The 104,875-nt window shown below is 36.1% G+C and overlaps 4 protein-coding genes and 1 long non-coding RNA gene across 5 annotated transcripts; all 5 read left to right on the top strand.

The window, feature by feature from the left end:
- Window positions 1-2,379: 2,379 nt before the first annotated feature.
- Window positions 2,380-16,475, top strand: LOC129279101 (G-protein coupled receptor GRL101-like). The gene is made up of 14 exons (XM_064111442.1): window positions 2,380-2,493; window positions 3,725-3,877; window positions 4,428-4,544; window positions 5,203-5,322; window positions 5,964-6,060; window positions 7,096-7,218; window positions 7,672-7,743; window positions 8,648-8,719; window positions 9,096-9,167; window positions 10,673-10,753; window positions 11,365-12,268; window positions 12,998-13,136; window positions 13,691-13,914; window positions 14,609-16,475. Exons 1-14 carry the CDS (start codon window positions 2,448-2,450, stop codon window positions 14,762-14,764), a joined length of 2,376 nt encoding a protein of 791 aa, XP_063967512.1. The 5' UTR covers window positions 2,380-2,447; the 3' UTR covers window positions 14,765-16,475.
- A 22,764-nt stretch (window positions 16,476-39,239) lies between these two features.
- On the top strand, window positions 39,240-43,413 carry LOC135157116 (uncharacterized). The gene is made up of 3 exons (XR_010296151.1): window positions 39,240-39,325; window positions 42,477-42,626; window positions 43,340-43,413. It is a non-coding gene; the product is annotated as an uncharacterized LOC135157116 (long non-coding RNA).
- Window positions 43,414-51,393: 7,980 nt separating this feature from the next.
- Window positions 51,394-53,756, top strand: LOC135157103 (CUB domain-containing protein 2-like). The gene is made up of 4 exons (XM_064111613.1): window positions 51,394-51,432; window positions 51,826-52,018; window positions 52,596-53,006; window positions 53,524-53,756. Exons 1-4 carry the CDS (start codon window positions 51,394-51,396, stop codon window positions 53,754-53,756), a joined length of 876 nt encoding a protein of 291 aa, XP_063967683.1.
- Window positions 53,757-62,508: 8,752 nt separating this feature from the next.
- Window positions 62,509-67,766, top strand: LOC135157104 (low-density lipoprotein receptor-related protein 2-like). Its single transcript, XM_064111614.1, has 6 exons — window positions 62,509-62,578; window positions 63,189-63,305; window positions 64,034-64,153; window positions 65,265-65,417; window positions 65,963-66,079; window positions 67,753-67,766. The coding sequence occupies exons 1-6, from the start codon at window positions 62,509-62,511 to the stop codon at window positions 67,764-67,766; spliced, it is 591 nt and encodes a 196-aa protein (XP_063967684.1).
- Window positions 67,767-76,896: 9,130 nt separating this feature from the next.
- On the top strand, window positions 76,897-83,505 carry LOC135157027 (G-protein coupled receptor GRL101-like). The gene is made up of 5 exons (XM_064111394.1): window positions 76,897-76,972; window positions 77,545-78,448; window positions 79,958-80,096; window positions 80,687-80,910; window positions 81,619-83,505. The coding sequence occupies exons 2-5, from the start codon at window positions 77,642-77,644 to the stop codon at window positions 81,772-81,774; spliced, it is 1,326 nt and encodes a 441-aa protein (XP_063967464.1). The 5' UTR covers window positions 76,897-76,972; window positions 77,545-77,641; the 3' UTR covers window positions 81,775-83,505.
- Window positions 83,506-104,875: the final 21,370 nt, after the last annotated feature.

Below are 104,875 nucleotides of genomic sequence, written 5' to 3' on the forward strand. Positions count from 1 at the left end.
TCAGAATACGGGCCATTGAGTCTATTGTACTCTTTTGAAAGGCAAGCCAGCGAGCGCATTGTAGTCGGTATCAATAGTGTGAGTGTGACTAGTGACGGAGGTTGATTGATTTTCATGAAAAATCCAAGATGGCCGACAAAAATGGGGTCCTCTGGGCCTTCCGTACAGTATATGACCCGACAGCAACATATTTTCTTGACCACTGATATCATGCCCACATGTTGGGACCATCAAACTTTATGTACCCGATCAGCTGAATAAACTCCCCCTAGCCCCCGGAATAATAGACATTAAAAACTTGTCACTTCTCTCTGTTTAAGTTACTTCTTTCTGTTTGTTAAAGTAATAGCAAACTGTACTTCTAACGGATATATATATTATTTGATTTATGTTTAATCATATATCACAGTTGTGTAGACGTTGCAAGGGAACTTTTGCTTCCTTGACGAACGACGGATTCAAGAACATAGAAAATGTAATATCAAATTGCCTTCATGACAAAGCACAACCAAGAGGTCTTTGTCGAACATTAGTAAATTAATACAGCAGTTTCGTCCTAGACTCTGGACTAATGATAATATCTGCAATTTTCCGTAAGCTACGAAACTTAGGACAAAGCTGCTGTTCCTGTTTGATGAAGGCCTCCCAGCTGTCTTTGTCATTTGACGCGCATCATCAATATGTTCTTAAATCCGTTGCAGTTGCAAAAACTTCCCATTTTTATGGTAACTTTACCGTCCAATCTTATAAAAGAGGGTTCTTAGAGGGTTCTTCACTCTTGTCTCGTATTGGAAAGCTTCACATGTTCCCTAAAACAGCGCATCTCAACCAATGGACCGCGAAGCTGTATCAGTTGGGTCGCAACAAGCTCCAGAAGGAGAAAAAATAGGGGAAAACTATAGTATATTTCACAGAATTGTCCGAACATGTTATGCTCGATCAGTCTACATGTACGTGGGTCAAACAAATTAAACTTTGATGAGAACCTCAGGTGTATGCATATTGTGTATGTAGTTCATTGTCGCCCATTTACCGGTCATTTGCGAATGCAGATTAGTTCTCAATCTGTTTGTTTCGAATGTGCTTCACATTTTGTGTTCAAATTTCACGAAACATTTTTTCAACAAAATTGACGTTTTCTTTAAATTTTGTTTGGTGGGCCTCGACAAAATCTGAGGGTCAAAGTGGCCCTCGATTGAAAAAAAAGGTTGAGAAGCGCTGGCTGCCCTAAAAGGATCTCAATGACTTTAAACAGCCACTTTTGACCGTTTTCATGTTCTTTATAAGACCATTTAAGTTTCTTGAGCACATTAAGAACCTTTTTGGCAACCCGTTTGCTCGAGGGTACCCAATACGCGACAAAAACGTTCAAATTCACACCTTTTTTCTAAGAGTGTACCACGTTGTCAACCTTCATGTAACGGAGCACTGAAATAAAAGCTAAATAAAACTGGATAAAGGAATTCTTTCATTGCTAACGCGATAGGTTAATGTTGATTCGTATTTTATCCAGTGTATCCGCGGTGTTCGGAGTCGGAGTTTACATGTGACAGCGGTCAATGCATAGACTCTCTCCAGAGATGTGATTTTATTCTTCATTGCTACGACTCTTCGGATGAGGTTGAATGTGGTAAGTAACTTTGAGAAACATTTTTAAGTAGCCTAACAGGGGGTCGTTTCATGAAGCTGTTCGTAAGTTAAGAGCGACTTTAAAGAACGACTGACGAAACCTTTTTACGCGCTAAACCATCGCCAATTCAATATACCATTTCCCACAAGAAAGGATCACCAGTCGTTCTTAAAGTCGTTCTTAACTTACGAACGGCTTTATGAAACACCCACCCGGTTCGATTTCCTTGTCCTATCTAGAAAGTAATCTTGACTTTAACTATGAAAAGCAAGGAGCGCCATTATCTGTTATCAAGAGGGGGAATACTAGTGTTTATTTAGAAGAAAAATAAGCATTGAAGGCGATCGAAATAAAATATTTAATATAAGTGTTTATTCCATGGATTTTCTTCTATAAACTGAAAAAAAAAATTGTATTTCTCATTTCCAGTCTTATATACAATAGGCCTACCACTTTTAAAATCTTTATCATGCCTGTCCCCCCACAATTTTTAAAACAGAGAGATCTCGTTTTCTTTCTCTATGTGTGTGTGTGTGTGTGTGTGTGTGCGTGTGTTGTCGATGTTTCTGTGTACTTTAATGCTCCTCGTAGCTATTTGTATTTCCATGTACTTACCAAATAGCTAACTTATAAGGCATTTTTTTCTTGTCGTTTTTTAAACAATTTTGTTCATTGTTCCTTTTAGAAAACTTGACCAATTTGTGATCCTTGACCAATTTGTGATTATTGTTTTTTTGCCATAGTTCTGGAGCTATCATCGTCAGCATTCCAATGTTTTGATGGGTCTTTGTTTCCAAGCAAAGTTAGATGTGATGGAATGGTCGATTGCATCGGCAAAACAATAGAGGATGAAGATCGATGTGGTAAGATGGCGCAGATCAGATTTTTGCTAATTATTCGAATATGTTTATGAAGGCAACTTTGAATCAATTTCCTGCAAAATTACGTTCCAACAGATTTCCCGAAATAAAACAAAACCGTAAATTCTATCTTTCTGCAAGATTTATAGCTATTATTTCAATATATATATATATATATATATATATATAAATGTCTAAAGTTATACATGTACAACAGCTTTGGCAACTCTTTTATTTAAATATTGTAAAGAAATGGATGAAGAGAACAATGGTAGGCGTAGCTTATTAAAATCAAGGTTCCCCAGAGCTATCTACCCTTTGGAAAAATTGGTGATGCCGAAAAAATTTCTCTGCCGGGAATCGAACCCGGGCCCCCAGCTTTGAACGCCGGTGCCTTAACCACTAGACCACAGAGACGGGTTAGTGGCTAGGGCGACCCCGATCCGCTTGACCGTCAGATAGACAGATTTTCGACACTACCAATTATAATTTCCTTTGTCGGGTGAAGGTGGGTTTCGAACAATGACAAGCCGCCATGCTTCAGCTGGATCAAAGCTATTGCTTTGATACAGTACACGTATGGGAGAAAGTATACAAATGTGTAGAGTTATACATGTACAACAGCTTTGGCAACTCTTTTATTTAAATATTGTAAAGAAATGGATGAAGAGAACAATGGTAGGCGTAGCTTAAATCAAGGTTCCCCAGAGCTATCTACCCTTTGGAAAAATTGGTGATGCCGAAAAAAATTTATCTGCCGGGAATCGAACCCGGGCCCCCAGCTTTGAACGCCGGTGTCTTAACCACAAGACCACAGCGACGGGTTAGTGGCTAGGGCGACCCCGATCTGCTTGACCGTCAGATAGACAGATTTTCAGAAAGACAATAACATATATATATATATATATATATATATATGTTATTGTGTTCTTGTAATTCATTCCAAATAGTGTTCATTGAACTAATTTTGTCATAAGAAACTTGTATTTTCATCGCGATGATAGTAATATTCCATAAAGATTATAAGCCGCAGGATTTGGTTTGAAATCTTTAGGATTACATAGAGAGAGAGAAAGATAAAGATAAAGAGATCATTGAGCAATACATCGTGGCAATGCGTGATCAACTTATACATGTTTATAAACAGGTTTCGAAGCTTTTGCACGCATTTTAGGTGAAATATGTCGCTGAATATTTTGTATACTTTCCTCCTTATTCTTTTTATTAAATGTAGGTTACCTCAATAATGATTTTGCTTGTGACTCTGAGACTGAACTTACTTGTGATAATGGCGCATGCGCACCACTGGCCTCCAGCTGTATGTATGAACTCGATGAAGTTGGTTTCCTCAATAGCTGCCGTGACGTCACAAATTTGAAAGAATGTGGTAAGAAATTCGATTTTTCAGGGGGTGGCGGGGAGAGACTAAATGCGAAATTGGAGGGTTTTTTTAGTCAGTATTTTGTGAATTCCTTGCAGCTTTTCCGGAAACTCTCCGTTTTCCACATTTAACTTAATGTTGACATTGGTTTAATAATAAATGAATAATGAATTCATGTTCATCGCTTTTTCGTGGATTCTTTTATTATAAGATTGTCTCAATTATCATTTATTTTTGCTCCTTTTCTATTCTCGTTTTATCGCTACTCTAGCAATAAAACAAAGCTGCGAATCCGTAGCTTCAAAGTAATACATAACTAAATAAGGCAACATGTGTTTGAGAGCACGCGAATTTGTTCCATTAAAGATAATGCAAGTTACGTTAGGGAGAATGCTTTCTAACATCTCAGCCTATTGTTCGAATTTCCCTAAGCAAATAATCCTTTCGCCCTAACAAAATGTCGTAACGGGTCAACCTATTCATATTAGTAGAATCACTCCTATCGGCATGGTCGCAGGAAAAAAATGTTTATTTATGTATGTTTTTTATATCCTAGAGAATCACACTTGTCCATCTTGGACAATGAAGTGTCCAGACTCTTATTGTATTCCACTAAGATATTGGTGTGATGGGAAGTTGGATTGCCCAACAGGGTCTGATGAACAAGACTGTGGTATGACCTTTTGAATTATTGCTGTCGTTCTAAATTACTATTATTAGCATCATTACTATTATTATTAATAATATTATTATTTTTATGCTTGATTTCTAAAATTTATTTTGTTATGATGATAATAATAATAATTACAATAATGATATATTACTATTGTTAGCATTTTAATTATTATCATTATTATTATTACTATTACTACTATTATCGTCATTATTATTCACCATCATCTTCATTATTATCATTATTATTCTTGTCATCTAAACCTGTATCTTTTTCGGCGATGTAAAGACTGCCATCTTGATCGCAAAGGAAAGAAAGAGCACTATGGTCTCATCGTCTTCTTCTACCATAACTATTTTTTAATCAGATTATTACTAATGGAACCAGGATTTATTAGGGCAAGGGCCTCGAAAGAGTAAAATATCTCACTTTTTTTTTATAACCCCCCACAACATTTGTGATTTTCCCGTCGGTTTTTTTTTCGGGGGGGGGGGGAGGGCGGAGATAATCACTGCAATCGCACTATCCCTTGACGGGAGGGGGGCAGAAAATTACAATTATTTTATCTCTTTTCTTCCTCCATGGATGCACCAATGCTCAATCGTCCTAAGAAGTGCATGAACTACAATTTAATGAATATTGTCCTATTTCGCATTAGGTACATATGAATGTCCACCTGGTTCTTACCGTTGCCATGGTAGCACAGTATGTATCAGTCCTGATCATGTCTGTGATGACGTAATACACTGTCCTGGTCATGATGACGAAATATTCTGTGGTAAGTAGATAAAATATTTCATTTTTTATTCCTACATTTGAATTTACCTCCCATAAGTATATACCCAAATTAGTCCTTTCTGTGAGATATGTGCTGTTTAAGTTCAAGTTTTACCTTAATGACAAAATGGGATCATCACAGTGCAACTATAGAAGAGATGATCCGCTTAAAATTCGCTTCATATTCTAATAGGCATAATAATCGTGATTATTATCATCATTATCATCCATTCACCAATGGTATTTATATCACTACTATTGGGATTTATATCCCTATTATAAGAAAAATTAGCAGTGGCTTGAGAAGAAGAAGTAGTATTAAAGTAGTAGAAGTGCAGTACTATAACACTGAAGAGGTAGAAGTAGTAGTAGTAGTAGTAGTAAGTAGTAGTAGTAGTAGTATTAGTATTAGTAGTAGTAGTAGTAGTAGTAGTAGTAGTAGTAGTAGTAGTAGTAGTAGAAAAAGTGGTAGTGGTAGTAGTGGTAATTGAAGAAGAAGTAGTAGAAGTAGTAGTAGTAGTAGTAGTAGTAGTAGTAGTAGTAGTAGTAGTAGTAGGAGAAGTAATGTTATTCCCATTTCGTGTATTTAAGTTATTGATTTTCAACAAAGAATTATTTACCCTTTTTTTCTATATCACATAGCTGGATGCCCCGAAGGATGCTCATGTACCGGTCTTTCCTTTACCTGTCACGTCGGAACATTACAATTTACATCCCTTCCGAGGAACCTCCGTAAACTGTAAAGAGCTATTATCAACGAACGTAGAGGGCGTCAAAGTGGTGTTGCTGCCCTCTACGTTAATTGGCTATTATTCAAATTTTTTACAACAATGCTACAGTCATGCCAACAAAACCAAGTTCAAATCGACCAATAATATAACATTGGAAATGACATTAAGGCTTTGGTCAGTGTGAGGTTTGTCTCGCCGTGTGTGACTGTTTACTTGGGTATAGAAAGTACACTCTAAACACAAATCAGTCAAAAATGACTAGTTAATAGGGTCAGCTGGGTGCAACTGTTATTCTATAGTCATATTTCACTATTTTATAGTTGTATTTTACTAGAACATAGTGATTTCTGACTTGAATATTTGTCAGAAATGTGACAAGATATATCAGTTGCACCCAGCTGACTACTGGTCTAGTCAATTTGACTGATTTGTTCTAAGAATGTAGATACAGTAAAACTTTTCTATTAAGGCCATCCAGTTAAGGAAAAAGAAAAAGTCGCCCCTTTATAATGGGCCTTTACAGGCAGGTGTTATTACACATAATAATTTCAGAGGGTAGTAATTGTTGGTGTCTACTGAAGACCGGTTTCCACTTCAGACAGGTGGCTGCAGAGGTTTGATTGTACATGTAAAAGGGGCAAAAATGGTTTTATTTTATTGTTTTGAGTCTACCGTCACTTCCTGACACGGTAAAATCTCTTTTGAAATGTCCACACACACGTTTTATTAACAATTAATTAGCAAGCACATGTAAGTCACTACCAGTAACTAAAATTAAAGACATTTATAACTTCTTTATATTTAGGATGATTTTGATATCCCTTTTTGAACAAAACTCCTGTATTTCATCTTTTTGAAAAGGGTTCTTACGAATCAAAATGTGACCATTAAAATAATTACATTATTATCAATAAACAGTCATTTTATTTAAACATAGTATTCTTCCGCTGTGCTTGCCATTTTAGACATATATTGCAACCCTTTTACAAAAGTTCTTGTTGATTCACCTTTCTTTTATTGACATAATTTTCGAACTCATTTAGGTCGCTTGGTTGTGAAAATGAAATCGCATGTGTAAGTGGAGATACACGGGTTGCCTTGGAAGTGAATAAGACCGATGAACGTACTACGATCGTACCATCTTCGTTACCATTCCTTATTGAACTGTAAGTATATCAACAGTACTACTAATAACAGTACGCAATGTAAGAAGAGATTCTACTCCTACTTTATATTACTACTAATATTACTACTACTACCTGCGTATAATGGGGGCTTGGGACAGATGGCACCGGACCCACAAAAGTTCCACGACCAGGAATGAAAAGGGGAAGAGAGAGGATAATTAAAATATTAATATTCAGATATGTCAGAATCTATTCCAAAGTTTTTTTTTTAATTTTAATATTAAATTTATTTTTAAAAAGCCAGAATTCGTGCTCGTCCGCTCACTCACTTCGCCGCCTCGAAATGCTTACATCTCCCTATGTAGTTCATACTGCTTTTAAATTATAAAATACATCAGTAAGTCAAATTATAACATAACAATGACATTTTTCAACATCTATTTTTCATAAATGTTTAAGTGAAGTTTCTCCTTTCCTATTGTCCTGATACAGATCTCTTAAAAATTCAGGAATTTCGGAGATTGCAAAAGGATCATTTTCAGAAAGTTCAAACGTCTTGTATCTGTAAGTATGTCATCTACTATATGGGCATTCATGTTACAATTCAGATCGTGCTACTTGATATTGGCGCTTATACCCCCTTGACTATTCGGAATGACTGAGAATATTAAGTTAGTAAATCAACTAAAGTCTAGTGTATTTCACTTGTTTCGGTCTCTCAACAGTGTTTTAAGGAGTTACTTTTGAATTTAAATACTGATTTGCTACACAGTGTTCACTCTTTTGTTTAAACTTTTTGGGCGGGATTACAGAATAGGACTTTCATCTTCTACGACGCATGACGAATTCTAGAAAACAGTAAATATATTGAAAATCCCCGTAAAATGACAATGAACAACTGGAGGTCTTTGTCGAAAATTGGTTAATCGAACCATCAGTTTCGTCCTAAGTTTCGAAGCCGACGAAAAATCTCAGATATGTCGTTAATCCAGAGTACAGAATGAGACTGCTGTATTGCTTCACCAATTTTCGACAAAATCGTCTCGGTTGTTCATTGTCATGTAGGCCATTTGACAATACATTTTCAATGTTCACGAATCCGCCGTTCATCGTGGAAGCTAAAACTACCTAATGTCGAGCTACTGACTGATAATAATTCTGACAACTCAGATACCTTACAACCTACCTTTTCGTTTGAAATCAACCAAATCAAATATCTATCCAACTTAATAGATTTTATTCGAAGCTACTGACATAATTTTCCCATTAAAATGTGATGCATATGATTCAATGCAAGTAAAATCTCTATAATATTTGTTTTGTGGTCAAATCAAATTTCAATCATGAAACATGTACTTCATTTGACGATACCAACATCAAATGTTAGTCAAAATTATTTATTATCGGTATCCCCGGAATAAAACATTTGATTTTCATTTACTTTGATTCTGTTTTTATTTATTGTCAGGGATCTTGCTTTTAATAACATTCATGCGTTACACCACGGCGTATTTGGAGGATTACAACGATTAGTTACTCTGTAAGTTTCCTTGAATGTTAGTTCAAATCATACTTGATTGTCTGCAAAATCATGCTAGTGATTTGTATGTATTGTTGAATTTTATTTTATCATGCGAATTTATAAACCTAAGATTTTCAGCTATATACTTAATACTGCGTAAAATTCAAATGATGTCACTATTAAACTCTGATCCATAATGATATCCCATGACTCAAACAGCAAGAAAAACATTGCAACAAATTTTCGTAATGGAAATATATGCCATCTTTATCCGGGCAAATCTCATTTTGATAATTAGTTTCCATAAATTATAGATACCTTAAATTATTGTAAAAATTATACATCAAATTTTCTTGTTGATAACAGATTTTAATTAAATTTTCCATTTTTTTAGGAATCTTTCTAACAACCCTTTGCAGATGATTGAAATGGGAACCTTTGATAATATTTCAACCCTTCTAGAGCTGTAAGCATTTTTTATCAAACATTTTAGTAAAGTAATTTTAAGTAAGGAAGGGTTGCCTGAAATATGTTATAGTGACTCGAATGTACGTGAGAGAATGTGTGCAGTGTGTGTGTGGGCGTGTGTATGGTGGTGGGACATGAGGCTGGTTCTTTAAGCTTTATAAGGAAAGGATCTTGGTCATATGCTTTGGATTGTAATTCAAGTGTTGCCCATTTGTGTTTGTATGTGCGTTTGTGTGTCAGGGAGTGAGAACGTGTGGGTGCCTATGTGTGCATTGTATGCGGGTTATATAAAAATTATGTGATTTTGTCATATTCACGAACCTGATAAGAGTTAATGAAAACTATAACCTAAGTTTGCTAGAGGTATAATAAAAAAGATATATAAACTAAAACGACGCATGGTGTGTTTTTCCTTCGACAAGATAATGTATCAAAACTGTGTTATACTCGACCAACGTTAGGTGAGTGGGTACCCCATAATTCCTTGAATGCACTGAGCGCTTCTGATGAATTGTTAGCTCCAGCTGAAATGGGGTATCAATATTTACCGAATTGTATGTTACAAGATAATAAATTAATATTTCTAGATCTACTCACTAACACCAGTTCCGGATATGATCCAAAATAAGAACTTGTGTTCACAACTTCAGAAATAGCTCGTTGAACGTTCGGAGCAAATATCCACCGTATCATTAACCGAGCAAAGGGGTCGGTGAGGGTGCGACAGATTGCGACTAGAGCTCTAGTTGAGCCGCGGATGATGCCGGTTATCACTGCGAAAGTGAAGTCCAAAGTTATTGCACAAATCACAACAATGAGATAAAACTTGTCGCGTTATTTCGTCCGCGAAAAATAACAAAATGAAGATTATCTATGTTATACAGTAAACGGATAAAGTATTCCACAGGGATGTCCACAGAAGCTAATCCAAGAATATAAAATCCAAAGTAGAAACTATAACTCCAAATACAAAAAAAAAATCCGAGTAAATCCAAAGGTGGTTCAAGTATAATTAACCTCGAGGTTGGGCGACTTTCTCCTACGTGCGACCACGAAGTTGACTCCTCGAGATCAAAGGAAGACATGAGGCTGAAAATATTTCTACAGAAAATGTTCAAGATCAAGCCACGCCTTGAAATAAAATGATTGGTTAAACAAAAGTTTGTTAACCATAAACTACAGCTGCCATTCGTCAGTAGTTTGTAAACAAAAGCTTGATTGGTTGTTCAGGAAATCGACAAGGCGTGAAAGCTTTGGAATGCGCGTACATGTAAAGTACCACAAAGCAGGAAATGTCTGTACGCTTAAATATGCGAACACGTTGAAGATGAATGCACATTACAAAAATGTAATTCTGTGCGATATATGAAAACTGTGAAGTTCTTAAAAATTGGCTTTGTGTCATCTGGCAAAATGCGCTATATAAATAGTAAAATATTAATGGTCGTTTAAGCCTATAACCTTATGAATAAGTTTTTCAAATGTGTATTTTCTTCTTTCCAGGGATATTCGAAGCACGTTAATATTTGAAGCAGATGACGCCAGTTTGAGTGCGTTCTCTGGCTTACACAACATAGAGACGCTGTAAGTCTAAACACTTTAACATGAATTAGTTTGAAATTACGAGGCGATGAATGCATATATGACACAGTATTAATACAAAATGGAATAAAATGTATTGAAAGTAGTATTAAGAATTTGCATGGGACGGTCGGACTCGCGGCAGGTAGTCCCAGATGATCTATGCATTTTAAGAAAAAGATATGCAAAGTGGAGTTAAATTGTTGTTAGATATTCTTTATGTCCTAGTTTGGATGGAAACTCATCCCACAGTTCCATTGTTAGTCTCCTATGTGATCACGTCAATATCTCCTAGCTTATGCAGAAAAAAGGGCAGGAAGACAACTGGAATTTGACGTACTATCATTTTGACAATGAAATCTTTTAGTGGCTTGAATGGAGCTACTGCAAATATCATGAGAGGTGAAAGGTATTCAAATGTATTTTGTGAGACTCAAAGAATATACATGTATAGGCCACCATTTGTCAATTTAAATGCATTATTTAGTTTTAAATCTTATGCATGCATTGTATTGTTCCTTTACCTTCGACTTTAAAACAAAAATCAAATGAACAGGTGAATATTGTTAATTTGAAGTTGAAAAATGCAATTGATATTTTTGTAACTTACGCAGGTATGCTGACAAATACCTTTTGTGCTGCCTGGCAGGATTAGGGGATTCCCCCGATTGCAATGCACCACGTGACCAGTTTTCATCTTGTGAAGATCTCATGGCCAACAACATCCTTCGAATCTTCATCTGGATTCTCGGAACCAGTGCTTTCATTGGCAACATCCTCGTCATTGGCTACAGACTGGTCAATTCCGGATGGGGGCGATATACGACAGTTCAATCTAGTCTGATCACGAACCTAGCCGTCTCCGACTTCTTGATGGGTCTGTACATGATTACCATAGCGTCAGCCGATGTCTACTACCATGGCGAATATGCTGCCCATGCTGATGACTGGCAGAGTAGTGTCCTCTGCAAGCTTGCTGGAATCACTTCCGTTGTTTCCAGCGAGGCTTCGGTGTTTCTGATCATGGTCATCAGCGTGGATAGGTGTTTTCACGTGGTTCTGCCTTTCAAACCCGAATTCCATCTTTCAGTCCGCGGTGCCCGGGTGGTAGGACTGGTTATCTGGGTAACTGCAGCCTTTCTTGGTATTCTCCCAACTCTTATCCCGTCTTTCGTCGAGGGTCAGTTCTATGGTCAATCCGGAGTCTGTCTGGCTTTGCCGTTGACAGTGGATCGTCCTGCGGGATGGCATTACTCCATATCCTTGTTCATCGGTCTCAACTTTGCCGCGTTCCTGGTGACTCTCATAAGTTACATAGCCATCTATTGCACATTCCAGCTGTCGAAGCAGCGTATAGCCGGGAAGAAGAACACGTCAAAGGAGGATATGCGATTGGCTGAAAACCTAAAGTTGGCATCTAAGATGGCGCTGGTTGTTGGTACAGATCTGGTCTGTTGGTTACCGATCATCATCATGGGCTTGATGTCCGCGAGTGGAACTTTGACCATTTCTGCGCAGGTGAGTAGACCTTAGTTCTGGGCCCTGTTTCACAAAACTAGTTATGAAATATTTGCAATAACAGTTAAAGGCTACTGAAATCCTTCAATCTGATTGGCTGATTATAAATTTGTTGTAGAAATTGTGCATTTGTTATTATGAAACGGAACCCTGATCAGATCATCAGAGGCAAGAATAGATTAGGGACTGACCCAAACATGATCAATACTGCTCATGACATGATGGAAATGAACGTTATCATCAATACATCAAAAATAGGTAGACCTATTTTAATACTGACAAGGGGTGTATGCAAGAGTGTTATTCAGTATGACAGTGTTTTAACTGATTGGGGTATTTACTTTACATGTATATCCAAGAGTGTTGTTATACAATATGAAAATCTCTTAACTGATTGGTGTATAGACTTTTCAGGTATATGCAATACTGTTATTAAGTGTGACAGTCTTTGAACTGATTGGTGTATATTTACTTGACAGGCATAAGATTGTTATTGAGTATGTCAGTCTTTTAGATGATTAGAGTATGCATACTTTTCAGGTATACGCGGGAGATTAATTCACTACGACAGTCTTTTACTGATAGGTGGAAAATTGCAAGCGTTATTCAATATGGCAGTATTTTATCCATTTGGTGTATATATATATCTATATATATATATTCAGGTATATGCGAAAGTGTTATTTAAGATTACACTCTTTTAAACTGATTGGTGTATCTGCTTTACAGGTATATGCATGGACAGCAGTGTTCGTGCTCCCAGTCAATTCATCCCTCAATCCATACCTCTACACCCTCGCATCAATACGCCAAAGGAGACGTAAGTCCGTGGCTAGTCCAAGTATGAAATATGAAGACAAGACCATGGGTAAGTACGACCCCCCCCCTCTCTCTCTCTCTCTCTGTCTTTCTCTCTTCCCCTCTCTCTTTCTCTCGAAAATCGATGCATCAAAACTGCAGTTTCGTCCGTGACTCGGGACAAATGACATATTTGCAATTTCTCGTCAGCTTCGAAACATACAATGATCGGCTTTCCCGGCTGTCACCTATTTTCGACAAAGGCCTCTCAGCTATTCATTGTACTTTGACAGACATTTTTCAGAAAGTCAAAAAGGGGCCTAAGCTTTCGATCCTAGCAGAATCTTCGTCGGAGGCAAAAATTTTCAATAGATATACTATGTTGTAGAATCTGTCTCCGTTGCATTTGCGAAAATTCACTTTTCTTCCGTTATGCTACAGTACGTCACACGGACGAACTGGACTCCAAACCGACCAAAGCTGTTACGTCATTTCGATTGGCACAATCTGTCAGTTTGGATTCGGTTTCGTTGGTGCGACTGTTCAGCCAGTTCTCACCCAGGATTTACTCTCAAAGTTAGTTACACTTAATACTATATTCAATGGTTCATCGCTCTTTTACAGAAGGTAGTATATTTGACGACACCTCCATCATATCTGCATTCACGTCCTTGCCCGACCCTTCACCAGAACGGCTTGGGGAATGGATGAAACTTAACAGACGCCCTCTCGGACGCTTAGAAGCCAATGCGATTCAACGTGACGTCACAAAAGCAGTGGAAAGATTGAAGGAATCGGGGCTGTGGAATGACGTCACACTCAACATGAACCGAATTGCAGTCCAAACAGTCAGTTATATTTAAATTATTTCTTATTCATTTTCCCCCAATTTATTAATTTCTGTACATGTTACAGTGGAGTATTTTCACTCGATTACTAATATTTGTTGTATTTTCATTTCGAAATGAAAATTCCACCCAATTTATCTTTGGGCTGCTATGAGCTTTTTTAATAATGAAAAAATCATTTTCAAATCAAATGAATAGGGCCTGTCGGGAACTGGCTGAAAATCCCCACGGGTAATTTTAAGATAAATAAATACTAGGAATATACCCATTTATGCATTTTGAAAAATTTCATTGATGTGCACAAATCTGCACATTTCTAGAAATAAAATGTTTAGAATTATTCAAACTTACATTGATTTTTAAATTAATAAATCTTTATAAATCGTGCTATGCACCCCTTTTTTTTCATCAATCAATGCTAAAGAGGAAGTAACTGATTTAACGGAGGATTCGTGTTTATTTTGTGAAGATAATTCGCAGAACACATCAATGTTTTTTTTTTTTTGTACACCAGAATTACAACAGCTTCACCTCTTGGTCCCGGTATTAAGAATCTCAAAGAGATTAGTAGTAATAATGAAAGTTATTCACTCGTATTCTATTACAAAGAAAAAAGTATATATATTTCATTGTTCTTAACCAAGTATAAATTTGATTTTGATTAAAAAAACATCGTTTTTTCCCCTTTCCTCAGGACAGTGGTGGAAAAATCGTACACGCCTTTATTGTGCTCGACTCACCTTTGACCTTTCTTGAATCACGTGATGATGATCAGGTGACCAACTTGAGCAATGACGAAAACACCGACATCGTCCTCAATATGATTGCGCGGGTAAATACACCAAAATGAAATTGAATACGATTATGTATATGAAAAAAAATATCGTAATTTTGAAGAGATTCTATCCTATTTTTAGTCGCTGCAACTTGGTGAAGATTCAAATTTCATTTGTAACATGTGTGTAAGATTTTATTTCACTTTGCCTCAAACAAATCAATGTAGAAATGAGAAAAAAAAATACTTGTAACTAAGTGAATATGTAATCAACTGAAAATGAAAGAAAGAAACAACAAATTTCTAAGTAGATGTGCTGCAAATTTATTCCATTGTGTTAAAAATTCTATTTAAATAAATATTTATGAAGACATGATTTATTTATTTTAATCTAGTCATCTATTTTGCACTGTACTATTTCTATGGAATCGATCATGCATCAGGGTCACCTTAATATTTCATGACAATGTATTGAAACATAAAATTGAAAAAGGTCATTCTGGAACGATAGTTTGGTTTATTTTCAGTATGATCCATTAAGCATATACTTATTATGACCAAGGGTTTTTACATAAAAACCTGAAAGAATATTTAACATAGGAAATAATCATTTAAGAAAATATTGGGGTTTGAATGAGTATTTTAAGAGCTCCCCGTTGTCAGCTAGTCCAGTCTGATCTCTCTGATCATGTAAATCACGGTGATTTCGCAATTACAAGGGGGTGGATTCAAGAACACAGTGAATATATTAAAAATGCCCTTCAAATGACAAAGAACAGCTGGGAGGTCTTTGTCGAAAATCGGTGAACCGGAACAGCAGTTTCGTTTCTGAGCCGACGAAATATTGCAACTATGCCGTTTGTCCAGAATCAAGGAATGAACTTCTGTGTGGATTCATCAATTTTCGACAAAGACTTCTTGATTGTTCATTCTCATGAAGGGCGTTCGACAATAGATTTTCTATGTTCTTGAATCCAACGTGCATCGTGGAAGCGTAAACACCTTAGGATATGAGAGAGCGACGAACAGTTATTTCAAGAAAGATGTTAAATGATTGGTAATGCTAACAATTTGGCATTTTAGTGAACAGACCCAATTGTGAAAATTCTCATTTTGTATTTTTTGCCGCACAACATGTAGAGATAAATCCATCAAATAGATATTCATGGTAGTCAAAATGGTATGATGTGGTTTATTTTTACAGTAAATATGAATCGTGATGTAGATAAAAATCACTTTAGATTAAGTATAGACTCTATATTACACCTTGCACAAAAGATCTTAAAGCGTAATATTGAACTAATCTAAGTTTACTATAATCATGTAAATGAATATTTGAGATTCTTGTACATTCTTTGGGTCATCGATTAATCTTTGATTTAATTTAATTTTTCATTATGGCAAAGGGTTACTGGTAAACCCAACTATAATATTAAGCCAAAAAAAATAATGACATATAAAATGGCCAAAGTACGCTTCGAATCAAACCACAGAATAAAGTGAAGATAGAGGATATTAGAATTTCAGGATATGTTTCCTTTATACCATAGACTGTAAAACAAAAAGACAGACTTACTTAATTCGCCTAAAGAACATTGAGATTGGATAGAAAGTCATCAACTATAGGTTTTGAGAGGATTATTGTATAATTATTGTTATTTAACAAAAAAGAGAGACATTTTAATTATTTCTGCTCTAAATAAGAGAATGTGAACTAATTATCAAACTTTAGGGCCGCTACTGCACTGTGCAATAAGTCGGTATTAAATACCAATAAAATGTAAGCAAATACTTTGCATTCATTATTTTGTGTTTTCCCTCTGTTTCCTTGTTTGGGGCGCTGCAAGAAACTTGCGATTAGTTGCAAGTTTACTTGAAATTAATTGCGAACTGCCTCTCGAAACAAGCAGTGTAATCTGATTTGCTACCGTTACAATTGATTGCAAATATTTCCTTGCGGCACCCCATCCCCCCCCTCCCCCCCCCCCTTAGACTGTTCATGTGTTTTTATTCAGAAAAATGAATTAATACCTGATTGAAACCTTGTCTACTATATGGCGATGTTCACCAGGGCCATTGCAACGATATTTTACTGGGGGTGCTGATGTAAATTTAAAAAAAAAGGTTTCACTACAGAATGAAGGTCAAATTGGACACGAGAAATTTGAAAAAAAAAAAAAAAAATATTAAAAAATGTTTTATTACAAAATGAAGGTCATTTTGGTTACAGTTTTCCACTTTTTTACACATCTTTCAGAATATCTGGCGGTGTTGCCGATCGAGAATAACACACACAGCACCCCTAAGAAAATTTTGGGGGGTGCTTAAGCACCCATGCTTCCTAGGGCCATGTTGTCCACGCCCATATTTGGTCTCCCCTCGCCTCATGTGGTCTATCCCATTCCGTCTACTACCAATTCGTGATTTAACAATTTGTTCAAATTTCCATTTAACGTTTAACTCATTTACCATTATCATTTACCATTAAATTTTGTCTACTCGGGCTATAACAAGTCTAATATTTACACCACAATATCTATACTGGAAAGAACACAGTGTGTTCACATAGTGGACTATGTGAAAATATTATTCACACAGTTAAAATGCTCAAATTCTACAGTGTGAAGATATTTCCATACTGTGGACACTTCGACAGTGTGACTGCCTGTTAACAGTGTGTTCACATGGACGATGGTGTGAATAGTTATTCACACTTTTAAAATGCTCAAATTTAACAGTGTGAGTGTGATATCATATTGTGTTCCACGCTGTGAACACACTGTGGCACACACTGTAGGACACTATGTTCTTCCCCTGTACACTCTAAATACAAACGCGCTAATCTGGTCCTTATATCAAACTCCTCTTGGAGTGGGATTTACATCTTTTTAGAGTGCATTTACCTCTTTTTGGAGAGAAAATATCTAAAGATATACACTGTTCACTCCAGGAAGAGCTATCATGCACTCTCAAAAGATGCAAATCCCACTCCAAAATGACTAGTCCCTCGTCTCACTCTGAGAGGAGTGTAATTTGGGACCAGATTAGCTCTTTTACATTAATTTTTAGAGTGAAGGGACGATTATATGAATTGTTATAAATCAAATGTTATTTAAAAGGGGAGCAAAAATAGTTACGAGACGAAGTGGAAATCGAACCATCTTGGCTTTAGACAGATGGATATTAAACCATTTATGGCCCTGTCTCATATACCACAGTATGGTCACACTGTGGAACATAGTGCGTAACCATCGTGACACTGTTTAATTTGACCACTTTAGCAGTGTGATTAACATATTCACATACTGGTAGTCCATTTTGTAAATGCACTGTGAACAATCAAACTATATGTTAATCCACAGTGTGGAGGTGTCATCACACTGTAAATCTGATCATTTAAACTGTGTGAATCGCAACTTCACATAGTCCGCTATTTGAACGGTTTATTTCCAGTTGGTCTATGCCAATTCGTCCAATGACCAACTCGTCTACTATCATACGGTCTACCATCAGTTCGTCTCATATCCACAAAGTCTAATTGCCATTTCGTCCACTCACCATTTCGTCTAATAACCAGTTTGTCCAATATCCATCTAGTCCATATACCATTCGGTCTAATTGGACTGAGTGTTAATTGGGCGAAATGACTAAAATAAAATGGGTATTAGACCAACTGAGTATGAGACGAAATGGTCATAGATGAACTGGTGATTAGACGAAGTGATTATTGGACCAAATGGATGTTAGACGAAATGCTGATGGACGGAATGGCCTTAGACTAATCAAAAGAAGGTAGACCATGTGATGAGTGGACGAGTTGGCAGTAGACGAATCGGCAATTTACTATTTGAACACACCGTGATCGTCCACACTGTAGAAGTGTCCATAGTGTGGAACTGTTTCCACACTGTCACATTAATTGAGCGTTTTAAGTGTGGATCACATTAGTCTACTATGTATACACACTGTGAACACACTGTGACATTGTCTTCTTTCCAGTAGGTCAGCAGGTAGTGTACTGTAGACCAAACGGAATTATACATGCAGGATGATAACAATTGAATTACTAAACCAGATGGCATCCAGTGTGCTAAAAAGTTTATAAACCCCACCAGAAAAATGCACTTCACACAGAGGGTTGAATGTAGACAACAACGCTACAATGTCCGGCGAAAACATGGCAGAATTTGAACACCTTTACAAATGTTCATTTCCTGGTGGGGTAATGGGGTTCACTAACTTTTTAGCACCACTTAAGATACAGTTAAGAAATTCAGATCCAGAAATGTCGAATTTCGACTTAATTTGAGAATTGCAAAACTACTTTTGAAACAGTTTCAATCTGTGGCCATTTTTCATCTGATGTGAAAGACCCTCAGTTACAATTTAAAATTTGCAATTTCTTAATTTCTTTCTTCATGGTTTTGAAGTGTCATGTTCATTCAAACTTGAAGAAATACCTCAAAAAATTTGCATCAAATAGTTTGCAACTAGACACTCTTTCTTAATTAAATGAATAATGATATACTATTCGTAAACTATTTGAAAATGTCTGGCCCATCACGCCACTGATTATAATACCACGATGGTAGTTTGTAGATGAAGCAACTCGCACGGGTGAATGTGCATCTCACGTCGTTCCAACCATCACTTCGCGTGCTCACTATCTCACTGCAGTCTTCGCGCCCAATATTGTGCACTTTTAGAAATGTACGTCAACATAGTGAACTGGTACGAGATGACGTCATTTTTTGGCCTGCCATATGCCTCACGTCCTCACACACGTCCACTCTCAAAATCGAGAACCTCGCCACATCCATTTTGCGGTTCTCCTAAATCATAGACGACGTGCACGTGAGTGACGTCATTTTAACCGTTCAAGCCCAGCATGGAGATCAACCTTTCCCTTTTAAAACACAGTTTTCAGCGACTTTTCACAAAATTAATGTAAGTTGTTCGATGCATTATGTTTATCATATTTGAAATCGCTTTCTGATCTCCAAAATATACATCGAAATATATCCTAACTCGCGTAAAAAGGAATCAAAGCAAGTGAAAGGGCACATGTGCACAAGTAGCACCTTCGCATCACCCGACCGGGTCGCCAGGCGATGGTGCGCCAGATCTTCCGGGTCGGGCAGCGTGTCATGACCCGCTGGTTATCGCGCTGTTTCATGTGGACGTACGTACACGTACAAGTCGAGTGAAATCTAAAGTATTCGCATCTGTAGTGAACAAGCGCAGACGACGACGTTGACTCGAAGGATCAGAGGACTGCTACGTCGTTCACGTTCACTGCTCCTAAAACTATCTATTTATCAGGCTGGCCCGGGATCCAATTGGTGTATCCAACGTCCGTGCCGTCTACCCAAACATGGCTGCCATCTAACGTGGCATCGTGAAGTCCAATCCATATGTACCTGCTTCCCTGTGAGAGAGAGGGTAAGAAAGGGCAGAATAAAGATGAAAAACTACGTACCCACTACACTAAGAAAAATAGGTTCAACTTGGCACCTTTAAAGGTGCAGACCAGAATGATGTCACAATGGGAGCACGTTTAAGCTAGGCGCTAGGTGCAACTTCGTATACCTTTCTGGAGAGGTACAACTTTGCACCAATCTGAAAATTGTGCAAATTAGCACCTATATGGTGCAGAATTGCACCCCGAAGTTGCGGTCGCGAGTGAAAGGTGCAACTATATGCTCGGTCTGCACCAGTGCACCTTTTCCCGCTAAGTTGAACATTTCTTGCACCCCGGGGGGGGGGGGCAGTCAAATGTATTGATGTACACACGCAGTCTTGCACCCGTTTTTCTTAGTGTGTTAAGGTGTTGGATCCTCTTAATTTACAATGTAGGCCTATGTACACACTGTAAAAAGTGAAGTGCTAATTTAGCACTTACAGTGCTTGTATAGTGACTGCACCACGAGTGCTGATTTACTAATTCAAACTTTTGACAGTGCAGGATGTATTTATCCAGGATAATTTTTACCTATTAATACTTAATTGAATACTTAATTGAATACAAAAAAAAAATAATTTGATAACTGAAAGTGGAAAAGCGGGATGAAATAGCTGGTTTGGAATACTACATAATAGAAAATGGAAGAGAGAGAGAGAGGTAACAAATTTTACTAATGGTCTATCAAGTCCATTGCAGTCCTGACTCTAAATCATTGAAATATATACAGTAGGTCCCAAAAATGGGATATGATTCAAAAGTTGATAACTAATTCTCAGATTATATATTGGTTATAAACCAGTAGAAAAAAATTGTCATTTTATGTTTATCTTTATGTAGTATTTTTTATACTATAAGTGTTTTTTTACTACACTGACATTTTTACTTACCATGATATTTTGTGTTTTATGATCATTGTTATTGGTGTTGTGTTTCACTATGTTTTGGTGATCCAGCCTGGCATGTTTTTTTTCTAAACCTTCGTGGAAAACCACACTTTTTTGTAATATTTCAATGTTTTATTGCGATGTTACCTTGTATAATGCTTGTCATCTTATTTGCGAAATTGAATTTGAATTAAAATGAACTGAATTGTGAGAGAGAGGGGGGGGAGAGAGTGCGATTGACCATAATATGTGCCCACGCGTGTGTGTGTGTGTGTGCGTGGGTTGGTGGGCGTGTATGTGGTGCCCTTAGAGGTGTATGTGTGTGTGTGTGTAATTATGGAAAACTCAATTGTGCCCCCCCCCCTTTGAGGAGAGATTTCAACACCCCCACTGAAAAAAAATCGTTCCCAGGTCCCTGCTGTGCCCCCCCCCCCCCTGGATCCACCAGTGCTCTCCGGCATCCTGAACGTATAGGGCCTCTTTATCATCATGTTAGAAATCGGATTAACGCTATTCTTACACTCAAGGACATTCTTTTACATAAAGATCGAGGTATTGTTCGTTATGTTTTGCATTTTACATGCAGCTTGCATTATACAAGTAGCTTATGTCAGGAATTTAAAAGTAGACTTTGCTTTGTCGATGAGCAGTAGATGACTTTGATTTAAAATGAAATGTACGAATAGTCATATCGCTCATTCTGTACTCAAAATAAAACAGCAACAACGTGAATTATAGACCTGGGAATTGTAAAGTTCATATTTTGCACATTGTACGGATATATGCCTATAATGCAGCAGTGCCAGTGGACAAGATTAGGCTGCACTGACATCTATGTAGTTAGTTCAAGGTTAAAAAATACATTGATCAATAATAGCAGGCCGCATCCTTCTATTGCGTCAATGTCATGACCATGAATATGACGCAATTATTGTATTAAAAAAAAAACACAAACAACTTTCACTGGAAAAAATGGGGTGACATGATTCAGTTGGTGTTTCTAGAGACCATACCACGATGTATTAAAAATTACACCCTAGAGATTGAACATAACATCACAGAGTGTAAAAGTAAAAACCAAAGTTGTTGCTAAAATATATATCTCTGGTGTTCACAAACACTGGATAAATTTAACACTGGAGTCAAATAACTGATGATGATGTTGATGATGATGGTGACTATAAAGACGACACTACTACTACTACTGCTGCAGCTCGATCCTGCTACTACTACTACCACTACTATTACTACTTCTACTACTACTACTACTACTACTACTATTAGGCCTATACTACTACTACTATTACTACCATGAAAGTGCCGCATGGCAACTGCACCAGTCGAGAACAATATCCCATTCACACATACATGTACAAATATTTTTATCAAACTGACTTGTAACGTTAACCAGAAGTAAACTCAGATAATTGATCGGCAAAGAACTGTAAAAAAATCATATGGAGCGAGTGAATACGGTTTGAATTTCCATGGTCATTTTATGAAGAAAAAAAAAATCATTAATTGATATATTATGTACGAGTGTAGTTATTAGTAACAGGAGAGTCTGCGCATGCGTCAAACGCCTCTAAGCGTGTATAAGAGGAAGACATTTTTTCTCTCAACTTTTTCGGAATTACAAATTCATTTCTGGATTCGACGGTGAAATGTACCTGCCACTGGCGTCGGAGTAGCAACGAATATCATTCCGTTATTTTTTATTTTGCAAATTTCTGCATGATATATTATTGTTTAGAATGTAAAAAAATCTTCTTGACATTAATCGTCAGCTCGGATACACGATGTCTCTTCTTTTTCGAATATCCACTTTCATCTTCATATCTGCATTATCTCCGTATAATGGTTTTTGCAGTATTAGTGAGTATATCCCTTTTTATGACAAAAATATCAGAATAAGTTTATTTAACCTATCCATTATATGAATGTAAGAATTTAAAATTTGAGAATCGTCACCTACAAAATGTATAGAGATGCTATGTAGAATTGAATTTTCGTCTCTTCTGTCCAAAGCGTTCAGGGAATAATTTCCCCTATTCAAAAAGTCTTTAATCTATCAGCGTATATTTGGAAACATGATATTTTGTGGTGGTATTTACATATTTATTAATAACCATGATAATTTTTATTGCAATACATTTAGTGTGAGATAAGATAAATTAAGCATACTTGAATATATAGTGATAAATTTGAAAACGTCTTCCATTATGTAAGCTTCGCCCCAATGATTGGTGAAAATCATACTTCAAAATTGCCTCATTTTAATGTTTGTCAGTAGCTGCAGGATGTCCCAAATGGGGATGGTTAGTAAATAAATAAAACACCTCGGCATTTAGAAGGAGGCCTGGTAAAAATTGCAGATGCAAAAGTGGCAGAGGCAAACATGGCTGCATTAAAAAAAAGGCAGAGGCAAAAATGGCAGGGACAAACATGGCTGATCTTTAAAAGGCAGAGTCAAATACATTTTGGCAGAGGTGAAAATGGCAGACCTTACACTCACATGCAAACAAATTTTCATGGCAAACCCTTGAGTACATGTATAATAGGTTAGAAAAATAGGGTACCTGAATATTTTTGTTTGAAAAATAAAATAAATAATATGAAGGAATCTTTTATGTCTGAGTGCCTGGACATGCCGGAGGGGTTCATATCATTTGAATTATAGATATAAAGTTACCCCTGCCGTGTTGACACTGAACATTTTTAAGTAAAATAAGAAAATCTGCGGAGCTATTATACCATGTTAAAAATGCTTCATGTTCAAAATGCCTCATTATTTTCTTATAATAGTTTAACTTATTTACAATAGATTTTTCAGGATTTGTAAGGAAAGCTCACCTGGAAAAGAAAAATCAGAAGCAGGCAGTACCTTCCTATGGGGACAAAGTAGCTCCTAAGAGAGTTCGTAAGAAAGCAAACAAAACGAACAGCTGTTTTGCCATTAAAAAAACACATCTTGACTTCTTTATGTTTTCATTTTTTAATTTATTGGTTATATGGAAAAATAATAAATAATGTTGAAGAGGTAGAAAATCGGGACACATGTCGATGGCAGTCGCTTTAACTCGCATTAGAATAAATAAACTGCTTCAGATCCTGGTCGATAATCAAATCTTGGGAAATCGGCATAATCGCACATTATTTTCATCCACCTGCTCGATAATATTGGGAAAACAGGACAAAATAGATTTATATATCCCATTCGATAAATTACAATGCGCCATTCATATTGTTCTAGACAGCCCGTTTATTGTTAAAATTGAAGAAAGGGATAGTCTAATTATTATTCTGCTCAGGGAAGTTGGGCGATTGTTAGCCGCCATATCACATCGTTATCGATATCCGTTTGACTCATGAAAACTATATAAAACGAGCCTTTACTTTTTTATTTTTAAACAATTGGAATATTCAAGGCCCATACTGCTTTGTTAAGCATTTTTTTTTTCTCACTTTCCCATCAATATCATAGCATGTTAATTACATAGTGATAAAGGCTGCCATGTATCATTATAGCAATAATTATACTATAATCAAAATTGCTTCTAGCAGATAAGCATGTATATGAAATTCACAATTAAGTCATTACAACACTACACCCGGTGTCCTGTCTTACGTAGCAGTATGAGTTGTTATCTACGGAAGATATGAAAATACCAATAGCTCAGTTATGGTTAATGTTACTTTGGATTCGTCCAATTGATAAAAAGCAGAAAAAATAATAATAGTGTTAAAAATCATTTGACAGATAGTTACATGGTGTATATAATATTAATACATAGTTATACATATTATACTTAATTTATTTGGTAATGTCATATTGTACACATTGTACATTCATTTGTATTGATTTGTATGGTTATCCTTATATCTGTGTAATGATTTCCTATGTTGATAAATGGAGCTTAGTCGAGATGGAAATAATTCAAACTTGGAATTTGAATAGTTGTAAGATGACATTTGTGTTAAAATTCCTACAATATGGGGCAGGGGCATTTCTGAAGAAAAAGATACGAAGAATAAGGAAGAGAAGAGGAAGAAGGAGGTGGAGGACGAAGAGAAGAAGAAGAGAATAATAATGATATATAGAAGAAGACAAGAAGAACAAGAAAAAGAGGAAACAATAATAAGAAGTAGTAGCAGTAGAATGAGGAGGAGAAGGAGCAGAAGAAGAAAAAAAAGAAGAAGAAGAAGAAATAGAAATAAATTAAGAAGAAGAAACTAAAAATAAAAATAATTTGAATGAAATTACTTTCAAAACATGTAATTTTAAAGGAAGACTTCCTTCATCAAGTTTGGCAAAAATACTTTGCCACCGAAGCAAAATAATGCATTTAATATACCCAAATAATGACGAATATGTGTGTAAAATTAATAAAATGTGAGACCGAGTTCCATCCGAGTACTTAAAAAAATGCTTGCTTGAAAAACTGAATATTACGGGGAATAAATTTCTGAACATCGCAATTGATAGATGGCATCAATATGGTAGGCCTTGAAATCATACCAACACAGGCATGTAAACTAATAAATCATTACATGACTATGCACTGTGTGAAAATCAAGGGCGGAAATCTCACCCCAAATGTAGGGGGCACCAGAGGGTGGAAAATTTGGAAAGTAAAAAAAAAGGTTATCACCCCAGGTCATCTCGTCCAAAATACATGTTTTATTTTGATTTTGAATAATGAATTTCTTTCCGTCATAAAAGACCAAAAATAGTAGGGGACATTTGAAATTGTGCCCCCTACTATTTTGGGTAGGGGGGCGCGTCTCCCCGTCTCCCCTGGGATTTCCGCCCATGTGAACATAAATAAGGTTATTAGAACACGGCAATTACATATCTTGTCTGTGTGTTGAGAAGCATTACAATATCAATGTCAAATCAGATACTACATAAATTGACCTTTCACACAGTAAAACGACCACTCTCTAAAGCACACCGCACACGCACTTACACACTTTTCCCAACCCACACACTCATACGTAATTATGAACTAAAATGCCTCAGCCACACCAACGAAGTCAACTACAAACCGACCAATGATATCCCATTGGAAATAACGTAATAACTATGATCGGTCTTGGGTTGGTTTCGTTGGTGTGACTGAGCCCGGGAGCGAGGCCCGAGACTGAAGCATGATAGGTGTGAATGACAAACGCTTGGTCTGGTTTTCAAATACATTAAGTAATCGAAATGATTGAAATGAATTACATTGCACGTGAGATGCGATTTGCACCAATGAAATTTAAAGGCCTTGCAGAAGTCCAGGAATATGCCTAAGGTGTGGGAGGACGAGTCAATGAAATTGACAACTTTCTCAATAAAAGACATTAAAGCTTGAACAGTACAATGCTTATCTCTAAAACCAAACTGGAAGTTAAAAACGATATCGTATTTTTTTTTCGGAAAAAAATCATTCTGGTAAAAATTAATTTCTCCAACATTTTTGAAAAGTTGATAAAGAGGATATCGGCCGATGATTACCAAGTTCGAGTTTATCACCTTTTGTATTAAAGGTATAATTGTGCTAATTTCATAGTGTTGGGAAATTTACCATGCGTCAATAACATATTCAATATGTGGACCAGTGGCTCTACAATAAATGGTATGATGGATTTCAATATAACATTATTAATTCCATCATAGCCAAAACTTTTTTGTTTTCTAAATCAGTTACAAAATCAATGACCTCTTGCTTGTTCGTAGGAAGAAGGGAGATGGAGTTAGGATTGAAAGGGCCTAAAAAATCGGTATAGCTTTTCGTAGATGGAGGAATATTTTGAGCAAGATTGTCGCCAATCGAGCAAAAATAGTTATTGAAAATGTTTGCTATATCGTTGGAGTCTTCGACAATTTCATCATTAAATCTAACTTTCTGTACCTCAGATACTTTACTACTCATATTCATCGCTTGTTTGATTTAATACTTTCCAAGTATTTTGCATGTCGTGTTTAAATATTTTCAAACGGTTAACAAAAAGGTTTTTACTTTTTTCTAAGCGAATAATTATAGTCAATGAATTTATACAAGATGTATATTTTACTTTCAATGTCTCTTGTAACTCAGTCACAGTTCCTCTATGGCGGCCGTATGGCGAATCGAAAACAGCCGTTTTATTCATTTTTATTTAAACCACCGATATGCAGCTGGTACAAGAAAAATAAATGTTTAAACGGCTGTTTCGACTCGCCGTATGGCCACCGTAGGGGAAATGTGACTAAGGTATTGCTTTGTATTTATAAAATAGATAATTCTTTAGATTAATCGAGCGTTATATAGACTTGGAGATCCACGGGAGCTTGGGAATTTTTTATGAATTCTTTCAAAGTTTTTGTTTCGGCATATTAAGGTCTAACTAATTGTTTAATATATATAAAAGGTGTCATATGCGCTATCGGCGTCTTCATTATTATTTGGATGACCAATCAGTATTCTCAAGGTTAATTCCAATTCGCGTCAAACTCTCAGCATTGACCTTCCATTTATAATTTAAGAAAGAAAAATTGTTATTAGTATGTAGATTGACCCAGCGCCAACGGGTAATTAATTGCCATGGATAATGATCAGTAGTGTCCGAGAGTATAATATATTTATCAGAATGTGGAATAACATTTTTTTTAAATACTGTCAATTGAGGTAGCAGATTGACTAGTAACACGCGTTGGTTTAAAACAAATAATAATAATAGACAGTTCTTGTATAGCGCATAACACATTATAAATAACGTCTCTATGCGCTTCCAAAGGACTTGGATATTATTACAAATGGCAAGCAAGAGGCAGATAAAATGAAATAGATTGGACAAATACTGTAAGGATTCTTGCACGTTTGTGCTGGGAGATCTGTAAACAATACCAGCAATTATATTCTCATGACCAACAAGCATGATTTCAATAAAGAGGTATTCGACAACATTGTTATGAAGGAAATTTCGTCTAAAATGTTTAAGTTTAAAGATTCGTTGATATAAAAAGCCACTCTACCACCCGATCTATCTTGCCTGTATTTTGTTGATGAACTCATAATCATATCGAACGGGTAGGTTAGAATCATGATAATTAAGCCAAGTTTCCGTGAGGCCGATCAAAGAGAAAGGGTTAGACATGGGGGTATCTATAAGTGAAAGAAAGTCATTCGTTGATATAAAAAGCCACTCTACCACCCGATCTATCTTGCTTGTATTTTGTTGATGAATTATATTCTCATGACCAACAAGCATGATTTCAATAAAGAGGTATTCGACAACATTGTTATGAAGGAAATGTTGTCTAAAATGTTTAAGTTTAAAGATTCGTTGATATAAAAAGCCACTCTACCACCCGATCTATCTTGCCTGTATTTTGTTGATGAACTCATAATCATATCGAACGGGTAGGTTAGAATCATGATAATTAAGCCAAGTTTCCGTGAGGCCGATCAAAGAGAAAGGGTTAGACATGGGGGTATCTATAAGTGAAAGAAAGTCATCAAAATGCCTATTTAATTTTCTGATATTCAAATTATGAATGGAAAATGCATTGTTTTGAAAATCTTTTAAAATATTAGAAAGTTGGTTAATAGTAAATATAGTTGGTAATGCTACGTCAACCAAAATCAAATTCCAAATTTGCGGATGAAATGTTTTTGGTATTCGTGATCAGATTATAATTTGCAGAGGTTTGAGATGTATGATCACTATAAAAATGTGTATGTAAGAAAAAAAATTGTCGTCACTAAGCCCTTGGAATGGTAAGGACTACCTATTGCATGAGTTAGACAAAATCATTTTCTCATCGTTGAAATTGGCGATGAAGAAAAAACCGAAAAGGGGTAGAACTTGCGCGACCAAGAAGATATGATAGGAGAAGAAGGAAAATATAGTATCTACATGCAGTATTCAGAGAAAGAGAGAGAGAGAGAGGGGGGGTATGGAAACCAAACAAGAATAAAAGGTAATTGAGAATATAAAAAACTGAATGGAGAAAAATGACACATGATGATGAAAGAAAAGGATAAGAAAAAGAATCTCTACTGGCATAAATAACTTAAAGCAATCGAGTCGAGATGCAGGTATGTCATTGAGCATAAATCACCACTTGGGCTAAGAATAACATAGGTATTTAGGGAAATTCGGATAAGAAGAAACAACATTCATGAAGAAATCGAATTCAGAGTCAATGTTATTAGGAATATATTAGCATATGCGAGTATTACAATCGAATGTTGAATTGCTGAGTAAAATTCGAGACTCTTTCAAAAGCAAGCATGTACAACGACATCAAAGGCGTCTTTATACACCAAAAAATAATAATACCAAATCGAATTTGCATTTGCTAAGAATACATGTCGACGGGTGATGTAATAAAAAAACATAGACAAATAAAACCGTCCATGATTTAAGTTCAATTGATTTAAACAACTTCAACAAGTTTGACTTTAGGCCTGTATTAAATGAATCACCTTTGCAATGTATTCAAGTTTATGCAAATTTGGCTAATGGCAATAAGTAAGCAATTATATATATATATATATATATATATATATATATACATCCCCAAAAATGCATTACAGGCATAGCTATAGAATCCACATCATGGGCAGCGGGTGCCGAATTACCGACAAGTAAAATAAAATCACCCGACCTAGCAACAGCCATTAAACACAACCAAGAGATGAATATAGTGAATTATCAAAACATGTCGATCAGACATTCTAATTAAAGATCTTCAAGGTGTATGTAAAAAAAGAGAGATCGAAATTTGAAAATATACATGAAAAATGAAGAACTCCACTTTCCCTAAAATTATGAATACAAGACATTTTATTGTGGTGCGTTTAGTACAACAATATCAGACATATACCGAAACATTGCCAATTAATAAACTATAATGTAAACATAAAATGTATGATCGATGAAATGAAGTAGGGACATCCCAAGGTGACCAGGAACACTCCCTTACAAAGGTCAAGTCCACTCCAATGTTGATTTGAATAGAGAAAAATCAAACTAGCATAACGCTGAAAATTTCTTCAAAATCGGATGAAAAATAATGAAGTTTCGCTTATTTTAAAGTTTCGCTTATTTTTCACAAAACAGTGGTATGAACAACTTATAGACATGCAAATGAGACAGATGATGATGTCACTCACTATTTCTTATGTTTTTATTGTTTGAATTATACAATATTTCATTTTTTACTAATTTGACAATCAGAGCCAACTTGACTGAACCATATAATATTAAACAATGCTAATGTCACATGTTCAGGAAGGAATTGATCGTTCTTTTACTTGATAATAAGGAGAAAATTAGAATATTTCATAATTCATTCACCTGTTTACCAACCAGGATGTGCATATTACTGTTTTGTGAAATTAAGCGAAACTTTAAAATCTCATAATTTTCTTATTTTACATCCGATTTTGATGAAATTTTCAGTGTTATGTTTGTTGGATTTTTCTCTCTTTATGTAAATAAACTATTTGTCGGGGTGGACTTGTCCTTAAAAGGCATTGGATTAGAGGCTTATATTATATACTTTATGAACAAGTATAAGCCTACATGAATGTATTCAACAGAGATCAATATAAACCTTCATGAAGCGCGGTCAGTGGCGTACCTAGGATTTTCCACAGGGGGGGCAAAATCGGCCGCCAAAAAATTTGACAAGCAAAAAAAAAAAAAAAAAAAAAAAAAGGTCTTCAATACAAAACCCCCCGTAGGTACGCTAGTGAGCGCGGTCATAATTTGTCATCCAAAAATGGTTCAAATACATATCTACTCATGATACTATTGGTCATCTAAAAAAAATGTTAAGATCAAATACAGTTATTTATTTCTTTTAGTGAAATGAGAAAAGATTTTGAAGCAAGTAGAAGTGAGTGAAAAATTAAATATCTGGAGCAAATTTTTGTCAGTGTAGGAAAATACACAAACCTGTTCTGCACTGAAAGTGGGAAAGTGGTGTCAATTATCGAGAAACGTTGTCATGTTAATAATAAAACATGTCAAACCATGTATACATTACGTCTATCATTGCTCACCCAAGGAAAACATATACATACTAATATCAGCAAAAAGCTTACACTACAAAACTGTATCCAAGCATTTTTACAATGTCTAATCATTAATTGATTAATTAATTAATGTGTAACCTTGAATATCTAAGCTCATATCTATAGACATGTATATAGATTGCTCTCAAAACATACCAATTATCATATAGCATGTCTAATCAACCTATATTGGTCGCCTAAGGAGGAAAAAACATATCCGCGTGACTTCTCTTGATGACCCAAGAGATTATCTATCTATGTACGTGTGTTATTGTTCATGATCACCAAAAAAAAAACGTGCGAACTAATATGCTTTTTAGAATCTGCACCAACCAGCATAAAGTTCATTTACATGGACCTATCGCATGTTAAAACATGCGTTACGACGAGAACATGACCATAATGTCTCTAATCATGTGTATTACGGAACATCCAATAAAAAATATATTCGTGAGCAATGACATTTTATACTTTGATAAAATAGGAATTGAAAGGAAATTTTGGAAGAAATAAACGTGAGAGCTGGGCATATCTTTTTTTCCAAACGTGTGAAACACATGGATATAGCAAATTATTCAATGCACATTGTCCTACACTAAAATGAGAGAGTGCAGATAAAATGTTTTTTGTAGACAAAGACAAACTAAATTTTATTTGAAAACCAGTTCAGCTTAAAAGAACAATGGCATTACTTTAGATTGAATTTGCGAAGGTAAAAAATTGGATCGAGGGAATGCGCATTATTCTGTCACATTCATAAGTCAAGAATTAAGGCTAGTGAAATAACGGAGTGATCTATTCAGTGCTCTCTTGCTGGTCTGTAGATGGATGGACCCCATCTATGCGAATCCTCGTAGAAAGCTGCTTTTCTTTTCTTATCTTGTACGCGATTGACGCCAGACGGCCACGTTCTCGTTTCATTTCTGGGGGGAAATCCATGCGAATCGTAATGCGATCGTAACGATTGGTAGGTACGTATACTTGCGGCGGTTAAAGATTCTGTTGAGGTTGTTGCAGGGCTTGTTGACCAGGTTGGTGATCAGTATCCGCAGGCACTGTAGGGCGTTTGCTGTGGTTTTTTTTAAGGATTCCAGCAGGCGATTACGATCTTCCATGAAGGCAAACTGTACTATAATCGGGCGTGGCGGAGGCGTTGTCCCAACGGACTTGCCTTGCTTAGAGCCTGGGAGGCGAATAGGCGTTGATGCAAATAGTTTGATAATATTTATAGTCGGAAAATATAAATCATCACATGACTAAATCAGTGTGCTTTATATTCAGTTTTTATTTTGTTTCATTTCATTTCCAATACGTAATATAACTTCAACAAATAAAGTAATGAAATAATATATTACATGGGTAGATTTCTTTACATTTTTTGTCTTGTAATTTATTTTTTTTTTTCGTTTTTTAGACATAGATTTATAAAGCGAATGGTCATCTGCCTGTTTCTCTTGTAACAGTGCTCTTAAGAAATATGAAATCCTGAGTATTGTTTCGGACAGACCCATATCAATTTGTGATAACTTGTACATCCACTTTTCTTTTTACACATTACTTGCCCTTTCGCCTCCAATCCAGCTTTGCCTTAATTTTTCATGCAAACTCAAAAGTCGGGGAAAGGGTTATTTATATAAAGCGTAAAAATGAAAAGAGAGTGTTTAAATCAATGAAAGACAAATAGCTAAGTGATGCAGGGAAACTTGGTCTACAGATTAATCCAGTTCGCTGATATAAGGTAGAAAATCGACGAAAAGAAAAAACTATTACATTATCAAACTATTTGAAAAAGAACTAATGCCCAAGAAATGAAAGAAATGACGCACAAAATGTTACAAGGAAAAAAAAATGGACGCTTTCATCTTTCTTTCTCATACAGATAAATGACTTGTTTTTATTAGAAAAAAAAAAAAATTCGCTAAAATGTAAAAATCTTGGGAACACAAATAATAGTATTTCTGCAGCCATTATTATCCTGACGTGATCCAAAAAGTTAGTTACTAAAAGTGACTTTAAATGACAGCCTTCATTTTCTTCTCACAGACGAAGGCCTAATGAGGATGGTGTTGTGAGGCAAAAAAAAAATCAAAATCAAAATATATCTTATGTCAAGTCAATACGTGAGTCAAGCGTAAGAAATCCTATTCACGCAAACTCTTCTTTTATGCCTGCCAGGAAGGAAGAAGCAGTAATAAGCAAATTTTTATATTCTATCCTTTTTTCTGGTTTAATCATTAATTTCGTGTTTTCATATTTTACTAGAATATTAATTTGTTATTGAACGTTTCTATCTAAAATATCTGTATACTTTCATTGTTGAAGTAGGCTTATGTTTTCATTAAATATTTCACTGTTTGTGTTTATATATTATGTTTTTACTCTGCAAATCTTTCTCAATTCAGCCACTGGCTGCGATGAAATGATAATAAAACCTTCAATTTAATTCAATTCAAGAATTCAGTATGCATATTCCAACCTTTTCAATTTGGTTACACATAATTATGCATAAGCCCGAATCGATATTGTAATACAACCATCCAGCGTATTTTGCCTGAAAGAAAAAAAAAAGAAACACATACAAAATACCTTACTCAACCTTTATTCTGCATTTTAAAACTGGTATCAAACACGTCGTATTTCTTTTAGATTTCAAAGACGCCAAAGGTTGTACCGTATACAATAATACTTGATTGAATGGGGTCATCATTTTTGCAGACATCGAGACTTAAACCTCAATATGCCGGTATTTTTTCAATTCCGGAATGAATTTTGAAAGAAAACATTTGTCTATCTGGCAACAATGGGAGCAATCAATGGGTTACTTAACCCAAAGTAAAGCGTGAACTGCTGTAAAGGTTTATATACGACAAATCTTATTACAGACAGGAGGGAAATTGCCGTATTGGCGCCGCCTTGAACCCTAGCCTAATACGTTTTATATTGATTTCTTGGCGTAGTTCATACAAAAAAGTACCATAGGAATAAAATGAATGAGATTCAATTTCATATTTCGTCTTTCGACGATCAATTTCATATATCTTCATATTTTCAAAGTTCTGCGAATTGCATAATAGGAAAGATCAGTAAATAGACACATTTCAATTAGTGTATCCCCTAGCCAATTATTGGTTGAAAGCCGAAACTAAATCGGCATCTCATCTAATAAATGTCAGAAAAAGTGAACTCCATAATTGTTGTTCTTGGGGGACAATTCAATAAAGCTATAAAGTTCTGAATAGGGGCCTTTGGCTAAAGTACGTACGTACATATACCTACTACAGACCAAGACACACATTATTTTGTAAATTTCTTCATTATTTACCTTTACTTGGCTACGACTGCTGCAAAGGGCAAATCTGTTACCTACAATTATTTCAATACAGATAAAACAAACAGTGCACAGCTCATGCCATTTTAATGTCTTTACGTGTGTCTCAGGTAAAAGAATCGTGGACATCGATGTGCCAGTCAACGGGTCTGTGAACATCACATCCCCAGACTACCCAGACAACTATACCACAAACATCCGTCTAACATGGCTGATCGGCGTTGCAGAGGGCCAAAGTGTAGTCTTGTTTTTCAGCCATTTTGACCTGGAACCAGCCTACGACTACATCAAGATCGGTTTCGGAAATGTTTCAGGACTCGAAGAGACTCGGTTGATCACAGTCTCTGGGGTTTCACTTCCGTCGGATATCAATACCCGGCATCGGACAGCATGGGTGGAATTTGTATCCGATTCCGCTTTCGGTTTTTCCGGATTCTCAATTGAAGTCATTGGCAAAGGTATTTTGAAAAAAAATATAACATCAACTATACAGGAATAACTGTCTTTTTTGCAGATTTATTTAACAATTTCTTACTTCCCCATGCAGTGTAGTCCCTAGCCGACTTAGTTCAGCGGAACTAACAATTTTATAGACTAAAGCTTTTGGTATAAAAATTAACCTTCTATTCTAACCATAAAAAACAATTGCTTTATAAAATTATAATTTTGCCGTTTCAGCACTCGTGAAATGCATGTTCCGGTAGATTGCGACTGAAACAACTGAGAAATTATAATTAGGGTTTACAAACCTGGATCGGCTGAATAACCTTCAAAATCGTGTGAAATCATTGTGCTTTCGATTGACTTCCATTTCCAAGAAGAACGATCATGAAAATTATGTACGATGAACGAAATACAACGGTTGTTTGATCAGCGGGCAAGACGTCAAGGAGAAATTATTCCAACCTGTCCGATTTTTTTATTAAGTTACCATAGATTAAGATACCATATATTTCATCACACCTATGCCTGCGAATCCGCTAGAAAGTACACATTCATCATTGTCATATCATTCTTCAATGGCTTCCGAGATTTCATGAAACACACTTATTTTTTTTTCATTTGGATAATGTGCGGGGGCTTTCTAACCGACCCAATCTTCATCTTATATTTTCCCTCAGCATGTTCTGACCATTCTTAAGTCACACTTTATTCGAATGAATATCTTATTTTGTTTGCCGTCCTGAGCAACTGCGTTTGGTGAATATTGCATTCCACTTTGATTCGTGGCTTTTCATAATGTTATGTTTCAATACTATAATTCACCTTTATAAATCCTAACAAAGACTTTCATTGATAGGAATGTGTGGTGGGTCGGATGGCACGGAGGTTGGGAGATTTAATCAACGGGTATGAGCTGTAAGGAATAGCTTATATAGCTAGAAAATATCATTTCGAATTTATTCCGAATATTAGGAATCTTCCTTTGATTGGTGAAGAGTAGGTAAATCACGTGATGGAACATAGTGTCACCCATTAATCTGAGAAGTGTACAACTTTATTCAACTTACCTTTTTGTTGGGATAGACTTGACCTTTTATCTATTTCCCATTTCTATTTCTCCTTTCCTATACACTCGACAATGTTTTAACCAAGTGGAACTGAAACATGACCTTTTCTCCATTTTTATCTCTTCTAGTGGAGATGGTAGATTTTCTTCCCGAAGAAATACGGAATCAAACAGATGGACGTTTGTTTTTACAATCACCCAACTACCCAGACAATTATTTACCCAATACTCTGGTTTCCTATGTCATTGAAGCGCCAGAAGATTATTACATTCTCGTCCGGGTGTTGACACTTGATACTCAAAGGGGGTAAGTATTTTATATATTATAGGAATAGGAATAGATGAGATAAAATTTATTTAATCATAATAATAAAAGTCGGATTCATAAAGCGCCTTTGTCTGAAGATACAAAGCGCTGCTATGATTACCCAGACTTTAGCTGCGTTGCCTATACATGTATAGGCGCTCAAGTATTCGAGGAATTCCTTCCTACCGCGGGTACTCGTTCACATCACCTAGGCTGAGTGCAGTATAATGTGGGTAAAATGTCTTGCTGAAGGAAAACACTTTATGGCTGGGAATCGAACCCACGTCCCTCAGACGAAAAGACGAGAGTCATAACCAGTAGACCACGACGTCCCAACATCCAGTATTTGGAACTTTCAATACCCATGTAACTGGACATTGTGATGTTCTTTAAATTTTATTTCGGCATTGCTGAAATCAGCGATTGTGTCGAAACCTACATCGTACACAAATATCAACCAATTCAAAGTTGATTACTTATATTTCGCTTCCCCTTCTTACAGACAGTTATGATTCTTAAAATACTCAAAATTATGGAGTCACAAATGGGAGAGAGTGTAGGCCTACATTGATCTTAAAGAACTAATCATGACTAGTTGACGAAAGAGTTGCAATTAAATACAACTCCGAAATTCAATCGCAACTTGATTTTTGATCAATCAGAGCTCGCACGTGAGACTTGTATTTGATTTCTTTAGTTGTGTCTAAACCATACCGTTTATCCATTGGGTTCATAGTTAGCCTATAGGCCTATATTATAGTTAATGACAGGCCTATTTTACCTCCTAACTACAATTTGATATACAAAATATTTGATTTTAGTGTATTGTTAGGTGTTATTTGGTGACTTCGGAATGTTAATATCATGCAGTAATGGCATACACCTGAAACATGACCTCAAGTCACCAAACGTCAATTTGTTGAGGTGATATTAATGTTAATTAATTTAAATGAATAAGAAATGCGCCTATTTATGTTTTATACTCTTAATTCATAATCCCAAAGCAACTTCATTTCGCCTCGTATGAATGTTTTTTGTAATTATTATTCTTGGTGATGATATCGTCATCAGTTAATGAAACAAACGTCTTTGAATTACAATATATATTCAGCATTCTGTAATAAAATCGATTAAAATTATAAAGGTTCGACATCCTATACATCGGCGAGGGGAAGGAGGTAGGTCGACGGGATGCGATCCGGGAGACGCTGACCGGAGATAAACGACACATAACAGCTTACCATGAGTCTGAAACAAGATGGCTCTGGATATTGTTTGTCAGTGACTACACCAATGTTCTCTCGGGATACACCATGCAGATATCATTCGTCACACGTAATTAGTTGTCTTTGTTTATATTGTGTATAATTTCCTATGTATAGTGATATGTTGATATTCTAGGCCTCTGATTGGATAAAGCGCAGGCGTGCGCATGCCTGCTGGGCGAAATTTATCGCCCGTTTAACAGCGTGCAAATATATGTGCGTATACAATGTATGAACGCAGTGATCGCACATGTTTTGAATGCCTGGTACATGTATTAATTTCCCATTTTTGTTCTGTTTAGTAACTGTGCTTAGTTATTCAAATCGCAAAGTGCAATGGAATAAAATGCATATACCATTTACATTTATTTGAATGCAGGATATAAGAGCAATGTCGATTAAATGCCTTGCTCACGGACTTTCAAAATTAATGTGTAGTCAGACGGTATCATAATGGTACTTCGATATTTTCCAATCATGACAAACTGTGTTTTCTTTTTTTATAGCTAATTATCGATTATCACTGGACGAACCGATGCTCTTTCATCCTCCCGTTGTTTACACATCCACCTGGAGATTTTTCTTATCAGCCAACTGGACCTTCGAGGGACCCAAGGACTCCGTCTTCAGAATTCGATTCATAGACATGAACTTCCACGTGGGACTGCAGTACTTCGTGGTTGGAATCGGCCTGGATTTCTTTGATCTGGAGGCCTTCAGGTTCGGAATAAGCGGCCACGAAGAGCCCCTGGACATGATATCAGATTCCCACCGAATGACTATTCTAGTTGCTAGTTATACCGATGCGGTGAACGGTAGTATTTTGGCTGAGGTCAAGGCTATTCCTAAACCTGGTAATATATATATATATTTCAATTCAAATGGAAATGGACAATACATTACTATTTCTTCTATTACTACTACTACTATTACTACTTTTCATATATACAACTATACTACTAGGTTATATTTAGAATACATTATTAAATTCAAAGATAATAACTGTAATTACCTTCCGTTATTCAGTTTCAAATTATGACTCATATCAACGATTTTTCTTAAATCTTACCAGCTCTAATACATGTATTTTGTGAACTACAGGTGTATTATAAATTATCTATGAATATATATATAATATCATACATATATGAATTATGATTTTATGAAACTTTGTAAACACTTGTTTTTCAGCCATTGGCTGTCGCATGTGTATTGTTGTTACTGAAATAAATGAACCATGAATATACTACTATTACTACTACTACTACTGCTACTAATAGTAGAAGTAGAAGTAGTAATAATAGTAGTAATAATAGTAGTAATAGTAGTAATGACATTTTTATATAATAACGACCTGTAAAGGCTTTTGCTACGCCTCACGGACATAATATTAACATATAAATCTGAAACTGTGGAAATAGGTTAATTCTACCCTTAAACGTCAACAACATTAATTAATTATGGATGACCAATCTACAATAAATTAATAGCTTGGTTAAAACCTTTGCCTTAAGTGGGTTTTGAAGAGTTTATGGTTATTGTTTCTATTCTCGTATGTTTGATAAAAATGTTGCTTAAACGTAAATATTAATGCAGGATTCGTATTATTGCTATTTCAGAGAACATTGCTCCCCTCTTCGTACCGGCCGAAGAATCAGTGATCCTCACCTCCTCGCATTACCCTCATTCGTACCCTAACAACTATCAACAAGTCTGGCACGTTGCCGCTCCAAAGGGCTACGTCATCCGCAACCGCTTTCTGGATTTTGATATGCCTTTTGACAACGATGGCCTTTTAGTGGGAAATGGTCTTTTTTTCAATCAAGGTAATGGCAATAACATAGGCCCGTATTCTGAACTCGGGTGTACATTCTGTGGTTCAACTACGGAAAGCCAATTGTGACATAAATCTTTATAGAGCAGTAGGTGTACATGTTGAATTGTTAGCTCATCAGCTACCTTAATATCTAATACCTGTCAGGCCTGTAGGGAATATTAACTGAAATGATATGTAGTTTCTTCTCCAATAATACACGAGGAAAGAGCACAGTTAACATAATAATAATAATGATGATAATAATAATGATTATAATAATAATGTGTTATCTTACATTTTTCCTTGTCCTGTCATACCCGGCGAATGAAATCAATAAATCAACCACCCAATTAACCCATCAAGAGAATGGCGGAAGGGGTCTCTTGTGATTGATAATATAAAAAAATAAATAATGAACGTTAGATTCGGGTAGAAATGCCAATTTATAAAATTTAAGTGATTCATGAGAGTGTATGGTGTGGCAGATTGATATTACTTTAATGAAGGTATCTGTTTATAATAATTATCGATCTAAATAATATACTTATATGTTCAATTTTTTTAAATCATTGTTGAGGAGAAATTTAAGTGTCTTTTATCTCATTTAATATTCCTTTTCATATATTACTTTAAAACATGATATATATTGTGTCTTTTTTAATTGAATATACTAGCATCATTTGTAATAAACATTCACTTTACTACTCCACATTATAACGCTTTTGATAGGTATGAAACCATCAGAGAAAAGCCTAATTATCTAGGCGCCGCGGGATGGAGATGCCCTTTGATACCGAATCTGATACCAATAATCTAAAATGCTTTGACTTGATCATACATGGATGTAATACAATTTATTAGCAAAAGTTGTTTTTTAATCACTATTTGATAGCACGCTGCCTGGGAGCATATTTAGCTTTTTTTAACATTGGTACAGAATCAATAAATTACTGACATACCAAAGTGCAAGGTCATATTGATATGATAGCATTATTTTTTTCAATTATCATCTGCAACAAACAAACAAAATAATAATACTAAAAAAATAAACAGATTATAACCAAATATATTGATGGGGAGCACCGAGCGTTGCACCCTTTTTATTCATTAGGGATCAGAAAGATGAATAAATAGTTTTATTGTATTATGGATCGCGTGTTTAACATAGATTTAAAGAATATATCAGAGATTGAGGTCTAATTAAAAAGAATTGAAGTACAAACCCTTTATCAGACCAATCACGTTAAGTTACTTTTCCTTCCTGTCTTTCCCACCGAATTTCAAAAGCTCACTTTAATTAGTAAGGGGTGGTCTGGCACCCTATAGAATTTAGTATATCCTACATAGATTGAATCTTGTATAGTGATTGGTTCAAGTAGCATCATGTGACCGAATATATTTCAACTATGATGTTGCATGACGTCAGACCTCGATATATTTTTCGCTATACCAATATTCTGACGTCACTATGTCAGAAAACGGGATATTTAGCTAAACTCTCGGGCGCACCGGCCAGCGAGCTCTCTCTCCCGGGCAAGTCCCGCGATGCGTCGGCGCAGGCACTCATCTGCGTTCCACTGAGCGCGGTGGCTCGGAGAAAAGTAGGTAATTCAAGGCAAGTAACCGGACTTTGCAAGCTAAGCGCATAGATTTTGGTTATAAATTATTAAAAGTAGGATATAAAACAAATATATCAGGCTTTTAATTCAAAAGCATAGTGGGAATTATTAATCCTCGGTTGGACTGGCAAAACTACGATATTTTCGCCCCTCGGGAAAAATAGTAATTGCCAGACCAACCTCGGATAAATAATTTCACTATACTTTCTCAAAGCCTGATATATTTGTTTACTATATATGTCTGATGGCACTTGCATGGATGAGTGAGTATGTGGGTGTGTGTATGTAGGTGTGTATGTTAGTTTGTGTGGGGTGTACATAGGGGTGTATTCATAGGTTGTGCGTTTATCAGACCAATCACGTTAAGTTACTTTTCCTTCCTGTCTTTCCCACCGAATTTCAAATGCTCACTTTAATTATTAAGGAGTGGTCTGGCACCCTATAGAATTTACTCTATATGTCTGATGGCACTTGCATGGATGTGTGTGTATGTAGGGGTGTATGTAAGTTTGTGTGGGGTGTACATAGGGGTGTATTCATAGGTTGTGCGTGTCTGCAAGCGCGCGTGTGTGTGATTTTAATACCTCTGGATGCTAATGAAATATATGGGATGTATATTATATCCTTTGCTACATGATTGTATATGCACCCCTTTGTATACCATAATACTTCTACATCTACCGAAGATCCATATCAATTTATCATAGAGGAGGTGTGCGGGTATGTGCGTGTAAAGACTTTGTGTGTGAGTGTGTGTTTTAAGAACCTTTTCAAGTGTGTGAAAGGGATGCTTGTGTGTGGGGGTGTGTGTGCATGTATGTGTGAGAGAGAGAGAGAGAGAGATGATGTTTGTGTATGTGCTTTAAAAACCTTTTTTATTATAATGAATAATATGGTTTTTATACATCTATTAGTGCACATCCGTTCTCAATCCACATATCTCACACAAACGTGTATTTATATATCATACTACTTCTATTAAAGATCCATGTCATTTTACAATAATGTTTGTGAGCAGCGGATGGGATGTGTGTGTGTGTGTGTGTGTGTGTGTGTTTGTACCTTCAATCTCTTTGATGTTAATAACTAAGCATTCATAAATCCCCTGGTACCTATCCGTTAGCATGTGAGCCCTTGTACACCATACTACTTCTACATCTAACACAATCCTCTCATTTACAAAAAAGTATTTGTGTGTCTGTAAGTGTGGGGTGGTTATGTGTGTGTGTGTTGCCGTGCTTTCCGGATGCTAATGAAATATAAGGCATTTATACATTCCTTAGTACATGTACATATCCAATTTCAACTAATTAAAATGCACACAGGTAAACATGCATATGATATACTACCTTTAATACATTTACCATAGATCACTGCCATTTAACATTAGTGTTTGTGTGTGTATGTACGTTGGGTACTTGCGCTCGTTGATATAAACGAATGATAAGCAAAAGTAATAGTATCCCCTCTTTTCAAGGTCACGGTTTCAATCATGTTAAGACAATACTTATCTCGCTAGATGTCACCTCTTTGTTTCTGAAGGTGGTACCGGTTTAGGAGCATGGAGTGGTCGAATTTCATCAGATACTCATCCAGTCTTTACGAGTACCACCAATGCCATGAATGTGTTCTTCGAAACCGATCCAAGTGATTCGGGACGAGGGTTTAAGATGGAACTGACAGCTATAACAAGTAAGTACTACACACGTGAACCCAAATTTTAAGTACAAGTCTAAGTCACGGTTTAATAAGGCTATGATGACTTATAAAAGTAAGTATAAGTATAAATACGAATATAAATATAAGTACATGTACAAGTCCAAGTATGATTTCAGCGAGAATATTAAGCATAATGCGTTTAGTAGTATTTTAGGATTAAGGTTTAGGTTTATTGTATAATTCAGATAAGATTTAATGTATTAGTTATTGAATATATTTTGTAAAGCGCATAGAGAGTCTTCTGACTATTATGCGCTATATAAATTTCAAATATTATTATTATTATTATTTTAGGAATAAGTACATGTATAGATAAAAGTTAAAACCCATGTATAAACACGTATAAACATAAGGGGGAAAATATGATTAAAATCTATTGATAATACACTCTAAAAACATTGGGTAAAAATGCTCCATGAGGGTAATTGTGTCCAACCAACATTAGGCATTTATTTTGGGTATTTTTATTAATCCAGTGTGATGAAAATTTTGCGCATTCTTAAGTAATTGCTGCTTATGTTAACCTTACTGGGCAATATGCTTCCCGCATTGGGTAAAATACTGCCCCAAATTGGTTGGACTGGTTAATTCAAATTATTTTCAATTCAACTGTGGAAAAAGAATTGTCCATAAAATTAGATTATAAATTTTTATATTTTTTCCCCTTTTCTCAAAAAAAAATAAAGAACCAATTATTTTGGAAGAGCCCGACGTCTACACGTTGACCTCTCCAAACTACCCCATGCCGTATGAGAAAAACGCCTTCATCCTCTGGCATATAACGGTTCCTTCGGGTTTTGGCGTACTTCTCCATTTCATCGAGTTCGACCTCGTCGACGAGGGCGACATCCTCGTCGTAGGTAATGGGGCATTTCCCAACGACACAGACAGTGTCGTCCAGGCGATCAACGGTCGTGCCGTACCGTCCGATTTCACGGTCTGGTCGGAGAGAGCATGGATTCGGTTTACCACTGATAGGAATGGAATCGCAGATGGATTTAAGCTTGAGCTGCGAACCGCCCTGGGAGATGGTGAGTACGGCGTCATCAGCAAAATAATAAAGAATTTTGATCATTCAATTTTTAATCTACCTTATATAGACACTTCTAATTTTCTGTCAGGCGCCTGTTGCATGAGATTTGGCGGAATTAAAGGCAAAAGAACATAGAAATCAGAATACTCAAATCAAGTTTTGGTAGGACATGAGATGAAGTTAGGAGGTGAAAGTGTTTGGGTGAAAATGTTTTCCATTCTGTTGTCCTGCTTGAGCCCGAATGCGTTTCTTATGTTACGGAAAATTTACTAAATATCATTTTTCTTCTTCTTCTTCTTCTTTTCTCTTCTTTTTTCTTCTTCTTTTTCTTTTTCTTTTTTTTTTCTTCTTCTTCTTTCGGGTCACTAAAAACAGGACATTGTCTGATACCCATGGGTCTTGAAGGTGGTTGGATTGATGATTCTAGTCTAACTGCGTCATCTCAGAAAGACAACCAACATGGTCCTAGCCAAGCTAGGTTACATGGACTGTCATCCTGGATACCTGACCCTGATAAAAGCGATTCGACACTCCAGGTATCACCTTTTTCTAAAACCTAAATGATTCATGAAACATTTAAGTTAAGAATGAAGATTAAGCAAGTAGATGAGATTGTATATTACTCTATTTTTCGAGGTTAAGAGTTCGTTTCCAATCGTCGCTTATATAGTTCTCACCGGATAAAGAGGTCAGAGTAAATCGGGGTCATCATAATAGTATGCATTGTGATTCTTTGAAAATAGTTCTCCCCGTACCAATCGCTATCCCAAGGAAAGACGAAAATTAATTTACAAATTAAAATTATTTAATTGAAACCATAATAACGATTAGTCAAAACATTTTCATTATGAATGGAAATCGCTATTCATGGAAATGCTTATTATTTCTTATTACATGAATGTACACACGTTTAAGTCCTTTTTGTGGGGGGGGGGCGGAGTGGTTGTAAAAAACATTCTGATAAACATTTGAAATAGATAACTGTAGTGAAAATACACTGTGCACAAACGGAATATAACTCTGCTAAATCATGTACGTCATTTAATATTTTAATACTAAACACAATGAGAGAGAGATATAGATGCCAAAGCTTAAAAGAAAATTTTAAAATACATAATCAAGACAAAAATGCTAATATTTCCATCGAATCGATATCTGTATTCTTCATCTTTAAAATCCACCATCATTTAAAAACACAGGTGTATTAGTCTATTGTTTATCTTTTGCGTTTCGTACTTCGTACGCATGCAGGTAACATTTGGCCAAGCATCCTACATCACAGGGCTTCTTATCCAGGGTGGACCGGAGAGCCAGGGAACTTGGATCTCATCTCTCATTGTCGGATTCGATGACCTAACTGAAATCGTAAAATACATATATATACACTACTCAAAAAAGGTTAAGGACCACTTTTTAATGTGTGTATACAATTTTCAAACCGGGTGTTGTATTTCTAGAAATACCCGAATATGGCTGTCTTGAATCTCCTCAAACACCCTGTAACAATTTCACACATGGGTGGTTTCAGTTGTTGCATGATGTCTCTCGCATTATTGCATATCCTGAAAAGTGGGCCCATTGTGAAGTGGTACAAATGTGGATTCAAATGCATTTTCTGTCTTTAGTCTCTACAATCAACAAATTGCTGACAACAGCAATGCCAAGATACAGCTGTCCAGGATGCCATCAAACACAATGAAATCAATTTCACACATGCAGTTCTTTCATGTCTCTTGCATCATTGCAATGCGCCCGTACAAAAGTGGCTTCCAAAGCATTTTCTGTCTTTAGTCTCTACAATCAACAACTTGCTGACAATAGCAATGCCAAGATACAGCTGTCCAGAATGCCATCAAACACAATGACATCAATTTCACACATGCAGTTCTTTCATGATGTCTCTGGCATCATTGCAGTGGGCCATAAGACAAGTGTCTTCCAAAGCATTTTCCGTCTTTAGTCTGTACAATCAACAACTTGCCTACAACAGCAATGCCAAGACACCACCTAAGTGAAACAGATGTAGCCAGAGCCCTAGGGATGCTGGAAGCTGGCCTCAGTCAGCGAAGAGTAGCCAGAATGATGGGCGTGTCACACAGTGTCATTAGCAGAGCAAATCAAAGACACCGAGAGACAGGGCTATACTCCGAGAGACCCCGCAGTGGCCGACCAGTTTCGACAACCCCTAGAGATGATCGCTACTTGACGAATCTCAGCCTCCGCAACCGCTTTCACAGTGCACGCCGCCTCAACAATGACTTCGCTGCAGCAACTGGAGTGATTGTTTCCACTCAAACAATCCGTAACCGACTTCACAGAGCCAATATGCATGCCAGACGGCCAGCTCAGTGTGTCCCACTCACCCCTGCTCACAGAAGAATTCGTCTCAACTGGGCCCGGGAGCATGTCAGATGGACCAGACAGCAATGGCGTAGAGTTCTGTTCACAGATGAGAGCAGATTTTCCCTTGACCACAATGATGGACGTTCGAGAGTCTGGAGGCGACCAGGAGAGAGATTTGCAGACCCCTGTATTGCAGAACATGACCGTTATGGGGGAGGCAGCGTCATGGTGTGGGGAGGCATCACCTACGCCAACCGTACTCGTCTCTACGTGGTCCCAGGGGGAGCAATGACAGGAGTGAGGTACAGGGATGAGGTCCTTGAACCTATAGTGGTGCCATTTGCAGAAAATGTGGGACAAAACATCATTTTCATGGATGACAATGCCCGTGCCCACCGAGCTAGGGTGGTGACCGAGTTCCTTGAGGGCCAGGGGATTGAGCGTATGGAGTGGCCAGCGAGGTCCCCGGACTTAAACCCGATAGAGCACGTCTGGGACATGATGGGGAGGAGTCTCGAGCAGCTCGAAGCCCATCCACTTGGACTGCAGCAGCTGGGTGTGGCTCTGGAGGCTGCATTGGATGCACTGGACGTCAGAGACATCAATCGCCTCATCAGCTCCATGAGACAGCGCTGTGAAGCCGTTATTGCTGCAGGAGGTGGTCACACTCGTTACTGAACTGCCTGAAAGACACTCAGACATTCGTTTTTACCACTTCATGTCGGTAGCTGATACCCCTCGGGGCCCACTTTTCAGGATGTGCAGTGATGCGAGAGACATTGTGCAACAACTGAAACCACCCATGCGTGAAATTGATTACAGCGTGTTTAAGGACATTTAGGACAGTTGTACTGAGGTATTTCCAGAAATAAAACACCTTGTATAAAATCTTTATGTACGTTTTAAAAAGTGGTCCTTAACTTTTTTTGAGTAGTGTATATATATATTTTTTATTATTAATTTTCCTTCATTTCTGCGTAATGCATACATGTTGTCTATCCTTTTTTTGTAATTGCGTTTCGCGAGCTGCCTGGTATGGTCTCTCTGAGTAAATGTGGGGGTGGATTCGAAAGAAGTGAAAAAGGAATATTCAGCTATAATAAAACACCAGTACAAATATTTCGATATCTGAACAAAAAAGTTTATTGAACCTCAGGAAACGATGCAACCAAAACAAATTAATAACTTTGTCCTATATTCAATTGCTTATTTTATAAATAGAAATAAATGAGTTGATTTATTAAAATCCCACAATAGTTACAGGGAAGACACCTCTTTTCAATGATTATACACATTATGTGGCGTTCATGCTAACAACATACGACCTTCGTTGTCAGTTAATATGATTATGGAATATACGCGTCCCACGTAGGTCAATATTCTCTAGGATTTTCATTTATACATTCAGCCCTTCGCTGATACGGAGTTCTCTTCAATCCATGTCAGAAAAGCTAACAATGTTTCAGATACATATTTTATCATGATTATTGTTCATTTCTATATTTGACTGTTCAAATGATGTGCAATGGTTATTCAATGTTATTAATCGTTTTATTCCATAATTTTCTATGACTATAAACTAGATTTTATGTTGTGCGTTTGCTTGTGAGAATAAAGAAAATCATGCGGGGAGGGGGGGTGGCAAGCTTCTTCTTTTTAATATTTTAGTTACCTCTCTCTCATCAGTTGCAATCATAATGACGTAAGGGAAAACACCGACAAATATTTGTAAAAGTATGGAGTATTGGAAATTATAAAGAACATCTCCTTTTCAATATTTTAGTTACCTCTCTCTCATCTTTTGCAATCATAATGTCGTAAGGGAAAACACCGACAAATATTTCGTAAGGTATTGAGTATTGCAAATTATAAAGAGTCAAACTGTTTTTGTATTCTTAGTGGGAGTAAAACTCTGCTTTACTTGATATTTCTAAAGAAATATGACCATCATTGCCTTTTCCGTGAAATCTCCCACTGTTAGATTTTTCCTCGAATTTTCACTACAATTCTTTGGCTTTAATGATTGTGCAAAAGCGCGTGCAATATCCCTCCACTTATAGACCTATTCTTCTAATAACCATTGTGTCGACCAATTATGCTTAAAAATATTTTAATGGCACATTAATGATGAAATCTTGAATTAACTCCTCAGAGACGTCAAAAGGAGTGGAATTCGAGAGACATTTCAATGGTTCTATTTAATCGTCCTCGTTTAAGTGAATACTTAAGAATTCAACCTGTCTCAAAGAGCGCAGAACTGATCTCTCTTCGCTTGGAAGTACTTGGTTGCAAGAATGGTAAATGAAGTTTAATTATCAATACTGCTGTTTGCGATTAATGACACCAACCCAGTTTCTTCACAATGACTTGAAAAATGATTTTCAATTCATTGATGCGTTCTTATGAAATATTTTGTTAATCTGTTTAGAAACCAAACATTCGTGGAGTACATAAGACATTTTATTGAGTCTTCAAGCAATGTATTATATTGCATATTTCATAGGCATTTCATTAAAAGTTCTTGAAATAAGTTAAATGTGCCATCATGAAGGAAGAGCTTTGGTGTGGATTAAAAATACAATCTCACAAAAAAAGAGAAAATCTACTTTATGCAGAAGAGTAATGTTCAAGTAAATAAAATCTAACAGACTTCAAAATCTTAGTGAGTAGAGTCACCGTTATTAGTTTAAAAACAAATTATACAGCATGTACAATGTGATATAAATACTGTTTCGGAATTCAATAAAAAAAAACTAGACTGATAAAGAAACGAAAAATTTCAGAAATTGCTTTATTAAAAAAAAAATATTTGGGGCAAAATAATTATTTTCAAAGTTCCGATGATTCAAGTAAAGAAACTGCAGGCTGTCATACACAAGTCAATTACATAATAATTTCGCTGTAATTCTGACTACTCTATTTCACTCATTTCTTTAATTATGTTTATCAAGAAAAAAAAATCACTAAATATTTAAATATTTCACAAGAACATCTTTGACTTTCAAATATATGTTTCAAAGTGCAAAAATGGAAGCACATCTAACCATTTCTAATAAAGCTCTCAACAGCGATATTTTTGTTTTAGATATGAAATTCTATTTAAATTACATGAATGATTATATACAATTTGACATATACCATGTTTATTGACGATGGAATTGCGAACAATATTGTGAAATCTTTACAGACTGCCATTTTGATTTGGGCGTGTCATCTGGACACCTACCATCCTCCAATATCCGGGTCCCATACCATTTCAACCAATCAGGAATTCAGAGCGACGACGTCAGAATGAAACCATCCAATCACTACCCACCAAATGAATGGCTAGGTCAATTACCCGAGGACGATGAAAACTTTATCGAAGTGATTTTCCAAGAAGACGTTTTGGTCCGTAACGCTATTATCCAACAGTGCAATGGATCTAGAATCATATTATTCAGTGTTGATGCTTTCCAAGGCAATGTCACAATTTCGGCCGATTTTGTAAGTTTATGATTATTTTTTCATTGTATCGCCAAAACCTGTTTTGCAATGATCCAGGTGATTCATTCAAATCAGTTTTATTGTTATACCTAGTTCCTACTTTCGCGACTCGCCCCACGATTGAAACGGTGATCTTAATCGTCGTGATCCTATCAGATCGTATCAGATCAGTGGTGGCAATTGTAATGATCGCAGAAAAAATTGAATGGTTCAAAAATTCTGAGGATCAGTTATGGAAGGCGAATCGTGGCACTCGTAACGGCTCGCACGACAGTGTGAACTAGGTATACTAATACAATACAACAGGCAAAAGGAATTTCAGGTCTATTTCATACAATTTCTCTAAATCTACAAGCTTCATTCTTAAAATATTTTTTCTTAAAAGTTCAAGCTTAAGAATGGCCGTATCAAATTAGTGAAATGACACCATCCAGCTTGAACATCTAGCGTTCTGTATATGTGAAATCAGCTTAAAACATGAATAATTCAGTAGTGCTGAGGACCTGTTGTTCAAAAGGAAAGACTCAACAAAAGAATGCGTAATCGAAATGTGCCTTAGATCTTTTGCTATTTTCCCTTTCACAAGTTTCCGTTATCAAATGACCATTCAAAAGCCCCCCCCCCAAAAAAAAAAAAAAAAAAAAAATATATATATATATATACCAGCAGAATAGCATCGTATGAAAACCCCGAACATTCCAAAGATATTTATCACAAATTTAACATTAATTTTACAAAAATACTACATTTGTAATCCCTAATGTTCCTTAATAAGCCTAATAAGAAAGGAAATGTCTTCTCCCCCCCCCCCCCCAATTCATTTGATTATTTTTAACATTTGAAACAAAACGTCCACTCACTATTTCACCTTTTTTCAACCCTAGGATATTTCGGACTGTTTTTCTTCAGCCTGTAAAGTCTCGACAAGATGGACTGAAAGTGCCGACCAATATAAGATCATCCCAACGAGATGGGAAGGGGATTTATGCTTTCGATTTGAACTTCTCGGATGTACTAGCGTAGGTAAGCTTGTTACCTGGGACCCGTTACATAAGGAGTAACAACGGTTTAAAAAATGCAATTTGTATATTTATTGCTCGAAATGAATTTTGAAATTAAAAAAAAAATCTTGAAATTCTTTCCCATTGGTACAGCTACTGTGGTAAAAGGGGGTCCGCAGCCCCGTCCGCAGCCAATCAAGACCGGTGTTTCTACGGTATATGGAAGTCGTTATGGCAAAGTTGCAATGGCTGTAACTCTTTATAAAAACGGACCAATGAATAAAGTGTTCTTTTCATCACCTTATCAGGAGGGTAATATTTTTGTCAGGGGTTGTGTGATAAGATTTCATGAATGAAAGATTTGATTTATGAATGGCTATGTACCAGGTCATTTATTCATTTTATTATCTTTAATGCTTACATAGTTATCCTGGTTATTGTTCCATTATTATTGGAAATAATACTATCCAGAAGTTTCCTAGTTTACCTTGATATACTTACCATGTTCCTTTTGCAATCTTTCCCCTTGATTGATTTATAAGGATATATGTGCTTTGTCATGAAGGGCGATTGACAATAGATTTTCTATGTTCTTGAATCCTTAGTGTGTCGTGAAAGTGAAAGCCTCCTATTCTGTATTTACGTACGTGTAATTCAATTCTTATTCTATATTCCTATTTTAATCGGACACGAAACAACATTTCGTATCAATTGATTAATATTTGCAGACTGTTTCACCTCGTATTGTAATCTTGGTAATCATGGCAAAGGGAGCTGTTCGTCGGGTTCCCTCTCGAAGAGTGCTCAGGAATTCACTGGAAATCTCTCCATATCACTTCCTCCTCGCGCACAGTGCCAGGCCAATATCACCGCACCAATGGATGCATATGTCTCTTTCATCTTTGATGGCTTTGACGTAAGTACCAATCGAATGAATTATGTCATGCATGCATTTGGTATAAGGCGGGAAAATGAATCCATTCACGAGTTCACATCATGGACTTGTTGCGCTGTTCAGGATGCAAATGAAAGTGATAGTTTACTCCAGAGTGCCCCCTGCCTCCTAACATAGTTTGACGACGCCTAGCCTTTCAAGAATATTTGGACTGTTGGTTTTTGAAACGTTGATAATGACTTTTTATGACTTGTTTTAGTTTTAGTTGTCAGACGAGATTTTCCAGTTGCGCCACTGCTGCAAAGTTTAGAAAATATATAATACATGTATGGACAGTATATCAACAAACCAAATAAATTTTCATTGATTTTTTTTTAATAACAAGTTAATTGTGATTATTTATGGTATCTCTAGAACGTGAAAGATATCAAGAAAATCTCAGACGGGGTTCTGATATTACATGACCCGGAAACACAATCAAAGACAAACTTTGACCTCGCCCAGGTTCCTCCGGTTGACATTTCCACCTCGTCTCATCTCAACCTGAAAATTCTATCAGGTCTCTTGACCGCTACATCAGATGTCATTGCTTCTTTTGGATATGTAGGTAAGTTTGTAATGCTAAGGATATTTCTTTCACTCTAATCAATTGTTGCCATATATAAGTTAAAAATAAACATTCCAAAGGTGCGGAATCATCAAAACAAATGAAGTCTGTGTGAAACTGTCAAACAGAGAGTCGTTAAGTTCTGGGGAGCGTTTCATCAACATTTCTGTCTGATAAATTGTCAGACCTGACATCTTTCCTAGATTTTGTTTGGCTGAGAGGCACTTTTACTATGGTAACTGTCGGATAAAGCAGGAATTATCGGATGGAACGTCTGACAATTCATTTCATGAAACGCGTCCCTGAAGTGCTCCAGATTGTTTAAGTTAGTTTTGCAAAGAGATCATAGGCGAGAGTTTTATAGTCTAGACGAGATGCAGTATGCCCCTTGAAATTAGTTATAAGCGAAAACTATTGGACCATTTCAAGATTACTTTTGGGGCAAAATAAATTGGACATAATAATGATGGCATACATCAATTTGAATATGGAAAGTCATTAAAAGGTGTGGTCTCTTTTTTAGACGATCGGGGTCGTCAGAACTCACCCCCTTGGTCCTATGCTCTTTATCTTGCAGATAAACCAGGCTGCAAGGGAAAAGAAACTGACACTGTCCACTCATGCACAGAGAGCACTGGTCTTTTCTTCTCACCAAACTACTTCGACCTGTACCCTCCAAACCTCGACCGTTCCTGGGAGATCAGTACCCGGCCTTGGTCCCAAATCATCCTCCGTTTTATCGAATTCGACGTCGCTTCCCTCGATGAGCGGTGCCAAGAGGACTTTGTGGTTGTCACTGACGTATCGAATTCGGCAATCATCGGGCGCTTCTGCAGTCAGACACCTCCGTCGGGCGACTACATGTCTTCTTTAAACAGGATGCGTCTTTCTTTTCACTCTGATGGCATTGAAGGTGGCGCGGGATTCTTGGCAGAATATGATACAGGGCATCTGATACCTGATGTGTTCTCGGCATCTAATTTTACCAGTAAGTACTAAATGCATTCATGGTATGAAATGTAGGTATACGTTATGTGTTATTTGTCTTAATGAAACAAATGTAATGTAACCACAGTTAAAGACTTACAAATTTTATGAATAGATGTGTCATCCTAAAAAAGGAAAACAATGTGTTTTCAGCAGAAGTCTTTTAACAAGTTCTTCAATCTTTCTTTGGAAAAAAGTTGTGTATCCTTAACACATCAAATAGTGTTCGTCCATAGACGAGAGAGTCCAATAAAAGTTACAGGTGTGTATTTATTTATGGCTGACAACATTGCTCTACTTATATTGTGCATGTTGTAGGATTTCAGAAAACATTTCAACCAAACGTTCCGACACAATATCTGGACCAATTATAGCCGAGGCAAACTGAAGCATGCTTGAGTAAGACTAGCCTAGATTTCGGCGTAACATCGTCTACTAGGGACCAGTGATAATTACAAGGTAATGTTAACATGACGTGGTTGATATTGAGTTCTCATTTTTTACGATTATAATCTCAGATGAAACTTGTCAGACGGGTTGGGACTACTTCCGGCGATCCTGCTATAAGCTCTTTGTCAGCTCTGTCGTCATAACATGGAACGAGGCAGAGGCAGAATGTGAAACCGTAGAGGACGCACACTTGATCAGTATTCACGATAAGGATGAGATGACGATGCTGCACTATATGATGTCAACTCAATGGCAGACTGTAGATACAAAGACGTACATAGGCAAGTTTGATTATTTCTGAAAAATACCAATCTGGGCTAACAGTCCACGTTTCCGCAGAACGTGTTAGTCAATTTTGTTGTGACCTTGAATGATATCAAGTTTTCTGTTTCGTAAAAAGTGACCATTACAGTAACTTCCATTGTGGCGACTACCATTGTTATGGGGCCCAGACATGCCAGTAGTAATTCAAGAATAAGGTTTCCATATTTCTCACTTTTATCTCACAATACCTAGGGATTTCGCCAGTTATCTTTAGTTCTCTAAACCATTTCTGCTTATACTAAACAATAGCCCTCAAAAGGGTATCATTATACATATTGTATATCTTACTGGTTTGAATTGGTACGAAAAGAGTTATGCTGTGCCATACGATAGACTAATAATAAACACACATTTTAACCAACAGTCTTGCTTATAATCACACTTTCTTCTTTATTAATCTTTGACACAGGCCTCGGACATAGGGACCAAAGAGGGGTATTCAAATGGACTGATCTAACACCCATGTCTTATACTAATTGGTATATTCCCCAATAGTAAGTTCTTATCATAAATTGAACGCTCATGAAGTAAAATAATTACTAGATATAAGCACTGTTTCATTATTTGGACCATTATTGTACACACATGCACGCACACACGCGGTATAGTGCAAACACACCAACACACCTATACATTTACGCAATAAACAAATAAATATCTATTTACCAAAGAAATTTATTTTTTTTCATTCGGCAGTAAATGTCATTATGTTTAAATTTCACATAGTTTTAATGCTGACATTTATTATAACTTATTTGTTTCAATACGGTTAAAAAAAACAGCCGACAGGGCTGTTTTTCAGCAAGTCCTTATTAAAAAAATTCACAATAATATATAAAAACAATAAAACATATTTATACCTTTATGAATAATGATAATATTTCATTACACGCAAACATATACATATATCCACACACACACGCACATTGCCTCCCACGCAATATACACACACATAAAATACAGCATATCAATGTGCTTAAAACACCATGCATGGAAAATACGTTTGATATGCCTCTGATAAGTGAAGACAGATTTAATTAGATTCAAGTACTTAAGTACTTATGTATCATGTGTGAGGGTGTGGGTGAGTGGGTGGATGTGATTGTGAGCGTATTTTTATTGTGATGTAACATGTTCACGTGATCTTTGTCATGTTTTTCATATTTTAGGGGACCGTTTAGCAAGATTTTTAACTTCCATTTTAGTCTCCAATTTCATCATCAGATTACATCTTGTTTCATGTTACTTTGTAAAAATACTTGAATTGAACTGAACTTAAACTGAACATGCGATCCAAAAGTTAATCACGTGATTAGACATAGTTTGCTCTAGTAATCAGTCAAGAGTCAAGACAAAGGTTTCCTCACCTTTCTGTGTTGTCTTTCGCCGAGTTGAGTGGAAGAAATACACAATTTGTAGACAAATTACCCAATCTGTTGACATTTTTACTATATGAAGCAATGAAGAAGGAGAAAAACAACCAGACGGCGGAATGTTAGAAGCATGTACAATGCTAGTCTTTGATCCAGCCACATCGACGGATCTTTCGACAGATCTTTGGCATGATGTTGCCTGTGCTTCTCCTGAAACGAGGCAGTTTGTTTGCAAAACCCAAGCTACAGGTAGGTTTTGCTTTTTGTTGGTTAAGCAATATGAAATAAAATACCATGTCGCCGTATCGATTATGACAATGTATTAGTTATAACAACCTCTTTGTGTAATTATTATCCTTTTCATATTGAAAGGATGCACAATTTATCATATATTATTCATATATTTATGTATATTGGTAATAACATTTAACATTATTATGTGAGAAGTGATATTTTTTTTATAAAGTCAATGGCGACAATAGTCAAATTTGACTAATCGCCACACAAACCAACACAACAAGGAGATTATTCTTTTCAGTTATTACTTAACTTCAAGTATTGCTCAAGCGGTGATAATGTGTTACCATATTGATACTTGTCATATGAATGAGAAAAACACAGTTATTTTTTTCAGGAAGATCCCACATAGCTGTAAGCATATTTTTATTAGTTTTATCGAATTTCCATGTATGTTTATAAATATTGGCAATCTGAATAAAAAAAAACTTAGTCATCGAAATAAAAGATTGAATGCATAAAACGCATGCGGCGCTGCATGGGGGCAGGAATGATAGCTCCTTTGTTTTTTCTTTGAATAATAATCCACTTATAACTTCATACTCCATACTCAACACTTGCTTCTCAATTCAATTCATCCATTTCTGTTTGTATTAATTTCTAAAGGTTCGCAGTGGAATTCAACAGTTCATATCTACAAGCCAGGTAAACTGATGTTTCGAGCATACTAATGTCTAAATTACGTTGTATTATCGTCTATGATAGATCATATCGGAAAAGGAATTGTGCGTTTTTATAAAATTTGACTAGAAATGTTGGATTTTTGCATTATTGGTTAAAGCATCTTTCGGATAAAGTTATGAAACGCCATTTGGACAGAATTCATCTTAAAAAGTAGCACATTTTGAAAACGACGGGTTTTTCAATAAAAACACCAAATTCAATGGTTTTAGTCGTGTCATTATTTTCGTTGATCGTAGAAAAAAATGGTGTAAAATTTACCATTTCACTTTTTATGGGACACCCGATCAACCCTTTAGTTTATCCTGAGCATGTGATATCCCTTGTGATATACATCTTCTTATACTTCTCTGTTGATATTGTTATTGAGGTTTCTGTTTCTTTTTTTCCCCTCTGTCTTATAATACCCATTTATTTTCATAAGCAATTACACGATACATTTCTAGATCCAAATATCTACATTTTTCCACCACCCTACGGTATCTAAAACACTCAAGAAATATTTAAAATGTTCATTACATCTTTCTGATACTCAGATTCTATTGAACAATGCGATCCCGGACTATTCCATTGTAGCTCAGGGGAGTGCATACGTGACGTCTTTGTATGTGATGGTGCCAAAGATTGCAAAGACTTCAGCGACGAAAATGACTGCTTTGCAGGTATGACTGGTTTGGTAATTTCAATCATTTTATCAAATCAGATTAAAAAACATATCAAGATCTTAAAACGGTTGCAGAAAAACTGATGGACATGTAACCTCTGATGGTTTCAGTTACGTGGTCCGAGGTATTTGCTGATGCCGCACAAACAAAGTAGTGAAATAATGCAGAATTGATCGAGGGTAAAAACATTGGCGAGTGAGCAAAAAAGATATAGACATTAAGAAAATAAATTATGTAATAGATTTTTTTTCATAGATTTGATTTAAATTGCTCTCTTGATGAGAGTGAACTTGTAATCTAGCAACAATAAATGACCAACAGCGGTCGAACCCTCAATGAAAATTCAATGAAAACTATATTATAATAGACACTCAAAATAGATTAGTTAATAAATTATGCATTTTCCTCTATCTATTTCACATTAGTTGTGATAAAAAAGCACGAAAATTACAATTATTTATTCGTATATTTAAAAACGTGTTTGGCGGATAAAGTCATATTTTACACACTACCTAAAAACGAGATGAAATCAGGATATTGATGACGGTAACAGCGATTGACTGAAATATAAAGTTCTTGGACAACTGTTCAGAATTGAATATTAATGTTATTATTTCGCATATTTCTTCCATTCGTCTATAACCAGGTTGCGATGAAAACCAATATGAATGTAACGATGAGTCATGTATATCGATTTCGTTTGTCTGTGACACCATTTCTGATTGTAAGGATAATTCGGATGAAATTAATTGCGGTAAGTACACTTCTAATTTTACAGTCAAAGGAGATGAAAATTGAAATCGTCACTTTTATTGTCATCATAATTGTGAGAATTGATTGTCAACATTTTGTGATACCATTAACCATTCTACCATTAACATAAAGACATTAAAAACTTGTCACTTCTCTCTGTTTAAGTTACTTCTTTTTGTTTGTTAAAGTAAAAGCAAACTGTACTTCTAACGGATATATATATATGTTGGCAAAAAGAAGCTGCTGAAAACTGCTTATCTAATAAAAGAGAGCCAATGGTGTAAATTAGAAAGTCAAAAGGGGCCTAAGCTTTCGATCCTAGCAGAATCTTCGTCGGAGGCAAAATAACAAACATATAAAGTGGAACAACAATAATATAGACCACAGACAAGCTACAGCAACACTAGAAACAAGGAGACAAAAGGGGCATTAGTGAGTAGTAGTAGTAGTAGTAGTAGTAGTAGTATGGTATTTATTCAATAAGAAAACTGGCAAAACAGTCCAAAGACTGAAAAATCCAGTGCACAGTATAAACAAAGGCAAATTACAATATTATAAAGATGAAATAAAAGCAAAAAAATACAACCAACCGATAATCATATTACACAATCATAAAAGATAAAGAGAAGACCAATCAGGTTGGTGAAGGGGATGAAAGAAAAGGAGTAGGCAGGCACAAAGGGAAGTTAGCGTAAGTAAGGCCAATGAAAGACCTCAAGCCAAGAGGGATTTAGATAATGAGGCAGGCAACATCAAACAGGATCTGGAACAAAACAGTGATAGAGGGTATGAGGAAGAGATGAATAACAAGATAATTAGTGAGAGGTGGGTCAAACAGGTTACAAAGAAAGGCATAATAAACTGGTGCATCAGAGTGGGGAAAAAGGAAAAGAATGGGGAACAACTGATAATGTGCAAAAGACATATAAGTATATATGATAAAGCATTAAACAAACTAAGAGAAGGTAAGTGTAAATATGTATCTATAAATAATATGTATATCAGTATATCCAAAAAAGAAATGTATATGAAAAAATATATAAATATACATATGGTGTAACTGATATTGTAATCCGCTAGGTGTGAGGGGGAAAAAACATAAGACTATATAGTAGGACAAAAAAAAAGCCTGTATATGTGAAAAAGAGGAAGCAATTTGCCCAAAATGGTAAAAGCAAATATAGAAGCTGAGGTTGCATGAGAGAGGGGGTGTATTATGAATAAACCATAGTATACATGTAAATAAGCAAAATAAATATGTGGTAAATCTAAAAGAGGTGAGTGGAGAAAAAAAATTGTATAATATGAAATATATAATAATTATTATATTGCCTGAATAAGGAAGGGAAAAATGGAGCTGAGCTTGTATGAGATTTGGGAGGAAAGTACAGGAACAAACTATAATGTAATTATTCAAAAGAGCTTAGGGGAAAAATCATATGTATATATAAATTAAAAGTGGATAGGAAAGAATAATTAGTCGTTCCCCTCTTAGATGTTCAGGCCATGAGGTTGGGTGGTGCGAAGTCGTCTCATCCAGAACTTCTCTCTGCTAGTACGGACTGAGTCAGGACGGGTACCTAAATATTCGATGCACTGTAGCATCATGTCAGTGATGGAGTGGTTGGGGAGGTTAAAATGGCGGCCAACTGGAGTGTCCAGCTTTGCTGTGTTGACGGTGGATCTGTGCCCGTAAAATCGTTTCTTGAGTGTGGTCTTGGTTTCCCCTATGTATTGTACCCTACAAACTCTGCAAGTGATGAGATATACAACATTAGTGGTAGTGCATGTGATGTTGCCCTTGATTTGGTGAGACAGGCTGGTAGAGTTGCTGGTGAAAGTGTCGCCCTCGTGAATGTGTATTTCACATATGATGCACCTGTTGCTGGTGCATTTGAAGGTGCCATGCTGTATGGGAGAAGAATGATTAGTGAGGGAGGGCACTTCAGCACGAACAATGAGGTCCCTGAGATTCGGTGGGCGACGCGTCGGTATGCTAGAAGGGGAGTGTCGGGAACGGCCTGTTGGAGACGATCAGAAGTGTTTTAAATGTGGTGGTTATCACACAGGATTTTGCGGAGAGGGGGTAGATTGGGATGGAAGGTGGTCACAAGCAGTATTCTGTCGGTAGTCTCCTTGTCACTTTTTGGTTTGAGAACTTCAGATCTGGGGAGAGAACGAACTTTGTTAATTGCCAGTTGGACTGCCGTGGCCCCTGGCACAGAGATGTTTCTGCTAATTCCTGGCATGGAAAGAAAAATCAGGGTCCTCGGAGCAGATACGGCGAAGTCTGAGGGCTTGACTGTAAGCGATGCCGGTTTTGCAGTGACGGGGGTGGCAGCTGGATGAGTGGAGGTACTTGTGGGTATCTGAGGGTTTAGTGTATAGGGTAGTGGTGATACCGTTAGGCTTTTTCTGGACTGTGACATCAAGGAAGTGGGTTTCCTGTTGGGAGAAATCAGAAGTGAATATGATGGTCCTGTGGAAGGAATTGATGTGGTCAATGAATGTATGGAGGCTATCTTCCTCCCTGGTCCAGATGAAGAAAATATCGTCTATGTAACGCCACCAAATCATTGGGCGACAGGGGGCTGAATCTAACATCTGCTGTTCCAGCTTGGTCATGAAGAGACAGGCGAATGAAGGAGCCATCCGGGTGCCCATTGCTGTACCGAATATCTGTAGGTAGCGCTTGCCCATGAATGTGAAGTTGTTTTTTGTTAGTACATGAGACATCAGAGATTTGATATCGGATATGGGGGGACTGGAATGGCCACTGGCGGCCAAGGCTTCACATGATGCATGGATACCTTCGTCGTGGGGAATGCTGGCGTACAGTGAAGAAACATCGAAAGTGCCGATGATTGCAGTCTCGGGTATCGGGTCCTTGATGTCATTTAGTTTCCTGAGAAAGTCTGGAGTGTCGTGGATGTAAGAGGGTGCACGTGAGACAAGGAGTTTAATGTGGTAATCAACAAAAAGGGAGATGTTCTCTGTTGGGGAACCATTTTCTGAGAGGATGGGTCTACCGGGGTTGCCAGGTTTGTGGATCTTGGGGAGGAGATAGAAGCGGGCAGATTTAGCATTAGTAGGGGAAAGAAATGTGTGGGCCTTCTCGGAGAGATGCTTGTGTTCTTTCATGTCATTCAGTGTCGATTGGATCTGTAGGGAGAAATTACAAGTAGGGTCAGAATCGAGGAGTGCATAGTGAGATCGATTATTGAGATGTTTCATGGCTGCATCGATGTACTGCTCGCGGTCGATAACGACGACGGCTGATCCTTTGTCTGCAGGCGTGATGATAATGTCGGACCTGTTTTTTAGTGATGAGAGAGCCTGGCGTTCTACTCGAGGAAGGTTGTCATGTGCTCTGGTTTCGAGGGTATCTGTGGAGCAAACTTGGGATGAGACAGCTTGAATGTAAGTTTCAAGGGAAGGAACTCTATTCTTGGGTGGAGTCCATGTGCTTTTCCGGTAGAAGGGCTCGGGATCAGAAGGGGGTTCATCTAAAAAGAACTCTTTGAGACGTATCCTGCGATAGAATGTAGAGAGGTCTTGGCTGAGAGCTATCTGTTCAACTTCTGGTGGCGTTGGGCAAAACTTGAGACCTTTAGAGAGAAGAGAGGTTTATGCTTGGGAGAGAGAGGAGGATGAGAGATTAACAACCAAATGGGGGGATGCATCATTGTTGTTGGTATGTCGTCTAAATCTGTTCGACCGTTGTCGCTTCTTTGTGAGGTTGCCTATTTTCTTGTTCCTGCGTTCAGTGAGGAGAGACCTGTGTTTAGAGAGATCAGATTCAATTTCAACATACTGAAGCCACTGGGTTTCGGTACAGCAAGAACGTAGTACGTCTTCCAGGCTACTGATGTCAGCTGAAAAAGAATCAAGAGAAGCAATACACTGTTAAGAGAGGATGTTAATTAGTCGAACTGAAGCTCCATGTAAGGTCTGGTTCCATCGTTTGCAAAGTTCAGGTGTGAGCGTACCCAGACCAGGAGTGCAATGAAGTTGGAGGCCTGTGGGTATAATGCGATTGAGGGAATAAAATCTATAATTGTCTTGGTGAAAAGAGGTCTTGAGGGCCTTCAGCTTGATCTTCCTGAGCTGGTGAAATAAAGATAGATGGTTAGTCATGGTAGAAAATAGACCTAGAATAAAAAAAGTGTAAACCAAAGAAAATGGATATTCATAACAAATCAAAATATAAAGAATGAGAAAAGTCAAGTAGATTTGAACTGGACCTAAAACAGAATGATAATAAGAATACACAAAGTTAATTAGAAAAAGCTGAAAGAGACCTAGAATAAAAAAAAGTGTAAAACAAAGAAAAGAAAGAAAGAAAAGAAAATGGATATTCAAAACAAATCAAAATATAAAGAATGAGAAAAGTCAAGTAGATTTGAACTGGACCTAAAACAGAATGATAATAAGAATACACAAAGTTAATTAAATCAAGCTGAAGGAAACCTAGAATAAAAAAAAAGTGTAAAACAAAGAAAATAGATATTATTATTTGATTTATGTTTAATCATATATCACAGTTGTGTAGACGTTGCAAGGGAACTTTTGTTTCCTTGACGAACGACGGATTCAAGAACATAGAAAATGTATTATCAAATTGCATTCATGACAAAGCACAACCAAGAGGTCATTGTCGAACATTGGTAAATTAATACAGCAGTTTCGTCCTAGACTCTGGACTAATGATAATATCTGCAATTTTCCGTCAGCTACGAAACTTAGGACAAAGCTGCTGTTCCTGTTCGATGAAGGACTCCCAGCTGTCTTTGTCATTTTGTCATCAATATGTTCTTAAATCCGTTGCAGTTGCAAAAACTTCCCATTTTTATGGTAACTTTACCGTCCAATCTTATAAAAGAGGGTTCTTAGAGGGTTCTACACTCTTGTCTCGTATTGGAAAGCTTCACATGTTCCCTAAAACAGCGCATCTCAACCAATGGACCGCGAAGCTGTATCAGGTGGATCGCAACAAGCTCCAGAAGGAGAAAAAATAGGGGAAAGCTATAGTATATTTCACAAAATTGTCCGAACATGTTATGCTCGATCAGTCTCCGTGGGTCAAACAAATTAAACTTTGATGAGAACATCAGGTGTGTGCATATTGTGTATGTAGTTAATTGTCGCCCATTTACCGGTCATTTGCGAATGCAGATTAGTTCTCAATCTGTTTGTTTGGAATGTGCTTCGCATTTTTTGTTCAAATTTCACGAAACATTTTTTCAACAAAATGGACGTTTTCTTTAAATTTTGGTAGGTGGGCCTCGACAAAAATCTGAGAGTCAAAGTGGCCCTCGATTGAAAAAAAAAAGGTTGAGAAGCGCTGGCTGCCCTAAAAGGGTCTCAATGACTTTAAACAGCCACTTTTGACCGTTTTCATGTTCTTTATAAGACCATTTAAGTTTATTGAGCACATTAAGAACCTTTTTGACAACCCGTTTGCTCGAGGGTTCCAAATACGCGACAAAAACGTTCAAATTCACACCTTTTTTTTCTAAGAGTGTACCACATTGTCAACCTTCATGTAACGAAGCACTGAAATAAAAGCTAAATAAACCGGATAAAGGAATTCTTTCATTGCTAACGCGATAGGTTAATGTTGATTCGTACCTTATCCAGTGTATCCGCGGTGTTCGGAGTCGGAGTTTACATGTGACAGCGGTCAATGCATAGACTCTCTCCAGAGATGTGATTTTATTCCTCATTGCTACGACTCTTCGGATGAGGTTGAATGTGGTAAGTAACTTTGAGAAACATGTTTTAAGTAGCCTAACAGGGGACCGTTTCATGAAGCTGTTCGTAAGTTAAGAGCAACTTTAAAAACGACTGGTGAACCAACGCGCTTTACCATCGCCAATTCAATATACCATTTCCCACAAGAAAGGATCACCAGTCGTTCTTAAAGTCGTTCTTAACTTACGAACGGCTCTATGAAACACCCACCTGGTTCGATTTCCTTGTCATATCCAGAAAGTAAACTTGACTTTAACTATGAAAAGCAAGGAGCGCCATTATCTGTTATCAAGAGGGGGGATACTAGTGTTTATTTAGAAGAAAAATAAGCATTGAAGGCGATCGAAATAAAATATTTCATTTATGTGTTTATTCCATGGATTTTCTTCTATAAACTGAAGAAAAAAAAAACAAATAATTGTATTTCTCATTTCCAGCCTTATATACAATAGGCCTACCACTTTTAAAATCTTTATCATGCCTGTCCCCCCACAATTTTTAAAACAGAGAGATCTCATTTTCTTTCTCTATGTGTGTGTGTGTGTGGGTGTGTGCGTGTGTTGTCGCTGTTTCTGTGTATTTTAATGCTCCTCGTAGCTATTTGTATTTCCATGTACTTACCAAATAGCTAACTTATAAGGCATTTTTTTCTTGTCGTTTTTTAAACAATTTTGTTCATTGTTCCTTTTAGAAAACTTGACCAATCTGTGATTATTATTATTTTGCCATAGTTCTGGAGCTATCATCGTCAGCATTCCAATGTTTTGATGGGTCTTTGTTTCCAAGCAAAGTTAACTGTGATGGAATGGTCGATTGCATCGGCAAAACAATAGAGGATGAAGATCGATGTGGTAAGATGGCGCAGATCAGAATTTGGCTAATTATTCGAATATTTTTATGAAGGCAGCTTTGAATCAATTTCCTGCAAAATTGATTTCCAACAGATTTCCCGAAATAAAACAAAATTGTAAATTCTATCTTTCTGCAAGGATAGCCATGATTTCAATATATATAAATATATATATATAAATATGTAAAGTTTTACATGTACAACAGCTTTGGCAACTCTTTTATTTAAATATTGTAAAGAAATGTATAAAGAGAACAATGGTAGGCGTAGCATAAATGAAGGTTCCCCAGAGCTATCTACCCTTTGGAAAAATTGGTGATGCCAAAAAAATGTATCTGCCGGGAATCGAGCCCGGGCCCCCAGCTTTGAACGCCGGTGCCTTAACCACTAGACCACAGAGACGGATTAGTGGCTAGGGCGACCCCGATCCGATTGACCGTCAGATAGACAGATTTTCGACACTATACCAATTATAATTTTCATTGTCGGGTGAAGGTGGGTTTCGAACAATGACAAGCCACCATGCTTCAGCTGGATCAAAGCTATTGCTTTGATACAGTACACGTATGGGAGAAAGTATACAAATGTGTAAAGTTATACATGTACAACAGCTTTGGCAACTCTTTTATTTAAATATTGTAAATAAATGGATGAAGAGAACAATGGTAGGCGTAGCTTAAATCAAGGTTCCCCAGAGCTATCTACCCTTTGAAAAAATTGGTGATGCCGAAAAAATGTATCTGCCGGGAATCGAACCCGGGCCCCCAGCTTTGAACGCCGGTGCCTTATATATATATATATATGTTATTGTGTTCTTGTAATTCATTCCAAATAGTGTTCATTGAACTAATTTTGTCATCGCGATGATAGTAATATTCCATAAGGATTATAAGCCGCAGGATTTGGTTTGAAATCTCTAGGATTACATTAACTGAGTCACACAGTAAGAGAAAGATAGAGATAAAGAGATCATTTAGCAATACATCATGGCAATGCGCGATCAACTTATACATGTTTATGAACAGGTTTCGAAGCTTTTGCACGCATTTTAGGTGAAATATGTCGCTGAATATTCCGTATACTTTCCTCCTTATTCTTTTTATTAAATGTAGGTTACCTCAATCATGATTTTGCTTGTGACTATGAGACTGAACTTACTTGTGATAATGGCGCATGCGCACCACTGGCCTCCATCTGTATGTATGAACTCGATGAAGTTGGTTTCTTCAATAGCTGCCGTGACGTCACAAATTTGAAAGAATGTGGTAAGAAATTCGATTTTTCAGGGGGGTGGCGGGGAGAGACTAAATGCGAAATTTGAGATTTTTTTACTTAGTATTTTGAGAATTCCTTGCAGCTTTTCCGGAAACTCTCCGTTTTCCATATTAACTTAATGTTAACATTGGTTTAATAATAAATGAATAATGAATACATGTTCATCGCTTTTTCGTGGATTCTTTAATTATAAGATTGTCTCAATCATCATTTATTTTTGCTCCTTTTCTATTCTCGTTTTATCGCTACTCTAGCAATAAAACAAAGCTGCGAATCCGTAGCTTCAAAGTAATAAATAACTAAATAAGGCAACATGTGTTTGAGAGCACGCGAATTTGTTCCATTAAAGATAATGCAAGTAACGTTAGGGAGAATGCTTTCTAACATCTCAGCCTATTGTTCGAATTCCCCTTAGCAAATAATCCTTTCGCCCTAACAAAATGTCGTAACGGGTAAACCTATTCATATTAGTGGAATCAGTCCTATCGTCATGATCGTAAGAAAAAAATGTTAATGTATGTTTTTTATATCCTAGAGAATCACACTTGTCCATCTTGGACAATGAAGTGTCCAGACTCTTACTGTATTCCTCTAAGATACCGATGTGATGGGAAGTTGGATTGCCCAACAGGGTCTGATGAACAAGATTGTGGTATGACCTTCTTAATTATTGTTGCCGTTGTAAATTTCTATTATTATCATCATTACTTTTATCATTATTATTATTATTATGCTTGATTTCATAAAATTTATTTTGTTATAATAATAATGACAATAATGATATATTACTACCGTTATTATTATAATTATCATTATTATTATTACTATTATTATTACTAGCAGAGCCCGTGGAAATTCCATGGGTTTTGGGGGTGTGATTAAGTTAAATAGAATTTGTTGTAGATCGACAGGTGTACATTCAAGATATGGAAAGAAATAAACATTTGAATTTTTAAAGAGAACATTTTAGAAGGGTGCGAAAATTATTATATTGTGCCAAAATTAATTGGCGAAAATCGCCCGGTGCGAAAGTGCATTTCAGTTGTGACAGAATGCCAAAATCTCATTTCACGTTCAATTTAAATTATACACATGATTCAAATCAAAGTTTAAAAAGTATTTGGTTTTGGAGGATTTACATTAACCCTTTTATATGATTGATTAAAGGTAATAGTGAGAAAGTAAAATGTGATAAAGAGTTTAGGATTTTGGTTAATAAAATAAATACAGATAAGAGAATGAAAATGCTATTGAAGTTGGACGAATATGATATTTAGTTAAAGTAGGTTTTAAAAATATTGCCCCTCATTTTAACTATAAAAAGGGAAGTTTAAAAAGTATTTGGTTTTGGAGGATTTACATTTACCCTTTCATTTACTTGTTCAACGTATTTCATTGCATTAGCTGATATTCATTTTATCGCCTTATATATATATATATATATATTTTTACTGTTTTTTATTTCTATAGGTCCCAAAAAGTAAAGAAGGAAGAAAACATTTAAAAAAGACGCAAGTTTATTTTTTTTTTTTTTTTTTGGGGTCCCCTTTATCACTAAAAAAAGATCAAAGAAAGAAAATAAAGGAAAGGAAGGACGAAAGTAAAGAAAGAAGAAGTGAAAGGTAAAGAAAGGATAAATGAAAGGGAAAAAAGAAAGAACAAAGTGAAAGGAGTCAAAGGGAAAAAATGTAAAATAAAAAGAAAAAAGTATGAAAGCAATTAGGAAAAAACAAAGAACAAAATAATAAAAAAGGAATGAAAGAAATGAAGCAAGCAAAGCAAATTAAGATAGAAAGAACGAAAGACAGAAAACCTGCCGCGCGGACACACAGGCGGCGCGGCGCAAACTGCCCCATCCTTCGCGAGGTAGGTTCACATTATTATGATCGCTAACTTCAGTCCATATCGCAACTACGGCGAAGTCCAACTGAGAATTCAAACGAAGGCGTCGAGATCGAAGCCGAGATACACTCGTTCCCGATGCTCGATGTGGCTGAAATTTAGGTTATGGATTGATTAGACATTTGGGAATAAAATTATTATATTGTGCCAAAGTTAATTGGCGAAAATCGCCCGTTGCGAAAGTGCATTTCAGTTGTGACAGAATGCCAAAATCTCATTTCACGTTCACTCAGTCAGACTTCGCCTCAGTCGGACTTCGCCTTTGCCGTATTTTCACGTTCACGTTCTGTGCAAATTCAATGAAGTTGACTTCTTTATAAATGCACATTGAATAACTGATGCAGTCATGTGCGGTTGCCATATTTTCAATAAAATAAAATGCAATCTTACCTTACTTTTTACGTCTTCTTATTTCTTGCTTAGCAACCTCTCCGTAAGTGTACACGTTACTTCTTGTTAAGCACTGTTCACATCAGTAAACACGTACATCAAATTCCTCTTTTTCACGATCGAAAGAGCCCCACGCCAACACCGAAATCATATCACGTACCCGGCCGCTGCTGGCTGACCAATCAGAACGGGGCGTTCGGAGCGAGACGACCCACGTGACGCGTCTGTCGTCTGTAATGGTTGAATGTCGGGCTACAACACGCAGGTCTTCGGCGATTTTCGGTGGAAGAATCGGACGACGACTTCGTTGTGCGATGTCGTCATGGGCTGCGAGTGCGGCGAGTCCGTGAAGAGTGGAAGGCCCTACACGCGGTGCGATTTTGAAGCCCGGGCGTGGCGGATCCTGGGAGGAGATACGGTTCAACCGATCACCCCCCCCCCCCTTCGGGCTTAGAGTATTCATGTATAAGACTAGCAGAGCCCGTGGAAATTCCACGGGTTTTGGGGGTGTGATTAAGTTAAATAGAATTTGTTGTAGATTGACATGTTTATTGAAGATAGGGAAAGAAATAAACATTTGATTTTTTTTAAAGAGAAGGTTGTGGTTGTGGTTTGAAAGGGATGTGAAAGTTAGGTTATTATTTGAAGTCGTAATTTGTTTTGACAAATATATGATTGATTAAAGGTAATAGTGAGAAAGTAAAAAGTGATAAAGAGTTTAGGATTTTGGTTAATAAAAGAAATACAGATAAGAGAATTAAATTGCTATTGAAGTTGGACGAATATGATATTTAGTTAAAGTAGGTTTAACAAATATTGCCCCTCATTTTAACTATAAAAAGGAAAGTTTAAAAAGTAATTGGTTTTGGAGGATTTACATTAACCCTTGTATTTACTTGTTCAACGTATTTCATTGCATTAGCTGATATTCGTTTTATCGCCCCCGCCTTTTATGTTTGTTATTTTTTTTACTGTTTTTTTTTCTATTGGTCCCAAAAAGTAAAGACGGAAGAAAACATTTAAAAAAGACGCAAGTTTATTTTTTTCATTTATTTTTTTGTCCCCTTTATCACAAAAAAAAAGGATTAAAGAAAGAAAATAATAAGTATAAAGGAAAGGAAGGACGAAAGAAAAGAAAGAAGAAGTGAAAGGTAAAGAAAGGATAAATAAAAGGGAAAAAGAAAGAACAAAGTGTAAGGAGCCAAAGGGAAAAAAATGTAAAAGAAAAAGAAAAAAGTATAAAAGCAATGGGGAAAAAACAAAGAAGCCGTAGTTGCGATATGGACTGAAGTTAGCGATCATAATGATGTGAACCTGCCGCGCGGACACACAGGCGGCTCGGCGCAAACTGCCCCATCCTTCGCGAGGCAGGTTCACATTATTATGATCGCTAACTTTAGTCCATATCGCAACTACGGCGAAGGCGAAGTCCAACTGAGAATTCAAACGAAGGCGTCGAGATCGGCTGAAATTGAGGTTATGGATTGATTAGACATTTGGGAATAAAATTATTATATTGTGCCAAAATTAATTGGCGAAAATCGCCCGGTGTAAAAGTAAATTTCAGTTGTGACAAAATGCCAAAATCTCATTTCACGTTCACTTTAAATTCTACACATGATTCAAATAAAAGATCTCGCCATGTTTTTTGTTTAGCGAGTGTCATACTGACACGTCTACTCTACGGAGCGGTAGATCTATTCTTATACGTACCGCTCTCGTCAACTGTACATTTCTGTGTAAATTCAATGAAGTTGACTCCTTTATAAATGCACATTGAATAACTGATGCAGTCAATGCAATCTTAGCTTACTTTATACGTCTTCTTACTTCTTGCTTTGTACACGTTACTTCTTGTTAAGCACTGTTCATATCAGTAAACACGTACATGAAACTCCTCTTTTTCACGATCGAAAGAGCCGACAAATCTCCAGTTCTACCCACGCCAATACCGAAATCATATCACGTATACCCGACCGCTGGCCGCGTGGCTGACCAATCAGAACGCGGCGTTCGGAGCGAGACGACCCACGTGACGCGTCTGTCGTCTGTAATGGTTGAATGTCGGGCTACAACACGCAAGTCTACGGCGATTTTTGGTGGAAGAATCGGACGACGACTTCGTCGTGCGATGTCGTGATGGGCTGCGAGTGCGGCGAGTCCGTGAAGAGTGAAAGGCCCGACAAGCGGGAAGAGATACGGTTCAACCGATCTGGGAAGAGATACGGTTCAACCGATCACCCCCCTTCGGGCTAATAGTATTCATGTAATAGATTAAAATCATTATTATCATTATTGTTATTGCAACTACTATTGTCAATATTATTCACCATCATCTTTATAATTATCATTACTATTCATGTCATCTAAGATTTTTTTTTCGGCGACGTAAAGACTGCCATCCAGATCGCCAAGGAACGAAATAGCAATATGGTTTAATCGCCTTCTTTTGGTTAAGCCTACCATAACTATTTTTCATCGGGTTATTTCAAATGGAACCAGAATTTCTTAGGGCAGGGGCCTCTATTTTTTCTATTATAACCCCCCCCCCCCTTCACAAAATGTGTGACTTTCCCGTCGGGTTTTTTTTTCAGGGGGGAGGGAAGGGCGTAGATAATCACTGCTGTCACACTCCATCCCTTGACGGGAGGGGGGCAGAAAATTACATATTTATTCCTTTTCTTCCTCCATGGATGCACCAATGCTCCTTCCTCCTAAGAATTTGAATATGCTTAGTTTTTAATATTGTCTTATTTCGCATTAGATACTTATGAATGTCCACCTGGCTCTTACCGTTGCCATGGTAGCACAGTTTGTATCAGTCCTGATCATGTCTGTGATGACGTAATACACTGTCCTGGTCATGATGATCAAATATTCTGTGGTAAGTAGATAAAATATTTCATTTTTCATTCCTATATTTGAATTAACCTCACATAATTACATACCAAAATTTCTGTAGAGTATGTGCTGTTTAGGTTCAAGTTTTACCTTAATGACAAAATGGGATCATTGCAGTGCAACTATAGAGGAGAGGATTCGCTTAAAATTCGCTTCATATACTAATAGGCATAATAATCGTAATTATTATTATCATTTAATATCATCCATCCACTGTAGATATTTATATCACTATCATGAGAAAAATTAGTAGTGGCTTTAGAAGTGGAAGTGGTATTAGTGCAGAAGTATTAAATTAATAGAATTTCAGTATTGTAGCAGTAAAGTGGTAGAAGTAGAAGAAGAAGGAGAAGAAGTAGTAGTAGTAGTAGTTGTAGTAGTAGTAGTAGTAGTAGTAGTAGTAGTAGTAGTAGTAGTAGTAGAAATAGTGGTAGCTGTAGTGGGAATTGAAAAAGTAGAAGTAGTAGTAGAAGTAGAACTAGTAGTAGTAGTATAGTAGTAGTAGTAGTAATAGTAGTAGTAATAGTAGTAGAAGAAGAAGTAATGTTGTTCCCATTTCGTGTATTTAAGTTATTGATTTTAAACAAAGAATTCTTTACCCTTTTTTCTATATCACATAGCTGGATGCTCCGAAGGATGCTCATGTACCGGTCTTTCCTTTACCTGTCACGTCGGAACATTACAATTTACATCCCTTCCGAGGAACCTCCGCAAACTGTAAAGAGCTATTATCAACGAACGTAGAAGGCGTCAAAGTGGTGTTGCTGCCCTCTACGTTAATTGGCTATTATTCTAATATTTAACAACAATGCTACAGTCATACTAATTACCAACAAAACCAAATTGAAATCGACCAATGTTACAACATTGGAAATAACATTAAGGCTTTGGTCGGTGTGAGGTTTGTCTTGCCGTGTGTGACTGTTTTACTTGGGTATAGAAAGTACACTCTAAAAAACCAATCAGTCAAAAATGACTAGTCAATAGGGTCAGCTGGGTACATTGGCGGCGGAGGCCAAAAATTTTAGGGGGGACCACAAAAAAAAAATTTGACAAGCAAACAAAAAAATGTTATCAACCAAAAATTTTAGGGGGGACGCAGGAAAAAAAATTGACAATAAAAAAAAGAAAAAAAAGGTTATCAACAAAAAATTTAGGGGGGACCTTCCCCCACCTAAAATTTAGGGGGGACACGCCCTCCCGCTTCCTTCGCCTATGGATGGGTACAACTGTTATTCTATAGTCATATCTGACTATTTTCTAGTTGTATTTTACTAGAACAGTTATTTCTGACTAGAATATAGGTCAGAAATGTGACGACATATTAGTTGCACCCAGCTGACTACTGGTCTAGTCAATTTGACTGATTTGTTTCAAGAATGAGATACAGTAAAACTTTTCTATTAAGGCCACCCAGTTAAGGAAAAAAAGAAAAAGTGGCCCCTTTATAATGGACCTTGACAGACAGGTTTTATTACACATAATCATTTCAGAGGGTAGTAATTGTCAGTGCCCACTAAAAACCGGTTCCACTTTAGACATGTGGCTGCAGAGGTTTGATTGTACGTGTAAAAGGGGCAAAAATGTTTTTATTTTATGGTTTTGAGTCTACCGTCACTAGTTAACACGGTGGAATCTCTTTTAAAATGTCTACACACACGTTGTTTTATTCACAATCAATTAATTAGCATCTGCAAGTCACTACCAGCATGTAACAAAACATTTATGACTTCTTTATATTTAGGCTAATTTTGATATCACTTTTCGAACAAAATTCCTGTGTTTCATCTTATTGAAAGGGGTTCTTACGAATCAAAATGTGAGTATTAGAATAATTATTATCTATCGATAAACAGTCATTTTACCTCAACCTATTATTCTTGTTTATTCACCTTTCTTTTATTGACATAATTTTGAACTCATGTAGGTCGCTTGGTTGTGTAAATGAAATCGCATGTGCAAGTGGAGATAAAATGGTTGCCTCGGAAATGAATACGACCGATGAACGCACTACAATCTTACCATCTTCGTTACCGTTCCTTATTGAACTGTAAGTTGATCAACAGTTCTAACTAATATCAATACGGAATGCAACTTGGGATCATACTCCTACTTTATCTAATAGTACTACTACTTGCGTATAAATGGGGGCTGGGGACTGAGGGAACTGGACCCACAAAAGTTCCACGACCAGGAAAAGACGAAATGAAAGCCGGGCAAAGGATAAGGGATGAACTTTAATATTAATATTCAAACATTACGTCAGAATCTATTACAATTTTTTTTTGAAAGCCAGATATTTTGCTCGCCCGCTATTACTCGCTTCGCCTTCCCAAAATATTTACATCTCCCGAGGGAGTTCCTACTTCCTTTAAATTGTAAAATACATTTAAACGTCAAATTGTAACACAACGCGACCAGTGTATTTGCTTGCAATATCATTAATCAGATTGAAATACTTTGTCAATTTTTGCGAATTAAGAGAATCATTCATGCCAATTAAATTTTTCAAGATCTATTTTTCACAATGTTCTACTAAAGTTCTTCCTTTCCTATTGTCCTTATACAGATCTCTTAAAAATTCAAGAATTTCAGATATTGCAAAAGGATCATTTTCAGAAAGTTCAAACGTCTTGTATTTGTAAGTATGCCAACTACTATATGGGCATTCATGTTACAAGTCAGATCTTGCCACTTGATATTGGCGCTTTATAATCATTAGTATGAATGAGAATATTCATTTAAAAACAAATAAAATCTAGTGGATCTCACTTGTTTCGGTCTCTCAACAGAGTGATTGAATAAGTTACTTTATATGTATGATTATTGATTTGCTGCTTAGTTTTTACTCTTTGTTTATACTTTGTTTTCAATTCCTTATTGCATTTCCATTAAACATAATATAAAGTAATGAAAGTAAGTAAATCACATACAAATTAAAGGAATTACTTTTTTTAGAAAAGGCATGCAGTATAACCAAAAGTTTATGGAAATATACTATCCAAACAGAGATACCAGATATCGTTCGATTTTTCTGAAAATAAACAATAGGGAGTTTTCGCTTCCAAGATGCAAGAAAACAGTAAATGTATTTAAAATGCACGTCAACTGACAGCTGGGAGGTCTTTGTGAATGTTGAACTGAAACAGCAGATTCGTATTGTTGCTGAAGAAAATATTCCAAATATGCCACTCTCATTTACCGATTTCCGACAAAAACGTCTTGGTTGTTAATTGTCAGCATGTAGGCAATTTGACAATACATTTTCTATGTTCACGAATCCGCCGTTCATCGTGGAAGCTAAAAACTACTTAATGTCTAGCTACTGACTGATAATAATTCCAACAACTCCGAAACCTTACAACAACCAACCTTTTCGTTTGAAATCAACCAAACCAAATATCCACCCAACTTAATGGATTTTACTCGAAGCTACTGATATAAATTTGGTGTACTTGATTCCATGCAAGTAAAATTTCTATAATAATTTTTTTTAGGTAACCAAGTCAAATTTCAACCATGATACATGTACTTCATTTAACGATACCAACATCAAATAGTAGTCAAAATTATTTGTTATCGATATCCCCGGAATAAAACATTTAATTTTAATTTACTTTGATTCTGTTTTTATTTATTGTCAGGGATCTTGCTTTTAATAAAATTCATGCGTTACACCTCGGCGTATTTGGAGGATTACAACGATTAGTTACTCTGTAAGTTTCCTTCAAACTTACTTCAAATCATACTTGATTGTCTGCCAAATCATGCTAGTGATTGTGTATGTATTTTTGAATTTTATTATACTTTATCATGCGAATTTATAAACCTAAGATTTCCAGCTATATACTTAATATTGCGTAAAATCCAAATGATGTCACTGTTAAACTCTGATCCATAATACTATCCCATTACTCAAACAGCAAGGAAAACATTGCAACAAATTTTATTAAATATATGCCATCTTTATCCGGGCAAGTCTCATTTTGATATGTAACTTTTATTTCCAAAAAGGTGGTAATTCCTTTTTTGGTGAAACCTGAAGTTCACGCGTTAACAGGACTTTAGACAAGTAATCATCACATAAGAACGAATACGACGGCCGGCTCTGTATTAGTTTCCATATTAAAAAATCAAAGACATCTTAAATAAATTATTGTAAAAATTATACATCAAATTTTCTTTTTAATAACAGATTTTAATTAAATTCTCCATTTTTTTTTTAAGGAATCTTTCTAACAACCCTTTGCAGATGATTGAAATGGGAACATTTGATAATCTTTCAACCCTTCTAGAGTTGTAAGCATTTTTATCACACAATGTAGAAGTAAGGAAGATTGCCTAAATATGTTATGGTGACTTGAATGTACGTGAGAGAATGTGTGCGAGGGTATGTATGGGTGTGTGTATGGTGGTGGGACATGAGGCTGGTTCTTTAAGCTTGATAAGGAAAAGATCTTGGTCATATCATTTGGGTTGTAATTCAAGTGTTGACCATTTGTGTGTGTATGTGTGTTTGTGTGTCAGAGAGTGAGAACGTGTGGGTGCCTATTTGTGTGTGTGTGTGTGTGTGCGTTGTATGCGTGAATGTGCGGAAGGGAGGGGTGGGTGTCAATATTCCAGTTTTTTAAAGAGATGAGGTGTCACTGTATTGATTTTGAACGTGTGTGTGTGTGAGAGTGGACGCACGTGTGTGCGTGGGAACCATGACAAATGCCTACTTTAAAATCTTAATTTATAAATGTATTTGTTCTTCATATTTGCATGTAGGCAAAATGATTTATGTACAAGAAATGTTTGGTAAAGTTCAACTGCAAAGAAAGGTCGGGTATTTGTCCTAATTTTTTTAATTATTATTAGGCCTTCTCTTCCCTCGGAGACTGTGTCCTTAACTTTCAAGATTAATATCACTTATTTTTGTTTTTGCTGTCGGCATGAAAATTGTTTAAAAAGTAATTTGTGTTTCAATTTGCGAATCAAATAACACATTTAAGAAGGGCATGTGCATTTTTGTAGGGGGTATTCAGAAATTATGTAAATATTCATATATTTGAATATTCACGAAACCTGATAAAAATAATGAAATAATAATGGAAAGTTGCCACCACAAGTATAACCTACTTCTTTGCTAGAGGTATGGGGAAAATCTATATAAACTTAAACGACGCATGGCGCGTTTTCCTTTGACAAGAAATGTATTCAAACTGTGTTGTACTCGACCAACGTTAGGTGAGTGGGTTCCTCACAGGTTTAATTCCTTGAATGCACTGAGCGCTGCTGATATTATTGGCTGCTCGAGCTAAAACGGGGTATCAATATTTACCGAATTGTATGTTACAAGATAAGAAATTGATATTTCTAGATCTACTCACCAACACCAGTTCCGGATCTGATCCAAAATAAGAACTTGTTTTTACAAATTCAGAAAAGGCTCGTTGAAAGTTCGGAGCAAATATCCTCCGTATTATTAACCGAGCGAAGGGGTCGGTGAGGGTGCGACGGATCGCGACAAGAGCTCTAGTTGAACCGCGGATGATGCCGGTTATCACTGCGAATGTGAAGTCCAAAGTTATTGCACAAATCACATCAATAAGATAAACTTGTATCGTTATTTCGTCCGCGAAAAAGAACAAAATGAAGATTATCTATGGTATACAGTAAACAAATAAAGTGGTCCACAGGGAAGCCCCCAGACGTTAAATCCAAAGTAGAAACGTAAAGGTGTAAATCCAAATATATATAACAAAATCCGAGTAAATCCAAAGGTGGTTCAAGTATAACCACGAGGTTGGGCGACTTTCTCCTATGTGCGACTACGAAGTTGACTCCTCGAGATCACGAGAAGACATGAGGCTGAAAATTTTTCTAGTGTAAATGTTCTAGATCAAGCAACGCCTTGTAATAAAATGATTGGTTAAACAAAAAGTTTGCTAACCACAAACCAAAGCTGCCATTCGTCAGTAGCTTGTAAACAAAACCTTGATTAGTTGTTCAGAAAATCGACAAGGCGTGAAAGCTTTGAAATGCGCGTACATGTAAATTACCACAAAGCAGGAAATGTCTGTACGCTTGAACACGAACACGTTAAAGATGAATGCACATTACAAAAATGTAATTCTTTGCGATATATGAAAACTGTGAAGTTCCTAAAAAAATGGTTTTGTGTCATCTGGCAAAATGCGCTATATAAATAAAAGTATAATATTAATGGTTTTTTAAGCTCATAACCCTATGAATAAATTTTTGAATTTGTTGATTTTCTCCTTTTCAGGGATATTCGAAGCACGTTAATATTTGAAGCAGATGACGCCAGTTTGAGTGCGTTCTCTGGCTTACACAACATAGAAACGCTGTAAGTCTAAACACTTTAACATGAACTAGTTTAAAATCATAAGGCGATGCATGCATATATGACACATTATTAATACAAAATGGAATCAAATGTATTGAAAGTAGGAATGCAGCAGGTAGTCCCAGATGATCTATTCAGTTTAAGAAAAAATATGCGAATTGGAGTTAAATTGTTAGATATTCTTTCTGTCCTAGTTTGGATGGAACTCATCCCAAAGTTCCATTGGCAGTCTCCTTTGTGATCACGCCAAATATTTTCTAGCCTATGCAGAAAAAAAAGACGGGAAGCCAAGTGGAATTTGACGTACTATTACTTTGACAGGGAAATATGCTTTAATGAGAGGCTGAAATGGAACAACTAGAAATATCAGGGGTGAAAGATGTTTAAATATATTTTATGAGGCTCAAACAATATAAACATTTGTCAGTTTGATCGCATTATTTAGTTTTAAATCTTATGCATGCATTGTGTTGCTTCTTGACTTTCGACTTTCAAACAAAAAGCCAGAGAAAAGATTAATATTGTTAATATGAAGCTGAAAAATGCAATGGATATTTTTGTAACTTACGCAGGTATGCTGACAAATATCTTCTGTGCTGCCTGGCTGGATTAGGGGATTCCCCCAACTGCAATGCACCACGTGACCAGTTTTCATCTTGCGAAGATCTCATGGCGAACAACATCCTTCGAATCTTCATCTGGATTCTCGGAACCAGTGCTTTCATTGGCAACATCCTCGTCATTGGCTACAGACTGGTCGATTCCGGATGGGGGCGATATACGACAGTTCAATCCAGTCTGATCACGAACCTAGCCGTCTCGGACTTCTTGATGGGTCTGTACATGATTACCATAGCGTCAGCCGATGTCTACTACCATGGCGAGTATGCTGCCCATGCTGATGACTGGCAGAGTAGTGTCCTCTGCAAGCTTGCTGGAATCACTTCCGTTGTTTCCAGCGAGGCTTCGGTGTTTCTGATCATGGTCATCAGCGTGGATAGGTGTTTTCACGTGGTGCTGCCTTTCAAACCCGAATTCCACCTTTCGGTCCGCGGTACCCGGGTTGTCGGACTGGTTATCTGGGTAACTGCAGCCTTTCTCGGTATCCTCCCAACTCTTATCCCGTCTTTCGTCGAGGGTCAGTTCTATGGTCAATCCGGCGTCTGTCTGGCTTTGCCGTTGACTGTGGATCGTCCTGCAGGATGGCATTACTCCATCTCCTTGTTCATCGGTCTCAACTTTGCCGCGTTCCTGGTGACTCTCATAAGTTACATAGCCATCTATTGCACATTCCAGCTGTCGAAGCAGCGTATAGCCGGGATGAAGAACACGTCAAAGGAGGATGTGCGATTGGCTGAAAACCTAAAGTTGGCATCTAAGATGGCGCTGGTTGTTGGTACAGATCTGGTCTGTTGGTTACCGATCATCATCATGGGCTTGATGTCTGCGAGTGGAACTTTGACCATTTCTGCTCAGGTGAGTAGACCTTAGTTCTGGGCCCTGTTTCACAAAACTAGTTATGAAATATTTGCAATAACAGTTAAAAGCTACTGAAATCCTTCAATCTGATTGGCTGATTATAAATTTGTTATAGAAATTATGCATTTGTTATTATAATAAGTATTTTTTAAACGGAACCCTGATCAGATCATCAGAGGCAAATAACATAACGGAAATGAACGTTATCGTCAATACATAAAAAATAGGTAGACCTATGTATTGACAAGGGGTGTATGCAAGAGTGTTATTCAGTATGACAGTGTTTTAACTGATTGGGGTATATTTACTTTACATGTATATGCAAGAGTATTATTCAATATGACAATCTTTTAACTGATTGGTGTATATAGACTTTTCAGGTGTATGCAATAGTGTTATTCCGTTTTACATTCTTTGAACTGATTGGTGTATATTTACTTGACAGGCATAGGATTGTTATTGAGTATGTCAGTCTTTTAGATGATTGGAGTATGCTTACTTTTCAGGTATACGCGGTAGATTTACTAGTATTCAATACGACAGTCTTTTACTGATAGGTGGAAAATTGCAAGTTTTATTCAATATGGCAGTCTTTATATATATATATATATATATATATACTTGTAAATAATTCAGCATCAACGCAAGACGTAGCTTCCATGTATCTCTTTATTACAAGCTTTCGGCCAATGGGGCCTTCATCAGGCCTATAATGCATTGAAACAAACAGAACAAACCATACAAATAAGGTCGAAATAACAAAGTGAATGTGTAACAAAGGGTACAGAACAGAAGGGTTACACTAAGATAACAAAAATAACAGAAATTAACAACAGAGGGGGTTGAGTACAGAACAGAAGGATTATAGTAAGATAACAAAAAATAACAACAGAGGGGGTAATGACTTGAACGAGATGGTGGAATACAATAGAAACGATTGGGAAACTTAAGTGTGTGAAAGGACAAGGTATTTACCGGCATTGAAATACCTTGTCCTTTCACACACTTAAGTTTCCCAATCGTTTCTATTGTATTCCACCATCTCGTTCAAGTCATTACCCCCTCTGTTGTTATTTTTTGTTATCTTACTATAATCCTTCTGTTCTGTACTCAACCCCCTCTGTTGTTAATTTCTGTTATTTTTGTTATCTTAGTGTAACCCTTCTGTTCTGTACCCTTTGTTACACATTCACTTTGTTATTTCGACCTTATTTGTATGGTTTGTTCTGTTTGTTTCAATGCATTATAGGCCTGATGAAGGCCCCATTGGCCGAAAGCTTGTAATAAAGAGATACATGGAAGCTACGTCTTGCGTTGATGCTGAATTATTTACAAGTGTACATAGAACATGACGCGCTGTAATACACGTTATGCAAAGGGTCCTCTTCTTTTATATATATATATATATATATATATATATTTATATGTATGAATATATTCAGGTATATGCGAAAGTGCTATTAAAGATTACACTCTTTTAAACTGATTGGTGTATCTGCTTTACAGGTATATGCATGGACAGCAGTGTTCGTGCTCCCAGTCAATTCATCCCTCAATCCATACCTCTACACCCTCGCATCAATACGCCAAAGAAGACGTAAGTCCGCGGCTAGTCGAAGTATGAAATATGAAGACAAGACCATGGGTAAGTACGACCCCCCCCCCCCCCCCCCACTCTCTCTCTCTGTCTTTCTCTCTTCCCCTCTCTCTTTCTCTTTCTCTCTACAGATGTTCACTTCTTACCATTGGGGAGTTTTCGGACCCACGACGCAATAGAAAATCTATTGTCAAAAAGCCTCTCATGACAAAGCAGTTTTTGTCGAAATCAGTGCATCAAAACAGCAGTTTCGTCCGAGATTCTGGACAAATGACAAAGTTGCAATTTCTCGTCAGCTCCAAAACTTACAATGATTGGCGAACACCTATTTTTTGACAAAGACCTCTCAGCTGTTCATTGTGTTTTGACAGGCATTTTCAATAGATTTTCTGTGTTGTAGAATCCGTCTCCGTCGAAATTGCGAAAACTCACTATTCTTCCTTTAGCCTTATGCTAAAGTAGGCCTACGTCACAAGGACGAACTTGACTCCTAACCGACCAAAGCTGTTACGTTATTTCGATTGGCATAATCTTTCGGTTTAGATTCGGTTTCTTTGGTGCGACTGTTCAGCCAGTTCTCATCTAGGATTTGCTCTCACACTTAATACTATATTCAATGGTTCGTCGCTCTTTTACAGAAGGTAGTATCTTTGACGACACCACAATCATATCTGCATTCACGTCCTTGCCCGACCCTTCACCAGAACGACTTGGGGAATGGATGAAACTTAACAGACGCCCTCTCGGACGCTTAGAAGCCAATGCGATTCAACGTGACGTCACAAAAGCAGTGGAAAGATTGAAGGAATCGGGGCTGTGGAATGACGTCACACTCAACATGAACCGAATTGCAGTCCAAACAGTCAGTTAGATTTTAATTATTTCTTATTCATTTTCCCCGAATTTATTAATTTCTGTACATGTTACAGTGAGGTATTATCACTCGATTACTAATATTTGTTGTATTTTCATTTCGAAATGAAAATTCCACCCAATTCATCTTTTGGCTGCTATGAGCTTTTTTAATAAAAAAATCATTTTCAAATCAAATGAATAGGGCCTGTCGGGATCTGGCTAAAAATCCCCAAGGGTAATTTTAAGATAAATAAATACTAGGAATATACCAATTTATGCATTTTGAAAATTTTCATTGATGTGCATAAAATCTGCACATTTTTAGAAATGAAGTGTTTAGAATTATTCAAACTTACATTGATTTTTACATTAATAAATCGTTATAAATCTGGTCGTGCTATGCACCCCTTTTCTCTTTTTTCCGTCAATCAATGCTAAAGATCAAGTAACTGATTTAACGGGGGATTCATGTTTATTTTGTGAAGATAATTCGCAGTACACATCAATGTTTTTTTTTTCTTTTTGTACACCAGAATTACAACAGCTTCACCTCTTGGTCCCGGTATCAAGACTCGACAAAAAGATTAGTAGTAATAATGAAAGTTATTCACTCGTATTCTATTACAAAGAAAAAAGTATATATATTTCATTCTTGTTAACCAAGTATAAATTTGATTTTGATTTTTAAAAATATCGTTTTTACCCCTTTCCTTAGGATAGTGGTGGAAGAATCGTACACGCCTTTATTGTGCTCGACTCACCTTTGACCTTTCTTGAATCACGTGATGATGATCAGGTGACCAACTTGAGCAATGACGAAAACACCGACATCGTCCTCAATATGATTGCGCGGGTAAATACATCAAAGTGAAATTGAATACGATTATGTATATGAAAAAAAATATCGTAATTTTGAAGAGATTCTTTCCTATATTCAGTCGCTGCAACTTGGTGAAGATTCAAATTTCATTTGTAACATGTGTGTAAGATTTTATTTCACTTTGCCTCAAACAAATCAATGTAGAAATTAGAAAAAAATACTTGTAACTAAGTGAATATGTAATCAACTGAAAATAAAAGAAAGAAACAACAAATTTCTAAGTAGATGTGCTGCAAATTTATTCCATTGTGTTAAAAATTCAATTTAAATAAATATTTAGGAAGACATGATTTATTTATTTTAATCTAGTCATCTATTTTGCACTGTACTACATTTATTTCTATGGAATCGATAGTGCATCAGGGTCACCTTAACATTTCATGACAATGTATTGAAACATAAAATTGAAAAAAAGGCATTCTGGAACGATAGTTTGGTTTATTTTCAGTATGATCCATTAAGCATATACTTATTATGACCAAGGGTTTTTACATAAAACCCGAGAGAATATTTAACAAAGGAAATAATTATTTAAGAAAATAATGGGTTTTGAATGAGTATTTTGATAGCTCCCCGTTGTCAGCTAGTCCAGTCTGATCTCTCTGATCATGTGAATCACGGTGATTTCGCAATTGCAAGCGGGTGGATTCAAGAACACAGTGAATATATTAAAAATGCCCTTCAAATGACAAAGAACAGCTGTGAGGTCTTTGTCGAAAATCGGTGAACCGGAACAGCAGTTTCGTTTCTGAGCTGACGAAATATTGCAACTATGCCGTTTGTCCAGAATCAAGGAATGAACTTCTGTGTGGATTCATCAATTTTCGACAAAGACTTCTTGGTTGTTCATTCTCATGAAGGGCGTTCGACAATAGATTTTCTATGTTGTTGAATCCAACGTGCATCGTGGAAGCGTAAACACCTTAGGATATGAAAGAGCGACGAACAGTTATTTCAAGAAAGATGTTAAATGATTGGTAATGCTAACAATTTGGCATTTTAGTGAACAGACCCAATTGTGAAAATTCTAATTTTGTTTTTTTGCCGCACAACATGTAGAGATAAATCAATCAAAAAGATATTAATGGTAGTCAAAATTGTATGATGTGGTTTATTTTCACAGTAAATATGAATCGTGATGTAGATAAAAATCACTTTAGATTAAGTATAGACTCGATATTACACCTTGCACAAAAGATCTTAAAGCGTAATATTGAACTAATCTAAGTTTACTATAATCATGTAAATGAATATTTGAGATTCTTGTACATTCTTTGGGTCATCGATTAATCTTTGATTTAATTTAATTTTTCATTATGGCAAAGGGTTACTGGTAAACCCAACTATAATATTAAGCCAAAAAAAATAATGACATATAAAATGGCCAAAGTACGCTTCGAATCAAACCACAGAATAAAGTGAAGATAGAGGATATTAGAATTTCAGGATATGTTTCCTTTATACCATAGACTGTAAAACAAAAAGACAGACTTACTTAATTCGCCTAAAGAACATTGAGATTGGATAGAAAGTCATCAACTATAGGTTTTGAGAGGATTATTGTATAATTATTGTTATTTAACAAAAAAGAGAGACATTTTAATTATTTCTGCTCTAAATAAGAGAATGTGAACTAATTATCAAACTTTAGGGCCGCTACTGCACTGTGCAATAAGTCGGTATTAAATACCAATAAAATGTAAGCAAATACTTTGCATTCATTATTTTGTGTTTTCCCTCTGTTTCCTTGTTTGGGGCGCTGCAAGAAACTTGCGATTAGTTGCAAGTTTACTTGAAATTAATTGCGAACTGCCTCTCGAAACAAGCAGTGTAATCTGATTTGCTACCGTTACAATTGATTGCAAATATTTCCTTGCGGCACCCCATCCCCCCCCTCCCCCCCCCCCCTTAGACTGTTCATGTGTTTTTATTCAGAAAAATGAATTAATACCTGATTGAAACCTTGTCTACTATATGGCGATGTTCACCAGGGCCATTGCAACGATATTTTACTGGGGGTGCTGATGTAAATTTAAAAAAAAAGGTTTCACTACAGAATGAAGGTCAAATTGGACACGAGAAATTTGAAAAAAAAAAAAAAAAATATTAAAAAATGTTTTATTACAAAATGAAGGTCATTTTGGTTACAGTTTTCCACTTTTTTACACATCTTTCAGAATATCTGGCGGTGTTGCCGATCGAGAATAACACACACAGCACCCCTAAGAAAATTTTGGGGGGTGCTTAAGCACCCATGCTTCCTAGGGCCATGTTGTCCACGCCCATATTTGGTCTCCCCTCGCCTCATGTGGTCTATCCCATTCCGTCTACTACCAATTCGTGATTTAACAATTTGTTCAAATTTCCATTTAACGTTTAACTCATTTACCATTATCATTTACCATTAAATTTTGTCTACTCGGGCTATAACAAGTCTAATATTTACACCACAATATCTCTCCTGGAAAGAACACAGTGTGTTCACATAGTGGACTGTATGAAAATATTATTCACACTGTTAAAATGCTCAAATTCAACAGTGTGAAGATATTTCCATACTGTGGACACTTCGGCAGTGTGACTGCATGTTAACAGCGTGTTCACATGGACGATGATGTGAATAGTTATTCAAACTTTTAAAATGCTCAAATTTAACAGTGTGAGTGTGATTTCATATTGTGTTCCACACTGTGAACACACTGTGGCACACACTTTAGGACACTATGTTTTTTTTCCAGTACATTCTAAATGCAAAAGCGCTAATCCAGTCCATAATGACACTCCTCTCAGAGTGAGACGAGGGGCCGGTCGTTTTGGAGTGGGATTTACATCTTTTGAGAGTGCATTTACCTCTTTTAGGAGTGAAAATGTCCAAAGATATACACTGTTCACTCCAGGAGGAGCTCTAATGCACTCTTAAAATACTTGAATAAATAGAGAAAAAATCAAATTAGCATAGTGCTGAAAATTTCATCAAAATCGGATGTAAAATAAGAAAGTTATGACATTTTAAAGTTTCGCTTATTTTTCACAAAACAGTGATATGCACAACGAGGTGAGTCAGTCGATGATGTCCATCACTCACTATTTATTTTGTTTTTTATTGTTTGAATTATACAATATTTCATTTGTTATTAGATTTGACAATAAGGACCAACTTGACTGAACCATAGATTATTAAACAATACTAATTCCACATGTTCAGGGAGGAATTAATCGTTGTATCACTTGACAATTAGGAGAAATTAGAATATTTCATATAATAAAATACAAAAGAAATTGTGAGTGGATGACGTCATAGTCTCCTCATTTGCATTCCAGCCAGGATGTGCATATAACTGTTTTGTGAAATTAAGCGAAAATTTAAAATGTCATAACTTTCGTATTTTACATCCGATTTTGATGAAATTTTTTGTGTTATGCTTGTTGGATTTTTCTCTTTTTATTCAAATCAACTTATTGTTGGGGTGGGCTTGTCCTTTAAAAGGGGAGCAAAAATAATGTAGGACATTAAAAATCTTAATTTGGAATAATAATAATAATAATAGACTTATATCGCGCCAAATCCACTCTGTAGAGTGCTCAAGGCGCTTTTTAGGAAATCATAAAAGAAATTAAGAAGAATTAAAGAGAAATGTTTTGAGGTAATGTTTGAAAGTTTCAGAGGTCAAGCACTGTTTGATGTTTTCAAGGAGGCTATTCCATTACTTAGAGGATGAGTAAACAAATGATCTTTCACCCCAGGTTTTGGAAACTTTGGGGGTAACAAGAGAATTGGAAAAGGAGGAACGTAAGCATCTTGAAGGGGTATAACTTTTGATCAGTGAAATGAGGTACTGGGGAGAAGAGCCATGGACACAGTGGAAAGTCAACAACCAAATCTTGATTATAATACGTTGTTTTACAGGGAGCCAATGTAAGGATCTTAAAATAGAGTAATGTGAGTGCGCCTGGTGGATAGAGAAACGATGCGAGCGGCAGCATTTTGAAGTTTCTGAACTTTGACTAACTGATTCTGGGGTAGATTAAACAAAAGGGAGTTTCCAAAATCGAGACGGGACGAAATTAAAGCGTGAACCAATTGTTCTGTTGCCGGTCGAGACAAGTATTTCCTAATAAAACCAATATTTCGCAATTGGTAGCAAACTGATCTACAAATAAAAGAAATGTGATTCGTCATTGTCATGTGAGAATCAAAAACTATACCGAGATAGCGACAAGAACTTGACAAATTAACAGTGAGGCCAGAAAATGAGACAGAGTCGATGTGGATTTTACTAAGTTGTACTTTAGAGCCAAAAAGAAGAAATTCACATTTGGCTGGATTCAACTTAAGAGAGTGAGAAGTCAGCCAATTGTGAACATCAACTATGCAACATTCAAGACGATGAATGGAACTTTCTGCAGCTAGTTGATCCGAATTAAAGGAAATCATGAGTTGGATGTCGTCTGCATAAATATGGTATTTTATGTCATGTTTCAACAGAACTTGTCGCAATCCAGATAAATAAATCGAGAAGAGAGTTGGCCCGCCCACAGAACCCTGTGGTACTCCACAAGAGAGAGGCAAAGCATCAGACTTATAACCATTAATACAAACAATCTGAGAGTGGAATGAGAGATAAGACTCAAACCACTTGTAAGCCTCACCCTTGACACCGAGTGAACTAAGTATGTTCAAAAGGATAGTGTGATTTACCGTGTCGAAGGCGGAAGACAAATCTAACAGCAAAAGAGCTGTGGTGTTCCCTTTATCCATGCCTTGTAGGATATAATTAGACGCGTCAAGAAGTGGTATTTCTACACTATGATTAGACCTATAATCTGACTGGAAAGGATCGAGCAAATTAGTCGGGGGGGGTGGGACAAAGATGTCTTTGAGGGAAACATTTCTGGGTAATAAAAGTAACACCTATAGGTGTTAAACTACTACACCGGTGTAAAATAACCCGGTTAACACCACAGTTTTTGCTGTGTAGTATGGGTGCACATCTTGGGGAGGTGGAACTAAAGTTTGGAAAAATCAACTGTTGAACTTAGGGGTTCAAATTTGGTTTTGCTTAATGCCGGTGTCGGAACCCCTCTGCCTACGCCCTTAATGGGAGCGACCAAGAATAGTTTGGGCTTTTGAATAGAGAAATTTTGTGCGGATTCCCGCCATCGGAGTGCGACCGGGATGTTGCAAGGAAATATATTTGCAAACAATTTCAATGCAGTTCCTATCAAGTGATAGAACTGAAGGATATAGTTGTTGATACAAAAAAAATAGACCCGTCATTAACTTTGCAATAATTGCAAGACTTATATCAATTTTGGTACGCGAATTTGACCTGTTTGCAAGTTTCCTATATACACTGTAAAAACGCTGTTTAAAATATTAGAAACGTTGCCAAGCCCGTCACTCTAACAACCAGTAACAACTACTGTTTAAACGTTTTAAACAAATATTTAGACTTTTTAAACAACTATTTAAACTTTTTAAACAAGTTGTTTAAAAAGTGTAAACAATTACAAAACAGTTTAAACAACCTGTTGTTAGAGTGACAGGCTTAAACAACGTGTTGTTTTTTTTACTTTGTAGGTCATGGGATGTAAAATTCACTGCATTAAAATCATTGAATTTTTATGTGCTTTCTAATTCATCAGAATCAGAAATCCTAAAAAAATTGAGAGAAACATTACTAAAATGGGTTTCAAAAGAAACTTATCAAACTTCAGTGCACTACACAAATTTCACTCAGTCAAAATGAACAAAATATTGATCACAGGCTAGCATTAATAATCTTTACTAAGCGCATGTCAATAATTAAGAAATTGGTTTGATCACAGTTATTAAAGTTCACAAAATTAACCATTGACAGTATTGATTGTCTCAATAACTAAGAATTTACAGGAAGTTAAAATCAACATTTTAAAAACACCTATTGAGGTCAAAGAACCATAATGCATGAACAGACTCAATAGCAGTCAAGCAAAGAATAACCACTATGTTTTAATTCCAGCTCATCTCTTTATTTTGCCATTTTGGATTCCGGAACCAATTGATATGAGGGGCTATACAGCCTCTTTGTTATTAAACACATTTCTTAATTATTGACATGTGCTTGATTAGTAAAGATTATTGAAGCTAGCCTGTGTCAAAATTGAGTTCAATTTGACTGAGTGGAATTTGTGAAGTACGCTTATGAATGTCACATCCTCTTCGGCAGTGGCGGATCCAAGACTTTCCAAAGGGGGGGGGCACATTTAAAAAAAAGGTTTTTAACCGAAAATTAGGGAGATTTCGTCCCAGAAAAAAAAATGTTAGAAGCACAAAAAAAGATCTTCACTTTCAGGGGGGGTGGGGGCACACTTCTGTTTAAACGGCAGTTTTACATTACAAATCTTAATTTTGCTACTCAAAGGGGGGGGGGGGCGCGGGCCGGCTGTGCCGCCCCCCCCCCCCCCCTGGATCCACCAGTGCTCTCCGGCATCCTGAACGTATAGGGCCTCTTTATCATCATGTTAGAAATCGGATTAACGCTATTCTTACACTCAAGGACATTCTTTTACATAAAGATCGAGGTATTGTTCATTATGTTTTGCATTTCACATGCAGCTTGCATTATACAAGTAGCTTATGTCAGGAATTTAAACGTAGACTTTGCTTTGTCGATGAGCAGTAGAAGACTTTGAATCGAAATCATGAAATGTACGAACAGTCATATCGCTCATTCTTATACTCAAAATAAAATAGCAACAACGTGAATTATAGACCTGGGAATTGTGAAGTTCATATTTTGCACATTGTACGGATATATGCCTATAATGCAGCAGTGCCAGTGGACAAGATTAGGCTGCACTGACATCTATGTAGTTAATTCAAGGTAAAAAAAATATATTGATCAATAATAGCAGGCCGCATCCTTCTATTGCGTCAATGTCATGACCATGAATATGACGCAAATATTGTATTTAAAAAAAAAACACAATCAACTTTCACTGGAAATAAAGGGGTGACATGATTCAGTTGGTGTTTCTAGAGACCATACCGCTATGTATTAAAAATTACACCCTAGAGATTGAACATAACATCACAGAGTGTAAAAGTAACAACCAAAGGTGTTGCTAAAATATATATCTCTGGTGTTCACAAACACTGTATAAATTTAACACTGGAGTCAAATAACTGATGATGATGTTGATGATGATGGTGATGATAAAGACGATACTACTACTGCTGCAGCTCGATCCTGCTACTACTACTACTACCACTACTACTACTACTTCTACTACTACTCCCACTATTAGGCCTATACTACTACTACTATTACTACCATGAAAGTGCCGCATGGCAACTGCACCAGTCGAGAACAATATCCCATTCACACATACATGTAACAATATTTTTATCAACCTGACTTGTAACGTTAACCAGAAGTAAACTCAGATAATTGATCGGCAAAGAACTGTAAAAAAAAATCATATGGAGCGAGTGAATACGGTTTGAATTTCCATGGTCTTTTTATGAAAAAAAAAAGAAAAAAGATCATTAATTGATATATGTACGAGTGTAGTTATTAGTAACAGGAGAGTCTGCGCATGCGTCAAATGCCTCTAAGCGTGTATAAGAGGAAGATATTTTTTATCTCAACTTTTGCGGAATTACAAATTCATTTCTGGATTCGACGGTGAAATGTTCCTGCCACTGGCCTCGGAGTAGCAACGAGTATCATTCCGTTATTTTTTATTTTGCAAATTTCTGCATGATCATTGTTTAGAATGTAAGAAATTCCTCTTGACATTAATCGTCAGCTCGGATACACGATGTCTCTTCTTTTTCGAATATCCACTTTTATCTTCATATCTGCATTATCTCCGTATAATGGTCTTTGCAGTATTAGTGAGTATATCCCTTTTTATGACAAAAATATCAGAATCAGTTTATTTAACCTATCCGTTATATGAATGTAAGAATTTAAATTTGAGAATCGTCACCTACAAAATGATTAGAGATGCTATGTAGAATTGAATTTTAGTCTCTTCTGTCAAAAGCGTACAGGGAATAATTTCCCCTATTCAAAAAGTCTTTAAGGTCACAATAATCTATCAGCGTATATTTGGAAACATGATATTTTGTGTTGGTATTTACATATTTATTAATAACCATGATAATTTTGATTGCATTACATTTAGTGTGAGATTAGATGAATTAAGCATACTTGAATACAATAAATTTGAAAACTTCTCCATTATGTAAGCTTCCCCCCCCCCCAATGATTGGTGAAAATCATACTTCAAAATTACCTTATTTTAATGTTTGTCAGTAGCTGCAGGATGTCCCAAATGGGGATGGTTAATAAATAAATAAAACACCTCGGCATTTGGAAGGAGGCCTGGTACAAATTGCAGAGGCAAAAGTGGCAGAGGCAAACATGGCTGCATTAAAAAAAGGCAGAGACAAATATGGCTGATCTTTAAAAGGCAGAGTCAAATACATTTTGGCAGAGGTAAAACTGGCAGAGGTGAAAATGGCAGACCTTACACTCACATGCAAACAAATTTTCATGGCAAACCCTTGAGTACATGTATAATAGGTAAATCCCTAGAAAAATAGGGTACCTAAATATTTTTGTTTGAAAAATAAAATAAATAATATGAAGGAATCTTTTATGTCTGAGTGCCTGGACATGCCGGAGGGGTTCATATCATTTGAATTATAGATATAAAGTTACCCCTGCCGTGTTGACACTGAACATTTTCAAGTAAAATTAGAAAATCTGCGGAGCTATTATACCATGTTAAAAATGCTTCATGTTCAAAATGCCTCATTATTTTCTTATAATATTTTAACTTATTTACTATAGATTTTTCAGGATTTGTAAGGAAAGCTCACCTGGAAAAGAAAAATCAGAAGCAGACAGTACCTTTCTATGGGGACAAAGTAGCTCCTAAGTGAGTTCGTAAGAAAGCAAACAAAACGAACAGCTGTTTTGCCATTAAAAAAACACATCTTGACTTCTTTATGTTTTCATTTTTAATTTATTGGTTATATGGAAAAATAATAAATAATGTTGAAGAGGTAGAAAATCGGGACACATGTCGATGGCAGTCGCTTTAATTCGCATTAGAATAAATAAACTCCTTCAGATCCTGGTCGATAATCAAATTTTGGGAAATCGGCATAATCGCACATTATTTTCATCCACCTGCTCGATAATATTGGGAAAAGAGGACAAAATAGATTTTCATATTCCATTCGATAAATTACAATGCGCCATTCATACAGCCCGTCTATTGTTAAAATTGAAGGAAGGGAAAGTCTTATTATTATTCTGCTCTGGGAAGTAGGGCGATTGTAAGCCGCCATATCACATCGTTATCGATATCCGTTTGACTCAACAAAACTATATAAAACGAGCCTTTACTTTTTTTAATTTTAAACTAATAAATCATTACATGACTATGCACTGTGTGAAAATCAAGGGCGTAAATCTTACCCCAAATGTAGGGGGGACCAGAGGGTGGAAAATTTGGAAAGTAAAAAAAAAAGGTTATCACCCCAAATGTAAGGTCATTTCGACTAAAATAAATTTGACAAGCAAAAAAAAAAAAAAAAAAAGGTTACCACCCCATTTTCAATTTGAATGATGTATTTTATTTCTGTCCGTCATAAAAGACCAAAAATAGTAGGGGGACATTTGATATTGTGCCCCCTACTATTTTGGGTAGGGGGCGCGTCTCCCCGTCTCCCCTGGGATTTCCGCCCATGGTTAACATAAATAAGGTTATTCGAACACGGCAATTTCATATCTTGTCTGTTTCAATTACATTAAGTAATCGAAATGATTGAAATAAATTACATTGCCCGTGTATATATTTAACAAAATTTCGATTGGAGATAAATACACCACCTTCTTCTTCTTCTCCATTTTCAGAATAGAATAATTACAGGTATCACAGGCCTAATTCATTCCCCATAGACTCGTGTGTTAAATTGGTACTTTAAAAAATTCATCAAAAAATAAGGATGAAATTCGGGGGTCGAATGTTTACTCTCAGTGGATAGGATATATCTGGCAATCCATATCTGACCAGAAAAGGGTCCCTCGACCGGCTCATTTTAAAAATAAATTGGCGTGTTTGAAGACACCGTCGGGGGGAGCAGATTCATCACCTCAAACAGCAAAATAGCCCTAATCCTTCCGCCAGTCAAAATATAGTCCAAAATTTGTGATATTTCTTCCCAATTTGGGAAAAGGAAGTTCAGTAATTACCAAAAATAGAATCAGTGTTAGATGGACAATCATATGCATACAATTTGTCAATCAGCCATATAAAAATTAAAAAAATAGCAATGGGTTGGCTCGAATGAATATCTCTTGCTTTCCCAATGTTAATAGGCCCGTGTAGCCTGTAGCAAATGATTTTTTTTTTTATCGCACCAGAGTCAAAACCATTTCCGGTGCTTTATAATGGTAAACAGTAAAGAGGAGACTTCATTACAAAAAAATGGCCAATAGAGAGAAAACAACCACAACATACACTGTTAAAAATAATTTAAATGACGCTGTTTATTATGTGAATCGCACAGTAGTTGTTTAAACATTTTAAACAATTGTTTAAAATCATAAACAACAAGGTTTAAATTCAAATATTCAATTATCAATAATTTAAGAATGGGTGTTTAAGATTTTAAACAATAACTCTCTCTTTCATGTCTTTTGTAGTAATAAAACTCTTTTTATGAATGTTTGATGTGAGCTGCACAAAGCAAGAAGGCCGTAGTTCAAATGGGCAAATAAGTAATGAATAGAGCATGAAAAAAGATAATTGTGGAAGATGTGATTTAAGTTTGTTGATTATACCGATATTGCAAGAAATTATTTTACAAATATTTTGAATGTGTAATTTCCAGGAAAGTTTAATGTCTGCTAAAACACCGAAAAATTTGGTATGAGAGACTTGTTTTAAAGGGGTGTTGTCAAAGAAAATATTACTGGGTAATGAGACGAGGGAGTTAATAAACAATATATAATTCGTCTTCAGAAGATTCAGTGATAATTTATTAACCATTGTCCACTGTATGTTCAGTAACTCTGCATTAATAGATTTAACAAGAATATCGGGGTTATTGTCTATGCAAATGTAATAAATGACAGAGATTTAGCAGACCTATATGAAAATCGTTTACGTACAGATTAAACAATAATGGGCCTAACAGGCTTCCTTTTGGGATACCACGTAATACATCTTTAAAATCAGATGCTTGTTCATTTAATTATACAAGTACATATTGTATTCTGTTAAAAAAATAATTCCTGAACCACTCCAAGGCCTTTCCACGAACACCAATATTGGAGAGCTTATGAAGTAAAATGTTATGATAAATCGTGTCAAAGGCCTTGCAGAAGTCCAGGAATATGCCTAAGGTGTGGGAGGACGAGTCAATGAAATTGACTCGGATAAAAGATATTAAAGCTTGAACAGTACAATGCTTATCTCTAAAACCAAACTGGAAGTTAAAAACGATATCGTATTTTTTCGGGAAAAAATCATTCTGGTAAAAATTAATTTCTCCAACATTTTAGAAAATGTTGAAAAAGAGGATATCGGCCGATGATTACCAAGTTCGAGTTTATCACCTTTTTGTATTAGAGGTATAATTGTGCTAATTTCATAGTGTTAGGAAATTTACCATGCGTCAATAACATATTAAATATGTGGACCAGTGGCTCTACAATAAATGGAATGATGGATTTCAATATAACATTATTAATTCCATCATAGCCAAAACTTTTTTTAGTTTTCTAAATCAGTTACAAAATCAATGACCTCTTGCTTGTTCGTAGGAAGGAGGGAGATGGAGTTAGGATTGAAAGGGCCTAAAAATTCGGTATAGGTTTTCGTAGATGGAGGAATATTTTGAGCAAGATTGTCGCCAATCGAGCATAAATGATTATTGAAAATGTTTGCTATATCGTTGGAGTCTTCGACAATTTCATCATTAAATCTAACTTTCTGTACTTTAGATATTTTACTACTCATATTCATCGCTTGTATGATTTATTACTTTTCAAGTATTTTGCATGTCGTGTTTAAATATTTTCAAACGGTTAACAAAAAGTTTTTTCTTTTTTCTAAGCGAATAATTCTAGTCAATGAATTTATACAAGATGTATATTTTACTTTCAATGTCACTTGTAACTCAGTCACAGTTCCTCTATGGCGGCCGTATGGCGAATCGAAAACAGCAGTTTTATTCATTTTTATTTAAACCACCGATATGCAGCTGGTACAAAAAAAAAAAATGTTAAAACGGCTGTTTTCGACTCGCCGTATGGCCACCGTAGGGGAAATGTGACTAAGGTATTGCTTTGTATTTATAAAATAGATCATTCTTTCGATTAATCGAGCGTAAAATAGACTTGGAGATCCACGGAAGCTTGGGATTTTTTTATAAATTCTTTTAAAGCTTTTGTTTCGGCATATCAATGTCTAACTTATTGTTCAAAATGTTTAAAAAGGTGTCATATTCGCTATCGGCGTCTTCATTATTATATGGATGACCAATCAGTATTCTCAAGGTTAATTCCAATTCGCGCCAAACTCTCAGCATTGACCTTCTATTTATAATTTAAGGAAAAAATTGTTATTAGTATGTAGATTGACCCAGCGCCAACGGATAATTAATTGCAATGGATAATGTTCAGTAATGTCCGAAAGTATGATATATTTATCAGAATGTGGAATAACACTTAAAAAAAATATTGTCAATTCAGGTAGCAGATTGATTAATAACACGCGTTGGTTTAAAACAAGTGGCAAGCAAGAGGCAGATAAAATTCAAAAAAATATTGAGAAAATTGTTATGTTAATGGTTCAGCAAGTCTATATTAAAGTCTCCCATCAGGAAAAAAGTCTTTGTCAAAATTGATATCTTGTAATAGATTGGACAAATACTGTAAGGATTCTTGCACGTTTGTGCTGGGATATCTGTAAACAATACCAGCAATTATATTCTCATGACCAACAAGCATGATTTCAATAAAGAGGTATTCAACAAAATTGTTATGAAGGAAATTTCGTCTAAAATGTTTAAGTTTATCTTTTGATGAACTCGAATCATATCGAACGGGTAGGTTAGAATCATGATAATTAAGCCAAGTTTCCGTGAGGCCGATCAAAGAGAAAGGGTTAGACATGGGGGTATCTATAAGTGAAAGAAAGTCATCAAAATGCCTATTTAATTTTCTGATATTCAAATTATGAATGGAAAATGCATTGTTTTGAAAATCTTTCGAAATATTAGAAAGCTGGTTAATAGTAATATAGTTATGTTGAACTGTTTGTGACTTCAATTGATTTAAATAACTTCGACAAGTTTGACTAGAGGCTTGTATTAAATGGACCACCCTTGCAATGCATTCAAGTTCATGCAAATTTGCCAAGTGGCAATAAATAAGCAATTATATATATATATATATATATATATATATATATATATATATATATATATATATATATATACTTGTAAATAATTCAGCATCAACGCAAGACGTAGCTTCCATGTATCTCTTTATTACAAGCTTTCGGCCAATGGGGCCTTCATCAGGCCTATAATGCATTGAAACAAACAGAACAAACCATACAAATAAGGTCGAAATAACAAAGTAAATGTGTAACAAAGGGTACAGAACAGAAGGGTTACACTAAGATAACAAAAATAACAGAAATTAACAACAGAGGGGGTTGAGTACAGAACAGAAGGATTATAGTAAGATAACAAAAATAACAACAGAGGGGGTAATGACTTGAACGAGATGGTGGAATACAATAGAAACGATTGGGAAACTTAAGTGTGTGAAAGGACAAGGTATTTACCGGCATTGAAATTAACTTGGGATTCTGTTCATCAGGAGGAGTAGTGAGTCTTGTGTAGGTAATACTGTGAAAAAATGAGGATAATGTTTCAAGTAAAATGATAACTCGTTTCAATATTGTATCTTGTATTTGGGTACATAACTATATTGATCCGTTTACATAGTATTCAAGTAACTGGTGATACAAGTTGTAGTTTGAGACATAAAAGGGTACATTGTCATGCGCGGGGAAATATATACGTGTAATTTATATTGATGTTTGAGCGGTAAGCAGCATAATAAACAAAATAACAGATTAAACATACAGCCATCAGGAGCAAAATAAACATACAGCCATGAGGAGCAAAGAAATTGTAATAATCAATCAAATAATCAGATATAATCAAGTGATCAAGATACTAAAAGCATACCAAACTGTATAGGGGTAAAGAGATGTGGCTATTAAACTATATGAAGTGGCCTGTTGGGGCGGGTGAGACTGTAAATTAAACAATGAAATGGGTCGAAAAGGTATGTAACGGGTTTAATAATTACCAAACATTATTATGCATATATATATGAATATGTATATATTACACAAGATCAGATAAATTCAAATACAAAAGTAGTTACCTATAATTCCAGTGTCAGTGAGAGTGTGTCGACTGGGTGTGCAGGTATGAGGTAAAGTGAGGTGAAGTGAATGCGTGTGTGTATGTGCGTGTGTGTGCGTGTGTGGGGCATGCAATGGGTCATTGGTTCTAATTATCAACATTGATTCCGTTTGGGGTGAGGGTGCGTAGAGTGGTGATCCAGTATGATTCTCGGTGTAAGATGATTGAGCGGTATTTATTGTTAATCTGTTCTATTGCCATGATTGAAACATCGTTTATAGAATGATCAGGGAGGTTAAAGTGGAGGACATAGGGGATGATTTTATTGTTGTGATTGGTGGTGCGGTTGTAGTTGCGGATTTCTGATCTGGTGTTACTGAATCTGGTGTAGAGTGTGTTTTCTGTTTTACCAACGTATTGTTTATGACATTTTTTGCATGTGATGAGGTATATGATCCATTCAGATTTGCAATTGAGTTGTGAATTGATAGGGTATGTTTGGCCGGTGATCGTGCTGGTATATGTTTGATTTTCTGTTGTGTAATTGTGTAACATGCATCTTTTTGATTGGCAGTTGCGGAAGCCGTTGATGCTGTTATTATTTACAAGTGTACATAGAACATGACGCGCTGTAATACACGTTATGCAAAGGGCCCTCTTCTTTATATATATATATATATATATATATATATATATATATATATATATATATATATATATATATATATATATATATATATCCACCAAAAATACATTACAGGCATAGCTATGGAATCCACATCATGGGCAACGGGCGCCGAATTACCGACAAGTAAAAAAGAATCACCCGACCTAGCAACAGCCATCAAACACAACCGTGAGATGAATGTGGAACAGAATTCTAGAAAAAAAGATCTGAAGGTGTATGTAAAAAAAGAGAGATCGAAATTTGAAAATATACATGAAAAAGGAAAAACTCCACTTCCCTAAAATTATGAATACAAGACATTATTGTGGTGCGTTTAGTACAACAATATCAGACAGATATCGAAACATTGCCAATTAATAAACTATAATGTAAACATAAAATGTATGATCGATAAAATGAAGTCGGGAAATCCCAAGGTAACCAGGAATACTCCATTAAAAGGCATTGGATTAGAGGATATGGTATACTGTATGAACAAGTAGGCCTACATGAATGTATTCAACAGAGATCGTAATACACCTTCATGAAGCGCGTTCATTATCCGAAAAAAAAACACCCATGGTTTAAGTAAAAAAATCTACTCATGATACTATTAGTCATCTAAAAAAATGTTATCAAACACATTTATTTTTGGTGAAATGAGAAAAGATTTTCAAGTTGAAGCAAGTGAAAAAGTAAAGATCCGGAGCAATTTCTTCTCAATGCAGGAAAATACACAAACCTGTACTGCACTCAAAATTGGGGGAAAATGGGAGTTAATTATTATCGAGAAGCGTTGTCATGTTAATAATAAAAAAATGTCAAACCATGTATACATTACGTCTATCATTGTTCACCCAAGGAGAATCATGTCCATACCAATATCAGCTAAAAGCTTATAAAACAAAAGTACATCCAATCATTTTTACAATAAATAAGTGTTTGGTACCGCAAAATCGTACAATAGCCTTAAGAACGGACATATACGGAAGCTTTTTAACATGCACTCATCGGAGTAAAATCGCGTAAATAAACGCTCGAGCAAAACAATATATAATAGAACCGAAACTAGACAATGGACGCTAAATGGCGAGCCATGATTGCATGGCTCCGATGAGTGCATGTCGAAAAGCTTCGGTATGTCCGTTTTAAAGCTATTTTACCATTTTTACAATGTGTAATCATATTTTGTAACTTTAAATATCCACGCTCATATCGAAAAAAAATTGATCGAGTGAATGCGCATTATTCAGTCATGGCAGATTCATATTCATAAGTAAATAATTGAGGCTAATGAAATAACGCCAAATATCAGAAGAAAAATATATAAAAGCAATCATAACATTTAAATACTCAAATACATGTAAGTCATGATTGTAGGGTATGATTTCAAACGGCGCTTAAAGTATAAAATAAAAAATTGTCACCATACGCCTAAATCATCTAAAATCTGTAACATGTGTATCTTTTTGTTATACCAATCACATCTAGATACATGTATTGTCAGTGGTATACATAAAACAACGTTGATATGGTAAATCGGTATGACAATATCCACCTGTAGCAATGTATTTAGGACGCTGCATATTCAGCAGAATATAGTCTGGGTCCTTATTTTTCATCAGAAATCGTGCCCAGTTCAGTTTTCATCCAATATTAGACGAAAAAAATTATTTAGATATGGAACAGGATGACATTGAGAAATAGATTAAGCGATCTCTGTTATCTAAAAGCCAATTCTAGCAAGTATATCAATGATTATCTCTATAGAAAATCAACATATTTATGGTGGTCATGATGGTCAAGACGACCCACATAGTAACCACAGAGTTTCTCGGCTATGCAAGTATGCCATTATAGTAAAGGTTTCAGAAAACTTAGATGATTTGAGGTTCCTTTTCTGTTGCTGAAAAAAGGTAAATTATCTTGTACCTAGCATAGCCTTTAACTTGTCCGATACACACTAAGAAATAGGGGTGCAAGAAAGGTGCAACTTTGCTGAAAAAGATACAGAGCGACTATTCGAGCATAGTTGCACCTTTCACTCGCCAATGACCGCGCCTGTGCAAGTCAACAGCGGGTGGTTAGGGTGCAAGTTTGGACCTCGCGTATAGTCTTGGTTCCTGTCATACTTTATCCTTATCAAAATGCTCTCAAAGTTGAACCTGCTTGGCAATGAAAACAAATACTTTTTCTTATATGTGTGTGTGTGTGTGAGAGAATATGCGTCTTGTATACGTGTAATGACAATAAAACTATATTTCTACTGGCGCAATTGCTCCTTAATAGTGTCGTATAGTTAGAAATAAATTACTCTGAAAGTTTGTTTAATATTGTTTTAGATATAGAAAGGTAAAGCAAATGGTCAACTTCCTGCTTCTCTTGTAACAGTGTTCTTTAGAAATATGAAATCCTGGGTATTGTTTTGGACACACCCACAGATCACTTTGTAAAAGGTTGCACATCCTGTTTGCTTTTTAAACATTTAATGCCCTTTCGTTTCCCATCCAGCTTTTTCAAGCAAAAACTTAAAGGTCAGGGAAAGGGTTATATAAAGCGTAAGAATGAAAGTGTTTAAATCAATGAAAGGCAAATAGCAGTGATGTAGGGAAACTAAGTCTAAAGATTAATCCAGTTCGCTGATATGGGTTAGAAAATTGACGAAAAGAAAAATCTGTTTTTTCTGTAGAAGGAGGGCGGAGGACACACACAATTTTCACTGCGAAGAAATCGGTGAACACGTCCCACTGGCAACTGAAGACCAGTACGGGATGAGCGAGTCATTGCCTTGGTTCGGGCCTTTCAACTCTATGCTCTAGAGAAAACGAGCCTGCTGAGTAAGAATTCGGAAAACTTATCAAATATTCATTGAAAATGAAGAACTAGTAAACAGGTAAAATTGGCGAAATTCGCCGTTCTGTTTCTGGTCCACAAAAGCAATTTACGTCGGGAGATAGAAACGACTAAAAGCTGTCGGCAGCTTCTCCAACCTGTTCAGGTTAATGTAGAAGATATAATGAAAATTGAAAAGAAGATAACCTGATATGAAATGTCTAAAGCAATATAGTTTCAATGGAAAAAAAATGAATACTGATCGATGTCTCTAAATATTTCTTGAAGCCTTTAAAATATTGCTTGATAAATTGTTTTTAAAGTACTTTACCGCTTCTTCTCCATTGACCAATGCTTCACAAAAGAACTTAGGGAAAGTAAATACGCAAGGCACACAATAAATCTTGAAATAATATTGTAAATAGTCATCAAATAATAGTTATAAAAATAAGTTAATAATTTTGTGAAATAGCAAATCCATTAAATTCATTTAATTTTAGTCGGCGATTCCCCGTCTTGTTATATCCTGTCATTAAATATTACGAAAAATTCTTCAAAGAAACTTAAACTATTACATTGTCAAACTATTTGAAAAAGAACTAATGCCCAAGAAATGAAAGGAATGACGCACAAAATGTTACAAGGAAAAAAATAAAAATGGACGCTTTCATCTTTCTTTCTCATTCAGATAAATTACTTGTTTTTATTTTTTTTTAAAGAAATCTCGCGAAAATGTAAAAATCTTGGGAACACAAATAATAATATTTCTGCAGCCATTATTATCCTGACGTGATCTAAAAAGCTAGTTACCAAAAGTGACTCTGAATAACAGCCTTCATTTCTTCTCACAGACGGAGGCCAAATGACGATTGTGTTGTGAGGCAAAAAATCAAAATATCTCTTATGTCAAGTCAATACGTGAGTCAAGCGTAAGAAATCTTATTCACCCAAATTTTTTTTTAATGCCTGCCAGGAAGGAAGAAGCAGTAATAAGCAATTTCTATCCTTTCAAAAGAACCATGAGGATTTCTAAGATGTTCGTTGACGATGAAAACAGGATGGATTTTACGAGAATTCATGCATGATAATGTAGCTTATATACACTTCAACCATACCCTTTTTTCTCAAAAGCAGACGAACTTTATGATAAATCCGTTTTAATTATTATTTTTATGTTTTTTATTGTTTACTAGAATATTAATTTGTTATTGGGCGTTTCTATCTAAAAAAAAATATCTGTATACTTCCATTGTTGATGTAGACTTATGTTTTCATCACATATTTCACTGTTTATGTTTATAAATTATGTTTTTTACTCTGCAAATCTTTCTCAATTCAACCACTGGCTGCGATGAAATGATAATAAAACCTTTAATTCAATTAGTGTATTCCCTATCCAATTATTGGTTGAAAGCCGAAACTAAATAGGAATCTCATTTAATAAATGTCAGAAAATGTGAACTTAAAAAAAATATCACTTAACTTAACAGTATAAGTATTTAAATCGTCTTTACGATATGCGATTGGACAGTTTTAGTACCGATATGTTCACTTCCATAATTGTTATTCTTGGGGGACAATTTAATAAAGCTATAAAATATATAATGATTTTTCCCCTTTTTGTGTTTGTTTTACTTGTACATTGATTTGTTTTATTTTGAGATCTTGAAATCGTATGTACAGTACATGTAATTGATTACTATGCATGTATGCACGGGAGTTCTGAATAGGGGCCGTTGGCTATAGTACGTACGTGCCTGTACTTACTACAGACCAAGACACATTATTTTGTAAATTTCTTTATTTCCTTTACTTGGCTATCATGATGACTGCTGCAACAGGAAAATCTGTATTATTATTTCATTACAGATAAAGCAAATAATGCATATCTCATGCCATGTTAATTTCTTTACGTTTGTCTCAGGTAAAAGAATCGTGGACATCGATGTACCAGTCAACGGGTCTGTGAACATCACATCCCCAAACTACCCAGACACCTATAGCACAAACATCCGTGTAACATGGCTGATCAGCGTTGCAGAGGGCCAAAGTGTGGTTTTGTTTTTCAGCCATTTTGATCTGGAACCAGCCTACGACTACATCAAGATCGGTTTCGGAAATGTTTCAGGACTCGAAGAGACTCGGTTGATCACAGTCTCTGGGGATTCACTTCCTTCGGATATCAATACCCGGCATCGGACAGCATGGATGGAATTTGTATCCGATTCCGCTTTCGGTTTTTCCGGATTCTCAATTGAAGTCATTGGCAAAGGTATATTGAATTTTTCGTATAACATTAAAGGAGAATGAAACCCTTGAAACCAGCTGAATCCATATCAAAGAGAAAAATCAAAGAAACATATTGTTGAAAGTTTGAGGAAGATTGAATGAATAATAAGAAAGTTATGAGCATTTGAATATTGAGATCACTAATGCCATGTATAGATCCTCCCATTGGCAATGCGACCAAGATCTGTGATGTCACACACGTACAACTCCCTCATTACTTTAGTACTTATATCACTTATATTCTCACTTTTATAGAGTCTATCACAAGGTGGGGTGTTCTCTTTATGAGAGGACAAGTACCGAGGTTTCACAACATTATATCATTGATGAATCGTTTGTCATATGATTAGAATGATGTTTTGGGGTATATTTTCAGTGTCCAAAAGGGGAGAGTTGTTCATCTGTGACATCATAGATCTTGGTCGCATTGCCAATGGGAGGATCTCCATAGCATTAGTGATCTCGACATTCAAATGCTCATAACTCTTCTATTGCTAGTCCTATTTTACTCAAACTTTTGTTGATCTTATTCTTTGATTTTTCTGCTTTCACAAAAGCTAACTTGCTCCAAGAGTTTCATTCTCCTTTAACTGTACAGGAATAACCGTCTTTTTTGCACACTTATTTAACAATTTCTTACTTTCCCAGTGTAGGGCCATATAGCCAACTTAGTTCAGCGGAACTAATAATTTTAAAGACTGCGGAAGCTTTTTGGTCTGAAAAGTGACCTTCTATTCTAACCATAAAAAAACAATTGCTATATAAAATTATCGTTTGCTGTTTCAGCACTCGTGATATGCATGTTCCGGTAAATTGTGACTGAAACTGAGAAATTATAATTAGGGTTTACAAACCTGGATCGGCTGGATAGCCTTAAAAATCGTGTGAAATTATTGGGTTTTTGAATGACTTTCACTTCCAAGCAGAATGGTCATGAAAATTATGTATGATGACCGAAATACAACGGTTGTTTGATCAGCGGGCAGGACGTCAAGGAAAAATTATTCCAAACTGTCAAAAATTTTTATTAAGTTACCATAGAAATTCATTACACCTATGCCTGCGAATCCGCTAGAAAGTACACTTTCAATATAATTTCTAGATATCATTCTTCAATGGCTTCCGAGATTTCATGAAACACACTGACTTTTTTTTTCATTTGGATAATGTGCGGGGTCTTTCTAACCCACCCAAATTTCATCTCATCTTTTTCCTCAGCATATTTCTGACCATTCTTAAGTCACACTTCATTTAATGAATATTTTATATTGTTTGCCGTCCTGAGCAACTGCGTTTGGTGAATATCGCATTCTACTTTGATTCGTGGATTTTCATAATGTTATGTTTGAATACTATAATTCACCTTTATAAATCCTAACAAAGACTTTCATTGATAGAAATATGTGGTGGGTCGGATGGCACGGAGGTTGGAAGGTTTAATCAACGGTTATGAGCTGTAAGGAATAGCTTATATAGCTAGAATATATCAGTTAGAATTTATTCCGCATATTATTAGGAATCTTCCTTTGATTGGGGAAGAGTAGGCAAATCACGTGATGGAACAGTATCACCCATCAATCTAAGAAGTACTCTGTGTCTCTTTAAACTATCTCGGCAGACAAAAAAGTGCGTTGAACCATGCACCAACAATTGTTACCATGTCACCATCGTAGGGGCGGATCCAGGATGGTGGGCACATTTTCCTGAGGGAATTCCCCCCCCCCCCAAAAGGATTTTCAATAAAAAAATATGACAAGCAATACAAAAAAAAAATCTTCACTTTCAAGGGGGGGGGCACACATGTGTTTTAACGGCATTTTTACATTACAAATTTTAATTGAGCCTCTCAAAGGGGGGGGGGGCGCACGGGCCAGCTGTGCCCCCCCCCCCCCCTGGATCCGCCAGTGCACCATCGTATATATTGATTTAATGTGTATACACACGAGTCCACGACTAATTTTTTTAATGTATGCTTTTTTCTTATTTTTATTTAGGAAGATAAATGTTACCCTTACGCCTTTGAAGTTTCTTTAATGCGTAACACTAATCTAGTAAATCACACCCAGGCGATGATATGAAAATTAGTCAAAATAAATTATGATTACTTTTTCATCACATTCTCTACGAAGTAGTACATTTATATTCAGGAATTACATGAAAACGATATGTATCACCTGGTTCGAAAGTAATATTTTGCTTTTAGTCCATCTCAACTATAAGTTCATTTTTTAATAAATGGAAGAATTTCAACAAAGCATAACCTTGCAAATTTAATCAAAATCGGCTAAAAATAACGAAAGCTATATGGCATCGGAAAGTTTTGTTTATTTTTACAAAGCAGTAACATGCTCATCCTTGAGTTTTACCAAATGAAAGAGGCAATGATATCACAGATCCACTATCTATTCATTTCATGGTATGTTAATTACAGTAAGTGATGACTTTATTTCTTCCATGAGAAATCGAACTGATTTGACATTATCGAGGAAAATGAAATATTTGATATTTATTTAAAAAAGGGGGGATAATATATAGGTGTATTTTGCCATTTAGGGTTCCCTCGATTCCATACTGCCCTTGATGCGTTACGTCACTATTTGTTGAAAATACGTTATAGTTGGAATTGTCTTACCTTTCTTAATTTGCATCCGATTTTGATGATATCAAAAATGTTTGCTTGCTTGCTGTTTCTATACTTTATTCAGCTTAGCTTGTTGTTGGGATAGACTTTACCTTTATCTATTTCCCATGCAAGGACTTTCTCCTTTCCTACACTCGACCAATTGGAACTGAAACATGACTTTTTCTCAAATTTCATCTCTTCTAGTGGAGATGGTAGATTTTCTTCC

Source organism: Lytechinus pictus, chromosome 16 (assembly GCF_037042905.1).
Source record: "Lytechinus pictus isolate F3 Inbred chromosome 16, Lp3.0, whole genome shotgun sequence".
In the NCBI taxonomy this organism is placed as follows: Eukaryota; Metazoa; Echinodermata; class Echinoidea; order Temnopleuroida; family Toxopneustidae; genus Lytechinus; species Lytechinus pictus.

Coding starts and splice junctions, on each gene's coding strand:
- LOC129279101 (XM_064111442.1), top strand. CDS start 2,448: ATGGTCGATTGCATCGGCAAAACAATAGAGGATGAAGATCGATGTG. Junction 5,323..5,963: donor TGATGACGAAATATTCTGTG/GTAAGTAGATAA, acceptor TATATCACATAG/CTGGATGCCCCGAAGGATGC. Junction 10,754..11,364: donor TTACACAACATAGAGACGCT/GTAAGTCTAAAC, acceptor TAACTTACGCAG/GTATGCTGACAAATACCTTT.
- LOC135157103 (XM_064111613.1), top strand. CDS start 51,394: ATGGATGCATATGTCTCTTTCATCTTTGATGGCTTTGAC. Junction 52,019..52,595: donor TGCTTCTTTTGGATATGTAG/GTAAGTTTGTAA, acceptor TTTATCTTGCAG/ATAAACCAGGCTGCAAGGGA. Junction 53,007..53,523: donor CTCGGCATCTAATTTTACCA/GTAAGTACTAAA, acceptor TTATAATCTCAG/ATGAAACTTGTCAGACGGGT.
- LOC135157104 (XM_064111614.1), top strand. CDS start 62,509: ATGGACCGCGAAGCTGTATCAGGTGGATCGCAACAAGCTCCAGAAGGA. Junction 62,579..63,188: donor AAAAATAGGGGAAAGCTATA/GTATATTTCACA, acceptor TACCTTATCCAG/TGTATCCGCGGTGTTCGGAG. Junction 63,306..64,033: donor TTCGGATGAGGTTGAATGTG/GTAAGTAACTTT, acceptor ATTTTGCCATAG/TTCTGGAGCTATCATCGTCA.
- LOC135157027 (XM_064111394.1), top strand. CDS start 77,642: ATGGCGAACAACATCCTTCGAATCTTCATCTGGATTCTCGGAACCAGT. Junction 78,449..79,957: donor CTTTGACCATTTCTGCTCAG/GTGAGTAGACCT, acceptor TCTGCTTTACAG/GTATATGCATGGACAGCAGT. Junction 80,911..81,618: donor ACCGAATTGCAGTCCAAACA/GTCAGTTAGATT, acceptor CCCTTTCCTTAG/GATAGTGGTGGAAGAATCGT.